At 40.6% G+C, this 144,179-nt stretch overlaps 6 protein-coding genes and 1 long non-coding RNA gene across 8 annotated transcripts in view; 5 read left to right on the top strand and 2 right to left on the bottom strand.

Annotated features, from left to right (window-relative positions):
* trpm3 (transient receptor potential cation channel, subfamily M, member 3) overlaps positions 1–43,188 on the top strand; it is a 109,849-nt gene extending 66,661 nt beyond the window's left edge. The window contains exons 9-26 of one of the 2 annotated variants that reach the window (XM_087177111.1): positions 5,604–5,676; positions 10,135–10,235; positions 10,539–10,673; positions 10,950–11,000; positions 14,225–14,365; positions 16,362–16,391; positions 17,983–18,275; positions 20,939–21,167; positions 24,907–25,110; positions 27,390–27,530; positions 29,533–29,661; positions 30,917–31,168; positions 32,261–32,435; positions 32,981–33,073; positions 34,771–34,921; positions 35,645–35,838; positions 35,952–36,084; positions 36,872–43,188. In XM_087177111.1, coding sequence (XP_087033237.1) covers positions 5,604–5,676; positions 10,135–10,235; positions 10,539–10,673; positions 10,950–11,000; positions 14,225–14,365; positions 16,362–16,391; positions 17,983–18,275; positions 20,939–21,167; positions 24,907–25,110; positions 27,390–27,530; positions 29,533–29,661; positions 30,917–31,168; positions 32,261–32,435; positions 32,981–33,073; positions 34,771–34,921; positions 35,645–35,838; positions 35,952–36,084; positions 36,872–38,492 — 4,146 coding nt within the window. In that variant the 3' untranslated portion in view covers positions 38,493–43,188. Of the gene's footprint in view, positions 1–5,603; positions 5,677–10,134; positions 10,236–10,538; positions 10,674–10,949; positions 11,001–14,224; positions 14,366–16,361; positions 16,392–17,982; positions 18,276–20,938; positions 21,168–24,906; positions 25,111–27,389; positions 27,531–29,532; positions 29,662–30,916; positions 31,169–32,260; positions 32,436–32,980; positions 33,110–34,770; positions 34,922–35,644; positions 35,839–35,951; positions 36,085–36,871 lie in introns of both variants that reach the window. The other variant, XM_087177112.1, reaches the window with a different exon arrangement.
* Positions 43,189–48,752: 5,564 nt separating this feature from the next.
* Positions 48,753–53,342, top strand: klf9 (Kruppel like factor 9). The gene is made up of 2 exons (XM_023418371.1): positions 48,753–49,587; positions 51,131–53,342. Exons 1-2 carry the CDS (start codon positions 49,182–49,184, stop codon positions 51,406–51,408), a joined length of 684 nt encoding a protein of 227 aa, XP_023274139.1. The 5' UTR covers positions 48,753–49,181; the 3' UTR covers positions 51,409–53,342.
* A 141-nt stretch (positions 53,343–53,483) lies between these two features.
* fam219ab (family with sequence similarity 219 member Ab) lies at positions 53,484–61,791 on the bottom strand. Its single transcript, XM_023418155.2, has 6 exons — positions 61,547–61,791; positions 60,233–60,332; positions 58,445–58,550; positions 57,824–57,904; positions 57,665–57,719; positions 53,484–55,363 (listed from the first exon to the last, which is right to left on the bottom strand). Exons 1-6 carry the CDS (start codon positions 61,622–61,624, stop codon positions 55,205–55,207), a joined length of 579 nt encoding a protein of 192 aa, XP_023273923.1. The 5' UTR covers positions 61,625–61,791; the 3' UTR covers positions 53,484–55,204.
* LOC111663818 (uncharacterized) lies at positions 55,969–60,483 on the top strand. The gene is made up of 3 exons (XR_002761410.2): positions 55,969–56,177; positions 57,838–58,023; positions 60,120–60,483. It is a non-coding gene; the product is annotated as an uncharacterized LOC111663818 (long non-coding RNA).
* Positions 61,792–74,457: 12,666 nt separating the features above from the next.
* ela3l (elastase 3 like) lies at positions 74,458–77,401 on the bottom strand. The gene is made up of 8 exons (XM_023418304.2): positions 77,242–77,401; positions 76,899–76,987; positions 76,585–76,682; positions 76,133–76,261; positions 75,649–75,785; positions 75,243–75,388; positions 74,632–74,784; positions 74,458–74,522 (listed from the first exon to the last, which is right to left on the bottom strand). The coding sequence occupies exons 1-8, from the start codon at positions 77,279–77,281 to the stop codon at positions 74,505–74,507; spliced, it is 810 nt and encodes a 269-aa protein (XP_023274072.1). The 5' UTR covers positions 77,282–77,401; the 3' UTR covers positions 74,458–74,504.
* A 4,298-nt stretch (positions 77,402–81,699) lies between these two features.
* Positions 81,700–92,041, top strand: bco2l (beta-carotene 15, 15-dioxygenase 2, like). The gene is made up of 12 exons (XM_023418303.2): positions 81,700–81,732; positions 83,786–83,963; positions 84,713–84,924; positions 85,455–85,570; positions 85,715–85,817; positions 85,942–86,082; positions 87,292–87,452; positions 87,897–88,067; positions 88,602–88,739; positions 89,264–89,446; positions 89,631–89,741; positions 90,082–92,041. Coding segments are annotated over exons 1-12 (1,632 nt in total). The 5' UTR covers positions 81,700–81,731; the 3' UTR covers positions 90,199–92,041.
* Positions 92,042–94,156: 2,115 nt separating this feature from the next.
* On the top strand, positions 94,157–139,583 carry LOC111663805 (GDNF family receptor alpha-2-like). Its single transcript, XM_023418137.2, has 8 exons — positions 94,157–94,802; positions 96,140–96,496; positions 107,181–107,267; positions 117,911–118,289; positions 129,335–129,447; positions 130,467–130,607; positions 133,805–133,947; positions 138,356–139,583. The coding sequence occupies exons 1-8, from the start codon at positions 94,751–94,753 to the stop codon at positions 138,491–138,493; spliced, it is 1,410 nt and encodes a 469-aa protein (XP_023273905.1). The 5' UTR covers positions 94,157–94,750; the 3' UTR covers positions 138,494–139,583.
* The last annotated feature ends 4,596 nt before the right edge of the window (positions 139,584–144,179 follow it).

Raw genomic sequence — 144,179 nt, 5'->3', positions numbered from 1 at the left:
TCTCCCCGTACTTGATCATAGTTTCCTCTGGGCTCTACACAGCTACACACAATGTGGAGACTCAATTTCTGAACTCGTTTGTTATTCCCACTTACACAATAAGGAAACAAAACATTGACCTACATGGTGAGCAAACTGTTCAGTGAATGTGCCAGTGAACTAACTATTATTATGGAGATGTTCCTGAGAAAACACCAACCACATGGACAACACATGTGGAATCAAACTAAAATGACAAAGTGACAAGTTACGTCTCCACATAGTATCAGAAATCAGTCACAGGTAAAATACCTAGAAGCTACAAGATTCTAGTGTTTATCAAAATTGGTGATGGCAATATTTACATTGGCAGACATCGCAGGAGAAATGGTGAATTCATTTTATTTAGTCTGTCTCAAGTTAATGCAAGAAGACTCATTCTACAATCATGTTCATCTTGCTTTACAGATAATTGACAAACTGACAATAAGACAACTCAAATGTAAAAATGTATGATGAAACCAAAGCACAAAAGATTCTAATCAAAAGCTAGACCAAAAATGTAGGTTTTTCTTAAAAGATGTTCAGATGCTCAGGCAGACTGTTTCAACAGCAGAAAAGACTTACGCCAGAGGACCTGAGGGGCTGCTGGTTCATACATTGGAACCATATAAGACAAGTAGGCTGGTGCAAGATCAAGCAAAAGAATTTTAAAAACAATATGGAAACTGATAGGACTTTAAAATGTGTTCTCTCTCTCTCTGGTATAGGGATACAGTGAAACTATATTAGTTCTGTAATACCTTTACCACAGTCCTATGGTGATTATGGAAACCTGTGTTCATGCTTGTATACCAAAGCCAAGTAGTGACAAGCCCATGTTAACATGCAGGTCAGGAGCTGGGTCACAAAACCAGGTGCGATAACATGTGTTGACCCATCCACATTGGCAGCAAATGCAGGTTTATCTTGGTTCATTGCATCAGTCTGAAAGGGGTAAGTATATGACAGAGAGAGAGACAATGAGAGTGTGTGTTTGTCTCTGTGCCAGTACGCCTGTGTTTTGATTTCTTCTGGCTCTGCAGGAGGGAAGCCAAAGAATAGAAGGAAAGGAGAAGACAAAAGGTGACTGGCTGGGATAAAGTAGGAGAGAGGGAGAGAGTGTGTGTCTGCCTAAGAGGGCAAGTGAAAGGGAGGAGGACGATATTTTCAGCACGTTGGTTTATTCATGTAGACATTTTGCGGTTCAGTTGTTTCTGCTTTGTTTATCATACTCATTTTATATCAAGAGGCAATAAACTAGTAAGTCTTAATGCGTGCACACTGAAATGTATATCTCAGTGTTTTATGTGTTTATTTTTGCCTTACCAGAGGCGGAACAGGCAGTTGTATTCAAGGCTCATCGCTTTTTTTGCTTTAATTTTGTCTTTTCAAGATGCCACGTGACAATTGTTATCATTAATATAATGTTGTGAAGTTAGTTAGACAGTAATAAAAAAAAAAATAAAAAAAAACTGAGAGGCTCTATTTGCAGCTACAAATAATATTCCCAATCATCTGTCTTATGCTTTCATTTGGTCTGTTTTAAGAGTGTGCTACCTCATGTCCCAGTAAAAAGGAGGAGGGAGGGGAAATAATTGCAAAGGTAATCAATGAATAATGAGCAAGCACTTGAGTTTTACAGAGATGTAAAGTATATAGATGATATGTTATATAAGTGCAATGAAAGACAATACTAAAAGCACACCACATTTGCATCATTTTGTCTGGATGATGAGGGTAATTATCTTCCTCATATTTGCGTATCACTTATCTTGTTTTTTTTTTGTTTTTTTATCTCTTCCACACAAAGCTGGAAAATTTTCATTTGAACGTCAAACAAGCACGACTACATGCTCCATTAAATATTATCAGGGCCTGTCACATATTTTTTTCTATGTGAGTCCAATTCTAGGCCTAATTACTAGAGAAGTGCCTCTTTCTCCCTCCCCCTCCACCTCTCTCTAGATCCCTCACTCTTCCTGTGTGGGGTGGTGTGGGTGCGGGGAGAAGGGTGCAAGATGACTGTCCTGGTATCTTCCAGCTTGGTATGAATTATTGAGTGTAGAATAGTCCTTATATGTTTAATTCGGATTAAATATTTAGGAGGAACCACCAACCCACACTGTTCCTCCGCCTCCCTGACAAGAGAAACTAAGAACGAGTAGGAGGAAGACGAAGAGAGTGAAAGAGTGACTTAAATGGACCATGAGAGAGAGAGAGAGAAACAGAAAGAAAGTGAGGTAGGAAGGGTGGAAGGGAGGGACAGATGGAGGGAATAAGGGAGGGTGGGAGGAAATGAGACAAGACTTAAGATAAGAGAAAATATGTGGTTTGAAGAACGAATGAGAAAATGAGGTACAGTAGAGAGTGACAGAGAAATCTGCTAGGAGAGAACCATTACCTTGGTAGACTGTCAGCAGGGCAGTTTATCAATTTAAAATCTCTTGTCTTTTTTGAACTAAAGGTTCATCAGAAAAATACACATCTAAATATTTTATGCTCAAATTCACAAAGATGAAGCATCGTTAATAGCATTGTTAATGTATAGACTGCAGAACATGGAAACCTCTGTGTACTGTACAAGTGTATGTGTGCATGTGTGGTGTCTGCCATGCGTCTTGCATGTACATGTAGCAGCATCAGCAGGGTCTTTGCCTGTTAAATGAAGATGAATGTTTTTCAATCAGCTTCGCTCACTGCAGCGTGAAGAGCAGTTTTCTGATCCTGTAAGCATGTAGCTTAACGTCTCTGACGAAGTGGGAATCCTCCGACAGAACCAGTCGCTCTGAGAAAGACGGCACTGCCTTTTCCCTTTTGATTTCTCATATCCGTCTTCAATTTGTCAACACTAAATCTCCCTCTTTCTGTCTTCCTTTGCTTTACACACACTTCCTCTTCCGTGCTGTCTCCTGTCTATCCTCGCGATCCCTGCCTCCAGTTGTCTCCCTCTCCTTAGCGTTTCCGCTCTTTCCCTCTCTCCTGTGTTCTTGTCAACAGAGAGATGCAGCGTTACAGAAATGAGTCAGTGCCCTGTATCTTGTATGTTGACCCCTGAGGTGTCAGTGTAGAGGCAGAGAGATGTCAAAAAGTATATTCAGCATTTATTTTAAGCATTTAAGTATTAACTAAGCGCATCATCAACATATCAACATTTTGAAAATGTATTGTACAACAGATGGGTGAGTTTATTCCCTGAGTAAATAAAAAAACAATGAAGCTTTTTCTCTAAACTTCTTAGCTCACAATAAGTACTAAAATAGATGGGGAAGGAACTGTCTGTTTACCTTTGCACACTCTTATTGATGAGTCTATGTGGGATTGTTGTGATTAAATTAGCAACTGTGCATTGTCTCAGAGGTTGTGTTGTGCATAGCTTGTGAATTGTGGAGCCACTATGATCACAGGTAGCACATATCCACGGGGTCACCTTGTGGCTGTGATTGGAGGAAGGGAAAAGGGAGAAAGAAATAGAGAGGAAGCGGGCAAATATAGTGGGGGTGGGGTGGCGGGGGTAGTATGCCAGTGGAAGGCTGCTGTAAGATTAGTGGTTGGAGATGGGGGGGTGGAAAGATGATGGGTGGAAGAAAGTGAGTGGAGGGAAAGGTGCAGAGCCCTGGAGGGAGAGGGGAGAATAGAAACAAAGGCGAACATCTTCTATAAGCATCTTTCCTCTATCACACCGTCATCCATCTTTAGTCCTGAAGGCAGCAAAGAATCCTTTGTATGTGTGTGAGTGTGTGTGAGGGAACTCTGCATTCTGCTACAATGATAACTACAGGGTGTAATGAACAAGTGGCCAGAATAGGGATCTGTGCTGATTGGGTGATTTGGCTTACACATGAGCACGCCCTATAAGATTATAGGTAGCTGTGCTCTCTCTCTCTCTCTCTCTCTCTCTCTCTCTCTCTCTCTCTCTCTCTCTCTCTCTCTCACTCTCACACACACACACACATACACACATAGACACACCCTACCTTTCTCTCTTTCTTTGTCTGCCTGATTTCTGAAATTGATCTAGTTAGAAAATTACAGCTTTTTACACGTATAGTTTGACATTCACAGTCACAGTGCAAGTGCACACACAAGAAAAATTATTCTTTTAAACACACACACACACACACACACACCGAGAGAAGCACATGAAATTACACACTGCACCAACAACTCATTGGTGTCCCCACTCATGAAGACCTCAATCGATACCTTCACATCACATTGCACTCCTATTTCACCTGGAGAAAGACCTTTTGATTACACCGGCACGCGCATGTACGCACGCACGCACACACACACACATACACACACACAAAAACACATAGGCAAAAGCACAAGCACACTTAGCCGCTCCCCTTATTAGTAGCACATGCGATGCATGACAAAGGGCTTAGGCATTAACATGATGCCCGACTCCTCGTTTCTCTGTCAGGGAGGAGCCAACAAGTCATCAGCATGTGGTGTGCAAATGATGAATGAGCCAACATCATAGATACTGTAAATCATCAATGTAAATTGAATTACTTTTGTGCATTAAGATTGTGTGAAAAGAGAGAGAAGGGTAAGAGAAGAAAGAGGGGGGTTAGCCTACAACATTGCAGCATTGCCCTAGGGAAGGCAACAGCAACAGCAGGAACAGCAAAGCCCGCAGAATCCTGGAACTCCACAAAATGAAGCCATTTAGAGGGGGGGGGGGGGGGGGGGGATGGGAAAGGAGATGGGCTGCAGGGAAGAGAGAGAGGTGGGAGGAGATGGATGGTGGATGGAAGGATTAGAGGAATAGCTCGTCAGGCATTCAGGACACGCATTCTCCTGTACACGGCTCCCACAAGGTGCCCTTCACACGAGCATGTATGCCCACACACGTTATCACGAGTCTGTGTACATGCGCTTGGTATATATGACAGGGAAAAAAAATCCAGAAAAGCTACTCCATTTCTCAGATTTCCTCCTCAGCAACATTAGTTAGTGCAACATTAGTTCATCTCATGGACGATATAAAAAAGGCTGCTAAAAGACATGTCAGACTACACAGATGAAGACCTAAACTGGCCTCAGAGTAAAATACTTTCCCTAAAGCCTAATAATAATAATAAGAAAAAGAACAGCATGATCTTTGGAACTGGAGAGCATTTTCATTTGATCTCCCCCTTTGTCATGTTTTTTTCTCACTCTCCTCAGTTGCCTTCTCAGCAAATCCCTTCATTTCCTCCCTACAGTGAATAAGCTGTGTGTGAGAGTTTTGTGGTGTTTCCCGCAGAAGGAGACGAGAGAAAAGAGGAGAGTCTGGAGAGGAGAACAGACCGTATATTTTATCAGTCATACTTCTCTTCTCCTCTCCTCTTTCACCCTCTGAGCACCTCGCTAGCAGTGTTTTTTGTGAAGTTTAATCCAGCAAATGAGAACACTCTCACTCAAGATGTGACTGAATTTCTTTATGCTATTAGCCTTGATAGATTCAAGCAAGCAACGAATGAATGACTCAAGACTAAAGTCACTTTCAAGTAGTTTGGCTTGTGAAGAATTCATGCACCTTTCTCTCTCTCTTTCTCCCTGTTTTTGTGTGTCTCTCTCTCATTGTCTCTCAGATAACGGTTTTCCGGATGGGGTCAGAGGGCCATCAGGACATTGACCTTGCCATCCTCACTGCATTACTCAAAGGTGGGTGTGTGCATTTATGTGTGTGTGCTGGAGAGTGAGTGTACAGTAAGTGGCTTCCATTTCATTGCCACCCTCCAGGGATGTTGTTATGTGGAAGTTTCTGTACATAAAAGGAGGATGATATCATTTCAGAAAGCACTCCTCTCTCTGTCCCAGTTTAGGTGTATGTTCAAAGCACACAAGTATGTTTTATAGTTTTACTGTTCATAGCAGAGGAATAAAACATAGACATCTGTGCTTGTTTTTTTCTCCTTTAAAGCTCCATTAAGCAATTTTTGATTGCTGCAGGGCAGGAAGACTCCAATGCAAACTTGCAGCGTTAAGTCCTGATATTATTCTGTATTATTAAACAATTGCTTACTTACAGATTTAGCAGAAACAGTGCTGTTGGCTTAATTCTGGGGTCATGTTATCAGTATCAGTATAGAAATATCTGACTCTTTTTGGCTTGTTAAATGTATTTTTTTCAGGCATTGCAAAACATGTCATTTTTCCACTTCAGTTTTTTTACAGATTCAATGAATCATATAAGATTTTGATTGGTGAGCTTTAGGGGTGCTCTTAGACACATATTGTTTGCTTTGGAGAAGGTCAGGCTAACTGTTTTCCCCTGTCTTTGTGCTGAGCTAATCTAACCAGCTGCTGGCAATAGCTATGTACTTACTATTCAGCCGTCTTCTCATCTAATGTGTATTTCACAAAAAATCCGACTATTCCTTTGAATGTGAGGAAATTGTGACTCTAGTAGCGTACCAGCTACAGTATTAAAGTCATTTCAGACAAGCCTGCAGTGAATCCAGGTAAAAAACCAACACATGCAGAATAATCCATTAGCATGAACACAGCTGCTCATTAGCAGACAGACAAATAATTACACGAAGACACTTACAGTTACCAATGAATTATGGAAAGTGCCATGTCTTTTGTGCCATGTCTTTTGAAGTATATATTTCAATTTAATTTGTATTCATGAAATACATTTTTAATGAGTTCAATGCCTGTTTGGTATTGTTATACCACATGAGCCTTGTATATCTCAAAACTGCTTAACTGCCCACATTGTGTCTAAGGTCCTGCTGTCCAAGCTTGAGGTTTCTTATATCTATGCCTGTACAACACAGTCTATTATAGTCTACTGTAGTCTTAAGGCATGACATGGCAAAACATACAGGAAGATATTAAGTTAGCAGAAGCACGTGATCCTTATGCTGCAACAAATTGTTATGCATAAGGGCCAAATTGGACCAAACTGAGTTCCAAAATTGAAAATGTGTTCCTGTTCCCCATTGTTCCACATCTCTACCTTATTTCCCACTGCACTGTTTTCCATGCCCCCACCCTCCCATACACACCTCTTTACACACACACACACACACACACACACACACAGTCATTGATCCATACTTTCGATTGGTTGTTCAGTAGCTTGTATTGATCATGGTTGCTCTTGCCTCTTCAAGGAATGCAACATTAACAAAGCCCACTGGAGTTTCACTCACACACACCTATACATGTGAACACACACTCATGCACGTGTACAAAGAAACAGTGAGTCCTGTGGGACTGCTTAGCAAATCAGAGCGTATGATTGACTGTCTCAGGAATTGTTCCTCAGAGAAACATTTCATTCCGCAGAGAGTGAGGAGGAGACTAAACTAGAGAGCTTGGAGAGGGAAAGAGAAACATGTTTTACATAATTTATGTGCATCAGTCAAGATGCATGATCTTTATCTTGCTCTCTTGCTCTATTACTTTTCTTATGTACACGTCTCACTCATGACTCCATCTGTTGGTGTAGCTTTCATTTCTGTTCACTTGTTTATCGCCTTTTTGTTCATTTCTTTTCACATTGTGATAGTGATGGCATTTGAATGAATGAGTGAAGGAAGGCATTGAAATCAAAGACAGTGAGAAGACAAAAGAGAAAAAAAGGGAATGGAAAGGAAGGTATCAGAGAAGTGAAAGGATGAGAGAGGAACACTAAGGAAAGGGGCAAAAAATGCTTTATGGTAAACACCATGAGGGTCATTTTACATGCAAGTCTCATTCTTTGGCTGAGTGAATGGAACGTGTTAGGGCTTTTAGTGTAAAATGAAATCAGTCACATCCTGCCTGAGAGCTTTTTAAAACACTGGATTAGACTCCTTCGCCGAGGAACTAACCTACTGCCTGAAGCTCAACAAAGCACAGCGCAGTCAGGAATACACAGCAAGGGGAGAGCAGCGCAAGAGCAGGAAAAAAGGAACAAAACGAGTGAGAGTGAGAGCCTGTGTGAGAGATATAGAGAAAGACTTAGAGAAGTGTGAACAGACAGAGCTAAAAGGAAACTGCGGCTAAACACACATGGTGTAATAGAGAGGAATTTGGAGTAATTGATGGCCTGCTGCCGGAGATAGTCAATATCCTGAAGATTGGGTCTATAAAGTCAGTTGGCTGCAGTTCAACCTCCCTGTAGGCAGACAGAGTGAAGTCACATGCCTTTGATAAAGCAAGGCCACCTTGCTTTTTAATATACACATATCTCCACTAAAGCTCTTATTAGTGGGCTCTGCATCTTATTAGCAGGGGCTCTGTCTGAACTCAGACCATTAAGCTCCAGTAATGCTGTGCAGACCTTTAAGTCAGAGAGCGCTGTGCAAGGCAGTGATACCAGTGTGCTTATTGAAAATTACACAGGCTTGTCTACACATATGGGGATATTATTATACTTTATATGACACTGGAATTCTCTAAAGGCTGAGATAAATTGTTTTCAATTAACTCCTCCCAGTGTACAGGTAAGTTATTAATGTGAACAGCAGACTGTGGTTCTCTGTTAGATCTCCATGGTCAACAGTTTGTGCCACAGATGATCTCTCACAGGATGATTATAAATTTAAATGCAGTGAGTGCAATTTTGTAACCCTTTACACTGAAGCTGTTTCATACTGGATTATGCAGATTATAAATAGTGAGATTTATTTCATATACAGTCTGTTTATGTCTGGACTTCATTTTCTGCTGTGTCCAGATTTTCTCCTTCCATTTCAACAAATACAGTGTCACTGTCGCCTTTGCTCCTGCAATGAATACACACACTTGGAATTATTTTTTTTATACACTGCATCCCAGCCCCGTCACTAAAAGTATATTATGACTCAGATTATCATAAAGCCCATTATTATCATTCATCTTTAGAAATGTGATGACACAGTATTGAGCAGTTGAGAGGTAACTCAAAACAAGAGGGGAGAGAGAAGGGGGAATGAAATGCAACAAATGCTGATTGCAGTATATAATATCCGTCTCAATCCCTTGGCCAGCAAGTCACCCCAGCAGGTATTAGTTTAATGAGATCTTATACCCTGAAGTTTCCTTAAACCAGCCTTAAATTGTGAATATCTCAGCAGATTTACATCCCGCCAGTATGTCCTTTACCAAACAGCAATGACATGCAGCAAAGCCGTCACAGTGATGACAGAAGTGCCTTTTTACTTTTACTTTACTTTACTTTTATTTTATCCTTATTGTCAGTGTGCTCCTTGAATCTTGTAAACAACATGTCTTTTATCTTGCTTCTTCTTCATCCAATATTATACTCAGCTAATTGGATTTGTCAACAATCCCACTTTTTGATCTTTTGTTTTCATTCATTTTTAATTTTGTCTGTATGTATGTACTGTAGTTCTTTATCTTCTTCTGCAGATTACTGTACAACCATGCTGATGTTACTAGAGGACCAGAGTACAGTAAATGATGTTCACTGACACAGAAAATCAAAGGAGCACAGTTGTCCGCATTTTATGAAGAACGAGATCATCAAATTGAGTGATACATCAACAAACAAGCTGTCATTCTGCAATGCAAAGACATCCTCTCTACAGACACATGATAGGAACAGAGCAGACACGGCTGCATACAGGGTGACACAGGTTGCTTGTAAAGCCACGGACCACCAAGCCTAAAGCCCCTGCAGCCCACAAAAGAAGACATTACCACCTAAGGTTGCTAATCAATAAATTTTGACCTGAAATAATGATACACAATTGGAGAGGCCGCATTCAAACTAACATCAAGTATCTCACATTCATAGCTACTGTGCATTGATTCTGTCCACCATAAATCAGAGATGCAATACTGTATAACATAGCACATAACATAGTTTTTACATAGCTGCCTCTCCAGATAAGCGAGATAAAACCTCATCATATCATACCTGATGTGAATTTTCAGCAAGAAGTTTAAGCATCCAGCAGGTGTAACTGAGAATATAAGCATATAAAGAGAATATAAAATAAGACAAATCAGTATCAATATTAAAACAACACAGTATGTCTAACAACTAAAGTATCAACTAATAAAAATCATAACCGCAGATTGTTCTAAAGTTTGGATCCTTGTTTATGTGTCTGTGTTTAGAAAACCTTGTTTGTCAGAAATAAAAGAAATGTCCATCAACTTGCTTGCATCCTCTCTCAGGTGCCAACGCTTCTGCCCCTGACCAGCTGAGTTTAGCACTGGCGTGGAATAGAGTGGACATCGCCCGCAGTCAGATCTTCATCTATGGACAGCAGTGGCCTGTAAGAACCGCAAACCTTATCAAATATAGTAAATAAAGTGCAGCAGAAATATTATATTGTAATTACAGGCCTTTTTGCTCTTGCTGCATTTTCACTGATATTAACCTTTTATTGATAAAAAAAATGGATAGATCGTTAAACGTTGCTTTAGAGTTCATTGGATTACCACAATGAATGTTGAAGTCACCTCTTAATGTAATATGTAATGTAATAATCCTGTTGTAGTTTGTTGGTGCTCCATCTTTATCTATTCCATGGTAGTGTATCTTGGTATCATCATCATATCACCTATCCCATGTGCAGGTGGGTTCCCTGGAGCAGGCGATGCTGGATGCCTTGGTTCTGGACAGAGTGGACTTTGTAAAGCTTCTGATTGAAAACGGAGTCAGTATGCACCGTTTCCTCACGCTTTCCAGACTGGAGGAGCTCTACAACACGGTAATAACAATTACACGTAAACTGACTATAAATACACGTATCATCTTTTTGCAGCACACCAGGGAAGCACCTCCTTTATCAAACAGTTGTGATAGTGAGTTTCAAAGTAAAATGTTGATTGAAAGGCTACTTGCACAAGAAAAACATGGAGCTGGTGGTGAACAGTATTGCAGGCATGGTCAGTTTTGTCATAAGGAACTGTAGATGCTGTCAGTGATCATAATGATATGTTTGTGCTGTGTCTGATTTTTTTTATTTATTTATTTATTCCAACAGAGACATGGACCATCCAACACGCTGTACCACCTCGTCAGAGACGTCAAAAAGGTATGAGCATCACTGCCGTCCCTTTAGCTCTGTGGCTGTTCAGGCACACCGTATGGGAATGTTGGCTTGAATGTGTATATTAAAGAAGACATTTTTGACTACATAGCGTTTCAGTTGCTTTTTTTTTTTTGCGGTGCGTGTTGTTACTCTGTTTGCATCAATTTGTGTGTTGACATTTTGGTAGCCCTAGTTGCTGGTAACTGCAAATAGAGGCCGGCTTTTCTCTTTCAGCTGGAGTTGCGGGCTGCAGTGGCTGTGTAGAGCTATGCACGACTCTCATCCCTCTCATGACCACTCTGCAATTTACTGTTCTTTCTCTAAGGCACACGCCACCATGGTAAACAAACACTACATGTATTAAACATTGTTTTATCCACAGAACTTCAGTTTGAGAAAACTGAGGCCACAGTGGAACTGCTGTGAGGCTGATAAAGGAGAACTTCGTAGACCCACAATTTATTTTTGTTTGTTTGTTTTGTTTTATTATTAACACCATTATTTAGTGTGGTCTATTTGATATGGAGTATCAGTTGATTCTTTGAAAAGTGAACTTGCAAAAGCCCTCACATGAAATCGATTTTTTTGTTTGTTAATTTCATGTTCAGACGATGAAATGGTGGCATTTTCATTCAGTAGGTTTTGGCTGCACAAAAAAAGTCAACACTATGCAGTCTTCATTATAGTTTGCTGCACGTCTCCTACAGCACCTTGACGATTACTGGCGATAAAAGACAAACAACCTAGAATTTTACATTCAACATGTCTCCACACCAATTAGGAGTTATCCCACTGTAGAGAGATGACGGAGAGGTCAGCAACACCACCATTAGAACTGTGAGGCGTTCATTAATTAAATTGCTACTGATTAATGCAGTATTCTCCTGTGGGAGTCTCTGAAGAGGCTCCATCCACTCCTTTATCTCCTCTGTCTTTAAACACAACTCCGATCTCAAGTTTGATGCAGAGAATATGCAGTGTGCAATACACGACATCTCACTATACCATTTCTTAAACATGCAAAACACACATTGTATTGCATGGCATAACACTACCATCCTCTTTTTGTAGAGCTGTGTGTAATTGCAATAGCGTAGCTTAATGTCTGTGTGTCGTTGGTGTATCATAGTATGATGCTAATTAACTACTATCCCTCGGGTTGAGTCACCATGTCATCGCTGTTTCCTGTTTTTTCCTCATAGTTCTCTGTAGAGTGGTCAGCAGTCAGCAACTGGCGGTTTATTGCTTTTGATACAGATGCAGGTGTTGTGCTAATAACAGCTGTGAGAGCTATGAAGGCTACTCTGAGGTTTAATCCGGTCCAGTCATTAGATTGTGTGAAAGCTGAGTCAAAAAACAGGGAGAATCACATAGATTGGCTTGTGGAGTGCAGCTGCCAAAAGAGAAATTGGTTTTCCTGCAGAGTAAATGAACAGTGTAGTTTTATGGACAAAGTGTGGTAGCAAATACACCCTGGGCTTTGGTGCTCACACATCAGGAACAGTTGGGAGGAAAACCAAATGTAATCGGGCTGTTTTACTTCTAAGTTTGCTTTGCTAATTAAGAGGAATGATCAAAAATATTTGGGTAGTTGATTAGTACTGTAGGTCGTCAGATGACATGAGAACCAGGATGAGAAATACTGATGTAGTGTACGTTTACATTATATACTTTAATATTGTCAGTATCGTAATAATATAATGATCTTCCATAAATGTGTGACACCTAAACAAAAGCTTGTTCAGCTGTTAAACTAGTTGCTGTTCTCTTTGCTGTACAGAGGCAGGAAAAAAAATTTGTAGAGTTTTTCAGGAGAGCAACTTTCCCATTAGCAAGTCAGCCATGACTCAGACTTTACTAACTACACTGGAGAATCAAAGACCGCAGTGGACTAAGATCTTAGAGTGCATTCACACAAGGTGTAAACAAACAGTTATTAGCTTGAGCTTCAGCACCACAGGGAATTAAAGGGAGGGCTTGGCTGACCGCTGACTGGTTTGAACTATATATATCAGTAGGATGAGGAGGTGAAGCTTTGTGTGCTTTGAACCACGGATGTTGAAAAGGCAAGCACTATCGGTGGTTCTCTCTACTTCAAAGTGTATCAGTTGGCCTACAGGGGTTTGTCAGCTGTGCGGCCTCCCTTTGCTGCCAATGAAATTGTATCTTTGGATATGAAGTCAGGCTAGGGATGAGTGGGACAGGGAGGATATCTAGGATCTCACTTCTGATTGCAGAGGGGTGGAGATGGTATCAAGGTGTAAAGCTATGTAAGGTAATTGGTATATCTCAAAGGAACGGTGGGGTCAGGGATAATGACTGAAGGATCTGGGGTTGATGTTGAGGGCACGAGGAGGAGCAGCGAGTATTGACATGGTTATAGTCTTCATGCAGAAGGACTTCTATTTCAATAATGATCCTCCCCTGTGTTAATAGCTGTCCGTCTGTCTTTCTATGCTATTGCCCCTCTCTTCCAGGCTAATGAGTCATTACTTCTCTCTCTCTCTCTGTTCTTCTCTACAAGACTGCATTGAACCTCACTGAGAAGATCTCATTATTTCCCTAAATGCAAATTGTGACAAATCATTTAATTTTTTACATGCTTTGCAATTGTCCTCAGACAGTATATATTCTCTCTGTAAATCATACTGCACCTGAGTTTTTATTCTTTCCTCATTTTCTGCTTCTCTATTGAATTTAAGAGAAGAAGTTACAGCTTGGGGCTTTGAAGTTTCTCATTCTACAAAAGGTGTCCGGAGTATTACCATACCTGAAAAAGTGACCCGTTTTTGGTTCAACCAATGTTTTGGTTATGATATCGGAGTTTCTGCAATCAAGTTGAGATCCACATACTTTTAAAGAAGTCAAATTGTAAAAACAACTGAACCTCAGTCTGGTTGAGGTAAAAACGTATTAAAGAGGCTGGAAGAGAGATCTTGCCTGAGTTTCTGTGTGTCTCCTTTCCCTTGTTCTTGCTTATCGTGCGGTTTACTCACTGACATTGTGTGTTCTTTCCAAGCGAGAATATCCAGGGTTCAGTTGGATCTACTTCAAGGTGAATCCGATAATCATGTTTTCTTTTATAGCCAAAAAGAGTTTGATATGGATTTTGTAGAGCGTGTATGACTGTGTGATTTGTTTTGCACTCTTTGTTTCCCTCTTGTTTACTTTCCTTTATAAATCACTTGGCGTGGGTTGTTGCCTATTAACACTGTCTGGTTTTCCAGGGAAACCTGCCCCCGGACTACCGCATCAGCCTCATCGACATTGGACTGGTCATTGAATACCTCATGGGCGGGGCATATCGGTGTAACTACACCAGGAAGAGATTCAGAACTCTATACCATAACCTCTTCGGACCCAAAAGGGTGAGTGAATGATCCACACCTTCATTAGCATCTCACCATTTAATACATTTCAACACTTACATCTGAAAAGCTTTAATGTCATTAATCAAACAAACAGTATCAGTGAAATGAACGTCGTTATCAAATTTGCACAGTAAGGGCAAGATGGATAAAATGAGCTAATTATATTTTAATAATAAAATGTTAATTAGGGATTGTGCCCTCAAGGGTAAACTCCACCTTGCTGATGCAACTAGTTAATTAGCATGTACATAAATGCACTGGTTGTGATGTGATTGCATGAGCAGGAAGTACATCAAACTGTAGTCTTCAAGTGATAGGTATAAGTCATAGTCTTTATAAGACTTAAGGTGGATTTCCTTTGCTCTGACATTTCCAAACATATGAGCAAAAAGCGTAACTGCAATGACGGGACAGAAATACTTTGTCTATGAAGCAAGCCCAAATAAGTAAGTAAAACTTTATTGATATAGCACCGGTTATTTATATTGTCAGTAAAACCAGAATTATGCTTCACAGTTAGAAAAAAAACAATAAAAAATAATCATTGGAGATCCACTAACTACTTTATTGGCGAGCCAAGATTTAAAACAACAGGATTAAGCAGCTTGTCTTCAAGGTGCAACTGCCAGCTAGTGTAACACAAGGATGGGATATAAGTCTACATGTCTCAGCCTGACTGTCCAAATGGAAAACTCAAGCACTGAAATAACACATTTAGAAAAACTCAATATGATGAATATGATGTTATGGCATTTATTGTATTCTTTCAATTGCGGAGTTGTCATTAAATCTGCAGAGTCTGTGATCTCATGCAGTCCTGGTGCTGTTCATCAGCAGAGGTCAAACATAAGAGTCGTACTACCATCATTCATCATTCTTCATTACTACATCAAGTAGAGTGGCAGCACTGGCTATTATTAGCTTGATGCAACAAATCATCCATCTATAGCAATGGCTCTTCATCATTTGCCATCGTAAACCCAAGAATATACACCCCTCACTGCAACCACTGCAGAAACTCACCTCGCTGATTAGCACACTTTCAACCAAAGTGGAGAAGCTGATCATTGAAATTGTACTATATTGTTTTGGAGGTTGTGTGTTGTACACCACATATCACATATGGTATATGTTCATGTTCTGTTGTTCTGACATATGATTCTCATTCTGCTTCAATACTTCACACATTGTCACAGGTGTGATGAAAATAGAAATATGCACAGCTGTGTCTGAAACACCATATTTCTGCTTGATGATGCACCTTTGGGTTTTTATGTTTGAGTGTGTATGTTTTTGAGTGTGTGTACGTGAGTCTTCATGTGCCTGTTTATCTCATTGTATGTCTGCCATGGCAGCAACAAAGCAGCTGGAAAGACGCAGATAAAGCGAAAGCGAAGAAATGGGACAGAGAATGAGCAAAGACGCAAAATGAGAGAGGCAGAGAGAGAGAAAGAGAGAGAGAGAGAGCGAAAGAGAGTCAGTTCCAATTTAACTGTGATTTTCTAGATGAAATGAACGTGCGATCACATAGCCATGTGTACACGCACACACACACACACACATGTTAACTAAGAACAAAGCCTTGAAATAGATGCAGATATCAAAATCCCCACAGGAGACCTGGGCTATTTTTACCAACTCAGATGATGGCTCATGAATGCATAATTCATACATGCCCCGCTTTAATACAGATACACAGTACTGTACCAAATGCACAAATACACTCTGCTTTAATACATGCAAACACACCAGCATAAGAGATTGTTGCTGTATGTTTAGTTTACCGTCAATCACACCAGCACGAAATACTAGCCCTTATTAAAATCTTTAAACTATGGGTGACTTTCCATATTGAGGAATATTTAAGGTCTCATGTCAGTGGGTCTGTCTTTCTGTCAGTCTATGCTGTGTTGTGCTTATAGAGTAAATTGCTCTATAAAATACATTCGACAAGGTCTTGTTCTGTTTGTTTATGTTTTTGTTGCTTTTCTAGCCCAAAGCCCTGAAACTGCTGGGGATGGAGGTGAGTGTTGATCTCATCAAGGTTGCTATTCAGTCATTTCTTCACTGTTCCTTTCCCTTGTCTTAAACACAGTCTTTTCACTCGTCATATATGTTGAGTGAGTGTACAGTCAGTCTGCTGAATCTATTCAGCAAGATAGTTGTTGAGTGTGTGCTGTGTGCCTCACAGTCTTTTGAAAGAAAGACCTTGAGGAATATTTCATTTATTTTGCTGGCAATCTGTATACACTTTTGAGTCAGTTAAAGGCTTGTTGTCAAATAAAATTATCAGACACTTCACACTCCCTTGTACAAAATAATTTTTTCAATTTACATTTTCCTCATATTTATGAAATTGAAAAATGCGTATGACCACATACAGTCTAATGGCTCCAGACAGTTCAAATATATATATATATACCTCATATGACACGTCAGAGCAGCCCAGTTACATTTAACTGAATAGGTAATGACGGACCTAACAGGATTACATAATACATGGTTTGTGTACTCACATGTATCCATGGTGTACACACCATGAAGTATCTACATCATAAACCTTTTATCACAGCATGGCCACAGTTATCTCAGAGGTATTTATATCGAACGTGTATGGCTCTCCGTTCCTTTGTATGTCTGCCTGTTTGAAATCTGTCTCCCTGTCAGTGTGTGGTCTCTCTTTGTTTGTGCCTGTTAAAATCTACTTATTTCCTGTAATGCTTTGCTCCCTTTTTGTAAGCCAATATATCATATAATCAGTATGGCAAGCTGGCAGTGAAACAGATTGTGTTAAATGTACTGCTGTTAACCTTGGACACCTGCAATTATTTAAGATTCAAATCTGTGGTGCTCCATTCATCTCTAAATATCCATAACTCTATAAACTTAATGTCGTATAAATGGATATCAATCGAGTGTCACTAGCTGAATCATTTACTGCAGAAGTATTATCATATCTTTCTTTGTCCAGATAATCTCTCCCATATCAAACAGCAATTTTAGTAGCACTGAAAATGGTCTCATCTAATCATCTAATGTCTCCGATGTATGTAATTGACCAACTGTCAGTAGTCCTCAGCTGTTAAAATGTGAAATTATTGGAGATCAATGCAGCCCTGCTGACATGCCATTTCAGCACTAACTGGCAGAGTCAATTTCTCCTGAGACAGTGAGCAAACCTGGAGACACTGACTGCTTCACCTCTAGTGGTGTCTTGTTACTCATAAGTAAAGGGAAAGTGTGTTCAAAAATACATATGCTACATGAGACTTTGTGTGTAAGACTTTGTGCCTCCACCTGTCTGACTTTCCCACTGCATGTGGAAGGTGAACACCTTTTATAAAAATACAATGAAAACCCTACATGCACTGGGTGATTGTCATGAGTACAATCCAGTTTTCTTGGGTGCCACTTGTAATCACCATTTAGAACCCAAGCATTGACCTCATACAGTACATCCATGACCAGCTCAGGATCAACCTAAAACACTCTAATGCCGTCCTGTTCTACTGAAATCATGGCCATGAATATCATCCCCGAAAAATCACCTGAACAATCTCTTCATTGATGCCTTTGTCTTTCCACCCCACTCACTTGTTACGGATCTCCTCCAGGACGACATGCCAATTCGCAGAGGCCGCCAGAAGACTACACGCAAACGAGAGGAAGAGGTGGACATCGATTTGGACGACCCAGAAATCAACCATTTCCCTTTCCCCTTCCATGAGCTGATGGTGTGGGCTGTGCTTATGAAACGTCAGAAGATGGCATTGTTCTTTTGGCAGCATGGCGAAGAGGCCATGGCCAAGGCCTTGGTAGCCTGTAAGCTTTGTAAGGCCATGGCACACGAAGCCTCAGAGAATGACATGGTGGATGACATCTCCCAGGAACTAAACCACAACTCCAGGTGAGTGACACAGACAGATACTGCCATGTCTGCTTGTGTGGTTTTTAACATGCTATTCCAATATAGTGCGAGTGTCCCAAGCAGGGCTTATTTCATGGAAATATTCCTGTGTTAAATGATTAAGGTTTACCACCAAACTCAAGCACAAAGGTAGATGCACACATACAAACACACTAGCATGTCTTGTTCCCTGTAAAAGCTGACCTGTTTCGAACGACTACAGGCTCCCACAGGACGTAAGTGACATACATACAGAAATCTAATAACATGCATCATCGTTAGTTAAGGATATCATATGAGATGAAGGTAATCACCTAGAGATGAAAATGCTGGCTACGGAAATAACCATTAATTAGGGGAAAATTTTTCAGTTACTACAAATGAAGCACAGCAACACCAGGAAAAACCTCTCCCCCAGCATTCATACACACACACAGACTCACACATACACACACACACACAGTTTCAAAGGACAGCCTCAGAGCTGGCATATGTTGAGTTTACTTTCCACAGAGAATTTGGCTGGCTTCCTTCGAAGAGCTCATTTAACTACATACATTTTTATATCTTCATGTTATCTTCACATAATTTGTGGTTGCGGTGTTTGTGAATGTCTTTGTGTGTGTGTTAGTGTGTGTGTGTGTGTGTGTGTGTGTGTGTGTGTGTGTGTATATGTGTGTGTATATGTGTGTGTGTGTGTGTTTGTATAAACTCAAGGGATCTTTGTGTGAACTAGTGTTATTTATCATGTATGGCAGTACCTACAGTAAAGCTTATATTCTGTAGGGAGTTTGTACATTTTAAGGCGCTTGTAAACAAGATAAACAAATACTGTTGAAATATTCACTCTTTGTACAGTGAAGTCCAAAAGTCTGATACAGCCTTGGTGGTCTCAGACCCCACTGTGTGTATTAGTTCCTGTATTAGTTCAACTCATCCATCCATTCATGCAATGCTGCTGAACTGTGCCATGTGCTGAGTATCTATAACAACCTATAACAACACAAGTCCTCCAAACCCCCAGTATAGTTAGTGCCTTGTTATACACATTAAACTGCACAGGACTGATTGCATTACAGTGTAGGGTGAAGTTTGTGTGTGTGTGTGTGTGTGTGTGTGTGTGTGTGTGTGTGTGTGTGTGTGTGTGTGTGTGTGTGTGTATAGAAGCGTGTTTTGTCAGAGGGAGAAATTAGGGTGAAACTTGATTTCTGAGTCTTGATTTATGTTATTATCATATTCATATTCCGACACACTGGGTGGTGCTTTATGTTTCGATTTACATATTTGATAGTGCAAGGTTTTGTTTATGGATATGTGTGCTATGTTACATTCCTATGTTTCCACATTATTCTCATATTTCTGCCTCATTCACAAACAAATATTTGAGATTAGCCCAAATGTTCAGAACATTTTTTTTTCATCATACTTTAAACATACATTATAAACTAAAGCATTCAAAACCCCTTCACCTTGTGTGGACGGGCCATGGAAAGGCCCGGATTTAACTGAAACATTCGGGTACTACTGACCCCCTTTAATACCTCAGTAAAACAGTTAATCCACAGAAACCTTACTGATACAGGTGACAAAAGATGGACTGAGACAAGGATTTCCCCCAAGATTACAAATTTATTTAAAAGATCAATATATAAAAACCAACAACAATTTATTAAGTTTATTAAGTTAAGAGAAAAGAAAAACAACAATAGAAAACATAAGTGCCTCAAGTTCCAATTTGTCTGATATATAAATGAATAACAGGAACACAAAAAAAGAAAAGGAGCCGTAGGATTAGCAGATGTGGCCGCAGACGGGGAAGGGAGAAAATTTAAACTGGGATAGAGCACCTCACCACACTCCGGTGCCCTACACACTCACACAGCAAATCAACAAAGGGGATGCAAATAAATAGTGAAGGAAGTGCAAAATTTACCAAACACACTAATATGGGGGGTGACAAAGCACAGGTGAGGAACTCTACCACCAAACCCTCCACCGTCGGGCCAGCCACGCTCGCTGCTGCACCTACAGCACTGTATAGAAACAAACAAAAGGAACAGGTATTAGAACTTGAGACAGGTACAAATTCTTGGGGGAAATAACCAAACCAATACCAGGGACAACAGTGTGCAAACAATGAAACAACTAAACGGACCAAAACACAATAACTAAACCAACAAAACAGGCAGAGCAAAGACAGCACACCACAAGCTCACCAGACAACAGAGAGAGCGGGAGAGCAGCATCAAGGTGAATATATAGCCTTCCCCAAACAATTAAAACCAGGAAGTGGGCGTGACTAAACCCCATGGTGACCTGGAAGGGATCTCCCACTACCTGTTACACTTGGAAAAGATAGAGATATAATTACCAGTGAGAATTTGGGCGTTCTTTGCTGGGTGCATGTGTGTGCAACACTAAAGATATAAGATATGCTCATCATATAAGGCCTTGAATGGGCTTGTGTGTTGATATGCAAAAGTTTGTGTGTGTGTGTGTGTGTTCAAATGTTTGTATGCAAATCTAATCTCTCCAGAATTTGGACAGATGGTCTGTGATTCCTTGACCAGTTCGGTAACATTTTCACATGTTTAGACAAAGTGTGTTACAGTCTCTGTTCATGTCTCTGTGTGCCTGTATATGTCCTGCCTATAATCTCCCAGAGAGTTTGGCCAGCTGGCAGTGGAACTCTTAGACCAGTCCTATAAACAGGATGAGCAGATGGCCATGAAGCTGCTGACATATGAGCTGAAGAACTGGAGCAACGCCACCTGCCTGCAGTTGGCGGTAGCAGCCAAACACAGAGATTTCATCGCTCACACCTGCAGTCAGATGCTACTGACCGACATGTGGATGGGACGCCTGCGCATGCGCAAGAACTCCGGCCTGAAGGTAACAGAAGTGGGCCAGATGTTTGACATTACCTGTGGGTAGTGGATAGTTACATTACATGAAATGTCAGGAGGCAGGGTTGTACTGAAATGCTCTGACTACTGGTGAAAAGTTGGGCAGGAAAAATAATGAGAAACGTTCTCACCTGCTTAAGAAACTATTTTAGAGGTGGCCCAAATCACTCCTGCAGATCTGCTGAGTGACTTAAAGAAAAGTGGAGCGTAATTGTACATTCCACATGTCTGGAAATGTAGGAATACGTACATATATGTACAGTATACCTGTACTAGCAGCAGAGGCCAAAAAGCCTTAGCTTATTACACATATATCATTACATATACAGTATCAGTATGTATGTTGGCAGATAAGTAGCAAGAGATTGCAGTATAAAATGCAGGTATGCATATTTTGATCACAATTCCTCAGTGAAGTTCCAATTACAAATAATGTACAATGATGTGCAGTGAACTTAAAGATATACAGTACAATAGCCACGTCCCTGTTGAATCTCCTGCACCACCAGTCCTGAAACCAGCCCAGTACTGAGGGATGTCCTTCTGTTCAAATCACCCCTCTACTGTACAGTGGTTTGCCTATTTATCTTGACAAAATCCATATGACCAAAACTGTACATGTGAAAAAAGGAGCTTTTATTAAAACAATGTTCTAACAATTAAGGAAGCTAAAGGAGGGAGCACACTAGTAGGGCTGGGTATAACTGTGGTGTGGCCATGATGACTCATTCCCAATGATGTGGAGCGTGTGCACTGGACTGTGAAAAGTAGACAGGTCACCACTCACGGTTAAAATACTTTATCTTACCATTTGTGGAAGCCAAGGCCTCAACACATCCGCTTCCCGATGGATGGAATGACTCTGTTTATTTACAAAACAATTACATGTATGCACACTACAGTTCAAGACCAGCATGACTATACAGAGTAATATTTGTTGATAACATGTTGATAATGGTGGGTTTATGTAGGTGAAATGATGTACTTAAAGACAGACTGTGATACTTGAAGGTCAGCCAGTCGAGTTCTGTGTGATGGTGGGGAGGAGGAGCAGCCAGAGCAATGAGGTTTGTTGGACAATAATAGTTTAGAGAAATATTAGTGTGGTGTAATGAACGTCTGGGCGAGGTTGTCGAGGTGGTCTCTTGAACTTCCTCCACAACTTCATTTGTATAAGCCTACAAAGCCTTCTCTCAAGCCAGAGGAGACAGAAGGAACACCCCTTAATGACTAAAAAACCTTGAAGTTGTGCTCCACATATTATTCACTGAGGCTCATGTGGTGAACATCCTTTTGAGTCAAGCGGAGAGGTTTCAGTTAAGACTGCTGTTTGAGTTTTGAGCAATTTTGGCACACACGGGTTTTCCAGACGTCTGGTGGTATGGCGATAGGAGGCCGCCGCTCAGATCAACGAGGTTAGGGTTATTTATAATGAAGAGTTGCCCTGGGAGTTGCTATAGGGACGGCTGGGTTCACACATATTCACACACATGGCGAGGCAGGATGATGGGTCTGACTGGCTAGCTTCTTGGAGCCGGGGCAGACTGTAAGTGCTTTAAGTGAGGTTTGCCCTTTGCAGGAGGGAGGGAGAGAGAGTGTTGCTAAGCCAGAAGTAAGACAGAAAGGAAACCATGTGTGCAACAAACAAGATTCAGTGGCCCGAGGAGTTCATGATATACAGCAAATAACATTGTCAAAATGTTGTCAAAATAATGTGTGTGTGCACATTTTTGAGTCACTATAGTTGAGAGGAGAGTCAGCTTCAACCCTCCAATACTCGCCGCTTGTGAGAACATCTTTACTGGAGGCTACAGATGACTATAAATTGCGAGGGCGAGTACATTGATTTCTTTGCATATCAGTAAGTCCAACTATTGACATCTTTACCTCCGACCTCTCAAGATGACTGATGAAGAAGCTGAAGCATTGCTTTCTGCGCTGTGTAATTGGTTTTCTCACTGGTCACTAACCCAGTTCCTTCACTCTAAAACTATTCTTTTCATATATTCAGTCATCTAGGAAACTCATGTAACTGTCTTAACTGACACCTTTGTTATTAAATTATTATTTTTTCCCATTTGTCATACTTCAGCTCATCACAAATGAATGTGAAGTCAATTTGAATTGATTTAATTTCGCTTCACTTTGAGCCAGTCGTCAGTGCAATGAAAGTTTCACTCTGAAATGAGTTAAAGGGAGCTGCTTCCAGAGATAAGAAGACACTCAATTACACTGGTCTCCATCTTCCTCTCTTTCCTTTTTCTTCACCTTCCCACTGTGGTAACAGCCTTGCTCTTTCTTTTCTTGTTTGACTATTATGTATCTGAAGTGTTTACAGCACTCCTGCCTCCTTTATCTGCTGCGGGTGTGTGTCCTTCACATCCATTGTGGCAGCACAGAAGCCTTGCCTGCCTGTCTGGACTAATGGTTTTGTAATTGATGAAAACCCGCGCCTGAGCTGTTGTAAATACCAAAGCTTTGTCATTCAGGCGTGCACAGGCTGGACATGAATGGGAGGTGCTCACAAGGGTAAATTTATATTATGTGTGTTTCACGTGTGCATGTCACTGGCCGATTGTGAAGGCTGGTTTGTTCCAGACTCTCTGTGTCCTAATTTCTGTAGCGCTGCTCATGAACATCTTTATCACATCTGTGGTTTGTCTCTTCCGGCTCTTCTCCCTAATTTTCCTCCTCCTGCACCTCCACTATGAGGGACAATTGACATAAGTATAAATAAATAAATAAATAAATAAATAATTAAATGAATAGATAAATAAAAACATAAAACAATTGGGTAATAAAAATTCTATTTCTATATTTTTACATTTATTTATTTTTTGCATTTCTACATTTATTTATTTATATATGTGTCCGTATGTTAATTAGGTTGGCGGTCCCACCTCAGTCTAAAGCTGGATTGTTATAGTGGTGTGACTGAATGGATGGATCTACTACTACTGCCTTGACTTTACTGACACACGGGAGCCTTGCCTTCAGCTCGCTATTAGCCGCTTAGCTAAACTCTTTACCTCAAAGCACTTTACAGAGTAACTTTACAATATTATAGAGACAAACCAGACAGTTCCCTCTACTAGCAGCACTTGGTGACAGTGGAGAGAAGACACTCCCTTTTGATAGGAAGAAACCCCGACACCCTGAGTGTCGCCCACCCTGAGTCAGGTAAGGCGATGGATGTGAGTTCTGCCTCAACTAGAAAAATGTAACCACGATGTTGTCTGACAAAATCACCAAACATATAAGTTAAAGACAACTGTGCTGTGATTTTGGCTATATTTACTTGTAAAGTGATCACTCAGTGATGGCACATTCAGCCATGCGGACTGAATGTGCTGCTCTGCCTCTCTGCTATTCACTCAGCAGAGTAGATGCAGAAAGTGCTTCTTGCAGTGGGCTGGCAACTGTCCTTTTTGGAAAGTAGCAAAGGTTTGCCCAAAAAGATTTGTTACTAGGTGCTATTTGGGTAAAAAAAAAAAAAAAAAACAGTGCTAAAGAGGTCTGAAAAGTCACTAAATCTAGTAGTGGACCCATCCAATAGATCACATCGCTCCAGCTTTAGACTGAGGTAGGACCTCCTACCTAATTAACATATGGATGGATTTATGTATTTAATTATTTATTTCTGCATTTATCAATTTATTATTATTTATTTATACGTATCTTTTTTTTCCCCTCATGCTCCACTTCCTTTTTCCCTCATCAACCAGGTAATCTTAGGGCTGCTTCTGCCACCGTCCATCCTGAGTCTGGAGTTCAAGAACAAGGATGAGATGTCTTACATGCCCCAGGATCAGGAGGCCTACCTGCAGGAGAAAGAGGAGGAGGAGCCTGAGAAACCAGTCAAGGAGAAGGAGGATGAAGACATGGAGTTCACAGTAAGATCTTACTGTGAGGCGCAGTACAACTCCGTGGTGAGAGAACCCACCTCAGCCCCGCATCTCAGAATCTATACACATTCAAACTTTAGACAATAAGCACACACACACTCTGTTCAGATCATAAAACTGATCACTGACCACACTGACTAGAGTCTGTGTACTTTGTAGTCATCACTTGTGGACCAGTTTTATAAAATGTTGTTGCTGTCCACAGTGAGATGATGATATGCACAAAGATATGAGTGACATACACACACACACACACCCAAACACGCAAACCAACACACATATTCGTTTCTCTATTCTGGCCAACTGGACCCTCCCAGCCAAATCGGCCATTTCCTGTTTCTCGTCGTCTCAGCAAAGACATGGTCGTGGAGTTGTAGCGTCTCAGTCTGTCGCCGCTTGTGGGTTCCCTCCTGTATGTTTCTTCTTCTATCTATCTCCTTCTCTATTTCTCTGCCTTTCCTTTTGTCCCTCTTGTTCTCTACCCAGCTCTCTCTTTGCTTGTTTTTTTTTTATTATTATTTCTTTTGCTTTCGATCTGTTGTTCTATAGCTCTTCCCTTCTCTCTAGTTCTCTTTCTTTTTCTCCTTCTTTCTCCAAGCTCAGATCTGATCGAGGTACAGTACTGTATGCTAGCCGATTGCTGCCCCTCACTCTCTCCCATCAGTGATGGCTTGCTGCAGCATACCACTCAGCATGTCGGCTGCTGAGCATGGGAGGCCCAGGCTTTTGCATTATATAACCATGTCCGCCTGCTGCTGCAGAGCTTAAATCATGCAGAGTCTGAGCACCTTCTCCCGGCTCACAGTGGAAGAGTTGGTCCATCTGCATAGACATGGATGTACAGCAGGATTAGGACTCGTTCCATTTCAATCCAATCAATTCTGGAGATGATACCAAGATCCAGTTTGTGTGTTCAAATCAAGCCTGGAATTTGAAAAGCAATTTAATGCACAAACTGGATCTGAGGTTGCCCCATTGAGTGATTGAACTGAAGTTGAACGCCTTTCAGCACCACTGTACATACTCTCCATCTGCATTGAGCACAGCCAGCAAGCCAGCGCAAAGATTCACAAAGCGGGTCATTTTGCACATGCAGTCCTTGAGGCAGTGTGGTGGTAAACAAAGAATCCTGCTGCCAGAGGATGCATTTGAATGAGCCCTTCCTGTTGCTCTGGCTTCTGACTGTACAAATGCACCTTCAGATACTTATGAATCACATAAAGATTCATACAGATACACAGACTGCTATACCACAGAGGGAGATTGTATTGTCCTATCCTCAGATGCTTTAGATAAACCACACTGTGATGAATGTGTGATAGCTTGTGTCCACTCGCTGATCGGATAATGTGCATGTTCAGTGCAGTAAAGGCATGGTGTGATTTACACACTGGCATCTGAATCTGTTCACCTTGAAGGCCCTGTCTCTGTGTGCCTTGGAGAAAACTTTGGCTGTATATGTTTCATATATTCAGAAAAAAATAGAAATCCCTTTATTCCTGACTGATAGTGATTTCCTCTTTGATTTCTTGCTGATTTTTTAGCAATGGTTTTATCACTATTGTACCTGTTTAACCACCTGGGAACTTAAACCAGCATCTCATGGCATATTTCAAATATTTGGACAGACTTTCCAAAATGTTATCTTTGCCCAGGTTGATTATACTTGTTGACATACAATACAATTCCATGAATTAACTCCCTCAGAGGTCTGGTGTTGTTTTGACATTAAGACCATGACCCATAAAAACAGTGGGCTCCAAACCCTCTATCATGGATAAGGAAATGTGTCACAGATTGAAATGAGATATCTATGTCCGATCTTTTCCCTTTCCCTTTTCTGTCGTCTTTCTGTCATTATCTTTGTCCCTCTTCTATCTCTTAATTGTTGTCTGAGACACAATCCATGAGTGTCTGTGTCTGCGTCATACTGTGTTACCAGCCTTCACCCAACACTCCACCTCAAACACACATTTCACATTTTGGAATGATGACATTGCCTGTGCTTGCTTCTTTGATTATGATATTAAAACTTTGTTGTAGCCCATAATGTAACACCTCTCCCCGTTCTCCCTTTTTCTCCGTTTTTCTTTGTTCTTTGGTTCTTCGCATCCCACCTCCTCCCTTCCACATACTTGTCCTCATGATCATCCTCATGTACCCCCTGGATTTCCTCCCCAAACTCTTCCTGCTCTGTCTTTCCAATCCATCACGCTTCCCTCTTCCCACACTCTCCATCCCTTTATCCCTCACATCTTTCACTCCGTCCTCCCTCGCTCTACTTGGGGTTTGCATTCGCCCAGGCAATGCTGGGTAAGGTAACCACGGAGACATCCAGAAAGAAGGATGTTGAGGAGGTACAGAACCGCCACCGCCTCATCCCCATGGGACGCAAGATATATGAGTTCTACAACGCTCCGATTGTGAAGTTCTGGTTCCATACGGTCAGTGTCGGCTTCAGCAGCATTACCTACGCAGCTTCCTGTTGGCACTGTCAGTGCTTACTGTATCTCTGCAACAGCACCAGTTGCTGGTTTCCTGTCATAAGCTTTTACTTCCACAGTGCTTCCATCGCCATTAACCTGTTGCACCCTGTCATTACCCAGCTTTAGTAGGGTGGGAAAGTTTAGTGTGGATGAGATGGGCAGACCGATGGAAGCAGGAACAGGGGAGTGAGAAGGAGAAGTGAGTCAGAGGGAGGTTTTGTATTGACCGTGTTAACACACACTGAAACCTCTGACTTGCTCATCAAATGCTTGATATAAGTTGGTCTTTTGTTCTTTGGCTTTTTCACTTTACTTTCCCAGTAATCACAGGGATTTCACTGTTTATTTATTCTGAGAAAATACTCTGACTGCCTTTTGTTTCATCCCATTTTCTCTTCTCTGGCTATTTACTCCCCTCCTCTTCTCCCCCCACCTCTCCTTTCTGGCCTTCAGGTTCAAGAAAAAATTCTACTGTGAATTTCATTAGTGCTCTTGTGGAACAGATGCTGGGTTTTCTCGGGGTCAAAATGTGGTCTTTACCTCGTTACTGGATTTGTATTCATACTCGTCACCCGCTGTAAAGCACTGCACTGTTTATAAAGGCATCACACAAACCAACTGTGCATGTGCGACTGAATGAAAACAGTCCTGGTCACACATTATTAAAATCACTTTACCTGCTTACTTCAGTGGAATGCTTAATTTAAAACTGGAAGAAAGTCACAAGTCTACATTTTGTATTACTTAAATATGCTATTTAAATATGTGAAAGCTTTTAACAGCTAACCGGTTAACCCTAGCTGTCCAAATCAATTCAAATATATTCATATAATTTAAACAGTCCTACTGAATCACTAATCCCTGGAAACCATTAAAGGTCATCAAAAGTGTCATCAATCTGATTGAAATCCAGTAATGACAGAACCCATGTATGAGAAAGAGATGTAAAAATGGGTTTTATATGCATATGTGTCAAGCCTTCTGGGGACTAATCTTTAGATGGTTACGCTTGCATTGTGATCCAAATTTGATCTAGTGTGGATTGTAATGAGCCACAGCACACACATAGCTCTACAGTTCATCTGCTTTTGCCAGGCCCGCTGACAGTGAGCTGCTTGTGGACTAAACTTGTCTTTATTATATATTCTTACCACTTTATCTGATCACTTGACTTACCTTTTATTATTCTAATAACTTCACACTGTGCTAACTACAATATTGACTGTATCTGGATGTTATTAATCTTCAGCACTTAATGGCTTCATCTGTACATTATTCATAACCGGACTATCAGTCAATGTTCCCACTTATCCATTCATTAATCTTTCTGCTTATTCATCTTAGCTGCTGTCTTCATGTACCAGTTGATATATGTACTCTAATGCATCTGGCTGCTATGACAGTTGGCTTTCGCTGTGGGAATTAATACGCCCAACTATCTATCTATCTATCTATCTATCTATCTATCTATCTATCTATCTATCTATCTATCTATCTATCTATCTATCTATCTATCTATTTATATATCTATCTATCTATCTTTCTATCTGTCTATCTGTCTATCTATCTATGTTTAGGAAAAATTAAAGTGGACAGCTGACATGGATTTAAATAGTTACAGCCACAGGAGACAAGTAATGGACATTTTCAGGCCAAGTGTGGCGGCACAGCAATCAGTGCCTTGACATCAAATCTCTATTATCAGATCTGAAAAACTGCATTAAAGGGAGGTGTAATGAGGGTCAGCCATTCATTAAATAAGCGTTTAATTTGAGCAGTTACACACAAAAACCCTTTTCACATTCGCCTTCGAGCCCGTTTGTTTGCAGAGAGAGAATTGAACTTTATTGATGTACAGTTTGCTAATGTGGGAAAAGTGTACAAACACACACACACTAACACAAGCGCATAACCATCAATGTGTCCCTGCTGATTTCCCACACCATTGTGTTTTATGTAGATGGCATACGTTGGCTACCTGATGTTGTTCAACTACATTGTCCTGGTCAAGATGGACCTGTGGCCTTCTCCTCAGGAGTGGATCGTCATCGCTTATATCTTCACCAATGGCATCGAGAAGATGAGAGAGGTACACTCGATCCTTGCAGTGGCTGCATGCAAATGTGCACAGTGAATGTAGAACTGTATTGAGCATTCAATAATAATTTCTACACCACTGAACTGAAGACCGGAGGCTTGTCACCATAATGTTGCCTACCTGCCCGGAGGGCAGAGGCTAAGCATTATGTCCATATCATCAAACAGCTCAAAGTAAATGGGGATAACAGTGATTGGATCATTGAGGTGGAAGCCCTTTCATTTTCTAAGTCTGATCTAAATCTGAGTCTGATCTCTCCTGTGTTTATGACTTAAGAACAGATGGAAAAAACAGGTTTTGCCAGGATAGTGGGCTAACAGCTAACAGCAGCATCACTAACGCTAATGGAAGATTAGCAGTAATTAATATACATTTCTAGCCAAAAGAAAGACATGGCAGTAATGTTACAGAATGTGCTAACACACAACACATATACATGTACACATATATATGCTTTTAGTCCTATTTAGACTGGGGTAGTGGTGCACTTCAACCTCTTGTGGCTGGATATTACAACAGCAACACTTTTGACAAAAAAAACAAAAGAATTCACCTGCCAAAATCTTTTCATCTGTTGCCACAGATAAAAACAAAAATAGAGAATGCACCTGGCAAAACTGTTTTCTACCACCTGGTAAAACTTTTTTTCACCTTTTTTTATGAATGACAAAAAAGGAAGTTACAAAAATAATCCCGGTAGAACTTTACTTTAGCATGGCAAAAGTTTTTTCCACTTGTTTCACAGATTTATAAACAATTAAGACACTTTAGAAAGATTATCCTGGCAAGACATTTTTTTTCTCTTGTGATGAAAATAGATCACCAGAATTAATTTTTCTCACTTGCCTTTCAGGGCTTCTGTAGGAGCAGTAGAGAAGGTCAAAGGGAAAGAGAATGGAAGGGGGAGGGTTGTGGATATAGCAATAAATAGAGATGGGAAAACAGAGAGAAAAAGTAAATAGAAAATAGAGGTGTGTGTCTGGCTCAGTCTCACTCTGTGGCTGTGTTTATACTGTAAGTGTATGAAATGCATTAATCATTGTGTCACATCTGACTACATTCTCTCATTGGTGAACTCATACTGCCCTCTTATGGTGGTCGTGATATAATGTATTTCTATTTTTCTATTCTATTTCAATCACTTTTCAGTTTTTCCATTCAATGAATACTTCGTTCCATCACCTGCATTTCAGCATCCATCTCTTGTTTTCCTTTCTCTACTAATTTCTCTCTAAACCTCCTCCAGATCCTGATGTCAGAGCCGGGGAAGTTATTACAGAAGGTGAAGGTGTGGCTTCAGGAGTACTGGAACATCACAGACCTTATGGCCATCCTCATATTCTCGGTCGGCATGGTTCTGCGTCTCCAGGAGCCGCCTCTCATGAGCTACGGGCGGGTCATCTATTGCGTTAACATTATCTATTGGTACATCCGGCTGCTCGACATCTTTGGAGTCAACAAGTACCTGGGTCCTTATGTGATGATGATTGGCAAGATGGTGAGAGGAGGCAGGGGTGGTGACGTGTGTGTTTGTTTGTCTTTTTATTTTCTATCTATAGTACTTCTCACATTTTTTCTCCACATTATCTATTCTTCATTCATATCTGTGTGTTTGTACTTTCTGACTTCACTCAACCTGATTAATCGTGATTAGGAGTTAACTGTGTACCATGATTACAGAGGCATAATTTGTATGTGGTGTGCAGGCCCCATCTGACCTCCATTCCTCTTAACCTTATTGTTTGATCTCAGAGAGAACAAGACCAGAACCTCTGAAAAATACATGAAGACAAAACTAGCAAAGGATCAAAGACCCAACTCAGTCAAACATCTGTCTGATGTTTGACTGCCATTAACAAGAGCTGTGTACCACTGGAGTCAAACTCTGTTTGATATTAAAATCAGCAATTAGTTAGAGAGCGAGAGAGAGAGATTTGGATTTGCATTCAACGACTTGGTCAGATAATTGGCATTTATGATACTGCGGCACCGTAAGATGACTTTAAGTCAAAGCAGTTAGAGAAGAGAAATAAAGAAAAACAAATTCTGAATTGTAAATACAGTCACCATACTTGCAAACTGCATTCTTACACAAAGGGCTGTTCCAGCTTTCCAGAAAGACAATAGATGACAGCCTTAATCCAAAAATACACTGTGTAGCAAAGCCTAGTGGAAATAAACTAGCTCAGAGGAAGGGTTTTCCCCTGCTTCAGCGCTGTAACTTCCCTAATCAATCTGGGATTAACCTAAATTAAGTGCATTTTAAATGTTGACTTTCGGTTTCATTCCAGAGCAAATTGAATTGAGGTTTGATTGACCAACCAAGACTCAGGAAGGAATAGCAATCAAAAAATGCATTTCAGACCAGAAATCATCAAACTTAAACTGCTTCTCCAGCACACTCCCTTCCTGTTCCCCTGTCTTGCCTCATTACTGCTTTCTACGCTTTATCCATTCCTTCTTGTTCTATCATCATTTCTTTCTATAAACATTCTTACCAACTGCTATTCATTTTTTTCTCTCCTTAAACCACTCACCCCTTCCCTTCTCTCTTTGACAACCCTCCTCTACCCCCCTCTCCCTCTGTCAGATGATCGACATGATGTATTTTGTGATCATCATGTTGGTGGTGCTGATGAGTTTTGGGGTGGCGCGTCAGGCCATCCTTAACCCTAATGAAGACCCATCCTGGATGCTAGCTAGGAACATCTTCTTCATGCCTTACTGGATGATCTACGGAGAGGTGTTTGCCGACCAGATTGACCGTAAGTTCAGGGCCAGAGTTTCAGAGCTATTGATTTAACTTCATCTCTGTTGATTCAGGGGAGGATAGTTCCTGAATACACATGTATCTCAGTGCAGAAATTACTAACTTAGTTTTCAGTCATTTTTCTACAGGTTACTGGAAGATGTCCTCTTGTAACACACATATTAAAAACACTTTAGTACAAGGCAAATTGCATCTGCAATCACAGTGATAATGAATTAGGGAAATTCTTGACAAATCTTCTTTTTACACCACCATTACTTAGCTTGTTACGATACGACATTAATGCCTACTGTCATTTTGTCTTGACCTATTTTGTCTCTACGTTTTTTTATACCATGTAGACAGAGTGACATTTTGACTCAATAAATTAAAAATAGACTGCAAGCAGTGTCTGTGAGAAAATGTCCTGAGAGTGAGAGTGTATTTGTGTGCTGTTCTGTTGTCTATTTGTATGGTAGTATATATGATGGGTGTGTACAGAATGTGAGGAGTGGCCCAAAGAGAAGAGATCTGAAATAATGTTTTCATTCTTTGTTTCAGATATGCATAGTAGGAAGTTACAGCACAGGCTGAATGAAAAACTCTGGCTGGTCGAAAATTACTTTCGAACTCACGGAACCTGGCGTAATAACGGTCCATCCCACATTGCCCAATACAGTCAAAATCCCAGTAAATCAATAGATACAGACCTCAGTTTAACCACATCTACCTATCCCACCTCTCCTTCATCATCCTCACATTACCACCATGTCATGCCCACTCCCAGCACTAGAGGAAACTTGAGACAAAAGTGTGCATGCGGCTCCACACGCTCTAAGGTTAAAGTTGCCCCCACGTGTTGGTATCTTGGGTCAGCTACTTTTTATCAGCAGCATTTTCTGTAAATACCAGAGACCAGTTCAGGAGAATCTGAAGTGGAACAAGGCCAGATTCTATGGGATCACCGGTCCTCTCCAAATCTTTGACTGAGAAAATGAGTAGCTTGACCCGAGGCTATATCTGTAGGCAACTTTACACTGACTAATTTTGGCACTGGCTGGCAAATGGCACTGTTACATGGCAGTAGCACTTTTCAGATGTTTTCTAATGTCTTTATTTTTTGTATTTATGTTCAAACAGCAAGAGGAACTATCAAAGTTGTAAAATTTGATATTCCCTTGATGTTTCTTCTACCCATTTTTTCTCTCAACTTTTAATTAGTTTTATTTGAAAAAGTGACCCTGCCATGTTAACACCGTCTGTCACATAAACCATATCACCCTTCCTTTATGCCGACTCAGCTTCTCACTGGAGCAATTGCAACATTGCCAAAATTCTTCTACCAATATAGCCAACATTTAGCATAAGTAAGCATTCAGATTTAAACATGAATATCATATCATGCACGAATAAAACACACACATAACATGCAAACACCCTCAGCAGAACATGTCTATCAGCCACCTTCCATCATCTATAATCTGTTTTTTCACGTGGTTCAGTTGTCAGAGTTTTTAAATCCAAATTTCTTTTAAGGTAAAAATTTAAAAAAATAGAAAAATTACTTCAGTTCTCTGTCTTTGGGCTGCATTGTGTGAAACAATTGAACATCAAGCAATGAGGAGCATGACTAGAATGAATCTCAAAGGCAAACAAACAAAGAACAAATCCCGAATGTTCCCCAGATAAGCCACAGCAACTGAACCATCACAGATGGAAAAAACATACTATGTATCCTGAATACATTTCAAATGATTCAGAGTAATCAACCATTGCTGAATGAAGCTATGGCACACATATGTGACAATATATTTTAAACATTGACTACATGTTTAAATGTATTGGAGGCACAAATTGTGATGACACATGATGAATGTTTTTTTTTTTTTTTTATGTGTCTATTTTGTTTTAAGATGCACATTTCTGATCATGAGCCCCTACCATTATTGTGTCCGCTCTTTCCAGTCCCCTCTTTAAGAGAAGAAGCATAAAAACAAATTATGCTTCTTGTTTGTTTGCAAAATATGTACTTATGCATTTTGTTTGGTATTTTCAGGTCAGCTCGTCCCTTTGTTTTTGTCTCTTTGTTATCACACAATCTACAGTTCATCTTTGAATGTTTCATGTCTTTTTTAATTTGCTTAGTTTTTATTTCACTATATGTTTTATTTTTCTTGCTGTGTCTTCTGTTCATGATATATGTCTGCATGTTTTTCTAATTTGTCATGCACCTAAATTTTTATACTAAACCATTATTTTGATGGATTCAAGTCTGTATCTAAAGACGTACTTTAACCCTAACCCTTGTATTAACTTGTATGTTTGTGTATTTACTTTGTGACGGCGTGCAGCCCCCTGTGGGCAGAACATCACTACAGAAGATGGGGTGGTGGTGGCCCTGCCTCCCTGTAAGACGGGTGCGTGGATTGTCCCAGCCATCATGGCCTGCTATCTGTTGGTGGCCAACATACTGCTGGTCAACCTTCTCATAGCTGTGTTCAAGTACGTAAACGCACAAATAATTTCTAAACTTGAGAAAGTAATGCTTTGCACACAGACCTGAAAGACACTTATTTTGGCAGCATGATGACAGAAGTGATTTATATCTGTTCTCCAACGCTCTCTCCAAAACTGTATCACTCAGACATGTTAGTCATAGTCTAATTTATGCAGTTTGTGTGTGTGTGTGTGTGTGTGTGTGTGTGTGTGTGTGTGCGTGCGCGTGCGTGCGCGCGCGCGCGAGTGAGCGTGAGATAGAAAGTGAAATTGTTGTTTCTGTTTGGGCTGCTGTTAAGCCACAGTCATTGGAGGCTGGCTGCAAATTGTATTATCAGAACAGGATGGTGCTTCTTCCAGAGAGACATTACCATGCTAATGATCTGTTATTGTGCCTCTGAATAATCCATGTAGCAAGGCGATCATCCTCGTCCTCACATTTGTCTGGGTGATTACCAAAAAGTGCACAAAGGAAAAAACAATCGTTAAATTGAAGGTTTAATCACATTACGCATTACAGCAATCATTTATTGTGTTGGGCAATGTCTTAATTTCTATTTCCACATACTCCGTGTCTGAACTTGGCTCTGCAGTGCAGCAGCATGCTAAGTGAAGAAATCAATTCAACAACCAATCAGATCTGTATATGTTTATCTGAGAAGAACATGATGTATGGTTTACCTACAATAAGTTAATCCTCGATGGCACATCTGTCTGTTATTATCACAGCAATACATTCTTCGAGGTGAAGTCCATCTCCAACCAGGTTTGGAAGTTCCAGCGCTACCAGCTCATTATGACCTTCCATGAACGGCCAGTCCTTCCTCCACCCCTCATCATCTTCAGTCACATAACCATGGTCCTCAAGCACCTGTGCTGTCGCTGGCGCAAGCATGACGACGACGAGAGGGACTATGGACTGAGTGAGTGACTGAGTGTATATACAGTATCATACAGTATATTTCGGCTATCATTATACTACCAAACAGATAAATATGAGTATGTTGCATTATCACTCAAACTCTTTCATCCACAGAGCTTTTCATCACAGAGGACGAGCTGAAGAAAGTCCACGACTTTGAGGAGCAATGTATAGAAGAGTACTTCAGAGAGAAAGATGACAGATTCCACTCCTCAAATGATGAGCGGATCAGAGTCACTTCTGAAAGGTCGGACATGACTACACTGAAAAATTATGTCTATATCGTCCCTGTAGCTTTCAGCCTATTGAGAATTGTTATATACAGCGTAACTGAGAGCTTAACGCACTGCAACTTAAGAAAAAAAAAAACAAAAACATCTTCATCAATTCGACAACACACACTTCTTTTTTCTTTGCGCCGCATTTCAGTGCAAATACAGAAAAGAGAAGCAAATATACATGCTGCCATATACATACACAGAACTAAGATGAAACAAATCTGAAATGTTTTAAGGGATGCCAGTGGCTGAACTGCTGCTCCTTATTTTGAAATGACCACAAAGACTTGGACTGTGACTGACTGCACACATGGGACAGAAACAAGTGCATATTTTCCTATCAGGAAAGCCAGTTATTGGCAGCCTAACCCATAAGCTTTCAATGTATTTAGATCAATAGCGTTATTGAACCAAGCAGAGAGTTTACTCCAGTTTTTAAAACCCAGATAGCATGAGCATGGCATAGCATTCACCAATTTCTTTCCCTTTAAACATTTCTGTTGTGTTTTGTGTTATATGTCCTTTTATAATTGCAGTGCATTTCCAACTGTACCATACTGTATATGTTGTCACTGAAAATTTTTCCTCTGTTTCCTCAGTTTTTTATTGTATTACTATTATTATTTCCTTTTTTTTTTGCTTTTGCTGCAGTGTGGTTGTCCCTCTGTCAACATTTTCTTCACCACCTTCCTCTGCTATTCTTCCCACTCCAGTGCTTTTAATGTCGTTTCTCTACTTTCTTCTCTACTCTATCAGGGTGGAAAACATGGCAATGCGTCTGGAAGAAGTCAATGAGAGGGAACACTTCATGAAGGCGTCACTGCAGACTGTTGATATTCGTCTGGCACAAATGGAGGAGCTGATTGGACGAATTGCCGTGGCACTAGAGCGTGTGACAGGGGTTGAACGTGGTGAGGTCAACAAAGCACGTTCCAGGACTTCATCTGACTGCACAGACTCTGCATACATACTCCGCCAGGGTGAGTGCCCAGAAGCAGCATACATCCTCCGTCAAAGCAGCTTTAACAGCACAGAGGGGAATGCCTACCGTCTACAGGAGGCACTGGAGGGAACAGCTGAGGGCTCCATGTCCCCTCCCTCTCCTACTGGCATGACCACACGCACAAGAAGCCACTCATTTTATGTCGGAGGTGGTCGCGGTGGTGAACGTGCGAGTGGAGCTGAACGAGCTGAGAGCTTCTTCAAAGAGCGCTCACTCAGTCTCCACCGAGCCAACAGCTCACAATCTGTGTCCTCAACTGCCGCCCCCAAGGAGTCTAAGCCCCTCCCCCTGGCGACGTTGTCGGTCTCCCAGCAGCACCGTCCATCATCATGCATTGATATCTATGTCTCAACTTCTGAGGAGGTGGGGCCTTCAGAGGTCTTCCTGGATCCTCTCCGTGTGGTCCCACCGCTCCAGAGAGACTCCTCGCTCCAGTCAGATATCATGGAGACGGTGATGCCGGGAGGCCGGGACTTCAGCAGCGCTGCCACCAGCGGATTGGGCGACAGGCACTCGGAGGGCGTTGCAGGCAGCAGCGGCACAGCTGGAGCTATGTTTGATGACAGTGCAGCTGCTGATTTGTCGTTGTGCTCAGCCCACCTCTTACCAGACACCACCTTACCCCCTTGGGACATAGAACCATCCCCACCTCCCTCAGCAGGGCTGCTCGAACGCTCTAAGAGCAGTCGCTACCTCTCTACGGCAGGCACAGCATTCCTGGACGAGCCTTCTCTGGTCAAATCCCACAGCCTCATGTTCACACCAAGAGGCTGCTATGGTGGACTGGGGGCAGGAGTCCAGGTAAAAGCTGCAGAGTACACCAGCATCACTGACTGCATCGATACACGCTGTGTCTCAGCTCCATACGCTCCTGCAGAACGCTCACATTCCCCTGGAGGATCCACCTCATTCCCCTTTGATAAGCCGTCAGACATTGGTTCCTCTCACCCAGAGAGAGAGGCAGAGCTTAGCCACACAGAGTCTGATCCAGAGGACCCTGAGGACCTGATTCCAGCCCCTGATACGCCTCGCCTTGGGGGCCTTGGCGGGCCCAGTGGGGCCCCTCTCTGCTCCCCCTTCTCCAGGCTGGAGCGAGCAAACAGCTGCTCCTCAGATGACTCCCATCCTTCCCTCACGCTGGCCCCTCCGCACCGGAAGAGCCTGTCGGTGAGTGAGAGGATGGAGAGGGGACCGGGTCTGGGGGCAGACAGGGGGCCTGGGGCTGGGGGCCGGGGTCTGGCAGGAACCAGAAACCCCTTCCTCAGGAGCAAGTCTGGAGCACGGCCTGAAACAGCCAAGACTGACAGCCTCTCCATGAGGAAGCTGGCCACTCCATCAGCTTTCCGCAGTTTTGATAGACAAAACTACACGTGACAAGGACACTGGTCAGCACACTCACACACTGATAGGACCAGGGAGGAAAACTGAGGGCAAAAGTGAAAACAGGGTGAAGTTGCCCATAGATGGTGATCTGGGCCAGAGCTACAGTTTTTTCACTTATGTTTTAGGTTAGAAAGATGATAAAAGTTTATTCATAGTACGTACTGGAGGGCAACTTTACCCTGGATCATGAATCGGGGGAAAGGGATGGGAGATGTAGGGGTCCTACTGTACACCAGTCAAATACAAAGAGCTATGAATCTAGACTAGTTTTTACCTCCTCTTGTAGCTAAGTAACTCTCAATGGGGTGTTATGGCAATGGAAGGTGTATTTGTACTGTATGTCTTCCACCCACCACCTTTACGTCAAGTAGACATCTGTCACTGTGTTACATCACATATCCATCACGTTAGTCAGAGAAAGTGTACTGTTACTCTTAGCTGCATTATTTTGTAGAAACTGTCCAGTCTGAGAGACAGAGCGAGGAGAAAGAAAGATAAAACAACCACCTCATTTTGTCATTTTGTCTTAGCATAGAGTCATTACTTTCACTAAACTTTCACTTTAAATACATTTTTCTAACTCCACCCTAAGACCCCAGCACAAGCAAACAGAAAGAAGCTAACATTTCTGGCTGCTTCATAAAGGAAATCAGTGAAGTGTTTGAAACCCCTCGTGGTTGCATTGGAAATGATGGCAACAACTTACCTCTGGATACACTAACACATCTTTCAAATAATCAATATTTATCTTTTTGCAAAGAAATATCAAATTTGTTTTTTGTTCACATATTGTAGTAGAACAGTTTTTATTTCTTTTGTCAGATCAGCTAGAAGAAGAAAGCAGTGTTTCAACATACTCCAGACAAAAGGTCATTACGCTGTCACATGTTTCCAGTCATGGCTGTCCAGTGTCAGCGATCTGTATCATGCAGTGACTGGGAAAGTAAAATCTGCATTTGATTAGCCACGTGATAAGAGTGAATAGCTAGAAGCTATCAGGAAGAAGTGAGGAAGAAATTGTGACATGAAGACTGAGCTCAGCATGTGACAATATCCAGTGTTTCACAGCTCGTGATTGGAGCACAGATTCAAGGCATGAGTCTATATTAGTAAAGCAAATGACGGCAGGCAGTGCTTTGAAGGCCAATGCATAAGAAAGGAAATGAGATAGAAGAGTTTTGTTTGAAGTGCATGTTGACATTCACATGCCTATTTACATGTCTACATACATTCATGGTCAGTGAAGTCCTACATATCACTTGGAAATAAACTTATCTTCAGACCTGACCCCAGAGAGCTTTAACAAGTGCAATTGCAAAAAATGGGGACAAGAGGGCGCTGTGAGCCTACTTCAGAACCAATGCTTGCTGGGCGAACCTGATATGAACCTTCTTTGCCTGCACCTGACACCAAAAATCTTTCCATTCAACCAATCGTAGCTCTCTTGTAGCCCAGCACCTCCTCCTTCAGGTTTTGGCAGTGGCATTATGTTGCAATGGTTTTATACCCACCTACACCTAGTGGATCCGTCCTTCATCTATTCCATAACTGTCATTCATTTGCTTTTCTCCTTTATTTATTTTTTATTGCATTTAAAGCCAGCCACTGCAAAAGCAGACTTTAAGAGAAAGCAGTTGCCCCATGACTAAGCCTATTATAAATCATACACAGGTCAAGAAAATGTTTCTTAAGAAACAGCTCATTTATGAGTTTACTTTATGAAAAAAATAAAGCTTGAGAATAAGCTGTCGAGTATATGCATTCTAGCTGAGATTTAAGAAAGGCGTGCATTTTAAGTGACATGGAGGATGAAAAATGGGACTATTATTATTAAAAGATGAAAGCCAGATCAGTGTTTTAAAATTTTCTCATTTTTTTATTCTAGTGGAAGAAGTCTGGAGGGGAAGAAGAAGTCCTTCTCTGATAGCTTTGTAAAGATAAGATAATTAATTAATAGAATTCTTACTGATTTTTTTATGTTTATGTTTTATATTTCCTCGCTATTACAATTCATTTTAATCATGTTGCATTTATTTTGAGATTGATTCTATTTATTGACATTTTCTTGCTCATTGATAATTACAGTAAATGCCTGTTTGAATTACAAAATTAATATTTATATCTACTCAGTGATATTTTTGTCGAATTTTAAGTATTTTCTAATTAAACTTTTAAATTTAATAAAAGATGACCATCTACATGCACTAAATGCTGATGTATTATATTATTTATTAAATATAGAATTGTCTGATATACTGTACATTTCAATCATATTTAAAGTATTTAAAGTAGTTTTTATTGTACGTTTTATCAAGCAGCTTATGAGAATTTTCTAATGTAAAGTTGACATGGCAATACACAGTTGCCAGTATACCAAACTTAGGGTGCCTTTTGGGCATCGATGGAGTATGTGGGGACTGAAGTGATTCAAAAGTCTGTGAAATTTCTCATCTGTTTCTTTTTCTTCTCTAATCACAGAGCCCAAATATCAGTAATTATTTTCAACATTTGGCTTTTGCATACTCTCATAGACCTTTGTTGTTCTCTTTAAACACTTCTGCTGTACAGAGTAGGGGACTGTTGTTATTAGTAGACTGTGTCATTGCTTGTATGGACATTTATTTGAATCCACTCAAACACATAAAACGATATGATTGAGAATAATTCATAGCTGAAGAAAAAAAATTATTTGCACACGAAACTGAGACATATGTATGAGGATAAAGCATCACCATGAAGTTGGTGCTGCTGCATTAATTCTATTTTCTTGCTTGAATTGAAAGCTTTGACTTATCTCTGTGTTACAACCCAGCCTGCTGGATGATCCAAACTGTTAATATTCCTGCTAAACCTGGCCTAAACTTTAAAGGGGTGCCCCAGTGATTTAGTACTGTACTTCCATAAAGTTAGAGGACTTACAAGAGACAGATTTAAGAAAAGAATGGTTAAAATTGAAGCAACAAAGGCCAAGATACCCTAACTTTTAGTCCCAAGTATGGGTCAAGCTTCTACAATTTCCATAATGCAGCTGAGTAGCATCTTTTTATGAGACCATGCCTCATCATTAAATACGTACAAATTTCAAATTCCTGATCCTCAAGTCTCAAAACTAACTGAAGATCAGGGTTATTTTCTTAAATGTCAAAAACTCCCTCCAGAGCTACAAAATAAATCATCATACAACTGTAAACTGGCTTTTATTTGTACGAACAGTGGAATGCCCCTTTAACCCAGTAACTACAACACCAACATAAATTATACTGTTGACACATGGTCAGTATGGATCATTTAGGTTGGACAGACCGGGGGGTAACACACTTTAATACCTATAAGATGACAAGTAGGATGTTGTAGTCGGTCGATTCATACAAAGGAACTTATCTGCAATGTCCTCAACAACTATGTAGGTTACAGTATGTTTTAGAGAGGAAAGGTTGACCCCAAGTCAATGCTCAGGGACAACATTACCCCAGTGATGCAAGGTAGTAAGTATATCATGAAGTCGTCGTGAAGGAAGGAAGGAAGGAAAGAAGGAAAGAAAGAAAGAAAAGAGTTTGTCTACAGCAGACTTCCAATATAAACACTGTGCTTTATGAGTTTAACCCTGAAGCTTTGTGGATCGTACAGAATCTATAGATTTTGTATTCTATGTCTTCAGAAATGGCAATAGTGTATGAATGAATGTCTTCATACCTGATTGACTTGTTCACTAATAGAAGTTTAACTTCCCGACAGTACAAACAATAAGGAGGTTTATGGAGAATTGTTTTTCGATAGAGAGAGCTTTGGTCATACACAGTTGACCCTTACATAGTGAATCCAACCAAAATTTGCCAAACCAAATGGAAACGAGCTGAGCCGTGCTCTACTGATATGTTGTTGACACAACTGTGGCAAACAGGCCTAACCAAGCAAATGTCGTACAGTTCAGCTCAGTTTTGCATGGCTAAGTATAAAAACAGATGTCGGACTGAGAGTTTCGGCCCTTCTATTTGACCTGCTGTCATAGGAAATCAAAATGTTCTTTTCTTATTTCTTTATCCTTACAGTAAGGAATATGAGACAGCAAATATGTCTGTGTGTACATGATTCTTGAATGGTTTTGTGATATGTTGACATGGCTGTTGCGGAAGGTATTGACAGAAGGTGTGTGTGTGTGTGTGTGTGTGCGTACGTGTGAATGTGCGTGTACATGAACTGCGTGTGAATTCAGAATTGTTGATGACACTAATAACAGGGAGGCATGCCAACACAACACAACCCAACAGAATCTCAATGTACAGTATTTTTTAAATATTTTCCTATACTGTATCTATAGTTTTGTGGAATCATGAGCAAATGATGATAATCAACAGATCTGCTTCCCTCCTATGACGACCTTTGACTCATAAGATAAAGAGCATTTATGTTTTTTCTGCAATAATTGCTGATGTTGTGCTTCTACAACCGAAAGGGACTTACTCCCCTGCTGATCACACTTTATGTAATGTCCTTTAAATGCATGCAGTTCTTCCACTCAGAGTGTACAGAGACAACATGTAAAGATGACTGAGAGAAAGATAGAGCGAGATTATAACATGAAATCAAAGTAGTGAGTATTTGGATGCAAATACAAATCTGTATTCTTCAATGTGAATAGGATCATGTCTGGCATGCATTGTTAAATAAACAATTAAATAGATTGGTATTCTGTGTCTCGCCTGTTTTTAATTTGCCCAGGTCAATGACAAAAAGACTTATAATGTGTATGGCAGATGTGAGAAATGCATGTAAAGTTAGAAGTGGGTTTAGTGCTATCGTATTTGTTTTAACGATGAGAAAAGACCAGCAGAGTTGTTTGTCAGACACACAAGCTAATCCTAACCCTAACCCTTAGTTTTGGATTGATGATCTAAAACCCGTAAACCTAGACATCAGGAACATCTGCATTTCTTTCACTCCTTTTTATGATTTAAGCTACAAACTGGGGGCGAGAGCTGTTAACCTCAATGTTGTAGAACTCATAAAACAACTAAGGCTCACAGTGTGTAAACCATCAAGTAATGAGCCACATCACACAAGCTGTTCTGCAGTTATGGCAGAATGTCAGACCCCCACCGCGTGTCACTGTCGCCTCCCATTGGCTGCTGGTGAGATGAGTGGGACAGTTGCTGCTGCAATGTCAAAACTTGTCCCACCGCCATGAGGCATCTTTCTTACAGTTAATTTTTCCTTCATGGTATACCTCTGGCTCTCAGGTCTGGTGAGCTGAGCTTCTGAAGTCTGTAAAACACCCAATAAACACCTGTGTGTCCCTTTGTTGATTTAAACAAACTAAAAAGGACCACCTCTGCATTTATATAGATGTTTCTTTCAAACTCTTTGCTTCACTCTGCTTTGTGGTCACAATACCTGCACACCTGTATTACAATACAATCAGTGCAGTAGTCCTGTGATAAATGTTTTCTTTGTAAAGCAATGTTCCCTTTTTTGTGACCCATGTTTGGCACAATATCTCTTACAGTATAATGTAATTGGCAGAAGCACACAAGGCCACAAAAATCAATGAATGCACACCTCTGACACAAATTACAAGATTCATATTTTCAGTGTTTAATTCAATAGCACCATCCTCATAGATACAGTTGTGGAAGAAGTCCCTTAATTTAAGTAAAAATGTTTCAAGTGAAGACCCTGCATTCAATAGTCTATTTAGGTAGAAGTACATCAGCAAATGTACTTACGATATTTAAAGTAAAAGTAGTCACTACTTACTTAGCTGGATTGAAATTATCATATGTGGTGTGTAAAGTAACAGACAGATACATGTACAACAGATAAACGTATGCTGAAATGCAGTATGTATAGCCTACAGTAGCATAAAATGGAAATCCTCAAGCGGCCTACAATTGCACGCCTTACGTAAATGTACTTTTTTTTTATTTTCCACCTCTGCATGCATGTTGCCTACGATTCATTTCTATATGATTCTGTTACTCTTCTTTTTTCTGTTTCGTGATTTCTCACCAGCCACAGGGTTATTAACTCTCCACAGGCTGCACGCCGCCCTGTTGTAAGCTAACTGTCGCCATTACGCTGCACTGCCTCCTGTTCCTCTCTGCATGAATAAACAGACTGCGCTGACACAGGAGGCCGCTGACTGGACCGGAACTTCCAGTCTGTCCTGTGGTTGTGAGGGTGTTCATATAAGGGAGCGGGGTCAGCGCTGGTGCGTCAGCTCATACTCCACACGTGGAAAGGAACATTCTGTACTGGGATTACGCACGTGCTTCCTACTTATCTGTGTTGCAGCACACGCACGCGCAGGCACACTCAAAAAAACAACTTCATCTTTGACACAATCACCATAACATGTCAACACAACAACATGATCCAGCCAGATGCACCGCGCACTCTTGAACTTTTGCACTTATGTGAGAAGGGAAGTGTGGAGCAGAGACGGCAGCAGACGCAGAAGCGCCTCCTCTTCCAGAGAAATGTTTACTGCTCTTCAGAAAGGAGGAGTTGCAGGCTGCAGGCTATATGTGTCCGGCCAAGACCCCGGTTTCAACTAGTTTTTTTTTTCTTGGAAAGTTTGGGGCTCTGCCACCGAATCGAGCAAAGTGGAGGCGGAGTTCCAACAAGGGACGATCCGGGAAGAGGGCTAAAAGTCCCCGCAGTGTTTGGACTTACATCTGCGGTGCTCAAATAGGGACTTTGTTAACGCTCGTGCAGTCTTCATGAACATTTTATTTCTGATACCGTGTTATCAGTGGACATCACGATAAATCCCCTTTTAGACTAGAGTGCTGGCGGGATGTAGCTTCAATTAAAGAGGGTATTGTTTTGCAGTTTTTTAGGAGAGTGGCACTTTTCTCCTCCTGTTGTGAAATATTGCCACGTTGGTATATTCCCAGGGTTTAAAATGTAGACAGTAGTATCATGGCCACATCAACACACAGGGTGGTGTATCTCTGACAGAAGCACAGTGGCATATCAGCACTTTGCTTGAGTCGTGTGCATCAAAAATGAAGGGAAACACCTCTATGTCTGGGTCACTTTATTCACGTATAAACAGCATGTATGTAGGTCATGTCTGCACAACTCATGTCAAGAAAAAAACTTTCCCTCGCCAGCATTGCTTAATTCCACCTCCCCCAAAGCTGGTAGGATTGTCAAGGAACTTTGGCCATGAATGAACCACCCACTGCAATGGAAGCCCTCCTTTTTTTTAAGCGGTGGGTCTTGTTACACTTACAAGTGGGCTGGCTGCATTACTATCTCTCTTGCAGAGTGCATATATATATATATATATATATGCTTGTGAATGTGCATGAATGAATGTGCATCTGTCAAACAGATTAACAGGTCCACTTAACACTTTTTTTCATATGGACCCATTTGTCATATTAGGTTATAAGTTATTATGAGCACACACTTGTTTCATATAATCATGTTGAATGGACAGTGTGGTTATGGCCCGATATTTTCATGGCAGCTCACTGTCTGCTTCAAGTGATGTGAGATTTTACACATTATAGATGCAAGATATGGCCATCTTATGTGTTGAGGACCAGAGGAAAGACAACTGTATAAGTGTGAATAGTGGTTTGGTACGATCAACAAACATGTTGAGGTGCCTCATACATCACAAAATACACAAATGAATAACTGCAAAACTCCCCAGACCAATCTACCTGTCTCCTATGCTCTGTATAAAATCGAAAATCATGAAGATATTTCTGTATTTATTCATTTTATTTGTATTTATTTCACCAAACAAATGTTCACTTCGAAATATTTAAACCCCATGAAACTCTAATCTAATCTTATTTTATTTGGAGCAGACACAGAGAAGACATAAAGGTATTTTAACAAGCCATAACCCAACCACAGTCTCCACCCATTACAATTACATTACTGTTACATTCTATGCATAACACATACAGTCATTATAAGTAATTCTGATACATGCCATTTTTTAGTAATCTGTTTTCAGATTCATGTTTGTAACATTTTATGACTGTTGCTATTAAACCTCATAATGCATTATCAAGACCTCTTACAACAAAGCATGAGTGTGTTGTAATGATGCAGGTATCTATATTATGAATTTCTAAACATAATGCATAAAGTTCTAATTTCATTTATTCTTATTTTATATATAAAATTGATAGAGTGAGCATAAACTAAATAACTGGACAATGTCTTTACTAGTAAGGGAAATGAAAAAAGGCCACATTCATTACAGGACCAGTTGACTTAAAAATGTGATACAGCTGATGTAATTATACACTTATCTGTATGTTTGTGTTTTCACTTCTGTTTCTCTTACAAGAAGGAAAAAAACACACAAACAAACACGCTAGCCATCATGCATTAAGATGAACCAACGTCATGCACAGTGTGAATTTGCATTGGAAGAGTTCAACTGTGGCTCTGAGGACACTTCAGGACTGTGCTAATTTAGGATCAGCCCATGGTTGTGAAACTGGGACACACAGTGAGACCTGTCCACAGCTAACGCATTATGGGCCACAGTGGCTGGGTTGGATTACATCAAAGAAAACAAACCCCATGACAAAGATGTACGTGTCATCACCTATATAGTGATCTGACAGCTCTGGTTGGATGCCACTACAGCAGCTATTATGTGGAGGTTACCCAAACAACTGTACTGTATCACTAGTCACCAACAGGCAGAGGTCATCAACTATTGCTCATTTAAAAGGGCACTTATCTATCAATCTAACAATAAACCTGAGAATTATATGATACCCAAACTATGAGGATGTGTTAAATGAAAAATCACAGTTCAGACCCTCTACAATTGCTGCTTAAAGCACAGTAAGCATACAATATATAGACGGACTGCTGTGAATAACAGCAGCTTCATTACATACCTTTGCCTTAAACGTGAACTGCTTGCCCTCTTTTACCTTCACTGACGACAGCAGAGCAACTAGGTTAGGAGCTGTAGGCGGGACATTCAGTAACAGCAGCGTCCACTGGCCCCGCGTCTTGCAGGTTGTGATCCAAACATCGAGCTGCGGCCTGTAAATGCAAAGTCACAAGGAATCTATTGGACCGCACAGCCAGTCACATGATGTAGCAATGCATATAATTTGTCGTTATCATTAAAAATGCTTAGTGTGGCAGCTGAGTGAGGGACATGCATGTGTACATGCTACTTTTGAGCAACCCTGAAGGCTATTGTTTCTTATTTTTCTCGAAAAAAAAAAGAATGTTCATTCCGTGCAAACCTGCATGATCGTGCTTATGTTGGATCAAACGAGGAGTGAATGCACTATTTCATCCCCTTGCAAGTGACTGTACAAATATGACACTTAGAAACATATGTGAACTATAAAATAAATAGGCTTCTACGACATGCTGTCCCCTCTAGCATAAAACGTTTTAGGCAACAGCGTGGGGTTGGGGGCGTGATGTGGTTATGTGCCTAACGCCCCCTGTTGTAATGTTGCATTCGAGTGCCTCTTTAGCACGTCGTAAATAGGATTGTCTATGATAGCAAACGGCCCGATAACAGGAGCCCTTAAGCCATAAAGAAACATATATTCTTTGAATTATTGTGGGATAATGAATAGGACAAAATATAGACAGTAAAACATATGAAATAGACACGAACATCTTTCCTTTCTCGTTATACGATCAATAAACAGCTCATAACTTTTTTTCACTTCCATTTGTGGCATCAAATCAAGAAAATCTCATTAAACGATTTGCAAGTAAGACTATAACTCTAAATCAGTTGTTCCAAAAGCAAAGGGGGGAATTTCTGATAATGAGTGGGATGATGTTTGATGTAGTTTGGACACACTTTCAAAGTGTGTCCAAACCTTTGAGTGGTAGTCTACTGTTTTTAACATCAATTTGCAAATACGGCACTAAACTAGATGTAGAGTTTCAATTATGATCAAACACACACTGTTCTGTTTTCCATCTTTATCTCAAACTCTTCCATTACTACTACAGTTACTGTGAATGTAATTAAAATCTAATGATAAAAAAAAACATATTCATATTTTAGATAACATAACATTTATTCTGAATTTTGTTTTTTTTTTATGAAGATACCCATTTTTCCCGATCACCTCAACTTCTTGAAGGCAGCATCCTCCTGGATCAGCCCTTTTTATGTCTGTGATTGGTCAATTGTCCCATCACTCAATCCTGTGTAAAGGCGATTCCAAAAAACAAGTCACGTTTCCTGTCAGCCAACCACAACCCTGTTTTATTATGACACCGCGGGATTCCGCGAAATTGTTTCTTGGAGTTGGGAGAAGTGCTGCTCGCAGTAAAATAGGACAAGTTGACGCATGTGTGGGAGCGCTGATAAACGCAGACACAATAGCTCAGTCGGTAAACGCAGAGTTTTATTGATTCGTCATTCAGAAGAAAGGGGGTCTAGAAGGAGTTGGAGAAAGGAAAAGCCGGGAGGCAATTTGAACTGGTATCTTTCACGAGGGGGTGTTTATTTATCCGCCCTGTAACCTCAACAAGAAAACGCAGCCTTTGCGGAATAGTCACATTGAAGACGACACGTGTGGATGGTTAACCACATGTTTTCGGGAAGGACTGCGGTCTGATCACTTCATTGCACCCGTTTTGTCGGATTGTTTTATACAGTGTATAGATACTCTCGATAGTTTCTTTTCTCCACCCGGATCTGCTACAGTGATGTCGGAGGTTGACGTCTCTGCAGAGTTTGTCCCCAGCCGACCACCGGGGCGGACAGAGGACACGTTGAAAGAGAACCAGGAGAACAGGACTTTGCTGATGGTGGCAATGATTTTATTGGACTTGAACAAATGCAATCCCAATGTTATCAGCACTGGGGCCAGCAGATGTCTTGGGGGCAGCGACACTGGCACGCAGGAGAAGGTGGAGCGGGGGAGTTGCCGATTGAACGCCGGGGACAACCGGGGCCCGGTGGGAACTAAACAGTCCCGGAACAAGAAGGCGGCAGTGGCAGTGGTAAGGAGACAGGAGTCCCCTGAGAAGAAGCACTCCTGCCCCTTTGCCGGCTGTGGGAAGATGTACGGCAAGTCGTCCCACCTCAAAGCCCACTTAAGGGTCCATACCGGTAAGTGGAGGCTCTGCTTGGCAACTTGGGAGACACGCCTACGAAACTAATGGGCTCGGTTCAGTTGACGACAGCGAAACCGTTCTGCGTCACTTCTGCCATTATTTTTAATTTCAGACGCATGTTGACATCACTGTTCAAATTCTATTGGCTATTTCTAGGACATCGAATATGTTGACGAAGATGAGTAACATAGCAGTCTGTGAACATTTAAGAACTACTGTAAGACATTAAAGCTGCTATGATGATGTCATTATAAAGTCATGATTTGATACTTAAGAATGTGATATTAACATGATGATCTTAAAGACCAAGCCTACAGCCCTTGTTGTGTGTGTAATGTGACATGAGAGACCACATGTTCTTGCTAATGAATAACCGATTATAAGAAAGGTGGTCCCATGAAATTGTCCCTACTGGGGGTGTGACTGACCGGGGCGAGTGTGGGATGGGGGAGGGGCGGGGGTTGTTCTTTAATGTGCTATTGACACGCACCCTGCGAGCTGGGATCACCGTGTGCCGCATGATGTTATCCGAATAATGACTCAAATGATTGTTTTTCATCGCTGGTTATCATATAAGAGATGCAGCTGTTTTGTGTTAATGTATATCATATGTCTTGTAATAACAGCGATTTACAGTGTAGTAAACACCGACATATTGGCTTATGATTCACATGCAGTTCACTGCGACACTGTTGTCCCCACACGTTCTTATCCCGAGGTAACCCTCCCTGCACCACTATTTCCTCATACGTCATCCCCCTCCACTCGCCTCACTTCGGGTTGTAAACAAGAGCAGACATGTGGTTCGATAGAGCACGTGGAGGGGAAGATGGGGGTGGGGGTAACCATCGTTTTTTTCATTGTGTGCTTTTTTTTAATTCACGAGGCTCTTATCATGACTCACCATTTTTAAATCAATATGTTCTGTTATTGTTCCCAGAAAAAAGTGTCTATGTAGGCATTCCCATTTGATTTGCCTCAGACAAAAAAAAGTTTTGGATCTGTACTTTGCCCTCATCTTATGTTCACTTGGTTAATTTTGTATCTGTTTATCTTATTGCCAGCCCTCCCTGTTTCAAGGTAATTACAGTATTGAATGCAAATGTTTATTAGGATTAGTTTAGAGTGAAGGTTATAGCTTAGATGTGCACTCATGGGTAACCCTAATGTATTCTTTGGGGTTGCCAATCACAGTCTCATTTTAACACTTGAAAAAACATATTTGACATTGTTTTCTTCTTTTTTCATCTTGAGACTTTTGAAATGACGACATGATTCAGACATTAAAAATGATGCATTATCTCTGTTTGACGCAGCTGTAAAAAAAATGTTATGGATATTTTAGTATTAGACTTTGCTGTTAAAAGAAGAGTAACCATTTGAACAGTTTTCTCCATAATGGGTTTTGAAAAGGTTAGAAGAAAAGAAAAAAACAGTTATTTATTTATTTACACATATACCAGTGGAGTCTGTGTGTGGTAATACAAAACCTGTGTGTGTGTGTGTGTGTGTGTGTGTGTGTGTGTGTGTTTCCTCAGGTGAGCGCCCCTTCGAGTGTACCTGGTCCGAGTGTGGCAAGAAGTTCTCCCGATCAGATGAACTGACACGTCACTATCGCACACACACGGGTGAGAAGCGCTTCAACTGTCCAATGTGTGACAAGTGCTTCATGAGGAGCGACCACCTGACTAAACATGCCCGGCGACATGCAGGCTTCCATCCCAGCATGCTCCAGGGCTCCAGTGCGGCTAAGAGACGCCGCTGCTCCCTGTCTGTGTCCTCTGATTCTGGTGACCAAAGCCCTGCAGGGGTGTGAGTTACACCCAGCATTGTTAATTACTGTAGTATATACTGTACATATATACATAACAGTACATGTGGTACATGTAGTAGATACAGAGGCTTACACAAACATGGACACACTCACTCGTGTGGTGTGCACACTTACATGCAAATTCCTTCAAGCCAGACAACCCAACCAGCCAGGACACTATTCAGAGAGTTTTTCTGCTACGCATGTAACATTGGGCAACAGCAAAAAAAAAACATTTTGAACCTGACTGTAATCAAACTAGAGCTTCACCCTCTTCTTCCCTGAGGTGACTGGTATTTATTTAGGGTTATTCAGGGTCTGCCAGACAGGTGTAGTTGTTTTGACATTTGTAATTATTTTAATTTGTGTTGTGCTAAGTGTTTTCGTGGAATAATCTGCCATCCAAATGGTATTCATGTACATATATAGTTTTCATAAACACTATGTGTCTTCACTTTGCATTACAGACTTTTGCAGATGAAGAAACAAAATCTTGCGACTGAGATGTTCCCAGTGTGTCAAAATGTTTTGGGAATAGTCCTTCAGTGAATGTTATTATTGCGCACATAAACACATACTTCCACTTGTAGAGTTATTCTTCAGTCCGGAACAAGGCAAATGTACAGTATAGTAGTATTATCATGTAAATAGATTATACAGACCACATTTCAAATGGATGATATACTCAGTATACTGTAGTTAAGTGTTATTAGAGAGTAATAAGACAAAGCTATAATATAGAGAATTACAGAGCTTGGATATTTAATTTCATACATTTGGCTATGGACTTAGTAAATCAGGTATACTGTGAGCTTGTAGGTATAGGCAGTGTGTTTCCTGTGTTGAAACATAAATGTTGTCACATGATGATGAACTTGCAAATAATTGTACCAAAACACCTTTACAATACTTACAGCAAGACCATAATATATAAGCAAACCTCATGCATAAAGAAAGTTCATCTTTTGGGTTCCTCTTTCAGGCTTGCATTGTGTCAGTAGTACAGGAAACATAACAGGGTAAAGCCTTGAAAAGCTTAAGTGGAAACTTGACTTTTTCACTTTTGTGTTAAGACCACAGTGATTAATGTTTAGTAAAAGTGTGCAAACTGTAAACAGGAATGTCTGTGCCTTTTAAGGGTTTTGTAGCAGAGAGGAATTTCTACATTTTCAACCTTTGGAAATACTACGTGAACGAACATTGTCAGATTATTTATGTTGATATTCAATACTTTGAATATCAATGACTGTCTCTTATATATGCCAACAGTGCCAGTTGCTGTACATTGAAACTAACTTTTGTTTACTCTATATCTGGACTGAGTTTTATCAGGGAAAAATGTGATTCATGGTCATTTCAACTAATATTACACCCCCTGGTGGTGACATGGAAGCACAACATTTCTCACAACAGAAAGTCATAAAACCTTTTTTATTTTCTGTCTTAGCATTTTAAGGCACACTCTCGTGACTGGTTTATTTGTGAATCAATGAATTCCATCATGTAGCATGTTTGTATGTATTCGTTTGGTACAATGTATTTTTTATTTGTCTGGTAATCTTTTATAATATTACTAATAGGATGAGAGGTCTTATTCGTCCACTACAGTAGCCAGAAACATGTCATGATGTCATTAGATTTCTTTTTATACTTGCCACATAATGCATTGAAACATCCAGGTAGAGTGTAAAGTTAGGTCTAGTTAACCTAGAACACAAACTACATACATTTGTAAAGTGAAACGCCGTTTTTCTTTTCTGGCATTATGACAACTGTGATTAGATGTTGGTGCCTTTCAGGTCGGAGCCCTTACTTCTGATGTTACTGTACTGTAATCAGGGACTGTCAGTACAGACCCCATGTTATCGCAATATACATAGCTGTGTAATAATTACTGCTCAAAAGTTTTAACATTAAAATAATTTTTTCTTTCTAAATATGTGCTCATTACTTCTTTCCTACATCACACACCCATATCTGACACTATTAACGTGGAGCTTAAATAAAGAAATCCTCTTCTTTAATATCAAATTAATAATATAATGCAGAGGTGTAACAAAACAGTAAGGTAGAACATGGAGCGCTCCATTAGCTTTGTGTTTATTTGTTTTCATACACCGCACATAACAATAACATTGTTAAATACTGGAATGGAAGTGTTTACAATACAAGAAAATCATTTAAAAAAGGAAAACCAAAGAAAAACAATAATCACCCGTGTCTAAATGTAAAAAAAGCATAACTTTTTAGACAGCAAATGCTCTTCGAATAAACTAATTCATCAAGATGGGAATAAATACACATCTTTTAAACTTCTCTGTACTTAAGGCATACTCCAATTGCAAATAATCAACTGATTTAAGGGAGAGGGGATCATAAATGAAGTCAGTGATCCTTGATGTTGCAATTAAAAAACAATTTCCAACCTATAAGTCAAAAGAGACAAATAGATGCCATCTCACTCTTTATTTTGGTATTGTATGTCTGTATGCATGCATATGCATATATGTATGTGTGTGTGTGTGTGTGTGTGTGTGTGTGTCTGTGCAAGAGTAGAGAGGATAAATCTTTCTGTCTGAACCTGTATGCTCCCTTAATGATCGATAGAAATGGGGGAGGGGGGAGTGTCCAGTGATCAGGTTCTGTGACACTGACTGAGAAAAGATAGAGTGGGGTAACACAACAAACTGTGCTGAAAAAAATCCAAAGCCCCCCTCCAGTCCCTTTGGCCATGATGACATGGGCATCATGTGTTAGAGGGTTGGTGCAATGATGCGTGATCTTCCCTTTTGACACAGTTCATTTCAGATAAGACACTGTCACTGCTATGCAGGAAAGAGTACAAAGATATGCGCCTGAAAAATAAAAAACAAAATGTGCAAATTCCAAAAAATACAAATCAGGCTAGTGCCACAGCAGTAGCATGTGATTGCACAACAGAAATGGGGCAAAAATCAAATGTGCAACAAGCTACTTGCTTATTTTATTCAATTCCGTTATTCAGTCTGGTGCTCTTCATGCAAATTGTTCCTCAGCCATTCACGTTTATACATTCATCCCTAAACTGTGTAATGAAACATCCAAGCCAGAAGGGCAAAGAAAGCTCAAGTGTTGAAGGTGGTGTGAATGAGTGCAATGACCTGGCATGTGCTACATAACAACCCTGTACAGTACAATGAATACAGTACCAAATATCCTCTATTTGGGGTACCGAGACCGCAGTCCACACTTCTCAAATATTTCCACATCAACACATACAATCATTCTGATCCCTCTGGTTTAAAAAAAGGTAAGCATTTAAATAAAAACTTAAAAAAAAACTAGAAAAATGCAAAAATGCAGCCCAAAATTCAGGTAAGCGGAACTGTTGAGTCAGCAGTTATGATAATGTTTCTTATTCTTCAGGGAAATTGAAATCACTTTACAGCATCAATTGACCCCTTGTTTTCTGTCTACTAACATCAGTGTGTTAAGTTACATCATGTTCACCAGGAGAAGGGCTCTCAAATACAAGTGCACGTCCTACCATAGGAGGAAACCGCCACTTTTAATCATATTTTAAATACATATTCAATCTTTTTCACATATGTTCCTTCTCCTAGATTTTAAACCAAAGTTTCTATATGTTAATTTGATTATTTGTCATTGTCATTATCATCATAGCACTTAACTGTCATTACAATATTCTACCAATGTTTCACTGTCGCTGCTCTGGCGGCGAAGTAAACTCACAGCAGATGGAGATCAGGGGTTATGTTGTGTGGAATGGGGTACGGGGCAGAAGGTCAGAGAGGCGGGGTTACTGTATTTGACAGGTGGTGGAGGAGGTTGCCTGGCAGCACATGCAGGTAGGGTTGACTGATTTTGGTGGGATCAGATCCAGGTCCTCATCGTCGGGGATCTCGTCTAGGCGGTAACCATCTTTCAGCAGCTGGATGTTCAGATCTTGGTTGATTTGCTGGAGAAGGGACAACAGACAGAAGAGGTTGATGGGTTACAGCAATGTGTCCCAACCCCTGGGCTAAGGACCAGGAGACCAGAAGCATTTCCTCCTGGGCCACAAGAAAAAGGTATGATTCTGCCATAAAATCTGAATACTTATAATATAACATAACAAGCTGTTTCACTCCCTGTTACTCCCACAACTTATTACAGTAAAGTAGGCCATCAGTTTGTGAGGTAGCTGTCCATCATTAGCTACATGATCTGCATATGGTGTGCTAACCCTCTGCACATTTTGTTTGAACTTGGGTCAGGTTGAGAGTTATTAAGAAATTTCTGTGTGCGCGCGCCCAAAATAGATACATAACACGCAGTGGGAAGAGTCAAAGAAACAATGCTTACTGTAGAAAATGTGTTGCATTAGCCTAATGAAATGACAAGCTCATACCACTCTCATGCCTATCGACTCATGCTGGACCATTGCTTGGCTGGTACCAGCAACTTCCTGGAGTCTCCACTGGTTGACTGGCGACTGCTCCAATAATATGGAAAGCCAAAAGGTTCATAATTCGTCTCAGTTTCCACGGTACTTGGCGTAGACGTTGAGACTAATTATGAACCTTTTGGCTTTCCATACAATAATTGACAAAATGTTGAGCTAAACCTTTACAGAGGTTATTTGTAAGCTTTCTCTCTTGCTGAATGTGGTTTCTTGCTGGGAGCGGGTAGTGGTGATCGGCCATCGTCTTTATAATACAAGAGGTTATAATATGCCCTCCGAGCAGTGCTACGCCTAAGGGGCAGATTGGACGCCACAGAGAGCCATTAAGGTAAGGTGACGAAACGGGCAGGAGCTAGCTGGTTAGCGTGCTAACTTCAGTAGAAGAAAAAATGTGATATAGACAAAGGTTAACGTTTGCGTTGCTTTTCACCGCTGGAGACAGTTCTTGGCTCGTATAAGAATTAAGTTTGATGCTGAACTCACAACTTTTCTTCTAGACTGGTAAGTAAACAACTGATGATGCGAACATTGACTATGTAGCAATAGCAAAACTTACAAGTAGCTCCCTCAAGAGTTTCTTTGGCGAAGTTATGGGAGACAGAATATATAAGCTGCAAGCTTCATGTTAATCTTAATACACCCCCACCGCATTGACGAGTCCACAACAACAACTACAACAACAACACTGGTTCACAGTGCCAATAAAGGTTGGTAACTCGTGGGTTACAGGGAGGTAAAAATAGTGCTGGACACTCAAGGACAGGTAGAAATCTTAAGGTACTGGTAAGAAATCAAGCATGCTGATTGTAATGAAATGCATAATTTGTGATTAGATCTTGGATCTGTGGATTTGAAAGTCCTCATTTACCAAGACCTACATGAAAAAAGAAATTCACCTGTTGAAGTAAATGACTTGTCTTGATTTTCATGAGAACAGAGACAATGTATGATGTACAACATACAGATATTAAGCTTATAAACACACTGGCTTAAAACTCACAATGGCAACCATGGCAAAGAGATTTATGGCACTTTCACAGATGGGTGTGAACTTTGTCATGAACGGGGTGACTGTCCTAGTTTGATTGTTTTTTCTTTTTAGCAAAAAAAACTTTTGTTTGCATACAAAACAGAAGCAATGTCTTCACTTTAAATCCCAGCATTTACATTTTTATGTAAACTCTCAGTAGACAAGTAGGTACACTGTATACTGTAATGTACTTCATAAACAATAACCATAATTCTCTACTTTGTTAAGCCACAACACAACAACTCACAACTTGCTGTTGTTAGCTTGTACTAAGAAATAGGAGCGAATGGCTAAAGTGGGTTACATTTGCTGTTAATTAGATAATTATTTCCAAAAACTAAATAAGATCTGAACACCTGTGGGCTTATAAATATAACCTACAATATATCCTCGAGCATGGACTTGTCAGGGACAGAAAACTGATGTTGAGGTTGGGACCATGTATCTGTGATTAGCTCTTATATTTGCAGCAGTGCTGAAAACATTTGCAGGAGCAGACACTCAGAGATTAAATTTCATTTGTTTCCAGCTTTGTGGCTCATATATTTGTGTACAAGTGCGTCTGCAGTGTAATCATACACTTGCAGGGAGAGCACGGGCCTACAGAATTAACATGGCTAAAAATGGGCTTTCTTCAAGACTTAGCTTATAAAATCCTGACTCTTGGCTTCTTGACAGTCATGGAAAATGGAGGGAGGATGGCAAAGGGATGAAATGAATGAGAGAGCAAATGTGAAGTAATGCAGCAGAGTGCAGATACATATCTGCACTATAACACATCTCACCTCAGCAGAGGAGTATCCCGACGATGAATATCTAGACATGTCAAAATCATCATCACTGAAAAAAAAACACAAGTTAGCTTGTTTGTGTGTTTATGTGTTTCTCTAGTAAAAAACGGAGGCAAGAAGTATATTTATGAGTGTGTTTGTGTGCATGTTCACCTGTCTGTGTCTAGGGCCACCAAGGGCTTCTCATCTGGGCTCTGGTCTAAAGAGGAATAGCCTTTATTGGGCACTACCAACCTGTGGGGAGGGAACACAGAGAGAGAGAGAGGACAGAGGAGAAATGATCATTGGAGCAAAAATAGCATGTAACAGAAGAAGAGGTGGAGGAAGGAATATAAATTCCCGAACAGGAAGGGGTGAGTAAGGACTAGCAGAGATGTTGAAAGAAAAGCAAAGTGCACCTGGAGACAGTATCACAGATGAACTGAGTAACAACAGAGGTGTGAGGTTTAATTCCTCGGTCATCTTACAAAGCCTGAATCAATAAGACAGTTTTTCTTTAGAGCCTTACTCACAGAGAAAAGAAATGGATACATGAATAAAATCCATCTATTCAAGCCCATTCAAACATGTTTTGGATATTGCACATGAAAATCTATATACACAAAAACTTCAGCTAACTGAATCATTTAGCTGTATAACGACTCAAGTTGTATTTATCACAAAAAACATAATATATTTTAATTACTGTCATCTCTCGGAAAGACACCATCAACCAACAGAAGATGGAGGTCTCATTTTCTCCACTAACCAAATACCACAGCGCTCACTCCTTACCGTGTTCTGGCCATGACATTGTTCTTCTTGGGCTGCTGGTTGACTGGACTACCTACTGTGTTGCTGTTCTTCAACGAGCCCTTCCTAGCAAGCTCTCTCTGTTTCTCTGCACAACATTCACAGACACAGGAACACACACATCAGTTCAGCTTGAAATGACACCTGAGTGGCACAAAACATGATGGAATAAGGTTGAACTAATGTCATCTACTTAAGTGCTGTAATTTTGCTTATAAGACGATTCTTAAATAAACCAGGAAACTTTTATAATTTGCTGATGTGACAGCATGGCATTGCTGAGAGACAATATGATGCAGGACAAACATACTTCTTGACTTTCAGCTGCATGTCATTTTGTCACATTGTAAACTCTATGAAAGCCTGCTCAGGTTTTAAAATTTGCAAAAGAAGAAATCAGTATAATTTAAACAGACACACATCAGGAAGTGGGATGCTCGGGGAATCCAACTGGGTTTATTTCTACTCAAAGTCAGTTTTCACTTTGAGAAGACCATGAGATCCTTTCTTTCTGAACGTGACATCAGGGCGGATCAGTGTCCACAATTTACACAGTGAGCAGTGTTTGATGTGATTAAAATCTGAAAAGCACAATTCAGAAACAACAGAATTCTAATGTGATATCAAACCCTCTTGCCTTTTTCTCGTTTGTTTGATTCTAATTAGTGATCAGATCATACATGATGTTGATGATGTAAATGATGTCATAAATGCTGTTAGTCTAGTCTGAGAGTCTGAGCCAACCATCAACTAAAGTATAATGCATCAGAGACCTGTTGTGAAAAGCAGGACTAGCACTAGAAAATGTATATGTACTACAGTTTTAACCCAGAAAAGAGTTTTAAAAGGCTATCAAATGTACTTTTCCATCTCAAGGTCACAAAGGCAAAGTGACTAGTGTAACAAGCATGCATAATTAAAGGGATATGCTCTGTTTTAAAGATAGGAATTTTTTTGAATGTGTTTACAAGTCAGAAAAAGACTATAAACAACCAGTAAGATTCAACGAAATACAACTGTAGTCATCATTATGGTCTCACTTTCAACAAACGGCATGGATGAAAAATGAAATGAAATTCTAAAGTGGCTGTTGCTGTCATGTAGGTGGAGTTACATCTTAAAAGGACCCTTTTTAGGCATCTCTATCACTGAATAGTTTTCTTTTTTTGAATATTCATGGTTCTTAAAGGCTTTAGCTAGGAAACTATTATGGCAGGAGATGGCAGGTAAAATAAAGAAGTGCTGCTACGAACCACTGGACGCTGTCCAAGGTGCTGAAATGACACTTTAAGGACTAGCTTTTCATAAACAGAAGAGACTCAATTTTTCCAACTAAAAAGGCCAGACTGGCTAATTTTTCCACAGATATCCACGAGCCAAAAAATAAAATGGATTTGAGCTGAAACTATTAATCGATTAATCGATTTTTTTTTTTGATAGTAATGGACAAAACCTTTTGTTGTATGGGGACCGTTATTGAGGTGAAAAAAAGCAATTTGAAGGGATCACATTGGTAACCCTTTACTCTGAGAACTTTTGATTGGCATTTTTCACCATTCTGTAACATATTATAGACTAAATAGTTAGTGGATTTATTCTAAAGTTTGCTTTGTGCTTCTATGAAAACTGATTCCCCTCGTATCTCTGTCTTGTCTAGAGATTATGCCGCATCAACAATCTTTTCAGGACATCGAATTTACAGCCGATTACAGGATATGCTGATTCCCACAGGCAGAGACTTGGCCTACAAATACTGAAGTTCTTACTCACCTATTTTCATCTGCAGGGGTGAGGGCTTGTAGTTGATAGTGACAGGTTCTCCCTCTCTGGTGTCTGAGTCTGCCTCTGAGGCTGTGGACGAGGCCGGGTCCTCGAGGCAAATAGGAAGATGGCATGGACAGAACGATGAGCAGAAATGTGCATTACTGAGGGCTTGATGAATAATTTACGTCTTTTTGTAATGCATAATAGACCCTTCTATGCCCAGACAATGTGAATAAACAGTTCATAAAGAGATAAAACGTGAGGAAGTGTCCCTCTCTATAAAATGAATGCCAGTTTATAAAGTGTTATGTGGATAATTTCTTTCAAAAATATTCATACCTACACACACATACTGCTTGAGAACTGAGAAAGAATCCTTTTAAAACAAGTTAGGTTTTGTTACCTCCAACCGATAAGGCAAAGATTGAAACTGAATAAAAATAGCTCTTACACTTTCTCATTTGAACATATTTTAAGTAAACGCAAAACTTTGAACTTGATTTATTCCAGTAACTCTGGGATCTTTTGGTTCCTAGATCTCAATTTAGAAAACTCTCCTAAAAAATAGATCCTCTACTCACAGGGCAAAGTTTAGGAGGAAAACTACGTTACACAAGACACGGGGAGGTATGTGGACGCCTGGAGACAGCAGGTCAGACTGCTCAGGGTCTAGTCTGGCTCTCTGGCGGCCCCGGCCGTGGGCAGCAGAGGCCGCCCTGCAGGCTGCAGTAACCCAGGGCCCCGCTACAGGCCACGGAGCGCACCGCCAAATCATTTATACTGTTTTTTAATCAAAAGATGGTGGTTCAGTGGGATATATGAGCATATATTCGAGATTAAGAGCCGTTTATTAATCCCGGTAAGGCCATACAAGTGGCGTCGAAGCCGGGGCAACTTGCTGCATGGATGCTGAGGATGTAGCAGCAGTGTTGGGATGGGATGCTTGTTTTCGCCAGACATGACGGATGCTGCTCACTACGCAGCAGACCGGACGCTGCTTGTTTTACACATAGGAACAGAAACGCCAGTATATGGGCAAATGATTTATCCCCTGATTGGTTACACCGCCGTTTTAATGTTTAAGTGTTTGTTGATAGTAAAAAAAAACAAAACTTAATGTATATACTCTATTGGTAGGCTACATGAGCCAATATTACGCATGGCAGGTGATGGATTTGTTGGGATCCCAAAGCATAACATCATGAATGGCAGGCCTCATACACTGAACATCCTGGAGTAATAATATCATTTTAAATAAGAAAACAATACCAAAACACTGATCGATCATCCAACATATAGCAGCCAACAAATCTGACTTACCAGCGGCTGCATCTCAGCCTGCATCTCCGCCTCCTGTACGGCACTCGGCACTTGAAATCTGTCGATTTCTTCCATCATTTTGGCAACGCGCCTCTTTGCTCCCTTCTCTTAGAAACTGAATATAATGGTAACCGGTCGTTATCGCCGAGACTGCGAGAGATCTCAGATTTGTCACAATCTCTGTAGTTCTCCGGTGGCGAGCTTCATCCCAGCAGGCAGTATGTCGACGGTGGTGTGACTGGTTGGGTGACGGTGACTCCACCACCCACTTCCGGGTGGGGTATCCCAAGCTAGGGTCGGAGGACCGAAAAGGGGCCTTTTGAAGAGGACCAAGGTGGTCCCCAGCAAATTGATTACAGATTATTATCAATATGACTATTGTGAGGCAGTTTGTTCTTTTTTGTCTCTCTGATGCATATCAAATTTAAGTGAATAAATCAAGATTAACCATCTCTAAACTATCACAAAAACAAAATACATCTTTAAAAGGAAGGCACTCTCAGAAATTAAGTTTTTAATGTTTAAATGCCGGTCAAAACCCTGCTGACATATAAATACTCACGACATTTCCTTATTACAAAAATACTAGAAAGACCAGAAGCAGACCCCTTAACAACTCATCACTCAGGAAGTCAATTAACAAAAGTCTCTTTTGTGGAATTTCAATTAAAAGCGAATAAATTACTCAGTCAAATGAACAACTTGGAGCCAATTAATTAATTACAGCGCCAGTAACTCAGTTCATCAAGGAAAAAACCTATATCTGACAAAAAAAAAAAAAAATCCAGTAGGATATTACTGAGTTTGAATATGTTTGCTTTCCATATTACTTAAGCATTTAGTATGACTATAATGAACTTAAATTCAATTAAGATATAGAAACAACAGGGCAGCCATTTTTGCCTCGTGGTGTCACTCAGCATCCTGCTTGCTATGAACAGTGATGAAAATCAACAAAGTACATTTACTCAAGTATTGTGTGTACAGTTTTGAGGTAGTGTAAATAAGCCTATTTCCACTTTTTTCTTCTTAACAATTCAACTCAACAACTGTATGGTACTCTTAAATCCACAGTCTTTATCTAACATCTATAATTACTTTTACAGATTGAAATTTCTCATTAACCATATGATGAGCTCATAGATATGATGCAGTGTTATCTATTAAACTACCAAACAAGTAACTCAACTGGCTACAGCCCTAAAATGCTGTCTCCATGTTCATCAGCAATATTCAAATAATATAATATATAGCACTCTGAAACCAGTCATTGTGTTATGGGTGCTTTCACTTTTTATTTACATTTTGCTGATAATATATCTGTAGCTTTACTTAAGTATATTTTGAATGTAGGACTTGTGGAATAAAAAGTAGTAATAGCAATAAAAAGAACCTCAGTTTTCTTCCACTACAGGTTAGAAACAATCCACAAGACTCTTGCCTGGACATGTAGCCTAATTTATTTACAAACCAATAAACACATAAGTACCACAAAAAACAAGAGGTAGGCCTACAGTGCCTTGAGAAAACTTCTTTTGTGATTAGCATTAGTATAATGTTTAAATAAACATTTGAGACGTTGTCATTTTTACCTCCAAATGATTAATTTTGATAGTCTACAAAATCCTTAGAAAACGACACATTAACAGAAACACTTATAATATACAGTAATACAATCCAAATTAACTAGTGCTGGAATCAGGAAAATGTATCTTCACAATTCTGAGGTGTTGTACTTCCACTTTATACCAAGCCTACTTTATACTTCTGCACCACTACATTTACAGATGCAGATTTAGATTGTACCCTAAAAAACAAAACAAAAGAAAAACAAAAAAAACATGTGATCAACTTTGTTATAAAAAAACATTGTTATAGAGTAAATAATCACCAGTATATAAAGTAGTTAGAAATAGCTTCACCCTGACCAAGTACAACATTAAAATATTAAAATTCCTTATGCATCAGTTACAGTCCTATAATAATTGGATTATATATTTATAACTTAATAAACTAATTCTGCTGCTTAATAACTGCAAGTATTTTGTACTTTCAACATTTCAAGTACATTTTTTAATGATAACGCTTGTGTACTTTTATTTAAGTGAGTTTTTGAATGCAAGACTTTGACTTTTATAATGGAGTATTTTTACACTGTAATGTTACTTTTTCTTAAGTAAGGTATCTGAAAATTTCTTCCACCACCTAACTACAGCGACTACAAACAGCTGATTCAGTGCCTCTCTGAAGGTTTAAAATAAAAACAACAACATTATAAACATCACAACAATAGGAATTATTTCTCGACTATCGTGCTATTCTGTCCATTCCCTGTATGTACCTGTAGGGTTTCCATCTCAGTAACAATGATTGTCTATGTTAGAGTTCTGCAAATTTTAAGTAGAAAACTAATTGAATCTACTTTCTATTTTAAATTACATCCGTGCAGCGTATGCCTCTATTATTGGATGACCTTACATTTTGGCAAGATGAATGAGCAGTTGCTCTCATCATACAACTTTAAACAAACACTGAATTAAATAATAACACAAACATCATGGAGCACATTCATTATAAATTCATAAGAAAATAACATAACTAGTGGCTAATGATGGCCTGCCAGAAGAACATCAGTGTGACTTGTTCTCATTGAAAGTCACTGACTACACGTCTGAGTGCACATTGTCCTTACCTGGAAATACCAGCAGAGAGCAGCAATAGCACGGTCTGCTGCACAATAATGTAGAAGCGTTTTGGCAGCTGTGGGCCCCTGCTGCAGCCAACACCAGGTGCTTACAACCGCTATGAGGCGGCACATTGTGAAGGTTGAGCCAGCAGGTGGCAGTCTAACTCTACACATGAGGAGGAGAGGCTAGATGGTGGATGAATGATAATGAGATGTGTGCAGGGTCAAGTAGGTCGGCCTGTTGCAGTCGTCCAAAAGCAAGTAGTTTGAGGTGCATACCTCTGGTCATGCATATGCATTAAGTGTGACTATAGGAGCATATCTGGAGGTCAAGCTCTGTAAGTGTGGGAAATGTGATACTCTGGAAAAAAAAAAGTTGTGGATGAAAAACTTCATTTTCTTAAATGTTCCCACTCTCTAATTCCTATATATCTCACACACATTGTTTTTATTTTTCTGCTGTATCATGCATACTGATTGAGTTTTCCTATCACTATCATTATTTCTGCTTATTTCATGCTATAATTAAAACCTCTGTTGACAGGACAAACATTCATACTGACTAAATTATACTGAAATATAATGATTTTGATATCAGAGCTGCACTGTTGTCAAAATCTATTTAATGACTGTGTGTGTGTGTGTAATTGTGATGAGTGCTCGTGACTCTATAGGGGTCCTGGTGTGAAGATCTGATTAAGTGTGATTAGAGTTTTGTCATTAGTTATACATACACAAGGACAGTAAGATAGCAACATACACATGTATACCATCCGTGCACATTTTTACATTACTCTATAGTGCATGAATTCATGCTTCATACAGGTCATTAATCACAGAAAGCCCGAAAAATAACAGTTGTGAAAATAGATTCTCTCTCTCTCTCTCTGGGACACACACACACACATGCGTGCACACACACTTTATTTGGAGCCACTGAATTAAATTATAGATTACATAAGATTCAAATATTAAAATTTCACACATGTAGTGGCCAAAACATAGATTAACATTTGATCCCTTAGAAACACACACACACACACACACACACACACACACACACACACACACACACACACACACACACACACACACTGCCCATGACTCAGTCTAGGCTGATGTGGGTTATGCAACCCCTCCAGCGGTGCAGATGAAGCTGCAGATTACTGGCCCCTCATATGTTTATTAGTAATCTCTCTGTCTGTAATATTTGTACTGATCATTATATAACACCATATTAGGTTCAGTGACCCTGTTCCATCTCAGTTACCATTGGAAGACCAGGGAAATTACTTTGCTGCTTCGTAATGCGATGGCAATGAGTTCAGTAACCATGTTTAATCTCAACTGGATGAGGTCACAGTAAACATCATCCAAAGTATAACACTCTTTCCTGAGATGATCAATAGAGTAATTGGCAGGAGAGCAGATGGATTAAATGGATGCTTATTCAGTGTTTTCTTGATAAACTCCTTCAGCTATCTCGACTAGAACATTGGCTTTGAAAACCACGGTTTTCAGCTCAGTGCTGTGGTTCATGAACTGTGTGAGTCAGAATGTGCTGACCTTCACATCCAAACAGCTCACTGTAGAGTGGATCACTGGATCTGTGCTGGCCAGTTTGCAGGGCTTTGGCACTGGTCTGGCTGGATGGGAATGGAGAAACAAATAAGAGGAAGACAGCCAAAGAGATAGATAGAGAGAGAGAGAGAGAAGCTGGCAGGCAGATAAATAGAAGGGACTCACATAAACATGAGACAGCTGTAGAGCCGCCTTTCTGACGAGCAGTTTCAAATCAACAGCCCACCAAAGGCCCAAACCATCTGTCTCATATGTGCTATAAACCACTGTTTTACACATGTGCATACATGTATTTGAACTGTTTCTGTCACACACTCTCTGGACATGCAGCTTATATATCTCTGCTATAAACAAAAACATTACACAGTTCTTTATCTCATCTCGTAATGCAGTGAAATCCATGACTCTTACAAATGTCTTACGTGTTAGCTGTTCATCTCTATAGGGCCCTAAAACAATCATGAAGTGGTGAAAGATGTATTCAGGTGCTTTTCAAGTAAAAGTAAAACCCTGAATTACAAATATTCCATTACATATAAAGATTCTACATTCAAATAGTTACATCACGTAAATATTGTGAATCAGTAAAATATACTTCAAAACTAAAAGTACTGGTTACTGGTACTGGTCCTTATTGTTACTATTATTGCTAAGCTGAATTTTATTATGTTGTAGCTGGTCATGGTGGAACTGCTCTTATTTATTAGTGGTAGTTAGGGGTAGTTTAATCTATCACAGTTTCCTGTATTTTATAAGATAATCTTATCTTTTTTTATGAAAGTTGAAATCTGTATTGTATCTACAGTAACTAGAGGTGTCACATTAATTCCTCTGAAATGTAGTGAAGTAGAATCATGGCATAAAATGGGAATAGTCAAGTACGAGTACCTAAGAATTGTGCTTAATGTAAGTGCAGCACTTGAATAATAGTACAGAATTTCATTCTGCTTTTGTATTTCCACAAGACACGACAGAGACAAATCATAAGTCAAATCAATGAAACTCTGTATAATTAAGTCGCTGCTTGTCACTCAAAGAAAATAATTGCAGCAGTTAACCCTCTGAAGATCCCTCCCTCCTCCCAATGGTGGATCATGGTTATCAGATAAGGATTATATGGTTGATGTTGACTAACAACAGGATGTGGGTCAGTGTTTAGGTCAATATGTTCCACATTGATTACCTCTGTGCAGGAAGCTGAAGTCAACTGCTATTTTAATTCAATTTCTAATGTTTAAAGAATTTGGAGGGCTGACAATGCTAATACTCAGCAAAGAAACATGGCAACAATGATTGTGGATCACATTAGTTATAAACAAGAGTGAATCATTTCATTTATTTATCAGTGAAAGATAAACTGTCATCAGAAAGCACAGAGCACAGCAATTACCTCAGTGCCATTCAGGTGAGTTCTTCTGACACTTTTTTTTATTGATTGATCATTTAATCCATAAAAATAAAAAAAATATCAAATCACCACTGCAAGTTGCAAAAGTCCCAAGTGATGCTTTCAAAGTTGTTGTTTTGTTTGAAAAAAATAAGTTATTCAATTTATAATGAAATGAAAGAAATAAAAGCAGCAAATCTTCACACAGAAACAGTGTCTGGAATTATTGATGAAATATCAAACTTGTCATCAATTCATTTTATTTTAACAGATAACTCCGCACTTCTGTGGTAGTTTTGTATCCATCATAGTAATTTTCCAAGAAACATCACATAAATGAAACACAACACAAAGTGCTGCAAGGAAAATAAAGTTAACTAATACCTGATATTAGATTTCAACTGATGTTTCTCCAACACAAAAATAAGAAACATTTCCAAAGCCCTTTCACTAATTTCAAACTGTATATGAGACAAAAACATAAATGCAGCTCTTTTCCATTTATTCCACTGATGTGGAGCTGAAGTTCTGATTGGCTCAACATTTTGTCAGTCTGGTGTGTCTCATCTCTCTCCCACCCTTAAAACAATCTTGGTATCTGATAGGTAGTAGCTGAAGTACATTGACTACAACAAATACAATACTCACTTGTTGCTGTGAAACAGTGAGTGTTCTGTCAGTCTGTCATTTCTGGTGAAGGCTGTCTATAAATATCTTATTCAACCTTTAGAGGAGCTCACAAAATGAAAGAGAGGCACACCGGGACACGAGTAACATTGACGCTGTTACTTTTAATCCCGTGGGAGTCGGATCGGTAGAACCAGAGACGTGTGTGTCAAATGGGGAGACTGTCAAGCAGGAGCCGTGAGCTCCCTTTTCTGTAAACAACACATCAAAGCGAGTCTTCCCCTGCACTTTATCATTCCCACCAAATACATGCCCTTTATCTCTGTCTGTCTTTACTCAACACACTTCCTCCAGCAGCATCCCTCTCCTTCCTGACTCTCTCAGGCTTTTGGGTTCTACCTGTTGTCTGCAGCTTGTGAGCTCACAGTGGTACATTTTTTTTCTTCCTTAATGTGTTATTGTGACTCTCAGCCAACCCTGTCACCCCAAACTCTTCTTATCCAACTGACTCTGTCTTTGCTCTTTCTCCTCCACGTCCTTTCAGTTGTTTCATATGAAGGGATGAAAAAGAAAGGAGTAGAGGAGGCGATCATGATCTGCCTGTGTAGAGCAAAGCAAAGAGACTGACAGATGGACAGTCCCAGCGACGCACAGCAGAGATAAGAGGATTGGACCCGCTTGTTGTTGTTGTTGGTCTTGCCACAACTCTTAACGCAGATAGCTCACTCTGAGCTCCACTGACTTGCATAGAGGAGATGGGGCTGGTAGTGGAGACTGGAGAGATGTGAACAGTAAGACAAAAGGAGAAGCTGAGCAAAAATAATGACAAGAGCGGTTGAAGAGGAGGAGAGTCCAGCTGGTCTTCTAACATCCTGCAGCTCAATATTTGGCCTCTTGCAGATCCACAAAGTTAAATTTTGTTTCCACCTCAAGTCCGTGTCAAGTCATGATTAGGGTGCAGCTAGTAGGTACCTCTGTTCCCTCCTCTGCTCTGGCTCTGCTGTGAAAACTGGCACTTTCTCTTGGTGTGAAGGCACCTTGCAAGCCTTGTAGAGGACAACAAAGAGGATGAAGATGAGGACGCCCACCACAGAGTTACAAACGATGGCCACTATGGACCACACAGACAGTCCCATCCTCAGTTCATGCTCCATGGTTGACTGGACAGCTGCCTCCAGACTCGCTATGGTCACATCAAACTTCAGAGGACGGTCTGAGGTCTGCAGCCGGTGCCACCTTGGTCACTTCAATTCCCACCATTTACCCCTGAAAGAAAAGAAAATGTCTCACTTGATCGCAGAAGATCCAGACACATGCTCACATGCCCCGTACATACGCACACTTTGGCATACTTGGCTACAGTTAACCTGCCTGTCACGTGGGCCTGCTGAGTCCACTGGTGAGGTCAGCTCAGTAAAGATTACTTTCCCTCTGACAAGGTAGTCACTAGGCCAAGGTGGCTTTATCCCTGCAGGTGCTATATATGTGGAGGAACCTGCGTACTGTATGTCCAGCACCTGCATGAGTAGGTTGTATTCTCAAGACTTGCTTAAGTGTCAAATACAAAGCCTTACAAGGGCCTCTAATAAAGCTACACAGTGGAGCATTATTATGATATTTCAGCACAAGTGATGTACAAGGAAAGTGTCAGACAGATGCAGAGAAAATTTCATTTTAAGGACTTTGTTAATAATCTGTGGATGATATGAGACTATTACAGGACAAGAAAGTGCCTTTTGGTTTCAGTTGCATGTCGAAGCATCTTTTTTTTATTATTATTCTTGCTTCCTTTATACTGGCAGAGAGCGATGAAGTTATTAAACTGATAAAGAAGGTGCCAGTAAGCACTTTTTCTCACTGATTTATTTTGAATGAGTTTCAGCAGTAATGTGTTTTCAGGAGGAACATGTTGGAATATAGTTGCCATTTTTGTGGCTGATATTAAATGGGTCACGGAGGTGTACCGGTGAGACAGTGAGACAGAATGAGAGAGAGAGAGAGAGAGAGAGAGAGAGAGAGAGAAATCCGTTCAAGCATTAGATAGAGTGTGAATATTTTCCCTCTCAGAATTTAACAGATAGAAACTCCAGCTCATCTCCTCACTTCTATACCTCTCTCCCCTCCCTCTAATGCATTACTAATGAGGCCACATATTTCCTCCTCTCTCCAACTGAGGTATACACTACAACAGACCAACCCTGCTCTTTTCAAAGTTATCCTTCCCTTCATAGGCGTTTTATGACCAAGCCAAATAAAGATGGATAGCTCAGAGTCAGAGTAGGTGGCACTGATGCATTTGATCTGCTCTCCAACTTGTGCAGTCGGTCTCTGTTTGTACCAGATGGGTCCCTCTCAGGATGCTGGTGGCATCACTGTGGGGAAAATAACCCTCACGATCACTAACTGGGATTGCTCTCAATACAACTGCCCTCACAGTCTTGCAGAACATTTCCAAACCATCCTGAGGAACTTTTTCGCAGAATTCAAGTGACATTAAATGTAGCGTATCCAGTTTACAATTTCAATTAGAGCGAAAGCGAGGAATGTGTAAGCTATTAGATGACAGAGAGATGTGATGGGGAAGATTCTGTGTGTGTGTGTGTGTGTGTGTGTGTGTGTGTGTGTGCACGTGTGTGCAAGTGCGTGTGCTAGAGAGAGGAATCAAATGAGTGTATGAGCAATGTATTGGAACAGAGGACTGCTTCCATGCTTATATACATTTCAGACAATCAGTGGTGCATATAACAAGACAACACACCACTGTCACACTGTCTATTCATTATCAACAATTATTATCATCACATTTTCATAACTTATACTTCCCAACGTACATGATTGTGGTTCATGCCTCTTTGACTACAAGAATAATTTGTTCTCATTTGCACTATAAATATATTTCCTCTGAACACTCTGATAACTATGTTTCAATTAGTAACCACACTAGAGAAAACCAAATGTAATCAGAAGTCATTATGTTACATTTGCACATTCAGGGCACCAACATGTTTGTGGGTTCCAGCATTACAAGTAAAGAAAATCCTTTCCTTTTGTGCATTTAAATTTTGTAAAAGGTAATAATACAACACTGTTATTGACAAGTAAAAGATGTTCAGTTAACTGAATCAGGGGTTTAAACGACTCAACGATTGTTTGGCTAGATTGAGCGTTCCAAAGATCAGAACAGCACATGACTGACCATTACACACATGCATGCACTCCCTGAGCTCACAGTCAATACAAAGATAAGTTCATCTGTTACGCAATGACTCTGTGCTCTGTGGTCGTAGCAAGAAATAGTTAAGCTTTAGGCCGTGCAACAGCAAAATGCAGCATGAGAATGTGCTTGAGCTGGCATATGAACATTCATGAATGGTGTCATAGACCCATATAAAGGGCCTTTGTGCACACATGCAAACAATCTAATGTAAATGTATGCAAATATTACATGCACCAGAAAATGCTTTCTTTTAGAGGGGCAGGCATACGGGCACAGAGCTGGGCCTTCAGTGACCACATGGAAAACAGGCAAATACTTGTGCATAATGCATCAACTTGTGGTAGACTATCAGAATCGGTGGCCTCCATCTCATGTGACAGAACTGCCTCCCTTCCTCTTCAGCTCATTTGAAAACACCAGCTGCATGCGTTGCCACAACTTCACCGTGAGTTGGAGAATCAACAGTGTTGACTGCTGACACTTTCTTTTATTACACTTGACTGTTGCAGTTTGTTTTCTCTCAACCTGGGCATAATCAAACATTGAATAATAGGCTATCCTAAACTCTTAAAACTGCCTACCTCACTCCTCCCACTGGTGTCTTGTGTCCATGCCTTTGGAGTTTTGTGTCCTTGCGCCTCAGCTGCAAAAAAATGGGTTGAGATAAATCTTTCAAAATGAACACCGGTCTTAAGTAACTTCACCAAACCGTTTGTGAAGCGGGAACTTTTGCCTCGAAGTAGGTCACCAAACTCTAACCGACCGTTTGGCGATATGTCTGAGCAGCAGCAGCAGCGGCAGCAGCAGCAAACGCTGGCGGGCGGTCAGCTCCGGACTATTAATGAAGTCACGCTGGCGGAGTCCCGGCCGGTTCCCAGTGACTGCTGACAGGCACAGGGCGACAGAGCGGAGATGCTGCTGTCAGTGTGGCTGCTCGTCATCCCCCGATCCTCCCCCCACCCACCTGCCACCCATCCCTTCCTCTCCCTCTCCCAGTGTGTTGCTGCTGAGCCACTTATAATAGGACGCTCTTGGATCATCCCATCTAGGGCTTTTCCTCGCCTCTGTTAGGATGCCAGATCCACAGACCAGTGCAAAAGGTCTCTGCATAAACAGTTAGTACAGAGCACCATAAAAGAGATGTTGCACCATAAAAGAGGTGTTACACCATGCAAACACCGTGCATTTTACTTGATCCTGAAGGAATATTTAGGATTCAGTTAAGCCAACTTCAACTTCAAACAGCTTCTTTTCCCTTGTCCACCCTCGTACCAAACTGACTAAAACCCTGTTATATAAAGGCTAATATACAGTATGTATGCGTTATGTTCGAAAATATGCAAAAATGTGAAAATACATGTAAAATAACCGGTAAATCTTTTTCAGAGTTTCAGAGTTTAATACAACAAAGTGAATCATTTTCAAATTAAATGCAGAAAGACTTCCAAAATATACAACATTAAGAGTATTTTGGTCTTGAAAGTGCAGTGAATTACAAGCACCTTCTTCCCTGCTATTGCACTTAAAGCAAGTTGTGCAAAGCTGAATAGCAGCTGCACAAACTTCAAACTTGTTGCCTCCTCTTTTTCCTCATTGGTATTCACTGCAGCAGCAGGGTGTCCCTGGGGGAGTTTGCTCAGCTCACCCTGTCTCTCTCTCTCTCTTTGTGTGTGAGTGTGATGTGTGGAGTGGGGTGCCCTGACCCACAGAGTTCAGTCACAGACAAAGCTTTCTTTTGAGGCCTCACTCTCACCCTCATCAGTGGCTTGAGACAAAAGTTTTGCAGGGGATCAGATCCACAGAGCACCAGTTTAATCAAAGTGCTGCATACACTGGTTTGCATGTTAGCAATAATTCAAGGGCTGAATTATTTAAATTTACTCTGACTGTAGTGGCTGACTGTAATAACTGCCAGACAACGTAGTAACTCCATAAATGTAATTAAATGCGGCATAAATGAGCTAAAACTGCAATTAAACTTCAAACATCAGGTTGCCACCAGTTAATATAAATGTTTTGTTTTTTAAATCAATAACAGTGATTATAATGTAATGTTGCATTCATCTTATAAGTTATTACATGTGGTCCATATAATGATTACAATACATCATGTTTTATTCTTCTCTAACAGTTTGAATAATGTCACGACATTGCAAGTTAGATCAATAGGTTTGATTATATTTTTTAATCTTGTTATTTGATACAATTTTGATGAATTACTGCACTCAGTATTAAATTATTAAATTTTCATTCATTATTACTTTATGTGTAGATTTATTTCATGGATGCAGTTCAAAGTAGACAGTCGACACTCATGGATCCCTTCACTGTTTGTCACAGTCAGACTGAATTAGTCCGGGAGCAGCACTACACGAGAGCTTAGATGGGATAGTTATCACTGATCACAGGCTGATACTCCTGAGAAAGCTGCTTCAGAAATGCGATTCATCACATCAGAAATGCACTCAGATACAGCCTGAGAGAACCGTCGAGACACAGTGAAACTCCCTGTGTCTCTGCCTCTCCTCCTGCCTGCTCTTAATACACACACACACACACACACACACAATCGTTATTGCTTGCTCTTGCAGGACGTGTCATGTGTGATCACTGCCTCTCATGTCAATAAAGACCCTCGCACACCTCCATTACCCTGTCAAAACGTATCAGTGTGTGTATCTGCGTGTGAGCCTTGCAAATGAGACACAGCGGAGAAAGAGTGAGATAGAAAAGAAGAAGGTCAGAGCCAATTTAATTTCTTTCTTAATTTTTTTCCCCCCTCTACTCTCTCATTCCCATCTCATCACAGGGTGGAAAAAAAAACTGACAGAAGTGTTAATCTCAACTTTGCCATTCTAGCCTTCTTCTGAGTGCTGTTATCATGAGGAAAATAGACTTCCCAGCTGAGTATTATGGTTTTCATAAAGGCCGCCTGTTGAGAGGACACGGAGTTAAACCGGGCTGGTCTTCAAACAGGGATATTAGATTCATATTTTATGTGAAGGAGCTGTTTCATAAGGACACACACACATCATTCACTCTAATCCTCCAGTTTTCAACTTATTTGACAATTTGACATATAAATGGACAGTTTTGTCTGAATCACCTGGTTTGTGTATGTGGGCTATTTGCAGTGAATCACATGTATTTGTTGGTTTCAAAGCAGAAACATTGGTCCTTCTGCACAGTATCCTGTTTTGGAAAGCTGTCAGAACCAATTCCCTATCATGAGTGTATGAGGACACCTGCTGGACATTTGTTGACATCGTTTCTTTTTCTAGCAAACCTCCAAGGACAGGACAGGCCAGAGTCTGTGTCTGTAATGTGGCTAAATAAGGCCCATGATTCATTTACTGTTCATCTGGATGTGAATCTGGTGAGCATTGAAACAAACACATCACTGACAAGACAAATGCAGTTTCAGGGTTTTTTTTTTTATTTTATTGACACTTCGTCTTCTTTAGTTGCTCATCATGACCTGAGAAGAAAAAGATTTAGTCATTATTTGAAAAATCAAACAAGGAAACAGCAACTGGAGATTTTCATTCAAAACAAAGTTTAATTCTGTTTGTTTGTCTTTTTTTTACCTTGTCGATCCAGCCGTTGAAAGCAGAGACACGGGTGAAGACGGTGGGCTTCTTCTCATAGTTGCAGCCAAGGCCAGAGACGAAGCTGGCAATGCCGTGGACCTCCCAGACGCCCTCGGTGTTCTTGCAGTTAAGGGGACCACCGGAGTCACCCTGGACACAGGAAGAGAAGAGGAGGGCTCATGTTTTATTCATTTTGTGGACGTCCTAGAAGACTGGTAAGGTGCAACTGTGAGAATCCCAGTCACAATGTTTGTCCAAGTATAATGGGAACACGAAAAATATTGTTTCTTTGCAGCTAGATAAAAAACTGAATATGATGAGAAAAATTCCCCCTCTGATTCCTGGGGCATGTCTTCATTTCATTCATTCATCACACTAACCGCATTTATATTCACATTTGCTTTGGTTGCATACTGTAACTGAGTACATTATTGCCAAAACAGGTACAAGCTTTACAATGTAAGTTTTAATTCTTTTAAAAAAAAGAAAAGCAAAACAAAAGAAAAGAAAAGAAAAGAAGAAAAAAGAAAAAGCTAAAAATGCAGAATCGAAAATAAATAATTCTCACTCTGCTCACACACGCAAACACACACAGAAAACGAGCTTACGTTGCATCCAGCCACAATTCCATCCCCACCGGCACACACCATGGTGGTCCTGACAGCAATACCCCACCAGTCAGGCTGGGAGCAGGTGGCATGGTCAGCCACAGGCATCAAAGCCTGCTGCAGCTTATCAGCTATGGGGCCTCCGGCTAAAACACACAGGCAAGGTCTATTAACATCATCCACATACACGAGCCGTCTGTCAGATCTGCTGTACAGCTTTTCCCCAAGCATTCACAGTCCACCCCAAATTTTCAATTTAAGAATAATCCCCCCCCCGAAAAACTTTCAGCTAATACCTCATGCATGTGATTTTCATCTAAACTTTGGAGGTTCCCTGGGTAACCCTGATGAAAAAAATACAACAGGCTCACAAACACAGCCAAGCCTTCCACAAACAGTGACTTACTGTACAGCCTGCCCCAGCCGGTGATGTAGCAGGGGTAGAGGTTGGGCAGCACAGAGCCAGCAGCAGGGATACATCCCAACTGCACCTGACTGCTAGGAGTCACGGACTCAGACAGCTTGATCAGGGCGATGTCGTTACTGCAAGAAAGACAGAAAGAGAGAGAGTGAGAGTGCAAGCTGTATTTTTGAATTCTTTCTTTGGTTATCATGCCTCTACATACTAATACATCGGCTTAGTCTTGTATCTCTGACTTTCCACTGGGGAAAAAGTCCAGCTGCTTATTAGAGGGTGAAAAAGGAATTTGAGATGAATGAAGACAGCGAACTTGTGTCAAAGAAATGAGCTGGACCAAAGTGAATAAATACAACTTGAGACTCAGTGCACTTTGTCACCTCGACAAAGAGCAGATGAGATTATGATGGACTATATGTCACAGCAGGAGACTCAGCCTGCTATTTGTACTGTACGGTGGTGCTTGTCTTACCCGAGGGCCACGAAGATGGGGTTCCATTTCTCATGGACAATAATCTTCTCGGGCAGGATCGCCTTGGAGCCAACCTCTTCCTCAACCAGATTGTATTTGCCAACAAACACCCTGTAGGAAAGCTTGGTGCTGTGGGACAGAGCAAAATGTGAGGCCCAGGTTAAACCAGACAGAAGATTTGGTACAGATTTGAACTGGGTAGCGGCCTATATGACCTTGAATGTACTTTTTTTTCAGTGACACTTGAGTTTTAAACATTTGGACTTCATAAACTGTCCAAATACTCATTTTCTACTAAGGTTAAGAAGGATTTAGGGTCCAGAATAAGGCAAGTACTGTGGAGCAGAATAAGTACAGTACAGTCAAAAAGAGATCTGTTTGAGACTTCTAGGTGTGTGTACTAGTGGTTGTGGTGTTGTGTTTGTGTGTTCATGTTCCTCTGCTGCTCATACTTGATGCAGTGAGCAGCAGTCATGACCCAGTTGGCAGCAATCAGAGATCCCCCACAAGTGTGCCTCCACACACCACCCCGCTCATACTGCAGAGAGATCTGGAGACAAAAAAAGAACAACATAAAGGATACAGTAAGAAGCAGGTTGTGGATGTGTACATGGATGGCATAATTTAATGGTTTAATTCAAAAACAAATATTTAAGCACAGAATTTTCAATAGCCACTGGGTATAGCAGCTAATATCCAGATGCAAGGCCCATAAGGTTTGCCAGTAAATATAAAAACATTGACAGATGTGTATGTATTAGCATACCTGCCAGGGCCAGCTGTGGGGCTTGGCATCCACTCCATTGACCACACGTGAAGTCAGGGGCTCAATGGGTGGGGTCCCGCACCCAAGGGCTGGACAAGGAGGAGACAGTCATGAGTGTGATGGGCATGAGAAAGGAGCAGGAGGAGGAGGAGTTGAGCAATGAAGTGCTTTTATTCCCATCAGCAACAAACTGCACCATTTTTCTTTTCAGTTTCAAGAACGGGAGAGAACTGAGTGCTGGCTCCCTGTGTGGTAATATGCAAGCACGCACACTCACTCACACAACTTTGAAAACACGTAGACACAATTACACACAAAATTAGAAAATGCCAGATGTTCTTACCGCTAGCAATGAGCACTGAGGCCAGCACAATGGGGATCATGTTGATTGATGCTTCTGCTGAGGGACAGCAGGACACACACTCTCTTTTAAACTTTCCACCACATGCGAAGCCCGCTCTGAAAGTGGGAACACACACTCCTATTGGTTTGTCGCGGCCTCCGGGGGATGAAGATGGACCAATGGCAGTGAGGGTCAGTACAATTGGATGGCTGACGAAATAACACAGGTGTGTTTAATGGAACATTTCCCATGACCTTCACATAGAGTTACATGTATGTGTGATCCGCTGCCGTGCATCGGATGTGTGTGTGTGTGTGTTCAATAGCTTTCAGATGTATACATGCAGAATATGTGTATGTATGTACACGCAGAAGGCACATTGCAGACCACTTCCACATCATATTCTGCATTTTACTTTCACTGCTCTCCATCACAAAGTATCTTCCCTGAAACCTGGAATTAAATGCTTGCATAACAGCATGGGAAGCCAACATCTGGATTACTGGCACTGACTTGTTTTCTCCAAAAAGTAAAACAAAAATCAAACTAAGAGGCATTACTATGATAAATAACCAGGACAATGAGAAACAGATGGTGTCACTGATGTAGAAAATATTGACAGATACACCACAATCCTTTTGGCATCTTACAACATACATGGTTCTGCAGTGAATTCTGCAGTGCCAGGAAAGTGAGACACACTGAGTGACTCGATGTATGATCAAACTTGTCACACATTTCATATTCAAACATGTGTCTGTGCTGTGTGTTTGTGAAGTCAAATGCACAGCCCCAAACACTGACCAAGTGTATCATGAGGTCATTATAATGACTTGATTGAGTAAAACTTAAGTTATGAGACTTGGAGGACACAGACACAACTCCTGAGGTATGAAAATGTCATCGTGTGCAGGCCTGAGGTGACTCAGCATGCAGACATTGTAAATCTGTCAAAGGCTGCTTGGGTAATATTCAATGATGCAATAAAGGTTAGGTGTTACGGTGGCGCAAACATGTAGAGTCAGTAGAAAAGGTGTTGAGTAATAGCCAGTGTATTAATAGTCAAAGGCATAGTATATATAATGATCGTAAAGATGTTTCTGATGAGAGAACCTGACATCACTTTAAACACAATCAGGTCATTGGGCCAGAATTTTTTTCAGCTGTTGTAAGAGCTTTATATCTGATCTGTGAGCTCTTTAAACAAACACTGTGCTGTAATGCAAAGTATTTCAAAAAATAAAAGGAACATTTTCATCAAACTACGTCAGATCACAGACTGAACTTTTTGTTCATGAATCATTTAATTTCCCAGCTCACCACTAGATGGGACAATTTATCTGTTTAGACACCAAACAGAGTTACATTCTTTTACAAAAAATAAAAATTCAGGGCAATATTTTGCGTCCGTTTGCTGCAAGAAACTATATCCAAACCTTGTCGAGTGAGTCATTTAGGAAATCAATTCTCAATCTAACCGAGCTGCAGAATCTGAAAAGGAGGTCAGCCAAAACTTTGACATTGAAAATGATAGTAAGAGCCCTTCACTCACTGCAGAGAATATGTTGCAACTTATAAGAGCTGGATCAGTTTGTTAAAGCTGCCCAGCTGCAGTTTACAAACTGGATAAAATACTTGATAGGATGAAAAAATACTTGAAAGGCGACTGCAGGAACATAACGGGCTAGACACACTCGAGTTGTGTGAGATTGAATGTGTTTGTCCGAATGTACTTGTGTTTGTGCATGTATTGTTGCCGTGGGTGTGTGAGCTTCTCTACAGTTTTGATATGCAATTAATTGAAAGCTAATCAAAATTACTCTTCAAATCTGTAAAACATTGTTAAGCATATTACAGTCCAGTATCCAGAATAGATGCTTCTCTTTTCCATTTTCTGATTTTCTCTTGTATTCATTAATTTCATATCGGCCAGATGACACAAGATAATGAACTGAGTTACACACGGAACTGATACAACTACATTAAACAAAAAAAGAGATGAAAATAGATGAAGTAAATAATCTCAGTTAATGCAGTTTTTTGTTGCAAAACATATCAACCTGACCTGACCATCCATATCAAGTTCAAAACCTCTGATCTCCACAATCTGCTCCTTACCACTGAAATACATTTATATGCAGTCAGATACAGTCTGTCAGGTTGTGAGATGAGGCTCACTAGCTTCATTGCTGAGCAATGACTGAACCCCCCCAGGGGTTTGTAACAGGTACACTCCAGCCTGTTTTCCCTATCAGAGCAGCCGCTGAACTCTGAATGACACTCCATGTGAGCTTTATGGCTGGTCTCTATCACTTTGGTGCAGTAAACGCTGTACTGGCCACTGCCACTCCTCATGTGGAGCAAAGGCGAGCGATTTTACAATAATGCATAAATATTGTTGTGACAAGTCGGTGCTGTTGGCTGTGGTCAGCTGTTTGGTTTTTAACCCATTTCCCTTGCATACCTCTTTGTACCCGGCATTACCACCACTGGTATGTGTTAGCACAGTGGGCTGGATCATTTGATTTGTTGCAACAGACTAATGTTTAGCCCATTTTGAGCCCACTAACGTCCATATTGTTAAGCATTTTTGCCTTTAAAAAATATACAGCTGTATTTTTCAGTGGCTGCCTTATTTGCCACAGGCAGTGTGTTTTGAGCCGCAGGGCTGAAGTAAATCCAAACATCGGCTGTCTGCTGCTGATTTGCTTTCATCATTATCCTTCCTACTGATGTTAACAGAAGGCTTTCCCTGCCTTCGCATTTCGATTGTCAGTGCATATGTTTATTTCATTTGGATGCCTTTGTTTATTGCGGTTTTAATTCGCCGCTTCTCATCATTTTGGGTTTGTCATCCCTTCGAAACTCCCAGGTTGGGAACTACTGATTTAATTAAATCTCATAAGCACATCATGACCCAACTGGTCTTCCTACAGGTCTTGTATGTACTTGCCAGGTTTCCATTCTTCCATTCTTTCATGTTGAGTGGGAAAGAGTGACAGGGGAGTAGTGGGACTAGGTGCAGCCTGTCTCACAACGTAGTGCCTAAAAGACTGTTTATTGTTTGAACATGTTATTTGTCTGATTTGGACTTTGTGCCTGGTATGCTCATGTGCCTGTAATTTACACTCACTCAGAGTTCCTGTTTTCACTGGAAAACATCCTCTCTGTGTTTCTATGACAAATAAATGAACATGAATTCAATTTGTCAACCACAAAAAACAACAACAACAAAAAATATATATCTTAGTGTTTATTTCTATGTTTTGCCTCAACCTTACTCTAATACCTCAACCAGACTTAACATTATAAAACTCTTCATAGATATTGGAGACTGACATCTCATTTTTCATCTACCCTTTATACTGTCTTGTTCACAATTGTAATTTTTATTACTTTTTTATATAAAAAACTGTTGTTACTTTAGTTTTTATTATTCTGTCTTTTTCTGCATATGGGTGTTCTTCCATTGAGTATTGTTCTTCTGCACTGAGACCTGTCTCATACTTATTCACAAATCTCTGCAGAGTTATTCATAGTAATTTGGTTTAGGAACCACCTCAGCCATTTCAGACTTACGGGGCCTGTTTTTCTCATATGCAGAGTTACTGAGGGACTTGGGCAGCATACAGTGACATAGAACTTGAAAGCAATGCTTATCAGAATTGGACACATTGACAGAATATTGCACAGCCAATTAAGTCTTAAGTGGTCTTTGAAAAAAAAAAGTCTTCATTACCTTTGTTTATTTATTTATTTTTTTTAACAGCAGTTAAGTCTATTGCAAACTATCTTTTGATCACTCAACCTAAATGATGAATTTTCAGGCTCCACAGGGCCTAAGATATCGCAACAGTTTGTTTTAACATTTACAGTAATTACAGACAGTTTATGTAATTTGATTCAGCACAAATGTGTAGGAAGAATGATTGCAGTGTAACACACACACTGCAGAACATTGACAATGTGTGGTGAGATTAGATAAAATCAGCAAATGCAGACTATATGGACTAAATTCTAGGCTAAATATAATCTAAAGGTCATTTGAAGAAGCGTTATTGTACACATATAACAACAGCAACAAAGACTAGCACAACTATAACCACTGATAACACAATACAAACATGATATAATACTTTGTGCCTGTACTATATGGCATTGATTTGGAACAGGGGTTTCTGTGTATTTCTTCTACAGGAAAAATGTACCAAGTGTATTTTTCTGTTTCCTAACATCAAGAAATGTTCACTATGCCACTCAATGCAAACAGTGACCTGCATCATGAAGCAATGGCCACTGTCTTTCTTGTCACTTTTTTTTTTATTGGTTTAATGATACAGTCAACACTGTACCTGTCTGGTGCCTGAGATCACTCAATTTGGCAAGGGTCCAAGTGTTCAAAGGTTTTCCTCAGGGCTTGTATAAATCCTCTGCATACGTCTTATCAAACCTGCAGAACGTCCAAGACCACAGAGCCCCAGACACACAGCAGTGAGTAGACACCACTTTCAGATGTTTTTTTTTTTTTTTTTTTTAATTATTATTATTGATTTTGTCTTTATGTCTACCTAAATCAACATTTCACTTATAACTAAAACATCAAAGTGTAATGTAGCATTGATGCATCTTGGTGAAGCTTTTTTTTTTTTTAAAAAAAAAGAACTATTCAATAGCATCTAAATCCCCTCTTAAGAGTTCACACACTTGTACACACAGATGTGCATTTAGATAGTGTGGTCTCTCTAGCTTTTGTTTAGTCATAATGGTATTTTGTTGCATTTCAAAATCTGAGCTGCAGTTACAATAAGACATGTTGACATTTTCTATTGTTCCTGCTCCAAGGTCTCCTGTTGAATCAGAGCTAGTGAAAGAATATTCACAATGTCTCATTAACAGCTTGTAGTCATTCTCAGCTCTTAACTAAAAGAAGAAAACTGTCTGACAGGTCCCTACAGAGTAAAAATGAAAAGAACAGAAATTAAAAAGATGTGCAGGAATATAACAGCTAATTTTAAAAAAAAAAAAGTAATTTACTTGTACACTGACATACTGTTAGTGCCATGAGGAAAACAAGTCGTTAAAGCAATAGCTGTTAAAAATAAACTACTGTTGCAATTGTTATTATCCAAAAATGAAAGATAAAAAAAGCAATACCTGAAGCTATTATCCACAACAGTTCTGGGCTCGTCAGTGTCGCTGTTTTGTTTTCAAGAGACTCGATTTTGAATGCGGCAGAAGGAAACTACATGAAATGCCCCCCTAAAAATGACAGCACACAGTCAGGCATCATTTGCAATGCTGCAGTAATCACAATCAAAACTCACAAAGTCAACATTGTAAGAGACTGTTAAAGCCTACAGCGGTTATCTCCCTATTGCACATTCCCATTTTTATTGTCTGTTGTACTGGTGTCATGGGAATGAACAAAATTCTGGCACTGCTGATTGGTTCCAATAGCAATTCACATAGTCAGAAAAACTCTGATATTGTAGCCGAAACTCAGCATGGGGCTCCGTATTGAACTGCAATGATTTGCTTTTGCTAATCACGCAACTCTCATATATATTTTACAATCTCCATTATGCGTGCAATGTGAGGTAATGAAAGGGAACTGGTTATTGGATAACAGATAAGACAGCAGACATTGCAGGTGTCATTCGCAGTGCACAACCCCCCGAGAGCCATGAGTTCGCACGAGCAGGACCTGATACATTACATAATGTCTCCTCCAACAGAACAGATGCTCTTTATCTCACAAAACCATCTTTAAATCACTTGTAGTGTTCGATTGTTTAATTTGAGCGTTGAAACCTTAAAACACAGGCACAGAGGTGTGAAGGACCATAGAGGGATACATAGAAGGTGTGAAAGTGTGATTTACTGTTTGTTTACAACACAGCGATCAAAAAATTTGGCTGATTCAACTGATTTATAAAAGATGGGCCATGGCTGAGATGATAGAGCAGGCTGGCTGCAGATCCCTGGCTTTCCCAAATTCAGGTTGCATCAGGAACCAATGGCAAATCAAATGGCTCAGCTGTGGCAACTCCTCATGGGAGCAGCCAGAAGACAACAACATTCATTTACAAAGATAAAGCTGCTAAAGACCTGGGCAGCCTGTACTGGTGGTTATAATCTTATTATTTAATTAGTCACAACAATGATGAAGTATTCTGTATTAACATGTGGTTTCTGTAGAATCTTACGCAACCTCCTAATTCATGCTCGTACCTAGTTCCAGGGCTATAAATGGCTCAGACACCTAGTATCATACCTGTGTGTGTGTGTGTGTGTGTGTGTGTGTGTGTGTGTGTGTGTGTGTGTGTATTTGTGTGTGTGTCAGAGAAAGAGAAATGGTGGGATAGGTGTGGTTGTGGGCCAAGAGATGTGCTGCTGCTTAAAAATCACTTGCTGTCATGACTTTCTCTCTGCTTTATCGTCATAGATTTTACAGTATTCTTTAATCAAAATTCAGCTTTCAGTGACACTCCTCTCCTCTCCTCTCCTCTCCTCTCCTCTCCTCTCCTCTCCTCTCCTCTCTCAGTGTCCAGCAGGCAGCGATGTCCACAGGCCAATGGGCTGGAGAGATTGGCACCCCTGGTGCATTCTGTGGAAGAAACCCCCGATCCAATCCCGACCACCATCAAGGGAACTATTCCAACGTGGATCAATGGGAGCTTCTTGAGAAATGGTCCTGGGAAGTTTGAATTTGGGAAAGACAGGTATTTGAGGAACACTAGGAATAAAAAAATCCTACAGTGCTCACTGAGCACTGAGCTTTATTGGCATGATAGTTTACAGAAAGGTACAACGTTGACACATTACATTAGGACTGAAACTTACATTCAATTCCTAACTGAATTCACAAGGCAACAACTAAAGCAGTCGTGATGGTAAACTTTTCTATAAAGTTGTATAAACCTGTATGGTCAAACAGTACAGACTGAACAAATGTCAATAATAACAGTAATTATATGTAGTGAGAAATTACACTTGAACATTTATAGTACATCATCACCACTGGGAACTGCAGAATAACAGAGGAAACAGCATGAGTCAGCAGACTAAATGCCACCAGCATACAACAGCTTTGAGGTAGCCTGTGATCTGTATCTTTGCCTTTAAATGTACAGTAACAGGATTGTTCAGGATTTACAGTCGGGAGAAATTCAACGAATTATCTGAAGAGGCAACATACATAGTCAAGCCACATAGTTTAAGCTGTCACTTACTGAACCACACAAGGGGATGCTTTCCTTCATCCATGAAAAATGTAATTTTTTCTGTCTTCATGATTATGGTGAAATTAGGATTTTCCCTCCCAGTGTTTAACAAAGGATTGATTCACCATTCACCATTCACCATTTTTCAGTGTCTCCACTGTGCCACTGTGCTCACATCACTCTCCCTACTTTGTCTTACACAAATACCCTGGCGGGAAATGAATTGCCCTTTTTTTCCCCCCTCTCAGATACACTCACTGGTTTGACGGCATGGCCATGATGCACCGGTTCCACATCTGTGAGGGCAATGTCACATACAGCAGCCGCTTCCTACGAAGTGACTCATATGTCCAGAACTCAGAGAAGAACCGCATTGTGGTGTCAGAGTTTGGGACATTAGCAATGCCTGATCCCTGCAAGAACATCTTTGCACGTTTCTTTTCACGCTTTCAGATTCCTAGTATGTATGTCTTCTTTACATATTGCATATTCCCATGTTTAATTCACAGCATAATGTACCACCAGCACTGCCAGATGTTCAGTTCATTTGTGGATTTACGTAGGTAACAAAGCGGCTATGCCAGATTCCCAGAGGCAAAGTGAAAATCAAACATATAGTCACAGAAAAAAAAACATATCTTTATATATGGATATAGATGTTTTTTACTTGCCTTTTACTGTATGTGCTATACTGTGTATTGCTTTTGCAGCTTAATGCAAGCTGATGTTTCATTATATTGTGTTTTTAGTTATTGAGGGAAAAGGAACAATATATTTGTGCATGTGTGTGTGTGTGTGTGTGTGTTTGTGTGCGCGCGCGTGTGCTTAGCTGCGAGGGAAAGATCAATCTGAGGGTTGACATAAAGCTTCTGAAAAATTAAAGAGGAAGAAATTGATTTAAAAAGTAGACTTCAGTAATAGCAGTGAGAATCACGGGCTTTGCCAAAGTGCTGTATTTCACATGTTCCGGACATCTGTATGTGTGAACAGAGGCCACAGATAACGCCAGTGTGAACTTTGTCAAGTACAAGGGAGACTATTATGTCAGCACAGAAACCAACTACATGAGACGGGTAGATCCACAGAGTCTGGAGACAAAGGAGAAGGTGAGTCATTGCATGAAATATAAAAGTGTCCATTGAAAGTTCATGCTGAGTCAGAGGGTAAAGATGAGGATCATGGGTAACTGTTGATGATGATGATGATGATGATGATGGGGACAACAAAGCTAATGATTCTGTCCATTTAAGGTGGACTGGAGTCAATACATTGCTGTTAACTCAGCTACAGCCCACCCACACTATGACCGAGAGGGGGCCACGTACAACATGGGCAACTCCTATGGCAAAGGCGGTGAGCGTCTTTGCTCCTCACCTGTCTACATACTTAACTAACTGAACTATATTTATGTAAATATCCTTATGTTATCCGTCCTAACACATGCTGTACAACATGATTTGTTTTTGGGCCTCCTCAGGTTTCTTTTACAACATCATCCGTGTACCTCCTCCAGAGGACAAGGCAGCGACGGAGGACTCAGCAGACCTTACTGGAGCCAAAGTGATCTGCTCCATCCGTGCAGCTGAACCCAGGAAACCTTCCTATTATCACAGCTTTGGTGAGATACATACTCCAGCATAACAAACAGGCTGCGCCCTCTTTAAGTTGTCTGCATGCTGGATGTATACTGAAGTGGAATTAATGATTTCTATGAGATTTTGTTTTCTGCCTGCACTGACAGGATGAGTCTACTTCAGTGAAAGAGAGCATCACAGTTTTTTTTCGTGCTCTTATTAATTACTAATTTGAATTCTTGTCTTGTCCTGCTTCTTTTTGTCAATCACAGTTCCTTTGTCTTTCTGTTCAGCTCTCACTATCTTTCTCTGTCTATAACTCTGCCTCTGACTCATACACAGAAGTGCACACTTTCTCTTCTACTCTGCATCTCTTGTAAATAAAAAAAAGGAAAAGTAAAGGAAAAGTAAATTAAAGAAATAATAATAATGATAAATCTGTTTAAAAGACACACAGTAAACTTTTACTGTAGTTTCTTTTATGGCTTGAGTCTGAAAGCACCGTTATCAAAACATGTAATAGGGTTTTGTTTTGTTTTTTTACTTGTATATGTCTATAATTCAGTCACTGATCATTTATAGCAAATGTAGCAGGTTATATAGTTGAATTTGGCTGAAAAAGCTCTGCTCTTTGAGGGAGAATTCCTGCAGGAACATGAAGTCTGCTGGGAGAACTAATCCCCCTTAATAAACAAATACATGAATATTAGATTGTAGTATAGTCAGTGTGGAGGTTGGGCGGATGGGGGGAGCTGCGACAGCATTGGCGTAAGCAGCAGTATCAGCAGAGTAAATCAGAGGGTCGGGTTGGGGTCTTGTTATAATGGTCCCGCAGTACACCTGCACAAATATGTTTGGGCGTTACTAGTCAAGCAAGCAAGACTTCACCACCTTACGTAATCTAACGCAATGTTGCTCCATTTGTTTTTCGTACTGCACCAATTCCTTGATTACATCTCAAATAATATTTCCAGCAGACCACCCTTGCTCTGCCAGACTGTCTGGCACCAAGAAATCTCACAAGTGACGCAGTGTTGTACAGTTATACAAGGTGCCACATTATAACTAGAATACTGTATCAGCGTTGCACTGATGAGTTATGCACTTGTCAGATTCCGATGTCTTATGCCACCATGACACAGCAGGTCTACAGAGCTTGAGAATATGATTGGTGATATATGATCAAATCTGAAGGAAACTGTGCGTGTATTTTAATGCATGCGTCTTCTCCTGCGTGTGCCCTCCTTCTCCAGTCATGTCGGAGAACTACATCGTGTTCATTGAGCAGCCGATCAAGCTGGACCTGCTGAAGTTCATGCTGTACAGAATCCAGGGAAAGAGCTTTCATAAGGTCATGACCTGGGAGCCTCAGTATCAAACCAACTTCCACCTTGTCAACAGGCACACTGGCAAGGTGGGTTGAATTTAGTTCACTGCACAGCCATACATTTGCTTCATGCAAGACAGTGCAAAGTAGGAAATTACACATTCAGCTGCTGAAGAGTCTGAACGAAAAAAAAAAAGGAAAGCTGCAAGCTAATCTCTTCACGCATGATGAAGTTTTTTCCTTATTTGTTTTGATGAAGTCACACTCTAATGGTGTAGCTTTTTTTCTCATACATTGTTACTCTCAATTTTCTCATCTCATTACACAGCATTCCCATTAAGCATACAATAACAAACTTTCAAAATGTGAAGGTACAACACAATAACAGCCGTGCCAAAGAGGGAGCTTGTCTTCAAATGTTAACAACACACCAGCTCCTTCTTGTTTGTCCAAAAGCCTTTATAACCCTTATTATTTTGGTAATATGTTATGATTCTGAGTCCTGATTGGTTGATGTTTCTGGCCCAACAGGAGAGTGAAGTGAAATACCAGGCAGCACCAATGTTCACACTGCATCAGATTAATGCTTATGAGGACAACGGGTTCTTGGTTATGGACATGTGCTGTGGGGACGATGGTGAGGTCATCGGCGACTTCACGCTGGAGAACCTCCGAAGAGACTCGGGAGAAGAGATGGACAAGGTGAATGCATTCCCTTTTACACACACACACACACACACACACACACACACACACACACACACACAGACACACTGATCCATCCATCCAGTTGTTACTTACTTTAAACAATCTCCACAAAACACAAAAAAAAACTGAAAGCTAAAATCTAAAATCTGAAGCAGCAAGGATCTGGAGAATTTTTTTGTGGTTCAGTGTGAAGGAGCCAAGGTCATCTCCCTCTCACTCTCTCTTTATATGTTTTTTTCAACAAAGTCTGTCTCCTAGGCAGAGATGGTCCAATTGCATCTGATAGCCTCTTATTTTTTCATTTACTCTTTCTTTCTCATGAATTGGTAAGTTCCTGATGCAGTGTATAACTTTAATCAAACCGTGCTTACTGTACTTAAAATATAAAAAATACCTCCAAATAATATCACCACAATTTTAAAAACACAATTTTGGGTCAGTATCTCATAGTTCCTGAGGCTGCATCGCACCTTTCAGCAAAGAAGCCACACTAACAAATGTTCATGTCGGTCTGATTTCTTTTGGCAGTTTTACAACTCGTTGTGCAGAAACCTTCCAAGGAGATACGTCCTACCCCTGACTGTGGATGAGCAAACTCCTTTGGACCAAAACCTTGTCACTCTGAATAACTCTAAAGCCACAGCCAAGAAGACAAAACCAGGAGAGGTGGGAGTGCATGACGGTCATTGTATATATAAAGGATTATGTTTAGCTGCACATCGCACTGTACATTGATCCTTTTTTAACTGAAAGCAAGTAAAGAATGAGACCTGTAATGATGAATACAGCCCACACACTCACACACACTTGCTTGTGTCCAGCATGATCTGATGCTGAATATACTTCCTGCGAGATAGTAATTTCGTGGCTTTCAGCAGATAAAAATGTCAAAAAGAGAAAAATATGGGTTTGTAACTGCAATTGGGGGTACATATATTTTTAAAGGAAAATTAAAAGACATTGATTTATTCTAATTAAAGCTTGAAATGAATGGCCAGAATTTTGTGCAGGTATCCATTTACCTGTTTTAGAGAATAATGCGATATTGATTTTCGCCCTCACAGCATTAATAGTTCACAGTAAATCAGGTCTGTTGGTGTGAATTAACTGCCCACATTTTTTTTTGTGGCTAAAATCTAAACGTGGCACAGATCTGTGAAAAATCCTCACTTTCTCTTGTGACCCCACAGGTTTACATGACCCATGAGGAGCTTCATGATGACGAGCTGCTGCAGTACGGCGGCCTTGAATTCCCTCAGATCAACTATGACCGCTACAACGGCAGACCTTACCGCTACTTCTACTCCTGTGGCTTTGGACATGTCTTCAGCGACTCCCTGCTCAAGATGGATGTCCACACCAAGGAGCTTAAGGTTCTCTATCAATCAAAGACTACTTAGAGAGACCCCATTGTTAACTGGGCCACGTATTATCACATCAAAGTGATTTCTACTGCTGTTTCGCTATCATTGAGTGGGAGCAGTAGGTTGGGAGTTGGTTTTATAACATGAAACAGCTCGGAGTGAAGGGGATGTTTATGTAATCTTCCCTGTCTAGGTGTGGCGTTATCCGGGCTTGTACCCGTCTGAGCCTGTCTTTGTTGCTTCGCCCAAAGCTACTGAGGAAGATGATGGAGTGGTTCTGTCAGTCATCATCACACCCAGAGAAGTAAGTCAACAAATGCAAAAAAGAAAACAAACAAAACCAATCTACAAGAGAAGCAGCACACAATATTAACTTCGTGACAACCTTACTTTAACTGATACTGACATTATGTTGTATCTGTTTACTTTGATACTTTATAAGGAAAAGGACACTTAACCACACACAGTCATAAAGCTTACAAAGCAGACTTTGTATATGTTTTCTGTGCGCCCTGACCACACATACTGTATATGCAAGTAGAAGACAAATGGTTTAGTGCTTTCACTATCATTACTGCGAGAAGGGTGTTCTGTGACCTTTTTCTTTACATATCATATTTAATCTCCTCTGTTTCTGTTTCCAGGAGAAAAGTACTTTCCTACTCGTTCTGGACGCCAAGACCTTCACTGAACTGGGCAGAGCTGAGGTCCCCGTCAATATTCCGTACGGGACCCACGGCGTGTTTAACGAGATGGGTTAGATGTGCCGCTGTTTGCATTTCTGTGGCAATTTGCGGAAATTCACCCAGCAACCGACCACTTTATTCACAGAATATAATATCTCTGTTGACGTCACTGCCTATAAAACCCCTGAACTGTAAAAGAAAAAAGAAAAGAAATAAGAGCTGGGGAAAAAGCAGACTCATGCTATTTATTTGTGCCTCCTTAATAGGAATAGGTATATGTCCTCAGTGTGTGCTGCCATTACAGTCAGAAAGATGGCAATCTTTTGGAGACAAACAAGACAGACAGTCCAGCACGGCGTCAGCGCACTGATAAAGTTTGTCCTCTATGTGTTCTTATGTGCTCTTGTAAGATTTTGAAGGACCTTTGGACAATGGCCAGATTACCATGCAGATGGTGCTTACTTGGAAGGACCAATACTTTATGTGGGAAACATTTAGAAACGAATACATGAAAGTCAATACACACATTAAAATAAAAAAGCATTTCTCTTTTTTTCTGTTTAAACCCAAAGTGTTTTTGCATCATCACACCACTGGAAACGCTATACTCCCAGTGAGGACAGAACAGCACTTAGGATACATAAAAATGCATCAGAGGAAATTCAATTTCTGTCAAAGTAATGTGATAGAAATGGACAACGTCTGAAATGCCTGGAAAACAAATGGATCTAACTGGTCGATAGCCACCGGAGAGTCTAGCAGAGGTCACATCAGACATGTGGTGCTTTTTATACGCTCACAACAACCCAAAACAAAGTTGACATACACATAAACACTGACATGTAGGACCTTGTGTGTGAACAAGAGCAGCTTCTTGTTTCATTGTATTAGACTGTGAGCTAACCAGAACAATGTAGAATATAACACACAGGCCCTACCCAGAATGTGAAGTAGCCCACAGCTGCACTTGTCACTCCAGCGGCTCTGCAATTGACTTTACTGATGCTTATTTCATTGGCTATTTTCCCTCTCACATTGATCCGAATGGACTGATTTGAAGTGACTCCGGGCTCTGCACCTGATACAGGCACTATGGCTGTGTGAAAGCTGAGACGTTTCAAATATATTATGACCCATATATTTTTTGCCCTTTTTAATGTTTCAAAATTGACTTTTAGTCAAGAGTCAGAGTGGGGGAAGTTTTACAGATATTTTGCAACACCAAGTCCCAACCTTCAATAATTTATGTCTGCACAGTACACACAAGCAGAGGTTTTATCTTTAGCTTCTTGTATTACTCTGAACTGAATAAAACAGGAAGGAATGGAGCTATAGTGTCCTGATTAAATTAATTTAATACTGGGAATTAACAACACTTATGTTTTTGTCATGTTCTCCGCTCAACTCGGGTTGTGTCTCCTAATAAGCATGCTGCACAGGTTTCCCAAGATACACATTAATTAGCCCATAATTCCTAATCTAATCAGTCATGCTTAACCTCAGTGTGTGCTTGTATATGTGCCTGTGTGTGTGTGTGTGCGCGCATACTGTATGCTCATGTTCATTAGTACTCTCTCCAACGTTCATGACCGGCAGAGAAAGATACAGTGACCTTTGCCCTCGGATAAATCTCAAGCACATTTTTTTGTTGGCAAAGCTGTGAGGTGAAGCAAACCCTTATCAGTGTTGCCCAACACCCATTTTAATTTAAAGTATTAATGGATAAGACATTAAGAATAAGGATCAATGGTTCATTCAAGGTGTTAGTCTAGATAGTTAACACTATGGCTAAAAGTATTGGATTCACGTGGGTTGAGTTTAAATGGCCAAACATTCTAACTCCAGGCATTGTGGAAACACACTCACTTATGCAGCCATCTGTACACGCTGTAACAGAAATAAACTAGCGTACACAACATTTGTATGCAAGTTAGTCTGTCCTGCTTTCAAGGTGACAGTTTCAGACTGTCTAAGCTCTTATTTGACCCATGAGAGTAAGCATGAGCTCACTCTCAAAGCCCCCTGCTGTCTCACTAAGCACAAGTTATTGCACAGTCTTAACTTTGACTGTTATCTGTGTCATTATTTCATATCCCATGAATTCATAATAATAATAATCATAATCATAATCATATATATTCACCATATTACACACACTTCTGATTTTCCTGCAATAGTGAGAACACTGTCTTCTAACCAGATTGTCGTTCCCTATCTTCATGGTCTTGAGCCATCTTGTGGGAGTGCGGTTATCTGACATACAGCTGATGTGCACGTGTCTGAAAACACTTTCTCGCACGTAACTGTTACGAGTGTATGAGAATGAGCCATGCTTGAGTGTGTGTATGTGTATGTGTGTGTGTGTGTGTGTTGCTAATGTACATGCAAAAAAACTGCCGATGCTCTATGAAGTCAGAATGCAGCAATTAAAGACCCATGGAGGAGGGTGAATCATACAATGTCAACAGGAATAAACTTCCTCCATGGACCTGACAGCCTGGCTCGAGACAAAAAAAAAAAAAGTCTGAGGAGAAGATTCATCCATATTGCACTATTATGGATGGAAATAATGTGATGCCTATAAAAGAATTCAAAATGTAAATTTAGCTGTTTTATTCACTGTTGCAGCTAGTGTTTCTCTCTTGATTTGGTGCCTTTTGGTACTTCCTCTTCCTGAGCCTCCTTCTCAGGCAATTGTAAACTTTATGTAAAGTTTATGCAACTGCTCCTCAGTAAGAAATTACTTGAATAACCTGACGCCTTCTTTGTTATCTCCTAGAATAAAAGAGGGAAATTGGTATTGAAAACAGTTGCTTGAAATGCAAAAGGTTCCAATTCTGTGTTGAAATGTACTAGCATTTGAAAACAATTTAAACCCCAGGATGCATCAGTCACTGCCGTACTAATGCAGGACAGATACATTCATGATGGTGGATGATGCTTTACAGTGTCCTAATAATAAAAGAGACTTCAAACTCTGGGGGAAGACGAACACAAGCCCGGGCCAATATAGGCAGAATGAGGCTGATTTTGCCATTATAACGGCAAGCTCTTTTCCCTCTTGGATGGAAGCCTGGGCTGACAGTCAAACATCATTATGAGCCAGTGGCCTTGCAGTTTGTCACTGTCAGAGCCTCTAAATGGAGACTTTGTTTTCAAGATTTGTAAAGATTTATGACATTCCTGGCACTAGTTAAGCAATGATGCACAACAAAGTCATTTTGTTTAATGTGAAGCCACTTTGAAAAATGGCTCGATTCTGTGGTTTGTGGGGTTATTTCCTGTGAGCACAAATATAATACGAGACGTTGTGCTCTTTTTTTCTTCCAAAAATCTTTCCTTCAAACAGATGGAAACAGATGCCATGAGAAGTGTTGGGATATTGTTGAAATGGATGGTGACATTTGCATCATCATTGTTCAATCCACCTTTTAACCCTGCTCCTAAAAATCACTTGCAAATTTCTATGGGTTTGTGGTGATGTCAGCCAAAAATGATTTGGCCCAGCGGCCACGTTAAATACTTGAAGAAAAGAGTCACTATTTGCTGGCTGACCGGATAATCTTGTCATGAGTGCAAGTGGCCAATACAGTTATCTTGATGGGTAGCAGTTGTGGCATCCCCACACCTACAGCTGCACTTGCTGAACAGCACTGTAACGACTCCCTTATGAAAGAGATAGTATCCATGGGAGAGGGGTATTATACATGAATCACAGAGATTGTTACACAAAAGCTTTCACAGAGAATCCTATAGCAATACCACAGGCTTTTAGAGAAACAGGCTAGGGGAGGTCACCCTCATCTCACTGCTGAGGACCACAGGTGCATCTGTCCTCAGCTCCCTGCACGAAAATTACAGGAACATCGTGCTGATTTTTTCTATAGGGTAACATGCATTATGGGGCCTCGTTATGACCAAGTCCCACGTTTTTTCCACTGAGAGCAGCCGCCGGCAGCGCCCTCTGCTGGCTCACAGAAACTCCTCTTTATAAAGTGCCGTGATGCCTCGACACGCATGCAGTCAGTGCAAAAGAAGCGTTCACTCCCTCTCCAGAGGAGCGCACAGCTTTTTGAGGGAGCCAGTGGTTAGGAGGGGGAAAAAAATCCAGTCAGCGTTTTGTAGCACTTTCCGATGAGTTCTTCTACCTCGTTAGAGACACTGGCATAGCCGACAGATCACTGTTTGCCAGCTTAAGGGATGTTTTAGGGACAAATTGTCTCCAAAGGGCAACTGGAGCGGGCAGTCTGAGCCCTTATAATGCGGGCAGACCAAGTCTCAGTAGTTATGAACGCAGCGCAGACGGACCCTGAGAAACTGCTTTCATGGATTGACTGATTGATTGATTGGCATTTGATTTTTTTATTTTTTCAATATCAGAGGATTTTTTTCACTCTGTGTCGTGATTCCCTTGTCTGTTATTCAAAAAAATAATTGTGGATTATTATTGGGGAGTCGAGGATTTTTTCGGAGGTGCGTCTTTATTTTGAAGTTGAATGAGGATATTGACTTTTTACAGTTAGCCTGCCTCTGGGTAAAGGATCAGAAGAGTGGAATTAACCTCTCACAAGGTGGAAATATTAGTCTTATTGGACCCCAACTCATCTTTCTCGCCGCTGAGTCCAATATGAAGTCTGTCACTGTGTGGATGTGCGTTTACGTCTTTCTACTGCTCTTAGGTGAGAAGTGAAATGTGGAAACAACACCTACAATTGTGTGCAAATTGTGAATTTTGAGGCTCAGAAGATAAATTGTGACATCAGTAATTATTGTCAGAGGGCAATTTCTGGTAGCCTGTGTGTGCCATGTTTTTTCTCTAGCCGGAGTTGTTGGAGGGCACAAGGTTATTCCGTGTTTTTATGATATGCAGGAAAATGCTGATGGGCGTTCGTGTTATAGTCGGATGGTTTAATTAGATTATGTGTAATTGTCACACATTGCTACACACCGAACTTGGTCTATGTGATTGAATCACTTATACTGCATCCATTAAACAACCACAGCTTCCACAGAGGAAATACAGTTCATTATTATAACAGCACAATACAGCCTTTAGGCGGTAAAAGGAAAATGTGTTTGGTCTTTTCAGATACACACTTATGTTTGGTTGATTATGAAAATATCATCATCATCATCATCATCATCATCATCATCATCATCATCATCATCATCATCAGTATCATCAAGAACAACACGATTATCATTATCAGTGTCGTCCAAGAACGCCAGTAGGCTACACCCGTTAAACCCATCTGGACTGATACGTTCAATGTACAGTGAACTTCATGTTACTCTCCTCACACCCGTTGCTATCTGATTCTGATGCAGTATCACTTCGTCTCCTCCGAGCTCGATGCTCAAGATCACCACAAGGGGTCTCTCTTGCCATTTCACCAGAACTCTCTGTGCTTTGATTTGTGTGAAGGCGCGTTTCTATCTTGACTCCTGTCAAACCGCAACACCTGTGTCTCTGCCCTGTGGATCACTGTTTACCAAGTGCAAGCTCATATATTCCTGCCCACTTAGATGTGAATTAAGCGCACTTTTTGATTAGTTGCTCGTTTGATATGAGATAATTAGCAAGATATTCTCCAATGATCGAGTCCTTCTTATGATTAGATTTAATAAGAATGTGAAAGGTGCGGTATTGTTTGTTTTGGAGGCACTAGAGTGAATACAGGAAATCACAGGTCACTCACTGAATATTAAGTAAGTGACACATTAACAACACCTCAGGTAGAAATGTATGAGACTGATATGAACCATGAAGAATGTAACTGATTGCTGAAGGTGCCTTGTCATGCCTGGGCATGTCATAGGCCATCACACCAGTCGTTTCAAACCTGTTTCATGGGCTGCAAAAAAAAAAAAAAAAATGAAAGCAGGTTTATGATATATGTTTGCACTTGGAAACACTCTCAAGCACACTCATAGACGAACACAATACCCCTCGCACATTAATTTACAATTTCTGAGCCCCCTTTCTCTTGTCACCCCCACCTCTTTCTCCACCTAGATGAGGCAGCGAGTTCCTGGGACGGCCCCTCAGCTTTGTCTGTGTCCTTGGCCACCAGTGTTCCAGGATCTCCAGGCACCGGCTCTGGGCCCGGAGCTCAGCCAGAATGGGTGGACTGCATCCAGGCGAGTGACATGTGCAACCAGAACCCTTACTGCAGCTCTCGGTACCGGGTGATGCGCCAGTGCCTTGTGGGCAAGGAGAAGGAAGCCATGCTGGACAACAACAGGGAGTGCCAGGCTGCCTTGGAAGTGCTGCTGGTTAGTCCTCTGTATGACTGCCGCTGCAAAAGGGGCATGAAGAAGGAGCTGCAGTGTCTGCAAAACTACTGGACCATCCACATGGGACTCACTGAAGGTATGAGGCTGATGGTTTTATGAATCTCTGTCTCATATAATTCATATCACATCATAGTTAACTATATGGCAACTTCAGAACCTGTGATAAAATAACACATTTTTAAGTGACGCTGTTTTAAAAAAAAAAAAAAATCTGCAAATGTATTCATGTAAAATTAGCACTTGCTTTTTAAAGTTTTTACCAGTCAGCTTACCATGAATGATCTGGGTCTTTCTTTCCTGCTGCATTCCCTTTGTGTGAATTCAGCTCACATCATGTTCAGTCGTGTTATAACTGAATATGTATCACAGGGCTCTACCTGAGCCTCATGGTTATGTACCACATAACATTGTATGACAAGATGCATGCTCATCGCTGCAGTAAGTATTCTGTAGTTGTCGAAATGCTACATACCTCTATAGATATTAATGCCTATGACTAAGTGCATTCTTCAGCATCATAACATCTATTTTAAATGAATCTTATGAACTCAAGTACCAGTGTACTTTCCAAGCAAAGACAAGAGGGATATACACAACACCCCTTGTTGATGCCCTATTCCCTGATGCCCTGTTATAGTGATACCCAGAAGCCCCTGATGAAAAATATATGCTTTCCTACTTTCCTCGCCCTCTTGAAGGTAATGGAGCTATAATGGGATTACATTAGGTAGACCTGTTATGGTAGACTTATTGGTTTTTACCTAAAGTGTTCCATATTACCATGTAATTAGGTTATAATCGTATAGCTCAGTGCCCTTTATGTGTCCACTAACGTAGGACATAAAATAGCACTCTTCTTGTAACATTGAAACCTTCTGGTTTTTAGACTGCAGTGCATTTAGAGAGCATAAAGCAGCCTCCTGGACCGACATTACTCTTGGTCCATCCTTAAGGGTAAGAAGCACACAGTCTTTCATGTTAAGACAAATCTGACTGAATCCGAGCTGCTGGAGATGCGGTGCCCTGGGGATCGGGCTAAAGGGGGACCTTAACCCAATAGTGACATTCCTCCATGCTGGCCAAAGTCTCTGTGACTCCGGAGTCACGCCATGTAAACACGGAGGACATAATGTACTCAGCTGTTTTGACACGTGGGCCAATGGTGGAAGCATTGCAAAGTCTTTGAGCTTTGAGCGTTCTGGGCTTTTGTGTTGTGATCCGTGAAGTGATTCGCCAGGCTGACTGCTCATAGCACCAGCTACACTTCATCAGACTGATGGCAGCAGAGGGTCCCTGACATGAGTTCAAGGGAAATGTAATGACATGGATGCTCCCCAGGCCTTGTGTCCTTTCCTATCATTCTCCCCTTTACTAACTCTTTCTCCTTTGTAATGATCTGTCTGTTTCTGTTCTCCCTCTGTGCCCCTTTCTCAATCTTCTTCTCCTATCCCTAACAAATATCTGCCTCCGTCAAAGTGTTTGTGTTTGAATGCATCATGCCATTTGTCTGGATATCAAAGATAGAGACCTCCGGTGCCTGCAGCATGCCCTTCACAGAGCTTGTGTATCTTTGCAAAGAATGCTTCCCAGCAGTGTCCCCTTTTGGCCCCGTCGCCCTCGGAGATAAAACCCGCTTTAACACAAACGAAAAGCTCTTACAGTGCAGCTTTAATCTAATCACGATCCATTGTGCAGTCAAGCAGGCTTTTGTTAACTGGAAACAATCTATGTACAACATCCTTCTCTGGAAACAAACACGAAGGGCAGAATCCCATCAGACCCTCTTGAAATGGTGCTAAACCACTTTTTACAATTGTTTGCAGTGTTGGGAGTAACTAGTTACCTAACGAGATTATGTAATTAAATTACAAAATAAATGTAACTGTAATCTGTGAAAGGTACATACAGGTCTGTTACAACATATGCAAATAAATCACGGTTACTAATCAAGATGTTGGTGATTAAAAACATCTGTATATTTTCCTTCAACGTCTTAAATCTAGAATATAACATTCATTACCAGATAGGTGTGAGGTCTAATAACACTCACTAACTTACTTCAGCATTGTGTTTTCATTAAATATTAACTTGGAGAGGTCATTAGGTTGTGAAATCTCAACAGGGCACCATCAGACTAAATTAATTGTGCTGAAAAGTCATCAAAAAATAATCAAATGTAAGAAGTTACATTACTTTGATGAAGTAATTAAAAAAAGTTACATTACTAATTGCATTTTTAACGGGACGAATCTCGCAACACTGATCGTTTGTCGACAAAACAGGAAGGTTTGGATGAAGTTGTTGGGTTAGCTGATGCGTAATGCTTTGAAAGATTTGTCTTACTCATGTTAATGAGGAGAGATGAAAACCACCAGTGTGTGTGAGAGGATAGGAAAGAGGAGGGCAGCGATTGTTAAAGGCCTATGTAATTTCTATCGATGTGATGAGCTATGTATGTAAAGTACTGCCTGCTTGATGGTTGGAAGACAAATATATTTAGTCACTTTGCACATATGGCCACTTTGCTGCAACCTAAGGCCAGTATAAAGTGTAGAAAGCCATATAAAAATCTCACCCTAGCTAGAACTTGTTTCTTGTGACCCGTGTTGACCAGGGGAAGGAAGTTGGCCTGCAAGCTTGAGGGCTAAACCATTGAGTCTGTGAAGAGAAAGCTGATCGATCAGTGATGGACTGGGTTTGAAACAATGCCCTGCTCCAAGACCAGCCCTACACAAACGGCACACTGATACTCCACTGCCTCGGGCAAGGTCACCACAGTTAGTTTGTATATTAACATTCTTCATTTCAAATACAAAACCAGGTGAATGTTGCAAAAGTTCATTAAAAGTGTATCTTTGAACAAAAATAATCATGTTTCCCTATAATGGACAAACACAGCAAACAGGAAAAACAAATCAAATGTCTTCAGAAAGACAGAGGGCTCTATGTTCCTTTTTTGTCAGAGCAAATGAATTTAGATTTGACTGTTTTCCTGTGAAATGTAAAGACATAAAGTTGAGCTTTTTTTTAGGACCACATCCATTATTAGGCCACTTATTAAAGAGTGTTTTTTTCGTTAATGCTGATGATTTTGTACTTTCATTCTCAAGTAAGAACAAAACATCAATGCATCAAAGAACTGCATGATCATTTCTTCACATATTCCTACCCAAACTGTGCTCAATAGAAAAATAGGTAATTAAATACAAGGCAAATATGCATAATAAATATTTATGCAGGTCCATGGTTAGCTGCTCAGAATTAAGACACTGTAATAATCAGACCACACATTTTTAATGTGTGAGTAAAGGAAGGATCGCTTCCAGAACATCACGCAAAGAACAAGCCCGAGACGTTTGCACTCAAATCAGAAATGACTCAATTTAAATGTGCCCAGCATTGCATGTTTAATCTTGAAGGTCTGTATTTTCTAGATCAAAAGGACTTTGTCAACGAAAAGACCATAAGTCAGAAGTATTCACCGTGTGGATCAGTCTAGGGAGTGTACTTTAAGTGATATGCGGAAAATCAGTCATCTTAAACATTCAAACTGATCCTGGTAAAGTCTGCATCTTGAAATTCATTACTATGCTGCTTCTTCATTATTACTACAAACTAATGCAATAGTAAGAACTCTAAAAAATACTGAAAATAATAACAAACCTTACTGTCAGATGTTTTTCTTTCATCAGTTCCTTTTGTTTTTGTAATAGTGAAATAGTGGTTTCAGGTTTGGAATGGATATTTATAATATATTGTAGTAATAATTATCCATATACACATAGATGAAAGGCTCAGGACAAAATGTGTGCAGTTATATGAGTTTTCACCCCTATTAGTATAGTAGTGATAGCATTTTACATTAGGTGAGTGGCCTCCAAGTGAATGCATAAAATTAAACACCTTTAGTTTTAAGACAATTATGGTCAAAGGTAGGGTAAAGCCAGGTGTGTGTCTAATCATCAACTGTGAATAAAAATCAAGATGAGAAAGAAAGAAAGAAAGAAAAACTGTTGCTCTTCTCTCACCAAGAAAAACAGGCCTAAAATATTGATAAGTAGGTGCATTTTGTATTCGTATACAGAAAAATAAAGAAAATATGAAATCAAAAAATAGTGCTGCATTTGTAAATACAATTTGAAAAATTGTGTTTTCAAATTTAACTTCCAGTATTAATTTCTTTTTTACTGAAAACAATATTTAAAAAATGCTCTCCAACACTGTGGTAGTTATTTAGGCCTGATTATCATAAGAAGGGCATGAAAGAAAAAGTTCAAAATGATAACAATAAGGATAAAAGGGAACATGTGATGTAACCAGGTGGTGTGATGTCAGTAGGTGTAATGCCTGGTGTCTGTAGCCATTTGACATTGCTGTGAATTTCAGAGTGATTAAGTAAACATTGTTCATGTATAAGCTTTAAACCACATGCACCCGTCTTAACCACTCTTTCTCGTGGAAGTTCACTGCTCCTTCACTGAAAACTGAAAATTTCATTCTTATTTGAAAGCAAACTGAAGAGTCTACCTTGAGACTAGAAAGTTAATCATTTGATCTTTAGCCAAGTCAGACCAGACTCGCCATAAAATGCCCTGGTGGAAAGGCCCTCAAGCTGCAGTGTGTCCTGTGTCCATGAGCTGTAACTGTAAATTACATCAGTAATAGCAAACAAGGTCCAGGCACTTAGGAACAGGATGAGTTTTCTCTACTTGCACAAGTCCAGTGACAGGCCTGAATCTTTGAAAGGTGTTTGGAAGTTGACAACTTTTGTGATGAAACACGGTATTGCTGCTGAGAAAACGCCTGATACAGTACAGAGCGCCTGAGTGTCACAACAACGTGACTCAATGCCATCGTCAAGTGTTGCTTGATGCTTGCTGTGTCTTCGTGAAACAGCAGCAGAAAGCATTTTCACACATTACAGCAGGTGGTGGGACCTACCTTTCTGAAGCATTTTTAATTTGAAAAACACATTCTTTACCGGTGTGGATCTGTTCACATAACAAGGCCCTGCAGGTACAATGTGGGGACATATTTCCCTCTTGATCGTTATACTGTTGTTTCCTTTAGGTTACTGCACTGCCCTGTTTAGGCTTGAAACCCCAGTTAAAGGGTGTTAAAATGCCTTTGAGCCATCACTGACGGTGCTAATGGTGACCTCTTAATTGTGTTTTCTAACGAAAAATGGCAGCTGAATTCAATGCGTCAGTGCAGCTATTCTTGATGGATAATGGGTGGTTTCTGCACTGAACAGGCCTGTGTCGGTGTGAGGCAATAAGGTCTGGCAATTTGAATCTATAAAAGAAGTAATTACTAAGAAAGAATCATTGGCTGCTATATACAGGGATATTGTATTGTATGGTTCTCTCTCTCGTGTGCTCTGAACCTCATGTGGATATAGCCTTGCAGGTTTGCAGTAGAATTGGTAATTTAAACAATAAGTTCCACATCTACAACATACATTATTTCATGGCCTCAGCTTTGAAATCACAGCCTTGGTCTCAAAGTAGGAATCGAAGATCTTTTGTGAGGACCTTTCAGAGCAGTTTAATTAGCCGGGCCAACTTTTACTGCAGAGAGAGAAAGGAGCGCTCCACCAGTGGACCACACCAGTCTGCTCCAGCTCAATGTGAGAGGAGACTGTATCCCAACATGAAACAACGAGAATACCAGACAATTTTGTGGAATGATTTATTTCCTCCATTTTCTGGACTGTCAGCATTGCAAAGGTCATCCTCTCAATATGTTACTGCATCATGCTAATACAAGAAGTTGCATGAAACAGTGTAAGAATGCTGTGCACATCATGAGAGAGCAAGGCAGGGCACAGGATAAATGGAGAGGGCGAGAGAGCAGGCAGGAGGTGCAGACAGGAGGTGCGGACAGGATGTGGGGACAGGAGGTGGGGACAGGACAGTAGATAAATGACGGGGGGGTTAAGAGAGAGACAAAGAAAACCAAAGATTGAAAGAGCGAGAGGAAGAAAGAGAGAGTCATGGGAGGAAACTACAGAGGAGGGGAGCGGGTTACAAAGGTACACAGTATTCCTGGGTGAAACCATCATTACTATGAGCAATGGTAGCAGTCACCGGCCATTACCTTAGCCATCCACTGTCATAAGCAGAACATTTTTCCAGCCTGCCCTGCATGTCAGGGGATAGAGGAAGCGGGCTCCTGCATGCTGAATATGTCCTCTCTACTTTCTCTCTCCCTGCGCCGGGGACCCAGCACTCGCTAGGTGGCTACTTCATCATCAGAGGAAGGGACCTGTCGATAGCTTCTGGATGTGATCAATGCGGTCATTCAGAGCTTTCCCCTCATTGTCCTTTTCATCCCCCCTTCTCCCCTTTCATCTTTCATCCCAAAATGTGAAACGGATCAGTGAAATATGATGACAAAACAGGAGCTGTTTGTCCTCGTCAGTGTGTCTAATGATTTTCTATACTGTGTAAAGTGAACTGCCCAAGATGACTCCCATTCACCATGAGGCTGGTATAGTGTGTGACAGTGCCGCTGGAATGGGGGCCAGGTAGCGGGGGTTTAGATTAGCCTTTTATAGCAGAGTGAGTTCTCAGGCTCTCTGTCAGAGGCGAGAGTGAGTGACGGCCCATTCTGCTCAGTGAATACTGTCATGATGTGGGCATTAAGACTCACTCCTGGCAGAAAGGTTCACAGCGATGCTGAATGAATGTGCATCGCAGAAGTCAACTAGCAGGCCCGGCGGCTGTCATCACAGCATGGCTGCCTCTCTCTTTCTCTCCCTGTCTTTCGCTCTCTTTCACTCTCTGCATCATTAATTGAAAGAGCTGCTTGTTGAAATAACATAACCAAGTGTTCTGTCTTCCATATGAAGGAATTCAAAGCACAATTAGGAGTCAAACACATTTTATACAGTCAGATTAATTATTTGGGTTGCCATTTCTCAGTTGCCAAATTAATTATACAGCAGCACTAATCATGTTCACAGAAAATAATTAAATTGCTTAATATTGGTTATTTAAGCTGTTATAAACTTGTACCATCCAAAATTATGAGGTTTTCTATTCATTCATGCTGATCTAAAAAAGAAAATGGTGAGGGGAGGCTGCAGTGCTGCTGCCTGTTTGTGATGTTCTTCCCAATATGCTGCTGTGCCATGAAGACGGTGACAGTTTTTATTGAAAGTTTTGCAGGATTTACACCATTCAACATTTAGTACCTGACACCAGGTATTAAAATGCTGATTTAGGTAAGCGAGTGTGTAACTATTCATATTAACATCGCGTTCGCATTGCCAAAGGGAAGGCTGAAAATTTCAGCACTCATTTTCTCAGCTGTGTTTGCCCACCATGCCACACTGGATTGGAATTGTGACTTGAAATATTATTCTGAGCTAATCCAATATCCTATTTGTATGGTTTGAAATTGAGTTTAAAATGTCAATATCACTTCAAAAGCTGAGCCGTTAACTAAATTTATGGTTCAACTTGTGTTCAGTTAAGCACAGTTTGAAGAAAGATGCATTTGTGGTATCACTTTATCTTTTCTTTGTCGAAATGAGCACATTATGGGAGGAAGTTGCGAGAAAAGATTAATGCATTTTATCCTAATGTAATAAAAATGTGAATTCCCATATTCCAGTGTTTCCTCTAAAACAGAAAGCACAAGTGTGCCTTGAGAGGCAATTTAAAGAGGAGACTGGTCTGTCTGGCCTGAACTCCACTGACAGCTCATTTGCAAACTTTGGGAGCTCTGACAAAGGCTCGGTCACCTTTTGTTGCCAGCCGAGTTTATGCAACAGCCAGCAGGGCTCTGCAAAGGACCTCCGGCTGTGCTCCAGGCTGCTCAGGCCTGTGCTAAGCTTTCTTTGTATGTAATTAATAGAAAAACAGAAATAGTGTTGTAATATATTGCTAATATTTGAATAAGAACTAATATGTAACATGAGAGTTTGTTTTTTTTCTTCTCCAAACTCCCCGGCAGCAAAAATAGGGAACAATATAAAATCAATATTAAACAGGAGCACAATTGATATAGGGCACCTTTGAAAACACAGCAAGGTGAATGACAGTTATTAAAATTGACTTTGCTTCCAGCCATAAACGGTTTGCCAAGAATGTCACTAAAAAAATCCATAGGACAGTTTCCATCACCTCAGGAGTTGAGCTCATTGATAATGCATATGAAAAGGATGAGTGATGGAGCCTAACAACTTCATAAAAACCCTTATGGCAAAGGAGAGAGCTGTGAATCCACTTAAAAGCAGTATTCTTCTCAAGCTTTAACTAGGGAGAAGCCTGATTGTCTGTCTGAACCGTGCCGGTCATGCTCCATACTGTCAGAGCAAATGAAGTCAAACGGAGGCTTAATTAAAGCGATCAGTTGTTGCCCTGCGGCTAAAAACATCTTATCACTAAACAGCTGGGAAGAATTTTCTATTACTTGATGGATGCATAATTGGGTCCAGGGTGACTGTCAAAGAGCAGTTTTTTTTTTTAAAGTACAACAAGGGCTCCTGCTGTGGGGTTTTTTACATCCTGAGGGCGGGTGTGATTATATTGTGTTTTGCAATTTTATGATTCACCACAGCTGGTAACATCCATGTAAGTAAGCTTCTAAAATTCATTAAGTACAGCTACTGTTAGTGTTTGACATTATTGTTTTACAGGGTCACCACAGTACACACTGTACAGTTGGGTGTAATGAAATTTAATGCGCCCTATGACCGTTTGATTCCCGGCTGATTGTGCAGTGAAGCTTCTCTAAACTGCAAGGAGCTGTGTAGGCATAATGCCTCGTAACAAGATGTTGTGTTTTTGGAAAAAGACAGGGCTACTCTGTACTGTACAAAGTCTTCTTGGTGTACCAGATGAAGCGTTACACTTTTCTGTGGAACATCTGTCCCCTTTTTTGAAGTACACAGTCACTGTGGTTGCTGCTGAAAAAACATAGAAGGAGGGTTAAGGAGTTTGTTTTCTGAGTACGTGGTTGTATTGAACTCTTGAAAAGCTTCTAAAGCCTTTAGATGGTAATTGTTGTAGTTACACATAGTGAGAGACCTGGAGTCCAGTCCCCTCTCACGTCCCTCTGACTCAACAGAAATGTAAAAACAGAGATAAGGCTGACGGCAGAAGGAAAAAAGACAGAAATACTCTTTCGAATAAATTCATGTGCACGCATATCTTTCAACACACAAACAAAAAAAGACAAGGAAGAAAGGCTCATACGCTCAAAACTTGGGGGATTTAGGTAATTTTCTCCCTCGCCTTCTTTATGTTACTCCTCTCTTCTTCTGATTTTCCTCTGTCGTCATCTGTCTTTTCTTTTCTCTCCTTTGTGTCGCTGAACTGTCTCTCCGCTGCTTCTTTTCTCTCTCTCAAACAACAAAAACATACAATCCTCAACTATGCCAGATGTCAATAGCTATATGTGCTCAGAGAATAGCCAGCTGAGCTGCTCCATCTTGTTATGATTGTCAATATTGATTTAGAAGAGAGATGTAGAACTGCACATAAAGCAGTGACTCTGTGGACGCACACAAGTCTGAGGTTGGTTTTGTTTACTCTGTGGACAAATTATGATAGAAAATTCCCTTTAGTAATTCCCAGTTTAGTCATTCCTCTTCACTGTGTGCCAGTGCACATGTAGATATCGTCCCTTGCTCTTGATTAATTTTAATGAACAAATTCAACTTGTATAACTTGCATTCCACCTCTGGTGAAGTATGATTACATATAGCTGATGTTATCATGCCTTATTTCTGACTCTTATTATATTATTATGATATTATATGATTAAATATAATCACAGGAGAAATGAATAACTCTGTATTGTATGAACCAGTAACCGGAGGCGCACACACACACACACACACACACACACACACACACACACACACACACACACACACACACACACACACACACACACACACACACACACACACACACGCACAAACAAATACAGCTTCCACACAAGCCTTGCCCATTATCACAGCAGCTAGAAGACAGCGTTTTATCAGCTCGCATCATCTTTTCAAAAGAATCCGAGGAACATGTTGATAAACAGAATGTACTGTATCTATTGATTGGATCTACTGATTGGTTGTCCATGCAGCATCGGCTTGTACCAACAGGTTTCAGATTTTCTCATTTTTAACAGCGGGTCTCCGAGCCTTCCTCACAACACCCTCGCTGTGTTTCTGTTGGGATCAGAATGCAAAGCTATTACACACTGGAGGGTTTGTCTCAATCACCCCGAATGGCTATGAATTTTAAATGCAGGATTAGGGCCTACAGAGAAGCGGGCACATGGGAGGAACTCAGTCAGTTGAGTGCTAATTTGATTTTTAACTTTTTTTTTTTTTTTTTTCTTCTTACAATCAGCTCTGGCAAGACATTGTTAGCAAGAAAAGATGCACTGCTCACGCTTTAGTCCTTCGAATGCTCCACCAAATCACACCACAGCAGGAACAAATACTCTCTCCAAAAGGAAATGATCTGACCGTGATGAACATCCTGTTTTCCATATCAAAAACAAACAAACCAACCACTCATAGTGGGAGTCAGTTGTAGGTCAGCCACTTCAATACAGTGAAATGATTTCAGTACAGTTTAATATTACATTTTGATCTTGCATTCAGTCGATCTCTTAAATGAAAGATAAAGAGCCTGCTCTGTGAAAATCCAGGGCTGAGAAAGGAATCATGATATGAATTTCCTCTCTGTTTTTGTTGAGTGATCATGAGTCTTTTGATGATTTAGTCCTTTTTATTGTTTCAGGTGGAGACATGGATGACTCATCTCCGTATGAACCTGTAGCACCAAACCGACACCCTGATGCATTCCGCTTGGCCTCCATCTCCTCAGGTAACACAGGTTTGATCTTAACTGAACATGTTGTAGTTTTTCCATATAATCGAAAAAATGATGTGAATATTTGTCTTAGATATTGTGTAATGAAGATTCCTTTGGGATAAAAAAACGGGACCAAAACTAAAACAGTGTTGTGGTCCAAAGAGCCTGTGTTGATCTTTCCTCGCTGGCATTCCAGCAGTCAACTTAACTTGGCCTTTGAATAAATTATGTGGTTATCGTTTGATCTGTTTTGCAACATATAACGCCTGGTGTGGGTTTGTGAGGTAAACCATATAGCCTCTTTGTGCTACCCCACATTTTTTCCACAGCTATTGATTTTGCTTTCAGTTTGATTTCCTCTTTGGTGTACTAATTAAACAGCCTAGCACTCAGCAGGGGAGCTATAGCCTGCTATTTCATTTTCTGGTTATTACCGTCATGGTATCACTAATCAATGCAGGTCTTATTATAAGACGCAGCTACAATGGTTATTGCAGTGCACAGAAAGGAGGTATACAATAGGTGTGATTGGACATAGGGACATCGCCTGTCCATTGCCAGAGCTACAGGCTTCAGTCACTTGAAAATTCAATCGTTTTCTTTCATCCAGTTCTGACAGAAATTTCCGGAGGATGTTCTCTTCTATTTTTTTTCCTTTTTAGCCAAAAGCAATCCACAAACATTGAAGACAGCACATTTTCCTTTTCTCTTGGCTGATGTATCTTGCTTTGTTTTATAACTGGGAGGTACAAGAAAGACACGCTTTTTGCATAATCCCCTTAGCTTGAAATCAGCAGTGTATCACTTGTTTTTGAAAATGCGCTTGTTTGATATATTGAAAGACCAGAATAAATATGAAAGAGTGCAGGCTTTGATTAGTTTTGAGTTTTGAGCGACGATGGCAAACTGCCTTCTCTGAATTAAGTGCAGGTTCATCTAGAAAGCATTCAGAGAGCGCATACTGCCGCCAAAGCTGCACAATCCTCAAAATTAGTTACTTTGATGATAGAACATTTTTTAAAAGTTGCATCTGAATTTGAGATCTGCACCAAAATATTTAAAATCTACAATCTCGCTGATTCATGATTAGGTTCTATTAGGGCTTTGTGCAAGGATAAACTTTCAAGCTCGTGATCACTGAGTTATGGCCATTTCCATTCATCATATTGCTGTACCGCCACCTATATGCAAACTGCCATCAAGGATTGCAGAATCACTCAGAGTTGATTTGTGCACTAAATATGGCACCAATTATACAGTCAGCTCAAGAGTAATGGCAGTATATTTCAAATAGGCCTTCAAGGATTAGGCAACTATTTATAAGACCAAAAGTATGAAACATTAAAAATTAGATACCTTTTTTTTCATCCTACAACATTTTGTACGAGAGATGGTAAAGGCTGGATGACATATCCAGCGGGTACAAGTGCCCTGGTAAAACAAGGAGTGCAGTACAGTATACCTAGACATATTAAGATACAACAGGGGGCTCATTACTGTATCCATTTTGCTTCAGCTATTTCCTGCATTCTCTCTAAGGTGAAATATTGGATTTGCTCTCTGTAATCTGTTTAGCCGCAAGCTTTCCTCATTATTTATCATTTCTGAGGACAGAGTAATTGATTGTGGCGCTGAGAGGAAACCACAGGCAAACAGATAAGTAATTACACACTTGTTTTGTGGAAATACTTCTCACTTCAATTACTAAACTGCTCAAAAATATTCTTAATCACCTATATAAATGTATAGAGACCCAGGGAATATATGATAGGAATATATGCTATCTGGGTTCTTGATGAGGACAGGGGAATGTATACTCTCCAAGAGGAAAGGTAGGAAATTGAAAAATAATCTCTTATTTTAAAAGTTTTTGTCTGGGAGGAAGATAAGGGACAGAAGTGTGATAGAAATGAAAAAGAATTATATACTATTGTGAGCACTCACACTCTGAAGTTGAAATGAAACAGAACATATAGAGACTCTGTTTCTGCATCGCCTCAAGGGATACCTGCAAAACTGTTTAACTCAGGCTTCTCCTTCTAATGGTTACTGTGTCGTCTTAATGTTGCACGTCTTCAAACTGAAAATCTGTGTGCAATGTACACGCACACAGACAAAAAGACAGTATTCAATCCCCTGGGATGTGTCCCTTAAATAAGGCCAGTGGCCGTCTTTGGCCTTGTCTGCTTTTACAGCAACACTCATGACAATATAGCCAAGGATGGCTTCGTCAGAAACACTGAGATAAATTTTGTTCCTCTTGCCCTCGCTCTGCTGGCACTGTGCACCTGCATCAGCAGTGTTTCATCACCTTGGTGCTCAGCACAGTTGCATCGCGGGCTGACTAGAGTGTCCTCGTTGACAGCAGTGGGCCTTTTTCCAGCAATTTCTTTGCTGTGATGGCACTGTGGTGGCTCTCTCTCAAGCCCTGTTCCTCTTCTTCTGCGAGTCACGCCTCTCAGCACTAAAGAGTGAGGGTGATATTATAGGTTAGGTTAGGAAGTAGCTAAATGAAAAATATGAGCGGGTTACATTAAAAAAAGGATTCTTTCGAGCTTCTTTTTCATCGAGTGGCCCTATGCGGACTGCAGGTTAGCCTTTAGTTTCTTTTTTTAAATGGACCATTAGTCCACTTTACACAGCACCAGACACCTGACATAGTTCAGATAGCTCCTCTATCAGCTGGAATGAACTTGTCCTGTCCAAAAAGTTCTGTGTCAGATAGATTAAGCCACATTTTGTCCCACAGGCTGAATATGGCCACAATCTGGTTTCTGTCATGAGGTGTGATGCTGCACTCCTGCCCACCTTCCAACCATCTCCTTAAGCAGTCAGCTTTTTGTTGGGTGTAAGCTGTGACACTTTATTGCCATGTCACACTGTCAGCGTCAGGGCAGAGGGTACAGTTCTGTGATAGATGATGGAAATGATAGAGGGGAAGTGTGCAGAGGTTATACAGGGTAGAAAACATGTGAATAGGACAATACTGACAGCTCACTTGAAGTGGCAGTGACCCCTGTTTACCAGCAAGTGGAAATTCTGTGGAAAAACACTGGTGTTCTCCTTTGGGAGTGCATGTGACAGCTCGAGTGAATGCAGTCCGGTCAGGACCCAAGGCTGGTGACAGGTGAGCCGGTATCTGAAATATGATGATGGTTATACTGTATGTACTCTATGTGTACTGTAAACCTATAGTTTTCTTAACATAGGTGCCCAGTTTGTAGGAAGTCACCCTTGTGAAAACTTAAAGCTGCAATAATCAAGTACTGATCACAGCAGTATCCTGAAAACACAGAGTGCTGTCTCAAAGTTTATTGTCACTACAAACATACCTGTCACAGTGAGTGACGCATAGAGAAACACAGAGATGAATCGAGCGACTTTATCAACAAAAGTGTTTGACTTTCATTAAGAGATATCTTACTATGTCTATAAAAACAAGGAAGTGTCACCACTGTCCCCAAAACACAGACAGCACTGGTTTACAGTAGAAATTAAAAGATTCAATAACGCCACAAAATATACCTTTCAGCCACTGTAGAGAGTGACTGAGCAAGTGCCTCAGTGTGATAGAAAAATGTAGCTGTTATCATCAGTATCTGAGCTGTAGTAATACTATCAATGACAGAAGCAAAGAATATTACATGCATGTGAAGTCATCTCTGTTCAGCAACACAAAACTTCAGCGTGAGACCCATGATAACAGTATTGTCTTTAACAGCAGCAGCACATCACAATATTATTTTTTATTAACTGCTGCTATTTTGTTTACTTATCTAGATTATTTCAGGGCATCGTGATTAGACATACAAAAATATATTTTAGCATGCTGCTACAAAACCTATTACATGGCTGGACTGCAGTTTCAGCCCATTATCTGTTGCTTCTCTCCTATTCTCAGTGCTCACATATACAGTATTTTAATACAGCCGAATTTCCATTACAGCTGTTCTCATTTACATGTTTCTGTTTTTCAGACAACAGAACAAGTATGAAATAGTGACTGAAACAGCCCATTAAGTCTACATATTAGCCTCCAAGCCGTTTTCAAGTGGCTGCTCTGCTGCTGCTAAAATCCTGATTTTACAACCACACCGTCGTCTGACAAAATCACCAAACACATAAAGACAAAAGGCTGTGCTGTGGTTTTAGCTATATTTAACTGCAAAATGATGACTCAAAGAGAAAGTTAGAAGCAACAGAATATTAGTGTTTTCACATATAGTCCTTTTTAAGTGAACCAAACTCAGTCCTGTTAAAGTGGACCAACAGAAAAGCATTGTGAGCTCATTTGAAAGTGGACTTAGTTCTCTTTATGGTCCACTTCAGCTCTGATGGACCTTCAGTCCGTGTGCGCGTGTGTGTGTGTGTGTGTGTGATTGTGTGAGAGATGTGAGATGTTTTTTCGAGCGTCCGAGTGCAATATCATGTTAACTGCATTGTCTTCAGTGGAAAGCTTAGGTACAAGGGCTACAATTAAGCTTGTGAAAAGAAAGGCACATGTGTGTAACTTTTTGTTACAAGAAAAATCTTAATCATCAAATGATGCTGAATGGAGCTAAGTGAGTCTTTCCCAGGGGAAATCTGTTGATAATCAGCTCTCTCTGCCCAAAACCCCTTTAGTTGCCGTAAAAATTGAGCACAATAAGAAATATTAATGCATAGTTTTCTTGTTCTAATCAGATTGTACTGAACACCAGTGAGAATCTAACAAAATCAAACGAAAAGATGAATCATGGAGGTGTTATAGGAAGGCACATTTGTCTTGTTTACGGTCCCACACCTGCCAATGACAGACATCTCTTCGCCCCACTGAGTTCAGTTTGTTCAGAAAATAATCACCTTTGGTGCTTGATGTGATCGTACTAGTTTGTTTGATGCATGCACAAACCTTTTGTCGATGCAGAGTAGGGCTGCAACTAACAATTACTCTGATCGTTCATTAACATGCTGATTGTGTTCTAAGTTAATCGATTAATTGTTTGATCCATAAAATATCTGAAAATAGAGAAAAGTCCACTACGATTTCCCAGAGCGCAAGTTGACATCTTAAAATTGCTTGTTTTACCCGGTCATCACTTCAATAAAAGATATTTAGTTTACTGCTATAGAAAATGAGACAGCAGCAAATATTCTCATTTGAGAAGCTGGAAAAGAAAATGTTATGGCACTCTTGCTCACATGTAGAGACCCAGTAGAGGGTTCTCGCTGCGTTCGCGGGAACTTGACTTACAATGAATAACCATTATTTTTCTCAGTTTCAAGACAGAGATGCTGTGCAAGTCAATAGCCCTATATACAAATCAATAAGACATCATGTATGAAAGATGTGGGAGAGAGTCCCTCCTTGACAATGCACCAGAACCCTTATCAAAGCCCAAATGACTGCCATATTACGTACAGCATGCAAAGATATTATTGACTCTCATTGTTAATATGCTCCACGTGAAATGTATTCTGTTCTCTTGACCCAGCGCTGAGCTAATTAACTTATTAGGAGCAGAGGGCAGCATAGAATCCTGCATTCAGGGGTCCCTCCAGGAATTAAGTTTAACATCCCTTAGTTAGACCTTCTAACTCTCCGTACTAAGCCTCTCACCTCTCAGCTCAGTGTGCACACCATCCAATTAAATCCAGAAAGCTGTTTCCACAGCTGGGGAAAAAGGACCAGTGCAACAGCCGTGCTCAGCATGCTGTTGAAATGTTTGACATTTTCACATTGTCCTCATAATAATTACTATTACTTAGGCAAACACTAAGATCTTTTTTTTTTTTTTTTTTGCATGTGTACAGTATGGGGGTTTTGCTTATTAGGGGCCTGACTGTATCTGTATTTGTTTGTGCAAGGTTGGTTTTGTGTGTACCCGGGATTGTGCCTGTGTGTATTACTTTGTTTATATGCTTCATTATTTTGTGTGAATTCTTTAATCAGTTTACCCTTAGTCCTGCCTTAGATTGTCTCTCTGTGGGTCAGTAATGAGCATTGTTGTTTGCGGCTCACTTATCAGAGACACTTTATAATAGTCAGCGTTTTTCTAACAAGTTTGAATTAAACAACAAAGAATAATCCACAGAAGATATTTCTTTCTTTTTTTTTTGTTTGTTAGGTAGTTAGTTATTCCATTCTTGTATGTTGGTGATGAAAAAGGAAGCAGATTATTGAAACAATATTGTGTAGGTTCACCTGACACACAGATCGTGTTTAGATTATTTCAGCATGTTTTGCATTATTACCAGTGACGGCTGAAAGAGCTAAACAGCATGCATATTAAGGAGTGAGGGGGCCACTGAGGACGCTCCGGCTTTGAATTTCACTGGAGGAAGCCCAACTTGAAGGCAGATGCTCATAATCAGCTCAAGTATTTAGAGGTGTGTTTACAATTATTTAAAATTCCTTTGGACACCCTTTCTCCCACCTCCATTCTCACATACAAATATTTAGTCGTCTCTCATCATTTCCATCTCCCCTCGCTCTCTCCTATCTGGCATGCATTGTGCAGTGATAATTTCACGCTCAGAGGTAGAATTCACTTGATCCCTGGGAACAGAGGACTTCATGAACTCCGTTTGTCTTCCTCTGATGACGTCTACATGTCTAACTTGCTCAGTAAGGCTTAGGGAGATGATGTTGTAGATCCAGTGCACCCTCTTCTTCCCCTCTGCAAACCCTGCTGCGACGTGGCGTACAGAGCTAATGACTGATGAGCCCTTTGACACGGAAATGCTTGACATGCTCCTCGGGGTCCAGACTAAAGACTTCCCTAACAAGCTCTCGCACGCTCACCCAGGGCCGTATTAAATCCAAACTTTGGCACCTTTCCTAATTACTGAGAACATACCCGTAGCCAAGAACCTCTTCCTAACCTGGGCTGAACTCCCCTCTGCAGCCCAGAGTCCCTCGAGTATGGGATGATATATGAAATGCAGAATTCAAATTAGGCTGACGGAGAGCAATTACTGGGGAAGGAAGATCCCTATACAGAGTATGTGAACGTTTTATCCACTTCTTCTTATTGATACGTGCTCTGTCCACCTCTTTCACCTCTCCCTTTCTCTATTTATTATTCCTCTCTTTTTTCTCAGTGGAGCACAGATCTTTTCAGTTTCTCTCCTTCTGTCTGGATATAGGTGTCTCCTGCCTCTGCTTCTTTCTTACTTCTTTCTCTTTGCTCCTTTCCCTCTCTTTCTTTTTCTTCCTGTGTGTGCTATATGTTCAGAAAGAATAGATGGTTATTTCCACTACATTGCCATCAGTGGGGTCTAATTTATGATGCCCATCGAGTAGAGAGCCCTATTAAAAGCCTATTTACAGTCAAACGGCAGGATCACTGAAAGCAATGACAGTGCTTTAACTGTTGTTGACACCAACTAAATGTTATGAGACCACATTTTCTGTACACACTGGCAGCTAGTTGTGAGTAAACAACATGAGAAAATTTGATAATCTTATTGTGAATTCATGTCTTGTATTCCTCAAATTAATTTGATGTCACATTGCTCTACGTGCACACGTAAAACATCTCTGCATGCATTCATATTAGTTTATTCTTCAACCAACAGGTACCAAGATATTATGGGGGGAAAAATTATTTATGACATTTCCTGCACTTAATGACACTGATTGCTCTGCGTTTATAACATCCGTTAATCAATCAGTGCACCCACTTGCCCATCTATGTGTTCATTCATTTAGTCAATACCCTGCTTGCTCATTAATGTATAGTACAACAGGCAGCAAGGTAAGTTAATAGATACGTGCAGACTATTGTGATGCTGAGAGCTGTTGATTGCGCTGCTGATGGGCTGGGTTAATTATTCCGACCAAGAGTCACACATCTTTCCTAAATTAGGCTGGATTAATTGAAAGCTCTCCAGCATGTCTCTGTAAGTGTCCAATCTGTTAGTCTGTGTCCGCTCATTTGATCTCTCTATCTGTCATGATCGGCTGCTGTAATCAACTGCTCAAGTCTCCTCTCCCCTCTTAAAGCTTTTTCCATTTTCATAATTCTTGTATCATTAGCTTATCAACCCCTTTCTCCTCACATTATAGCCGAATGTGTTTGGTGAAAACCTTCATTGTAATGCACTTGGAAAATCAATTATAACTCTGCAACACAATACTGCACATTTCCCTGACCATCTCCACTTCTTTGCTTCCTTCCTCTTCTCCTTCTGCTCTTGCTATCATCCTGTTTGTGTGTAAGCACGTCAAAGCCATCAAGTGGGCTTTGTGTCTTATGTTCGCCCCAGGACATCTTTTTGGGTTGAGCTCCAAATTCAATCTCAGCTCCCCAATCAGAGGTAGTAAAAACCCATCCATCGCTGCAGCCTCAAAAACGGCTTCAGCCCTGCTTGGTCAGATAAATCTTAGTAGCTCATCCTTCTCCTATTTTCTTTTCATCCTGGACCCCCCAGTGGCCCGCATTAGAGCCTGCAGATGGCCAGGGGAGATTTAGGAGCTGCAATCCATCAATGTAATGTAGCCTGAACCACTGGACAACCACCCTGCTAACCTCTCCTCCAGCTGGACTGTACCGCCCCGCTTCGGGCCAGCTTCAGCCGAACTTGGCCCACTTTAGTAAAACTTTGGCCCTGCTTTGACCTCCTCATGCTCAGTGCCAAAGTCCGCTCTCTTTCCCTTTGCTATTGTAATCACAGATCAACCAAGTTGCTCCCGCTTGACGTGGTTGGCTAATTGTCTCACATCCTGCCAATAAGGTTTTATGTTTGTTACTGTTGCGTAGGTGATTGATCTAAGCACAGTTCTGTCTGCCTCTTCAGTCACTTACATTAACAAGACTGAGTATGCTGTGCTATAAGGCATCTGTTGTAGAGCATTTATACTGACTCCCCTCAGAGAGTGCAAGGATAAACAAGTTTCATCTGATGTTACAGGGATGTCTTATGTGAATAAGTCCATGCTCTGATCATTTGAATGAAAAAGAAGGGAAAGGTTCTCACTGGTGACCTGCGCACCTACATCTGTTGAACTCAGGACCTGTCTCTTAACACCCTGCCCTGTTTTATCAGAGCGGCTGCTACATTTAACCTTGATACATCTAAATGAAAGCCCTGGTTAATGGAAAGCTAGAGTAAGTGTGCTTTCTTCCTTCTCTGATAAACCCCCGATATTCTACTTCTACTATTCTTCAGTGGCAGTGAGTTTTGTTTTATCTGACGTGATCTGAAACCGCAAAGTCATTAATTTTTTGGGGTATGCTTATTTTTTTTCCTCCTGTTGCAGTGTGATGTGTTCTATGTAACCCCATTTCTAGGATTGATAACGTGCGATGCACCACTTGAAAACAGTGCAGCATCTTTAGCAGGCCCTCTCCCTATAAAATAAATGGTCTTCTTCTTGCTCCAGGCTGTCTGATAGACACAGAGTGAGATTGGTTCTGTTGAATAAGAGATGAATCTCTCTGGGTGTCACCATGCCGCCACGAACTCTGAAATATCATTATCTACAGGGGAAGGAGGTTAACTTCTCTAATATAGCCTGAATACAAGAGAGGGGTGCCACAAGTGTACATGATCCTGCTTTATTACTGGTATATCTCAGGGAAAGGTGTGTTTTTTTTTTATTGTGTTATATGCAGTATGTCAGAACACCCAAACACACCTAATGATATAATCTGTTTTCCACAAATATGATGTGCAGCCGGAGGGGTAATTGCAATGTTTCAGTTTGTGATTATACTAAAAAAAAAAAAAATAATAATAATAATAATAATAAGAGAACTTAATCTTGTACTTGAACCGTCCAATAAGTGGATCATGCAGCACAGCATGTAGTCTTTGCCAAGTCCTTAAGCTTAACACGTTTTGGGCAGACGATACAGTATTTTGCCACTGACCAGTAATCACATCAACATGCTTTCTCATCAGTATTTTCCCAAGGACTCCTGTTTGCTGTGCGTTATTTCCATTAGACTAAATCAAATTTCTTGTTTCTGTCATTATAAGTCAAATAACAAAAAATTACAGTACATTTCATTGGTATTAAATCAACATAAAGTTTAATACATTAGATGACAACTTTATAATGTGCTAATATTATGGTAATCACATCATAATATTACCTGTAAATGAATAATTTATTAATATCCCATTTGGAATCATAGTTTAATTCATTTATATTTCACTCAAGCTCTGAAACAGACTGAATCAATAATTCAGTTAGAGTGGATTTGGGCTGGCTGCAGGCATCTCTCCAGTGGCTCACTCTTGGTTGGAGAAACAGAGAAGCATAGATGATATTGAAGCACCTCCTTCAGTGTTCAAGCCTAACATGTGCAATGAACTCCCCGATGGGCAGAGATGCAAGGATTATTGTTTTATTTGTTGATCATACTGCAGCTGAGCCATCTGTAAACTACATACGATCGGTGATGTTGATTCGGACTATCAATGAAAAGATTTTTACACCTCTGTTGTGATTATATTTGATCCAGGATGTGTTTGCTAACAATCCTTTTTTGGAAATACATGTGAATAAGACTGAAACCCACAGGAGTACTTCTACCTCTAATGTATCTGCTATGACAGTGATGTCTGCCATTGGGTTTTCAAGTGATTTAACCATAAGAATATGAACTTTTTCACCTTTCGGTTCACTAAAGTCTCTAAGTTGTCTTCTTTGTATCCACTCTCAGGGATGCTCACAGTAGCACCAAAGGGTTTCCACTGTCCTGATGCCGAGAGAAACTGCAACCCCTGTCTTGATGCGGCCAAAGCCTGCAACCTCAACAACAGCTGCAAGAAGCAACGCTCCAGTTACATCGCTACCTGCAGCAAGGAAGACCCCAACAAAGGTGAAACGTGCAGCAAGAAGCGCTGCCACAAAGCGCTGAGGATGTTCCTGGACCGTGTGCCCACTGAGTACAGCCACCGTCTGCTCTTCTGCCCCTGCCAGACTGAGGGCTGCGCTGAACGACGCAGGCAGACGATCGTGCCTGATTGCTCCTATAAAGATAAGGAGAAACCCAACTGTCTGGAGCTACGGAGGGTCTGCCGCCAGGACTCTCTCTGCAGGTGCAGTAAAGGGAAAGCCTGCGGGGTGGGATGTGAAGGGCAGAGGAAGAGTGTCCCGTACTGTGTGTGTGTGTGTGTGTGTGTGTGTGTGTGTGTGTGTGTGTGTGTGTGTGTGTGTGTGTGTAGTGCGAGGGTTGGCAGGGCACACATTCATTGTATGTGAATACATATCAGTTTTGTTGGTTTGATCGACAGATTTTTGCGCTGTGTGTATGAGACGAGCTGCTGCCAAGTACATCTGAGGATTCATTATCATCTTCTTATATTCATGGAAATGAGAAAAAAATAAAATTGAATCTGTGTGTTAGAGAGGGTTCCTGGTTTTGGTGGCAATTTCCCAGCTCCCACGGCATCCTAAAGTTTTATATTTCTCTTGCTGTAACTTTGCCAGCAAAGTAATTAGACTTTCAGGGAAGCCGTGGCTATTAGACTCTGGATGAAGATGTGAGGCTAAGTTGAAGGGACAACGCTCAATTAAGCTGAGCAAAACATTAGTGGATCACTTTGGCTGCATGGGGCCTCTATTGGATTCAAGCGGCCAGATTCAATTCACACCTACCCAGCCGTGACATGTTTTCTGGTGTTAATGCCACTGAGAGCAGGTGAAACACAGCGGTTGTACTATCAGCCAGATCAGCAGGCAAGATCCTTTTACCCCCCCCCCGAACCATGTGCTCTGTCTGGCCCTCAGTAGGGTACACATCCAACCAGCTGAAGGAGATATGCTCTGCGTTCATTAGTCTAATAGATTAAGAAAAAAAAAGTGGGACATTTGAATAATTGTAAGCATTTAAAAGCTCATTTATGAGCCTAATGGTGTTCGACCGAAACGTTAGACCCTAGAAAGTTCTTTGCTAAAAATAATACTTATGATGTGTGACTTATCAGAAGGGTGAGTTTTTGGCTAATTTTTCATGTCCCAGTGTGATGGATGATTAGGCAGCTGATACAATTCAGTGACAATCAGTGACGGGTCTTGACAGAGTTTGTGGATTTAATACACCAAGTAGCTGTCCAGCCTCCGTCGGCATGGAAGATGATAGCACCCTCCCTGGTTCGTTACTCGCGGTAACTGCCTGAAAATTAGACGCCTGTCGCGTCTTCCAAAAAGTGCTTTCAGTTACTGTCACCGTTTGCTTTCATGGAATAAATTTGGTTAGGTTTTTGTGGCGGACACGACAACCAATACAATAATTTAAAAACTCATATCTTGTGCACTAAAACGAATAATATGTTGCACAATATGAATAATAGTCATAAAAAAGCATTAATCTAAGTTTGAAAACACTTCATAACTTTTTTATTACTTGTGGTTTTGCTCTATTTCGGATAACTAGCCAATATCATATGTTTCTGTAACAAGTAAGAATGATTTAGAGTCAGAAAAATTTGAATTAGACTAGCTAATGGTGCACAACAGTTCCTTGTGACTAGTATTTCCGTAGTACTTTACATTCATCCTGTTTCCATGGAGGTGAGCAGCCTTTGAGGCTGAGCTTTAACGGTGAAAACCCAATTCTAAATCCAACCACTCCGCTGCTAAAGACGGGAAAATCTATGGCCTCTCCTGCGATTTATGATTGTCTTGATAATTACCTGCTTGCCTGCATTGTGTAATCTGTTTTCAGGCTGAGTTGCTTTCTTTGACCTTTAGGCCCTCAGGTGTCTGCTGTGCTCCTCCTTATTGAGAAAGATGAAATAGAACGTTAAAGCTCATTATCTGTGGCTGTGTTATGCCCCACCGAGGTCAACAGCTCGATGAGCGTGCACACACTCATACGGATGGTACGGTTACACGCTGGCCTGTGCACCCACAGACCAAAAACCATTTAGCAGCCACACATGAACACACAAACACACACTTTTACACACAGCCACTTTGATCTTGAACGTGACTCTAATAATCCGCTGTGTGGGTGCTGCATTCTCCCGCAGTGAATAAGAGCCGCCATGCAAGAGAATGTCACTACGGTGCAATTAAAGTGAGATGTCATTGGTCAGTGCTGGATTTACAATGCTCTCTGACTGGTGATTTTATCCTTGAGGTGTCTGCAATCACTACCATCACCATGACCATGTGACATATTCTTAATGTGTCCTCTATCTGTCTCAATGTCCTCTCTCTGTTACATGATGTCAGGAAGTCCTGGAAGACCTTTGAAACAATAATTTGTTACTATGATATCAACCAGCATGTGGTGCTCTTAATTGACTCATCTTCAGTGTTTTGTTCATGCAAATTGAACTTAAAACTTATTTGTCATGCTAGTAGACACAAAGTGCACAGATGAGAGTTTGGTTTGTGCAATGTTGATGATAAACACAATTGAGCAACTCTTAAAAAAAGAGCCCTTAGTAAACTTTTTAAACGCAGAAGTCACAACACGCTCAAGTACAACACCCGAGGAAACTTTGCTTGTCACCATTCTCCCCTCTCAGAGATGTGTTGATAAAAGAAGGGGGAGATCATTCAATGTCAGGCCTGCCTCCCCTGGGGATGCCTCTCTGACTCCAAACAGGGGATACACAGATAGCCCGAGCCTATTTCCCTTTAACACAAGGGATGGATCGCAAGAGGAGGGAATAAGAGGAGGAAGAGAAGGAGGGAAAGATAATGAGACAGAATGAGACAGAGAGGAGAGGGAGGGAGGGTCACAGCATCGATCCGGGCCGTAAAGCTACTGCAGTGGGTTGGAGGTCAGTGGTTTGGTCACACAGCTATGGATCAGCAGACTCTGCTGGCCATCTCAAAGACAAGCTTAGCTCCCTGCAACACATTCTGATGAAGAAAGGGTCACGGCTCAAAACACGCCCAAGTCAAAACGGATTTAAAAATGTAGACTCACCGATTTTATTATTTATTTTAGATTTACAGAAGCCAGCAGTTCCTTGCATTGCACTGGGGAAGAAAATGCCTCCAAATACTTACCTTTAGCACATTGGATGCCAGATTGGCTGTGATTTCACCTTTGGAGACTGTTCAGATTGTTCCAGGTGGAGCTCAGAGCTCAATCAAACAAAAAATAAACATTTGAGAGGATTTCAAATATATACTTTTGGCTTGGGCTTAGGTGGCATATTGCACTGGAAGATTTCATTCTCCTTCTGTCTCTGTGGAGGCAATTGTTGACATACTCTGGAGATCTAGGGACTGTAGATGGACAGAGAACAAGCATTAAATGGAGCAGCACTTATTCCTTACACCTGGTTGTACTTCTGCTGCAGTTATTATGTTATTTCCTCCCATAATCCTGCACAAACAGAAAAAAACAGTCATTTCTGTGTTTGTTACTGTTCTCCTGTTTTCCTCACTTCCTCTCCTCTCCTCTTCGCATCTCTACCCTGTGTTCTCACCATCCTTCCAGTGCATCCAACATGTATTCATATGGGACTACTGAGTCCAGAGAGTGACAATAGGCTATATTTGGATGTGCTTTTTTGGGTAGTGTGTGTGTGTGTGTGTGTGTGTGTGTGTGTGTGTGTGTGTGTGCATGTGTGCGTGTGTGTGTTCACGCATGTATGCAAGCAGAAAAATTCCCAGTCCATTTCCATGTCAGTTGACACAGCACAAGCCCAATGAAGCCTAACCCAAAGAGCATTGAGTTGTATATGTATACCGTATTGATTGGCTGAAGGATCAATGCAACACTTCTATCTTTGATTTATATCCATTGGTCTCCAGGCTCACTGGGTGCTCTTTGATTGAGTTCTTTGGCCACTGGTTTTCAAAGTGGGGAGACAATCGATCACTGTACAGGTAACCTGACCCAGTTTAGGAGATGTACTGTACCAGGCCGCCTTTGCTAACAGAAATCTCACAGACTGCAACACTCCCTCTTTTTCACACACACACACACACACACACACATTCACTGCCCTAAATCAACAGTTGGTTCTGTTGTATCTGACAACTCCTTCACTGAGGGGAACGGTGTAGGGAGAATGACTGGCCCAGATGGCATTACCCTGTAGCTTCTGAGACAACTCTGACTTTTATCATCAGTTTTTCTCACTTTCTCTCTCTCTCTCTCTCTCTCTCTCTCTCTCTCTCTCTCTCTCTCTCTCACACACACACACACTATCTTGTGCTCTCGTACTTGTGAGGACCCTCAATGTATTCCCTGGCCACTAACCCTTCCCTAACCTCCTGTTCGCACATACGGTCAGCTCTCTATGATATGCTGTAACTTTAATGAGCAACCAGGGCTTAAATTAAAAAAAAAATGCTGTGTGGAATTAGATTGCTCAAGAAATTAACTACTTCGTTGAGTGTGGGTAAAGCAGAACGCCAGAAAATAAGTTCATAATGTCTATGTAAAAATGCAAATACGCCCAAAGCTCCAGACTCATGGGGATGCCTGCTATTAAAAATCTGTATTATATGTGTGAACAAGGCATTAACCATCACAACTACATGCCTAAGCTCAACGCTTTCTTATAACATTGATTAATTAATTTTTCTTTTCTTTTTTTCCTCCCTTTCATACAGCAGAAAATTGACAATTTTTTACCTCGCTCTGAGAGCAGCAAGGACAAACCAAGACAGTAAAGCTGTGGCTGTAAAACCAAAACAATTAGCTGAGAGACACTAACACGCTCTGTAGAGTTGAGCAGTCACTGTAGTTACATGCTTAAAACAGAGGAAAATAGACTTGAAATGTAAAAAAAAAAAAAAAAAAACACTTCAGGTCATTGTTACATGCATATAGTGCATTTGAAACACAAGCCGTGACAAAAACCTTTGTAGACAGCTGTACTGATTAAAGTACAAGTTTATCTGTTCAGTCATGTGAAGAATGCAGCTGAAACAGAAAGAAAGTTCTTCACACATAGTTATATCCTTTGTCAATACAAAAGTATGGACTGATTAGCTTTAAACCTAAACCAAATGTGATCTGATTATGATCTATGGTCTAAAACCAAGTCGTAACCCTCAAACAGCCTGTAGAAGAAACAAGGAGATGTCCTCACTTTCCACAAATGTTCTCTCATGGTCTCAAAATCAAAATGGTCCTCACAATGACAGAAGTATAAAGGCATACACACACACACAACAGATACAACTACTCATTTAAAAAGTTTGTGCTCAAGGTAATACCTTGACTGTTTCTATCTCCCTGGCTACAACACAAGCTATCAAAGTGAAGTGTCTTTTCTGATAGTGTAAAGCTCTGGTTTTGCAAGCAAAGCATGTGTCAATTGGTGACCTTTTCCTCATATATAGTACAGTTTTCTGCAGTGCGCGGCTTTAATCAGGCCTTAGCTTCACTGGAGACGTGCTCAGCTTGCTGGCTACACATGAGAGCGGCAAATGGGGGGTGAGAGGAGAGCGAGAGCGAGAGAGAGAGAGAGAGGGGAAGAGAAATTGTGAGAGGGATGGTGCAGGAACTGGAAATAAAGAGTTTTGTATTTAATTCCAATACATGGATTAGTATATGCCCATTTACTTTCCCAACCGTAATCTCTAAGGGAACATGGTATAGCGGAAAACTGCAGTCATTACCGCCTAGGCCTCATCCTTTCCTCCAATGGTACCGTATCTATTATTAATGCACACATTATCAATAGGGCTGCAGACTTACCTACAGAATGTCCGATGTGTGGTTTTGAATGTGTCAATTAGGGCCTGCTCTTTCACTCTTCATCATTCTCACTCTGAACTTCTCTTTGTACTTAAGGAGTCTCACTCTGAACTTCTCATTGTACTTAAGGAGTCTCACTGAAAGCTGCAGCAAGTAACTTTCTGGAAACTTTTCCCACAGAGTTGTCTGACATGTGACTAATAGTTCTATAATTACTGGTAATAACAACTTTTGCAGCGTACTGCTAACTCTTTTTTCAGGGACAGTTCATCCATTTTTTTGACCTGTACACTTTGTCAGGCGGATGGCTGTTTGCCTTGTTCAGGGAGTATTTAGAGAGTTAAGATAACCTTGAATAATCTGCTCAACCCTTTCCAAACAGACAGTACTGGGTTGTGTGTGGCACGCTTGGTTTAGCATTAATCCCAATGACATAACATTCAGTTGGGGGCTGTAAGATATCTGCAGCGGGTGGTGCACACAGAAGCAGAGACAGAAAGCGAGAGAAAGTGAGAAAGTAAAAGAAACAATGAATTGCAAGCCAATTTTCTGGTCACCAAACAAGAAACATTGCAATCATGCAGAAGTAAGTGTTTCAAAATAAAACGAAATGTGGGTTGATTAGATGAAAATGCAAGTTCAGACTGTTGCTCTTTTTATTTTTTTTACTTTGGATTTTCTGCTTAATAATGCAGGGGAGGTTGTGTCACCAGACAGTTTTTGTTGGTCTCAATTCTCTGCTGAGTAAGGGGGCGAAAGGTTGTGTCATGTGACAGCTAAGCTAAACTGCCTTGTGTTTTGACTGAATGCCATCTGTCCACATTGCCCTTTTAGAGTATTGACTCAGAATCCCAATGAGTACAGTGCTGCCAAAAAAAAAGGCAAAGCCTCTGTCCAGGCACATTGAAGAGAAAATAACTGTGGGTAAAATGGACCATCACCTCTGACCATAGCAACACAGAGGGTCTCAGGGTCACCAGCAGAAATTTAGGTGGGAAAGCAGAGCAGAATGCAGCTGCAGCCGCTCAAAGTATAAGATTCTTGAGAGTGTCTTTTAGTGGAAAGAAAAAAATATCTCTGACAGATTTTATGTCCTTTTAATCAAAATATATTCTTCGCACTCCACTCACAAGGTCAGTGCTGTATTGTTGGGTTTACATAAAAATGGTTATGACGTAATCAGCCGTGCTGCACAATGCAGAAAATTCAGAGCGTCAAAAGAGAGTAATAGTAATGCATCAGTATTGCCGAGCCGCTTTGTTTGCTTTGGCTTTTAACATTTAGTGACACAAGGACACACAAGGCTGTTGAGTCCTATTGATTGAACCGGGGTCAAATTCCCACACCATGAGCTTGCACATGAACATTTGAGGCTGCAATGACAATCAGTTTGTTCGACAGTGACAACAGGACATTACTGACAGAGGAGAGGTTAAGAGAGGAGAGGAGAGGAGAGGAGAGGAGAGGAGAGGAGAGGAGAGGAGAGGAGAGGAGAGATAAGGACAGATGAACACAACATACAAGAAAAGAAAGGCAGGGGGGCAGAGAGAAACATCTTTTGTTTTTCTTATTTGCTTCATGTAACTGCTATTATGTTGGCAGCTATTGTGTCATGCTTATTGTTATGCTCTCTGTAGATGAGTGAAAGATATGGTTCCTAAAGCCTCTCTAGGCTGATGACTGAGGGAAGTGATAAGACTGAAGAGCCGTAATTTTCGCATTTAACAGAAATTATCATCCGTAGAAGAGATCATATTTGCAGACGGAGCACAGAGGGATAGTCTCTAAACCAGATATGACTCTCAATAGACTGTTGTTTTAATGTAGAAAGGCAGCTATTAGAGGATTTTGGAGTCTGATAAACATTTTTCCTCCTGCCTCTCTTTCTTCATGAGGAAATGGTTTCCAAGGCTGACACTCATCTGATTTGAGTCACATTGTTTGTCATGGGCATCAAGTGATAGGAATAAGAATCCATATAAAAAGCCATTAGTTTTCTATTACTGCCAAGCTGGATGGACAGGCACTCAGCGCTCAGCCGAATCACTGTGTTTAAAGTGTCAGGTTGGTTGAAAGAAGTCTACCTCTGTGGGGGCTCCCCTGCCACTTCCCTGGGGGCTGAGTGGCTGAAATGACCATAAAACTCTGTTGAGCTAGACAGCCTGTAATTTCAGCAGCGAGTGGCGCTTCGCCGAGGTATAATGGAAAGCCCTTGGAAGCCATGAAATGTGCTGCATCCCGGTGCTGGAACACCATTGTCTGAACACTCAGGACACCTCTCTAAACTTTAAATTACTGTTTTTAAGCCATCATTGTCTGAAAGAGCTCCGCTTCTATAAAGAAACACGGTGCTTGTTCGGTTTCTTTAATCTTCAGTGGTCTTTGCCTTTCCTACAGAAATCTGACGTTTACATTTTTTTTGTTACAGACCCATTGCCCATAAGAAATAGAAAAATGGAAAATGTGGTTCTAAAGGTTGCTTTGTATAGGCACAATAGAGTTGTTCTCTCTCCCCTGTCTGTTGTATCTTTTTTGTCATTTATGGCGTGAGTGTGGGTACAAGTACCTTCTTTCAGTGTGAACAGGAATGGATTAGAGAGGGCTTCAAGTGAGGAGGACAGGTGTGGAGAGGGGAAGCTTTGTATTTGTGTGTGTGTGTGTGTGTGTGTGTGTTCTTATTTCTTGTGAATTAACATTAAGCATTGTGTATCGCTATATGAGTGTGCGTGTGTTTGCATGTGTCGACTTCTGTGTAACTCGCTGCAGCCATGGCAGAGCGAGCATATGTCCCGTTTTCTGAGGCGAGGCTCTCAACGTGTTAGCAGCACGTCACGTCGAGAGGCTCTCCGGGTGATTTGATAGGAGGGCGGATGGAGATGGAGTCGGAGTAATGAAGTGAGTCTCAGTGGGGTTTGCTGCTGGAGGCCCAAGCTCATCACACCACACTGGCTTCTGTGGTGAAAGACACAAAGAGAGAGAGAGAGAGAGAGAGAGACACACACACACACACACACACACACACACACACACACACACACACAAGCAGACAGACAGGGAGATTGTTACCTCATCACCCTGTATCCACCCTCCAGCCAAATCTGATGTCTTCTTATTCACAGTGTCGGGATGCAGCATAAGCACATTGCAAAAACAGACTCTCTCTGATTGTATTATGGTCACATGTATGAGTTTCCTGAATGACAGTGTCTATCCTGTCGAAAGCAATAGATTCTGTTTTTATTTGTTTATTTATTTATTTTTGCAGATAAACATGCAGGTTGAAGCTCAGTGTAATTACAATGCCTCTCATCTGATCCAATTATTTTAGAACCTTATAAAAAAGGGCCAAAATGATAAATATGTGATCAAGTGTCTGCACTCATACAGCTGCAATGCATATTTATAGACAAGGCAGGACGTTCATTTCTGTGATAACATTCCACCTGATGCACCTATCAGCGCTTTGTTCTTATTTCTTTTTAACATGGATCTCTTGCTCAATGCATGAATGCAATGCTGTAGATGGATCTGACAAAGTTTATCATGAAATGCAGTATAATTTAGTCACTTGATAAACAAGTCACATGTGTAAATATGAAAATATATGCAGAGGCTTTGTTCACATATTGTGGCCAGTATTGCTGTTATTCGGTCAAAAAGTATGTATTTCATTTATTTACAAGTGCTACATCTGTAGCGTTTTAGCATGAGGTGTTATCACATCCATTTTGAGACACCACCAGGTAAAGACTTTACACATTTTTCTTGTGTGAATTGCATTTTGTGAGTTTTATGGAACAAATCAGCAGAGAGGAAACTTTTCCTGCTGCACAAATTAAGGTAAATTTTTACATTTTGTCCACACGGACTACAGCGTAAAAGCATGAGCAAAAAAAAAAAAAGACATAAAAAAGGGGCTACTTTGTATGTAGAGCATATGAGGAGCATGAGCTGTCATTATGAGTTTTTATATATGTACAGCTGCATTAAAAGTGTAAAAATACGTGGAAGTGAATCTGTCAGATCAATGAAAAACCTGGTTAGAGTAAAACATGTCAGCCTCTTATGTAGACAGGTTTTACAATTTGTTAGAATAACATTGAAACAAAAAGCCTTGCCTTCTTCATGTGAAGTGAAAGACAGAACTTCTGATTTTGGCACCAGGAGAAAGAAGTGTCTAACTAGAAGTGGCTAGTGGCTATGATAAGATTAGACTAACTAAACTATCTACTGTACAGACATGAGGGTATTTTCCCCAAAATATCGAACTATTCCTTTAAGCAGCACCAACATCACTGGCTTGAGATAAATCCTAGCACTCTGGCTGGCATCTGGATGGCAATTAGTTTCTTTATGGTAATTAAAGTGTGTCACAATGAATCTGACAATGATGTATTGCTGTTAAAAGTCACCCTCATATCACCTTTTACATAAAAAAAAAAAGAACACTGAAACAAATGACTTTATAACAGGCTGAGAAAAGAGGAGAAGGTTATCACAGCAGCTATCATGAATGAGTCGACTCAAATGCTGTTTATCAGTTATCGACTCGGCCAAAAATTAGGAACCAGTCACATATTCAGTCAGTCTGCACTCACTAAACCTGTTTCTGTGTGTGTGTGTGTGTGTGTGTGTGTGTGTGTGTGTGTGTGTGTGTGTGTGTGTGTGTGTGTGAATGTTTGTTTGTGTTCGCAAAGGACAACACAGCCTGAGGTACGTTAGAGCACCTTTGAACTTAAGGCGGCAAAAAGTGGTCAGACCAGGTCAGAGTAAATGAGTCATGACAAAGAGAGAGAGAGAAAGAGAGAAATGTGCAATGGATTGTGATTCACTTAGTGGGCAGCTGTGATGTGAACAGTAGAGACAGAGCAACTTTGCACACGCTACTCCCAATAAACCTACTTAAGTGGATTAGCAATGCCACCCCGGGGGCCTCCACAGACTTAAAGCTCTTATCACAAACACACACCGAAACAAAACATACTATTTTTATCAGTTCCCTCAGTTTGTGGGGAAAGTGAGTATGGGAGACAGTTGAGATGTCCAGGATAAGCATGAAAGCTACGGCCAGAAGAAGCATGTGATATCATTCTCATCCTTACACTAATGCCCCTGCCTTTAGGTTTATGTTGCATGTTGTGAAGATAGTAAATAGCTAGCCGGTGCTGAGGCGTGAATGAGACCTGGTTGCTATTCAGCACACCTGTTCGAGCAGCCCGGAAACAGATGTTGCATATACTTTCCCAGTTTTGATGCTGGTCACAATTGGCAGCTGCTCTTGAGGAAAAACGGTGCCAAAAAATTAGGCCCAGTGCTTTGAATTTGTGTATGTGTATGTGTGTGTCTGTGTATGTGTGTGTCTGTGTGTGTCTTTGTGTGTTCATCTGTCATATGATTGAAGTTTATGACTGAGCCCCTGCCTCTCTTTCTCTGTCTGTGCCGTGTTTCATGTTTGTTGTGCAGGTCTCGGCTGGCTGATTACCTGGTAAACTGCTGGATGACTCCGCACGCAGCGAGCACCTGTCCCAACCAAGACAATCACCAAGCCTGCTTGGCCTCCTACGCAAGGCTCATCGGTCAGTGCTGCCAAGACTGTGGCTGACACTGTGATGTAGTGAGAGTGTGTTTGAGAGAGAGAAAAAAAGATTGATTGAAATGGCAGGAGACATACAGAAATGCACATTTACCTCCACATCGCACAATATTTTTCTGAAATTTCAGATACATGGTGAGATAAAGAGTGATGGTTATAGGGCGTTTGAAGAAGAGACAGTCTGACAGCAGTCTCTTGTACCTTAATTTTTATCATGACAAGCAGGCAGAGCAGTGAGACTCAGTTTTTTTCCCACCCTCCTACTCTGATATCTCCCCCCAGCACACTGGACATCAGTTCACTACTAAAAGTAATTAGTGAATAAAGCCACAGAGAGAGTGTTTACTTAATTAAAACACTTGATGACCATCTGTTTGCTCATAGTAAATGTTGCTCAAACAATGTGCACAGACTAGTTCGTGCATATTTTTCAATCCCAGCCAATGTTTGATAACAGCACCTTGGTCATGTTGTGGCAGCATCAGAGAGCTTGCAGAGCCTCCAAATGCAAATGTACGTGAAATACCATTTTTAGCATAGTGGTTGCTGAAGTGTCCATATATATTTCAGAATCAGTCAGTGCTTCCCCGCCATGTGTCATACATTGTGCAGTATGAAGTGATGATATGCCATGGAGCTTCCCGGACTTCTCTGGAAAATGCTACACAAAGTGCATCTAACACCCCTTGCTCCACCTGAAAGCATTGAGGCAAAATAAAATGTTTTAATACAACAGTGCTATATTCAAGCCGCAGACACACTTCCTAAAGCACCTACTTTGCAAAATATTCATAACGTAATGGCCTCTTTACATTTAAAATTAAGCATTACAGAATACTTCACCTTCCCATTCCTATGACTAACATCTTGTTGTCCATTTTACATACTATTTGCAATAAATGTAGTCCATTATTGTCCATTAGTGACCCATAAATGTGTGTCCTAATGTGCATATTGTTTGTGTGTTTGTGTGTCTGTGTTGTTGTGTGGATGCCCTCACAGGGACCGAAATGACTCCCAACTATGTCGACAGCAGCTTCTCCAACTGGACCATATCCCCGTGGTGCACCTGTAAGGGCAGTGGAAACCAAGAAGAGGAATGTATGAATTTCCTGCGGTACTTCACCGACAACACATGCCTAAGTGAGCCATCCCGACACAATGATACTCTGCATGCATCTGAGACGTGTTTTGTAACTGACAGGGTTCCAGCATGTGATATTGATAAAACCACAATTGCGTGATACAGGAGTTTCTCCTGCAGCCATGTAAGGGTAGAGTGAGCCATGAACTTCGATCTAATGCAACTTTAATAGTTTCATGTCAGATTCTGTCTTTCTGTGTTGTTGAGCTCTCCTGTCAGATTACTGTGGATGTGATGTTGTTGAGGGGTGGATGGTGGTCAGTGGAGACTGAATGTGGAAAAAAATTAGGTGAAAGGCATCAGCTACTTTAGACATCCAAGTATTGAAATGTCAAAAGAAAATTAACTTAATTTAAATTTTAATTAACTAATTTCATTTAAATTGAACAAAAAATAATTTATAATTTATTTTATTTGGTTATTACAAAGGAGGAAATAAAGCCGGAAGGCTTAAGAGAGAAATATTTATGGATGGATGGATTGATGGATGGATGGAAGTTCTGATGAAAATTTGCCTGCTACATAGTTTGATACAGCTTATCCACAGACACTCCTTTGCCCACTGATTAAGTTGAAATTAAATGTTCTTAGTTCCTCAGAAACGAGTCATTTCTTATCATTTCTCATCCCTCCTTTGGGCAAGATCTGCCCAGACTTTAATACAAAAGAAACCATTTGCATGTCATTTTCACATTCAATCTGAGAGAGTTAAAGGGCTTATCCCTTACAGCAGAAAAATGTCATGAAAACGGAGAGATCTAGCACAAATGAAATAATAGGGGGAGCTAAAATACATATCATCTGTACATCTAATGCATAACACACAGAATGCAGCATGACAGAGTGGTTACCTCAAACATCCTTATGCTTTTTTCACTGAGAAGTAAAATACAGAGATCTCCCTCCTTGCTATGCCGGAGCGAGCAGTGTCATCAGCGCTACAAGACACCATTGCCTTTAACATGTTCCATTGTGTGGATAATGCTTTCAGACCATTTCAATAGATTGCTGGGGTACCGTTTTAGCTGAGTGTGCAGGATGAGGGATGAGGCTGGGAGCTGAGGAGGCGTCTTGAAAAATAACACAAAATGCAGCATCTCCTCTCTGCAGTCAAGGGGAACGGGCGATAAACTTCGACACACCAGGGAGGAGAATATACACAAAAACACACATATACATAGATATATGTGTCTGTGTGTGTATGTGTTTGTGTGTGTGTCTTTCAGCTCCCCATGACCCCCATCTTTCCACTTTCACTGTTTCTGCAGTGTGAATCATTTCTTACATTGATCGACAAACCAAAGCACATTGCAAATGAAAACCAGGTGTTCGGCAAATAATTTACTAATAATCTACACCTCTCCCCCACTTTACCTGACAAGTTCAAGCAAAACAGTCAGTCAGTCCAGCAGATTAATACTTTTAGAATATACGTTTGACTAAAATATGTGGGGAATCCAGCAGAAAACATTCCAGGATATTATAATGACAGTCCATACATAACCCTGAGTCCCTCCTCTATCTATCTTTCTTCCCTTTTTTCTTTCCTCCTTTATCTCTTACTCCATCTGTCCCTGCAGGTAGGGCAATGCAGGCTATGCCCAGGGGTTAAAGGAAAACTTATCCAGAGTTATTAAAAAATTGAATTGCTATTGGCAATGAGCTTAATCACTCTGTGGAACATTTGGGCGCAGTAAAACATCCTGTGTGCAGGCCCTCCAGCCAACTAGTTTGATTTATGACTTTAGTCCCCCATCTTACAGCATCTGTAGGGGGATAGCTAGCTATAGCCAACCCTGACAAACAGATGCGTAACATCGCATGTCTCAGCAGTGCTTCACCAGCTCTTCACTGCAAGGATTAAAGTTGCGAGGCTTCACTCTGTTTCTCTCTCTGCTTTTATTTTCCAGCAGCAGCCCAAACACCAGTGTTGAACAGAATGAGAAACATGAAGGATGATTTTGTATGTGTTAAGTTTGCAGGTGTATGTGTGTGTGTGTGTGTGTGTGCGCGCCTTTGTATGTGATTTGCTGTACAGTATGTACACTTGTGTGTGCGTGCAGCACTGCGTAGGCGGACAGAGGATGTGACAGACAAATCTATGTGTCCATGCGTTGGGATTACTAAAGACTGTGTGTGTGTGTCCATCCGATAATGCATGTGTGTTCCACAAGTATCCTATCTGTCCTCCCTGTGTGTTAGTGGGGAAATGCCATTTCTCCTTTGTTTGGGAATGTTTTGAATTTGATCAGTAACATAAATCTATTCAAAGTCATCTCTGCATGCTGACCTTATAATGGAGGTGGTTGCCAAGCAATTACATGCCTTGCCTTCTCTCTGGCTGAACAAAGAGAAACAAGCCTCATGTTTTAAACAGATGAGCAGTGAAAAGGTACTCAGCCCCTATTTTGCCATATCTAGCTGAAAAGCTGACTGAACAGGGAGTTATCACAGTTTTGCAGAGACTCACACATGCACTTAGACACAAAATTATACACATGCATACAGTACATCTGCAGGCAGACACACAAGCACTCATATGCATTCACAGACCGCTGTCCTCTCTTTGAGCTGATTGATTTGCTACTTTTAAAAGATTCCATTTCTAATTGTACAACTGCCGGCAAACATCATCATCTCAAGTGCAGATATTATACCACTGTTTGGTCAGCTGGTTGCAATTTGACAGCGTCTGTTGCAACATAAAAGGGTTTTTGTAAGGAGCTAAGGACACGAACCAAAGTTGTTTGGATTTGATAAATGTGTCCACTGTGTCACCGCAGGATTCACTTAGGGAAGCATAATTAGTAGCTAAATTGATAGCATGAACATGTTAGACATTCAAAGAGAAGGCACAGACTCAAATATTAAACATAAAACAGCATTGGTATTTTGTAAGACAGTAAAATCCTCAGCAGCCTCCCCCGTGACAGATCTCACAAACAATCCTCAGATTGCCGTTTCTGATTAGTTTGGCATAAAACTCTCAAGCTTGTTCTGCCTAAGCAAAAAGAGTGCCTTTCCATTCTCGTGTTACTCCTTCCTTCTTCAATCCCTCTCTGCCCTCCCTCATTCCCTCGGTTGCCAAAGATTGGGCAGGGGACCAAGAAGTTGACTTAGAGCTGTCTGTCTGCTAGCTGGCTTCTTGCTGGGATGGTAGTCAAAAACAAATGACTTTATATCTCTGTCCCTGCAGGAAATGCCATTCAGGCCTTCGGTTATGGGATAGACAACATGCAGAACAAAAGTGTTTCTGTCCCAGGCACCTCGGCGATGACGAAGACGGGGTGGGATTGGACAACGGGCACCTCGGAACCTCCATTTGTCGCCATCCCAAAGGTAATAGGTTTGCACTGATTGTTGCATTGCATGGGATATTACAGATGTTAAATTTATATGCAAAAATGTAACACAGAGTCATTATTTCCTGGCTGCTTGTCAATCAGGTAGGCTTTTTGAATTAAGGGTGTTAATCCTGGAGTCTATTATACTATATATAGGTCAACCCATTGTGTAAAATTTAAACAGATATGATTTGTTTCAGCACAAATATATCCATACATGTTCAGCAGTTTCCAGCAACTTCTTTGCATAAATTTGAGAAAATGGACCTATTACAAGAAGAACCAAAAAAAAAAAGAAAAAAAACACTCCTCCACTCAGTTTCCATGAAACGAGGATTTTGAACAGTGGCAAAATCATAAAGCTCAATACTCTGCACCATTCACATTCACATCACATTCAATCTCTATGCTTGTTAAAGCAATTGGCACATCAGAACAGACGCTTTATGATAAGACAGTTTATGCTACACCCAAGATGATGACATTTGGTTGAAATATTATATTTCTCTCACACACAATGAAATAGTGAAAGGAATGGGGGGTGGGGGTTTTAATCTGGATTAGAGGTTCTAAAATACTGGCCCAGGGCCTGTTCTCTGCTGAATGCCGTCTACTCTGAAGACTGCAGTCAACTCTGCTATAACTGGGTTCACCGTCTGGAGCAGAAAACATCATTCTTTGCTGTGCTGCAAAAATGCATGTGTGTTTGTCTTTCAATGGAACTGCACTTCATTTTCTCTTCGAATAAAATGTGAAAATGACCGAAGAATATTGTCCACCACAGACCTCCTCTCCCTCTCTGTCTCTCATGAACAGGACAAAAAAATTTCACTTTGCACTTTGAGCCGACGAAGGGTTTTTCTTTTTCCTCTTTCTTTTTTTATCTAGCTCTTGAGTTTGATTAGTTTTCACAATGAAATATTGTTTTGTTTTACAGATGTATTTTAGATGTGCCATGCAGCCTTCTGGTGTAAGACTAATGATGTTTTTCACCTTTGCAGTAGACCCAGTTACCAAGCTTGGCTGAATTAGACACTGTAGTATGAAACTGTACTTTGTAAAACCTTTAGCTGCAGCTGCCACCGCTTCCGCTGCTACTGTTGATGTTATTGTTAATGTAATTTTTCGGTGACTATTACAGGTACACACAAAATCCAGGCAGCGTGCAGTGTTTATGGATGCAAATTTGCATGCTGACTGAATGACTACCATTAAGACATCTATTTTGAGTAATTCCAGGGGCTTTCACAGCCATTAAATGGTCACACTGCACCTGAGTCATGCAGTATTGTCCTTTATGCAGAAACCCTCATTGTTGTGAAGACAGCAAATTAAAACCTTAAAAATGTTGCAAAGAGGAGAATTAATGAACAAGCGCCACTGATAACAATTACAATGTGTGTGTTTGGAAAAGGTATTGGAGAGAAAGAAAGAGAGAGAGAGAGAGAGGATGGCATGGAGAGAATGGATGGTGGAGGAGCTTTCTCCAAGGGTTCTGTGTGTGTATGTCGGTATTGATGCACCGCTCTTTGCCTGTCTCACTGCAGCGTGGTGTTTAATTTATTGTAAAAATGGTAATTAGGAAACAATAAGACGTGTGATTACTCAAGCAGGAAGTTTATAATTAGAGAGGGAGCTGTTAGGGACATTTTGGGCGGCCCTGTGTTCTCAGACAACTATGCCTGGCAATTAAAACTTGTCAAACTTCCATGGCAGATAAATTGGGGGAGTGTTGTTATGGTATGAGTCCTCTTGGCAGAAGACTGACTGTCCAATGCTGTAAATCTCAAGGCGGCCAGCGTGGGCCCCATAGTAACACACATACACGTGCAGGCGCATGTGTACAAACATTCTGGGTAACAGAATGTATTAGGTTTGTGATGGATGGATGGATGGATGCCAAACAACCATGACATCAAGGGACACCCTATAATATAAAGCACAGTTAGAGAGGAGTGGGAATCTACGGTCTGTGACTAAGCCTGTTCATGTCAGTCATACTGCTGTCTTATAGACTATAGAGTATTTTCAGCTAATTTAGATGCTAATTATTCAAAATGTCACTGTCAGTGGTTGTGGGCTTTATCCCATGCTCAGTGAGTACACATATGGGCTGAAGCTTCGTCCTTAGAGTATTGTAAGTCAGAGGGGTAAGTCCTGCTTTGTTTATATTGAGAAAAACAATTGCTTTTCCCATATACTAATGTGTTTCTGTGGAGTTTGATGAAATAAATAGTTAATTCCCAATGATGTCTGTGTTATATTCCCAGGGTCAGTGCGGGTCTCACAGATAAGATGGATTTTGTGTGGGTTATAATTGTAATCCTGATTTGAATTTTAATGCCCTCACTTAACAGATTCTTGAACAAGGAAGTGTTTAAAATTGAAATATTCATTTCTAATTGCATTCAGTTTCATTTACAATGTAATATAAACCAACTTGTCTGTGTGAAAATCCCCTCCCTAACCTCTCTAACCATTGTGAAGCTGGCGTTGTCTGTGTTCCCATGTAACACTGTCATGTTGATTTTCAGCTCAATTGAATGGAATTGATTGTGGACAGAAACTACGTAACTCAGGGTTATTCGATAGCTAGCCTTGGGAAAAGCAGCCCCACCGCACTGTAAATTTGACAGTGCTGATCAATAATGAAAACACATGCTGTCTACATGCGTGTGTAGTTACTTGAGTTACCTGAATGACAAGTGTGATAAACTCTTATCAACAGCTTAAATAAATACTTGTAAATGTTTTCCATCCCCTCTCTCTCTCTCTCTCTCTGTGTGCATGTGTTAGAGCACGGGGAGATAATAGTCTGTTTTGACATTTTCTGTATTCCATCATGGTGCATGTGTTTGTGCTTTTAGCCACTTGTTTATGTGTATGTGTACCGTCTCACAAGCCTGAGTGTATGTGTGGATATTGGCTGCAGCCAGAGATCTGGACTCATGTCAACAGGCTGCTGCCACACATCACTGCCCTTGCTAATTAATTGGCTTTTAGTCGCGGATGTGTTTGGTGCATTGTCAAGCTACCCATTGCTTTTTTTCCCCTTCTTTTGGCAACTGTCACTTAACCATTTCTTTGCGGTGTAGAGTGAAAGCACAAGCCCAGGTACTGTGATAACTGTAGCTATTTTGGATACCCTTTATCTCTCTCCCTCACTCTCCCCTCTTCCTTCTCTCCTATAAGAAAAAAATATGCCTGTCTAGTTAATATAATTCAACACTATTTTCTTGTTTCATTATCATTTTTTTTCTTGCCTTTCCTTGTTCTGTTAGTAGATGAGGTGCTGCTGGATAACATCAGAGTAGATGTTTTTTTCTATGTACAGGAAAATGGACCAAAGTGCAATCTCTGCAAAGGTTGCATTGGTGAAAATAAGGTGAGAGGATGGTGGAGGAGGATGAGGAGGAGGAGGAGGAGGAGTAGGAGGAGGAGAAGAAAACGTTTCATGTTCCTTATGATGTGCCTCTGTATTGCTGTGCTGGACTGAAATTGGTGCCTCCGCAAATTGAGCGAGACTACTTTAACTTGGAGGCAAATGGTTATGCTTTGTGATACAAGAACCCGAGCAAATATAAAAAGTATTCAAGATGCTAACAATTTTATGGAAAAGCACAGAAGTCCATTGTAGTGTGGATATAACAGTGTAACTCAGGAGGCCACAGAGTTTAATATGTGGATTCATGTGTTCCCACTGCTCTCTGCCATAATGTGACAGTGCGGTAAAATGCACGGCCTGCTCTCTGTTCACACACTGTAGGCCTACACGAGTTGATTTTCTCTTGTGCATAACAATAAACATTGTAGTGTTTTGTTTGTGTGCAGTCAAACTGCATACAAGGGGTCTTGCAACTGTTCTGTTCGGCCACTACTTGCTGTAATTTATGCCTTATGAAATATTGAAAGAAACCCACAGCCGCTGCTGGTTTCTGTTGTGTGTGTTTGGCTTCATGGCATGTTTTTCTTGTAAATAAAGTCTGTAATGATAGCTTTAAAAACTGTTTAGAGACTTGCTGGCGCAACCTGAAAGAGTTTAAGAAAAAAGTCCTCACAAGAAGCTTTCCTTTGTTGCCAACTTGTTTAAGAAGCAGAGAGCATACTAAGCAGCAGGGGCTTGAAATATGCTTCACATATCAAAACATTTGGTGGATCAAACACTTAATGTTCGTGCCAAAGTGGGTCTGCTATGGATACATGTAATTTCCCTCTCTTACTCTGACTTTCACACTCGTGTTTCCTTTTTTCTCCTCAGCTCTGACCCTGTCCCGTCTCACCTCCCCGCTGTCTCCTCCTCCTCTCCCTCTTCAAATGCCAGAACAGGAGAGTAGCATGAGTGTCTGAGTCATGTCTAACCTTTACACATCTCTCTCCCTCTGTGTGTCCCTCTATCTGCCCAGTATCCTGAACCAAGAGACGGTGGCCTGGGCAAAACCCAGGGCCTGCCAGAGGATCACTCTACCTGCCTGTGTGCCAACATCTGGGCTCTGCTTCCCGGCCTGGCTTTGGCTCTTGTCCTGGCCCAGCATGCCTTATAGAAGTGCCAGGAGGAGAAAAAAGAGGTCATCCACCCACAAGCTGATCCCAAAAGCAGAAGGTGTTATTTCTGAGACTGATATTAAGAAGGCTGAATCTCTGGGCAGTTGACATAAATGGCATTTATGAAAGAGGAAAAACAAAAGGAGGTGGAAAATGTTGAAATTTTACAAACTGTGAATTTGTTGTTCATTTGATGTATTGTTTGGGTGGACCACAACTGTGATGGAGTACATGGCTTTAAAAAGGACCCTTGATAGGAGAGGCCATGAAGGCCATTTTGTGGGAACGGCTCTCCCTCCGACTGAGACACCAAAACCCGGAAGACTGAAGCTGATCATGTCAAAGACTCCTGTACTTTTCTCACCAAAGGAGGGAGAGAGGGAATGAGCAACATAATTAAAAGAAGGCAGAATTGACAGAAAAGAAATTGTTGCAGCAAGAAAAGGAATGAGCATGAGGTAAATGGGGTAGAGTGAGAGCGAAAAGAGAAAAGAGAGACATATTTCTGCTATCAGTCACTCTTTTTTTTGTCTTGAATTGGCTCTCGACTTAATCTTCTCTTGGATGAACAGACCACAAATTTAGGGGCGGGGATGGGGGATGATTACATTCTGTCTCTTCAACACTAGTGTAAACTCTAAACTGTAAAGCCTACTCAGTGTTCTAAGTGTTGGTATAGTATCCGTGACCATAATCAATCTACCGTACAGCTCTTTCATTTGGGTGCTACAGTATACTTTTTCAGCAGGCGGCGAAAAAGAACTAAAGATGGCGACGTTAACAGTAAATGGTTCTCTGGTCATTTGAGATGTTGTTGTTGATGACTGTGGGTGTTCGTCATACGTCCACCTGCACATGTGTATATTTCTGTCTCTATGTATATAAACAACGATTTTCTTTCATTCAGCCTAATGATATCTACAGTACCTTGAGTGGACATTACTGTATGCTAAGATGGCTCTGTATTGAGTATTGATACTAATGGAAGGCCTTCATTATCTGCGTTTATATTTGTCTATAAAGGTTTGATCACAAAGAATGTATACAGGGATGAGATTAAACGAGCTCACACTGCTTGGAAAGCCATAACCTGTGTCTGAGTATCATGCTGTGTTCACCAAGTGTGTATGGGCAATTATTACAATGTGTGAGTGTGTTCATGTTTACATGCAGAAGTAAATAAGCTTATGAGGAGCAGGTTAAATTGCTATTGTGGGGCTTCATATTCTCCCTCAGAGAGCAGAGCAGAGGTTATGACGCATTGTTTAATTGCAGGGTTTATCAGAGTAAGGACAGCCACCAGTTTTTGAGAGTGCTCGAATGTGTAATTTCCTTCTCTATTGTTCCTCATTTAACGGAATATTTTTTAAAGGTACCATGTAGTAGAATAGAAATGAAAAGATTTCCTTATAAATAGTGTTTACCATACCATACCATATTTATTGACCATATATATTGTTGAAAAGAGTGAACCCTTCCCTTAACATGGTCAATATTTTTCCAAAGTAAAAAAGAAAAAAGCTGCCTTCAAAACAATAGTTGTGAAAATGGGAAATACATGTTTTCACTTTCTTGCTGAGAGTTAAATCAGTATGAAGCCACTGCCTATTGCTGGTTAGCCTACCTAATTAACTAAATAAAACATAATATCTTGTTTGTTTAGTTTGCAAAAACTAAAGTGTAAGAATTATATGTTGTGACTTTAGTGGGAGTTACATTTGGACAAAGCCACTGTTTCCAGTCTTGTGCTTATTTAAACGAATTTCAGATAATCCTCTGCTGGTGGCAGTTTCCTATTTACTGTACAGGTATCTTCTCATCTAACTCTTAGCAAGAAAGACATAAAGTGAATTTCCCAAAATGCTCAACTACACCTTTAAGTTGATATTGCATTTTCACAATTACAATATTCTGAAGCCAGTTTCATACTAACGTTGGGCACAGTTTGACTTCTTCTTTTTCTCCTTCCAATTATTCCGTCAATGTTTTTCTGTCCCTCCTCTGCAGCTCAGCAAGTAAATGTAATCACAACTCAGAGACACAGAACGAGTGTTTCATATTTCAAAGACTTGTCTCCTATCTTGGAGTTGCAAGTCTTCACGGTCAGTGTAGGCAGCAACCAACAAAATATTCAATGTGTATATGAGCATGTGAGTGTCTTAATCTATTCTCTAAAAAAAACCTAACCCTCTGGTAACCGCTGCACAGTGACAAATATGTAGCATTAAAACTGCAAAGTCACTAATATGACTGTTTTGAGCTAGAGGAGATGGTGACTTCAGCAAATCTGTGTCCAATATTTAGAGTCATTCAATGTAACAGATGCAACTCCACATTCAAATGAACCACTTTTATTTGTAAAATATCATATTAAGAGTATACTAAGAGTAATATTTCCCCCATGATGTATTGCTTCTCTTCTCAAAATATAAACTCTCTGACGTGCTGAAAAAATATTGAAACTTTCATTGGCATGCTTGTGGATGAAAGATGTATTTTTGTATGTTTATGCATACATCATTCTTTTTGCTTGCAATGAATGCAAGCTGAGTGTTAGCTCACAATCACTATTTCCACTGAAATGTTTATGTCTTCAGGCGCCACATCAAGTTTAGTGTTGTGCCACATAAATGTATGCTTCTGAACCAAACAGCTTTATGTTACCAGCTGATTTAGAAAAGGGTTTACAAGCTGTCAGGGGGGGAAAGATGTAAAATTAAACCCTGCTCACAATGTTATTGGTAACCGTGGTTGCACCGTGTACAGTGTGGTGAGGTCTGGCAGAAATTACAATGATTTCCTAAACTGGTGGGTTTACTGCTCTGGGCCTGTGAGAACATAAAATGTCAAACACTTGTATATAATATTTGTAATTTTTTACTCGTGAGCTCCACATTCAACACGTTTGAGCAGTAACGCTGTGTTTGATGTTTTTGCTCAGTCTTGTTTTGCATGACAAAAGATCTGGTGACTATATGAGGTAGAAAGTCCAGACTGTGGGAACAAATAATCACACAATTGTAACATCATTCATCATTTCAAACTAACAAATTACTTTAAGAGGTAAAATTACAAAGAACGCATCATTAATTTGTGCCTGCTGTCAGAAGTAAGTCAACAACCCACACAAATAAGCATCTCTCTTTATTCTCAGATATTGTTCCGTGCCATGCTGCAGTCCTTTTGAATTATAGCGTACCTCTGGAAAAGTTTACAAGCTGCTGTAAATGACTCAAGGCATATAGGATACATGGTTTAGAGGCAAGTCAAAAATAAAATACATAAAGGGGTGGTGTGCAAAACAGTTGAGTTTAAACAAATCTATCTATCTAAAACATTTTTACAACATTAACAGTAAATATCTGGCTCTGTGTTTGAGAGTGAAAAGTTTGGTATCTTACATCAACATTAAACAGGTTCCGAGGAAGAAATCCATCAAACATGAATCAGAGCTGTCAATTCTCCAGCAAGAACAGCCTAACTAGTCCATAATGCAATACAGCCATAATGTAGTGCAGACCCCATCACAGATATAACCTGGTGCTTAAGATGTTGACTCCAACCCAGTCACGGACTCTTTTCACAGCATGGAAATCGTACTATTTTTATACCCTTACATTTCAAAATGACATTACAGATATAGTGTATTTGAGCTTACTATGGCAATATGTGTTTGTCCAGTTTGACACTTGGGCTCAGCTTTACCTGCAGTCGCTTACACCTTTATGTATTTTATATCGTGCCTGAATAATTTAGAGCTCAGTGGAGTCTACAGCAGGATTATTACTGGGAGAAGCTAAAATGCAAACAGACTCCAGCATTTGTACCCGGATGATAACAAGAATCGGCTGATGTTTCTGGGTTATGTTCTGTGAGACGTCACTGACTGACACTTCATGTTCAACCCTTTTGACAACATTTAATGTTTCTTGACTTTCATTCTATGTGTGAAAGCAAATACACAGCATGCCATAGATATAAATAATAGCATTTACCTGTTAGTGGTATAGTGTGTCCCATAAATGTAACAAGAAAGTCAACTTCTGCCCCCTCTGCTTATAGTTTACAACTTGCCCAATCAGATAATTTACAGCTAAAAGCTCTCTGGTTTTCCAGTTTATGCATCTGTCACCAGAACAATGCTGTCTATACCTTTCTGCCTATTAATCAAACTTTGATTTGGTCAGTTTGTTGCTTACTTTTCAGAAAAATAGATGACGCACTGTGAATGATTGTGTAGTCAGCTTCCTGCAAAGGCGATCAAAACCGGCTGATAAATTAACAGTTTTGACATGTAGGAAATGCAAATAAACTGATCAAAATTCCAACCTCCCTTCTCTCCATATCCCCCTCCCTGGAGTGGGTCTGAGTTTGTGGTGGAAAAAGACAGCAGATCAGCAGTTCTTACACAGCTTAAGAGAATGTATATGCGGGAGACCTACATGACACACAGCACAATTTAGAAACGTATCAGGGACTTTATGGCAGATATTACCTGTGCAGGAGCACTGTTGTAGGACAACTTGAAAAGAGGCAGAATAAAGTGTTTTTATAGGGGGAAAGTGAGCTGTGGCAGCTGGGTTTGAATGTTAGATGTAAAGCCAAAATGATATGGTTATCTGTCTGCATGAGCATAATTTAAGCTTCTGAGACATCAATGCGTAGGACATGTGTCTGTGTGTGTAGAACAAAGTGCTCAGCTGCACAACTTTAAAGCACAAACCATTTGCAGAGTTGTGGGCGCTCCTTTTGTCCCTGTGTCCTTGCATCCTGTGTCTAAACACAGAGTGTATGTTTGAGCTTGTCTCTGTGTGTGAATGCATGTGTACACAAGGGTGTGTGCACATGGATATGATTGGAAAGGAGTAAAAAATCTCAAAACAGAAAATTTGCTAGGAGGGCAATTCTCTCTGTCGTTTTTTTTTTTTCAAAAGGAGTCCTTGTGGAGTCCAGTTTGTTTCTTCTCTTTAGAGAAGGGTAGAAGAGGAGAAACGAAGGAGGCAGGTAGTGGAGGGGTTTTGGGGGCACGGGAATAAGAAAGTGGCAGGTAGCTGTACATTTCACAGTTGATTAATGAGTCAGTGGGATGATGTCTCTTATCAACACTCTGCACATGGCAGAGGGAGAAGAAAGGTTTACTGGGGCTAGGAATGCTCCAATCACAGACGTCTCCCATTGCCGTCCCATCATTCCTTTCTGTGCTCACCCACCTGTTTTTGCGGGGCTCTCTTCTCCCTTCTCCTCTCCGCAGCAGTTTGTTGCTGATGCAATTGGACCCTTCACCTTGTGTTAGGTGAGGTGCCAATGAGTTTTGTCTGAGAAATATGTGATACATCTGCTGCTGTAGAGTTCACAGTGTGTATCACGGTCTTTGTTTGGAGATTACCACAGGAACTGATGTAAAAGCTTGTAATGAGTTGTTAATATGACTTATTCCATCGTGCAGGAAGAAAGTACAGCATGCTGCCTGCTGACAAGTGAAAAAGATCTGCTGGTAAAATATTTGGTAATAGATACAGATGTGCTTGAAAATATAACACTTTCATGCTTGACAAAACTAGATGTTTGATATAAATTCCTGTTTATCAAGTTTGATACACAGCCTGGACGCTCAGATTCCTGATAAATATGTATGGCATGCACTAATGGCTCTCAAAACCACTTGTGATATGAACTGAGAATGAT

Source organism: Seriola lalandi, unplaced genomic scaffold (assembly GCF_002814215.2).
Source record: "Seriola lalandi dorsalis isolate HSWRI2012SDOR001 ecotype SW California unplaced genomic scaffold, Sedor1 jcf7180002054581, whole genome shotgun sequence".
Lineage (NCBI taxonomy): Eukaryota > Metazoa > Chordata > Actinopteri > Carangiformes > Carangidae > Seriola > Seriola lalandi.
Note: the sequence above shows the minus strand (reverse complement) of the source record. Positions and strands in the feature narration are given on the sequence as shown.

What these genes read in the sequence shown, in the direction of transcription:
- ela3l (XM_023418304.2), bottom strand. Translation starts at nt 77,281, where the DNA reads ATGATCCCCATTGTGCTGGCCTCAGTGCTCATTGCTAGCG. An exon ending in CTCAGTGCTCATTGCTAGCG is followed by an intron (nt 76,988 to 77,241) that starts GTAAGAACATCT and finishes CTCCTTGTCCAG; the next exon opens with CCCTTGGGTGCGGGACCCCA. An exon ending in CCCACAGCTGGCCCTGGCAG is followed by an intron (nt 76,683 to 76,898) that starts GTATGCTAATAC and finishes TTTTGTCTCCAG; the next exon opens with ATCTCTCTGCAGTATGAGCG.
- bco2l (XM_023418303.2), top strand. An exon ending in GTCTGGAGACAAAGGAGAAG is followed by an intron (nt 85,571 to 85,714) that starts GTGAGTCATTGC and finishes TGTCCATTTAAG; the next exon opens with GTGGACTGGAGTCAATACAT. An exon ending in TCATCATCACACCCAGAGAA is followed by an intron (nt 89,742 to 90,081) that starts GTAAGTCAACAA and finishes TTCTGTTTCCAG; the next exon opens with GAGAAAAGTACTTTCCTACT.
- klf9 (XM_023418371.1), top strand. Translation starts at nt 49,182, where the DNA reads ATGTCGGAGGTTGACGTCTCTGCAGAGTTTGTCCCCAGCCGACCACCG. An exon ending in CCACTTAAGGGTCCATACCG is followed by an intron (nt 49,588 to 51,130) that starts GTAAGTGGAGGC and finishes GTGTTTCCTCAG; the next exon opens with GTGAGCGCCCCTTCGAGTGT.
- fam219ab (XM_023418155.2), bottom strand. Translation starts at nt 61,624, where the DNA reads ATGATGGAAGAAATCGACAGATTTCAAGTGCCGAGTGCCGTACAGGAG. An exon ending in AGGCTGAGATGCAGCCGCTG is followed by an intron (nt 60,333 to 61,546) that starts GTAAGTCAGATT and finishes ATTTGCCTCGAG; the next exon opens with GACCCGGCCTCGTCCACAGC. An exon ending in CGGGATACTCCTCTGCTGAG is followed by an intron (nt 55,364 to 57,664) that starts GTGAGATGTGTT and finishes TCCCTTCTCCAG; the next exon opens with CAAATCAACCAAGATCTGAA.
- LOC111663805 (XM_023418137.2), top strand. Translation starts at nt 94,751, where the DNA reads ATGAAGTCTGTCACTGTGTGGATGTGCGTTTACGTCTTTCTACTGCTC. An exon ending in CGTCTTTCTACTGCTCTTAG is followed by an intron (nt 94,803 to 96,139) that starts GTGAGAAGTGAA and finishes TTCTCCACCTAG; the next exon opens with ATGAGGCAGCGAGTTCCTGG. An exon ending in CATTTGTCGCCATCCCAAAG is followed by an intron (nt 133,948 to 138,355) that starts GTAATAGGTTTG and finishes CTATCTGCCCAG; the next exon opens with TATCCTGAACCAAGAGACGG.